Source organism: Capricornis sumatraensis, chromosome 1 (genome assembly GCF_032405125.1).
Source record: "Capricornis sumatraensis isolate serow.1 chromosome 1, serow.2, whole genome shotgun sequence".
NCBI lineage: Eukaryota > Metazoa > Chordata > Mammalia > Artiodactyla > Bovidae > Capricornis > Capricornis sumatraensis.
In genome coordinates, this window is record NC_091069.1 from 6,849,805 (window position 1) to 6,989,274 (window position 139,470).

Here is a 139,470-nt window from a genome sequence, read left to right on the forward strand (position 1 = left end):
TGGGCCATTTGGGTGTCGGGAAGTATGTTCTGTGTTTTTCTATTTTTGGCCACGTCACATGGCTTGGTAGGATCTAGTTCCCCAATCAGGGATTGAACCTGGGAGATGGCAGTGAAAGCACTTAGCTCTAACCACTGGCGGTGTGCATGCTAAGTTGCTTCAGTCATGTCCTACTCTTAGAACAGTGGAGTGGGTTGCTATGCCCGTTTCCAGGGGACCTTCCCCACCCAGGGATCGAACCCATGTCTCTTATGTCTCTTGCATTGCCAGGTGGGAACCTACCACTGGCGCCGCCTGGGAAGCTCTAACCCCTGGACCCCCAGGGAATTCCCCTGGGAAGTGTTGTCTCACTTCCTGGGGGCTGGTTGCAGAAATGATCTCTTAACCTCCCTGGAGGCTATGCCCATCAGGAGGGGTGGCCTGGGACCAGGTGGAAAGGGCTGGCTTCAGACCACACCCCTCACTGCACACTTTTCTGCAGACTCCTGAGTGGCTGGTGGCACACAGGTCCTCTCTCACCCCCAGTGACCATCTGCGAAAGGGCAGGCTGGAGAACTTGGAGGAAGGGCTCTGGCGGTCTTGGCTGTTAGAACCACTCTGCCCTGTAAGCCCACCTGGGGCCTCCTCTCTGCACCCCCACTGTCTGGGCCATTTGCCCAGGCCCCTCCACAGCCAAAGGTCCAGGGGCACCCACACCTCCTGCATGTCCAGCAGCAAGGGCTTTAATTCCAGCCCCTGCTCCCACACCCACGCTGCCCCTGCCATAGGGTAGGGGAGACACCCCCTGCCCAGAGAGGGCTGGGATCCTGCCCAGAGTCACACAGCAGGGTTTCTCCCAAACACCTGGGTGTCAAGGGCTCCAGGGAAAGTCTCTGTCCTCCAACCCCACTCCCCACCCCTGGGGTCTGCAGGGTGATGAAGGACTTTTTCAGAATGAGGGACACAGATGAGGGAGCTGGCCCCCCAAAGCGGCCCCTCATTGGTTTGCTGTCCTGTCCGCCCTCCCGGCAATCTTTGGGGGCTTAAACAATTTCTTCTTTTTTTTATTTCTTACAGACAACAGCTTTTTGGCTTTCATACACCAAGTAAGTGAGGTCCTCGGTGAGCTGCTATTCCACCTTCTGGCCCAACCCCTCCAAGGATCAGGGGCCGAAGTCTCCAGCGGCCATGGATGAGGGGCTGAGCCAGGCTCCAGGCATCTCAGCAGCCTCTTGGGCCCAGGAGTCTGGGCTTCAGAGAAGGGCCAGCCAGGAGAGCCCACCCAGCCTGTCCTGGAGACAGGGGGCAGGAGAAGGTCACTTTCCTGCGCATCTGCCCTCTTTTCTGTTGTCATTAGACCAGGGGGGCACTGGGATCCTGGCGGAGCCGGCTGTCAGTTCACGGTGGGCACCTGGCTGTGATGCAGGCTGAACTCCTTGGCCTTGAGACGGAGACTGGCGATACTGTTGGCCATGCTGACCCCCGGGGTCGCGGGGCCTGAGCCTCCAGGGCTGTAGGGCGGCACCGTGCTGGGGGCGACACAAGACAGAAGGACGTCGGTGCTGCCCGGAGCTGACCACCCTGGCTGTCCGTCCAAGGACCCCAGCCTCTGGTCCTCTTTCTTTCCCTCCTCAGCTCACGGGCAGCCTTCCCCTGGGGCTGGAGGTGACCTGCGGCCGCAAGATTTAGGGCAGAGGCGGAAGGGCCCACGGTTGGTGCTGGGACCTGGAGCCGCCCCTGCAGGTTTGGGGTCATTCCTCACTGGACCAGGAGCTTCCTGCATCCTGTTCACCCCCCCAGCACCCGCCCGGTGCCTGGCACACAGCAGGATGGGGGTGGGATGAACACACACCTGTATGGAAGGATACCTCTTGATGGCTCTCCTGCCCCAGGTAAGGAGAGGGCAGGGAGGAGGTGGGCGGGCTGTGGGTCTAGCGTGGGCATTTCCAAGACTCAGACCCCACAAGCTGACCCACTGGACCTCCTGAGACCAGGGCTCCAGCAGAGCTGCTCACACAGCCTAAGGGGTGGACAGCACCCCTGGGAGTTGTGGGGTGCAAAACCCCAACTCTCCAGCACCCCCTCCCTCTCCTGCCCTGCCCTGCCACCTTTTCCCGCCTTTGACCAGGACAAAACTGCCCCAGCCCTTGCCTCCGGGTCCCAGCCAGGTCCCCGGGACTGGGAACCATCCTCAGGGGCCCTCCCGGCCTCCCTCCAGGATGACCGACAAGAGGTGCTGAGGCTCTCGCGCTAGCCTAGAAAGCTGCAGGGTTTCTTTCTTTTTTATTAAAAAAAATATTGATTTAGGAATTTATTTGGCTGCGTTGGGTCTTTGTTGCGGCATGCAGGCTCTTTTAGTTGTGGCTGTTAAAGTTCCGCTGAAGCTGTGGGATCTAGCTCCCTGACCAGGGATGGAACCCGGGCCACCGGCATTGAGAGTGCAGAGACTTAGCCACTGGACCACCAGGGACGTCCCAGAAACTGGCAGCTGTTCAGCTCCCTCAGGGTGACAGGGGTTCTCTACTCCCTCCAGACAGGTCTCATCTTGCCAGTCCACACATTTACAAATACACGTGCGTGCGCGCGGGCGCGCACACACACACACACACACACACACACACACACACACACACATTCTTACAACCTCTCCCATGCACAGTCACACGACTGCCCACACACCCCCAGTCCACGGAGGGCCTGAGCCCCTTTCAGAGTTCTCTGCAGAGCCTCGAGGGAATCTGGATCCTAAAACACCCTATGGGGGTCTCCAGGCTGCTGCCCGCCCGCCAACCCTGACCAGAAGCAGTTCCCACGCTCACCTGTAGGGGGAGGAGGCTGTCCAGGAGAGATAGTCCGGGCTCAGGGTGGTGGGCCGGGGAGCCACCGGCTGCTCGACAGCGGCCTCCTGACTGTAGGACTTGAGCAGCGAGGCCGAGCGGCTGGCCAACATGGCCCGCTCGTTTCTGCGGAACTTGGCCCGGCGGTTCTGAAACCAGACCTGGGGGTGGGAAAGAGCCGTGAGCGGGCTGCCAGGGGGACCCAAGTCCTCTTGGACCCACCGTGTACCTGCTCTGTCAACCACCCTACACTGGCGGCTTCATCTCCCTGAACCTCAGTTTTCCCATCTGTAAAATGGGGGTGATATAGTGCCTGCCGCTGGGTCAGTGTGTGTTGGAGACTGTGCCAGTGGAGGAATGAAGGCATGAGCTGATGAACATTTAGCTGCTGGGAGGTTATAATGAAGAGCGGTGTATGCTGGGCACTCTGCTCAGAGCTGGCGCGGAGAAAGCCCTGGACGCTTTAAAACGAGTTTTATTTATCAAAACCCTCTGTGCCAGACACTGAGCTAAGCTACAAAAATAATTCTTTTCTTTCTCATAAGAACGCTATAAAATAGACCCACACGATCCTCATTTTACAGGGAAGCCACCCTGTGGGCTTCCTTATAACTCATCTGCCTGCAGTGCAGGAGACCCTGGGTAGATTCGATTCCTGGGTCGGGAAGATCCCCTGGAGAAGGAAATGCAAACCCACTCCAGTACTCTTGCCTGGAGAATCCCATGGACAGAGGAGCCTGGCGGGCTGCAGTCCATGGGGTTGCAAGAGTCGGAACGACTTAGCAACTACACCACCACCACCACCACCTACGGTACCGAGGGGTTAAGTACTTGCTCCAGCTCACACAGCTGGCCAGTGGCAGGGCTTGGATCGGACCCTCGGCCCTCCTGGCCTCAGACGCCCCCGTGCACCTTGGCAATTCCTTAACCCTGAGTGCATGGTGGCTGTACACGCTCCTGCGAGGAGCCCACGGACGCGCAGCGCTCACCTGGACGCGCGCCTCGCTGAGGTTGACCCGCCGGGCCAGCTCCTCGCGCACGAAGGCGTCGGGGTAGTGCGTGCGCTCGAACACGCGCTCCAGCGCCTGCAGCTGGCTGCTGTTGAACGTGGTGCGGTTCCGCCGCTGCTTCTTCTTCCGCTTGGCGGCGCTGCTGCGCCCGGGGCTGGGACACTCACCTGCGGAGGGACCCAAGGGTCGGCTCAAGGCCAGGCCGGGCTGCCCCTGCGCCCGCAGGCGCCCCCACGGTCATGACTCAGGCACCAGCTCAGCAACGTGCGCTGAGCACTTGAGCCTGTGTCTTCCCACTGCGGGTGGATGGTCCAGCCCTGAGAGCAGGACCCTTTAATTCACTCCTTTGTTAATTTCTTCATCCAGCCATTTATTACACAACACACTTACTGAGCACACGACGTGGCAGGAACGGGGCTAGCGCCCTGGGGATATAAAGGTGAATCAGAGCGGCCAGGCCCCCCTCCTGGGGGGACCAAGAGGGACAACCGAGCTGGTCAGGGAGGGCCGGAGGCATCTACCTGTCCTCGAAGATGGCTCAGACTCTGGGGTATGGTCAACCGCCATGGGTATCGAACCCAGGTCTCCCGCACTGCAGGCAGACGCTTTACCCTCTGAGCCACCAGGGAAGCTCTGTTGAATTATATTAATATATAAAAAGGCACAGTGAAAGTCACAGTTCTGAGGGTCCACTGCACGCTGTTAGGCTTTTTAACCCCCACAGACCCTTGGATGTTCCCAAAAACCGAGCCAGGTGCTATTCACCTCTTCATGCCCCCTCTACGGAGGAGGGGGGAGTTCAGTTACTGTTTCCACATTTCAATTGTACCCAGGGGTTAAACTGCTGACCCTTCATCCTGAAGGGCCCCGCTCATTGCTCATTGCTCACTCCTCCAGGAAGCCCTCCCTGATCTGAGTGCACACGGAATGCTCTCTCCTCCATTGCCTTCACTAGGCACTTAGAACCAACCCTGTCTGGTTCAGTACTTGCTTATGTATCTTATTTTCTTATTGAAAATGTGTATTTTATGGATAAGCAACAAGGTTCTACTATATAGCACAGGGAACAATATTCAATATCCTATAATTAAGCATAACGGGAAAAGAATCTGAAGAGGAATGTGTATAGGTATAACTGAATCACCTTGCTGTACACCAGAAATTAACACATTGTAAATCAACTATACTTAAAAAAAAGAGGATACTTTATCAAATTAAAGAATCTGAAGATTTCATGTTAAAAAAAGTATATTCTGATAACCAACTAACATCACTGTCACAGTAAAAGATTTGGACAACACAGAAAAGGACAAAGTAAAAGAAATGACTCCCTTCTCTTGACTCTACTCCCCAAGCTTTACAAAATTACCAATGTGAATATAAAATAATTTACAAGCGTGACTCTACAAATGACCCTATTTCACTCCTTTTCGTGACTGAGTGATATCCCATTGTGTTCTTCTGCGTCTTCTCTCTCCATTCGTCATTGAATATTTAGGTTCTTTCCACGTCCTGGCCATTGTAAATAGTGCTGCAATGAATATTAGGGTACACGTGTCAAGGAACAAAATAGGGTCATTTGTAGAGAGGTGGGTGGACCTAGAGTCGGTCAGATAGGCTGAATAAGTCAGAAACAGAAAAACAAATATCATATATTAATGCATATATGTGGAATCCAGAAAAGTGTTACAGGTGAACGTATTTCCCGGGTAGGAATAGAGACGTAGAGAACAGATGTGGACACAGGGCAGCAAGGAAGGGTGGGAGGAACTGGGAGATTAGAATGGACATAGATAGACTGTGCTGTGCTTAGTTGCCCAGTCACGTCTGACCCTTTGCGACCCCATGGACTGTAGCTCACCAAATTCCTCTGTTCCTGGGGATTCTCCAGGCAGGAATACTGGAGTGGGTTGCCATGCTCTCCTCCAGGGGCCATATATACACTACCACGTGTAAAATAGATTTCTAGTGGGAACCTGCTATAAAGCACAGGAAACTCAGCTCGGTGCTCTGTGATGACCTAGAGAGGTGGAATGGGGGGTGGCTGGGGAGGAGAAGGTCCAAGAGGGAGGGGATATATGTATACTTATAGCTGATTCACTTCATCCTACAGCAGAAACTAATACAATTTTGCAAAGCAATTTAACTCCAACAAAATAAAAGTTACAAAGCTTACAAGTATGAGATCACGCTGAACACACTGGTGCTGCCAAGTTCCTCTTCCTATTTACTATACTCCTGAGACCGCTCCAACCCGGGCCAGCAAACCAGCCTTCTTTATTTGCATCATATGCACTGATCTGTATTTTCCCTTTTGTTCCCTCCTTCCCTGGTGGCTCAGCTGGTAAAGAATCTGCCCACAATGCAGGAGACCTGGGGTCAATCCCTGGGTTGGGAAGATCCCCTGGAGAAGAGAACGGCTACCCACTCCAGTATTCTGGCCTGAAGAATTCCATGGACTATTTCATGGGATCTCAAAGAACCGAAACAGTTGTCACAGAAACAGTAACCGTCATCTCTTGTCGCAGTAACAGATTCAAACACGGAGAGGGACAAAGCAAAAGTTAACGACGCCCTGTTCCCGACTTTGCTCCCCAAGCTTTACAAAATTACAGGTGTGATTTAAAAATAATTTATAAGCGTGACTCTACAAATGACCCTATTTCGTTCCTTTTAGTGGTTGACTTTGAGCGACTTTACCACTTTCACTTTCCCACCTTCCACCTGTCAGAACCATTGTAAAATTCGTCTTTGCTTTATCCTTTCAGCACTGCTTTTGGCAATTTTTTTTTCTAGTATTTTCTCCTGCTCTTCTGTTGGAAGCTAGCAGACTGTGGACTGCTGTGCCCCTCTCTTTGATCCCACTGAGCAACACATCCCAGGGCTTTCGCCACCCAGGACAGAAAGCCCTGCGTGTGGCTCTGTACCACTCAGTTGTGCAAACATACTATGTTTTCAAAAATATTCTATTTATTTACTTATTTGGCTGTGCGGAATCTTTCCATTGTGGCACGCGGGGATCTGGTTTCCTGACCCAGAATCGAACCCAGGCCCCCTCTGCATTGGGAAGACAGAGTCTTCGCCACTGGACCACCAGGGAAACCCCTAAACTATGGTTTATTTAACTAAAACCAGAGCCCTATCGATTGGCAGGTGGTGTGTTTCCAATTTTTTGCAACTCAGAAGAATACCACAATGAATAACCTCATGCAAACATGATATTCTATTTTTGCCAGTGAATATTTGGGACAGATTCCTAGAATTGGGATTGTTGGGCCAATGAGTAAAATGCTAGCTATAGCCAAGGCCCCCATCCAGGGTTCCCAGCAGCAGTGGACGGGAAGGCCAGTCTTGCTCCCAGTTGGGTCAACAGAGGGTGTGGATAACCTTTTGGATCTGGGGACACACCTTGTATTTTTGCTTCCCCAGTTACACATTCCCTTTATGTTGTTGTTCAGTTGCTCATTCGTGTCCAATTCTGCGACCCCATGGACTGCAGCACACCAGGCTTCCCTGTCTGTCCTTCACTATCTCCAGGAGCTTGCTCAAATTCACATCCATCAGGTCAGTGATGCCATCCAACCATCTGGCCCTCTGTCGTCCCCTTCTCCTCCTGCCCTCAATCTTCCCCAGCATCAGGGTCTTTTCCAGTGAGTCAGCTTTTCGCATCAGGTGGCCAAGGTATTGGAGCTTCAGCTTCAGCATCGGTCCCTCCAGTGAATATTCAGGATCGATTTCCTTTAGGATTGACTGGTTTGACCACATCCTACATTCTTCACACGATGCTGAGTTGTTCAGCTGAGCATCTAGAACATTCCAGGCCCGGCCACAGATACCATTCAATCCTGGCTTTTGAACGCTCCCATGTACGCAGAGCAACCAGCTGATTGGACTGGAGGGCAAACTGTTCCATGAGTCTGGTCATGGTTGCATGGCGTGGGGGTGGGGGGAGGGGAGTTGTCAAGCAGGAATCAGGCAGGGTTTCCCGGGAAAAGATGGCCTTACTGGGTTTGGACCGGTGGTTCTCAATTGAGGGCAATTTAGCCTCCAGGGGACATCTGGCAATGTCTGGAGATGATTTTGAAAGTCAGGACTGAGAGGCGGATGGTGCTCCTAGGACGGAGGTAGAGACCGGGGCTGCTGCTAAGTACGCTTCAGTGCCCAGAACAGCCCCTGGATCAGGGAATTCTTTGGCTCACCATGTGCATAGCGCTGAGGGAGAGAGGCCCTGGTTTGGAGAGAGGACCAGGAATTGAAGTCCATTACTTTTCCCATTTGGGAAATACTAAAAACACAGGACACATGTGGGAATGGGGTAGGCGGTGGCAGGGAACACGGAGCGAGCTGGCCTCATCTCCTGGACCCGCTTCAGTCTTCACTCCTCACCCCTTTCCTCCAAGGAAAGGTGAAGATGGATGAGAATGTCTGGTGGCTGTGAATGTCTCTCTACCCCTGCCCCTCACCCCCTCGGGCGGGAAGAAACCTTACACCAAAATATCAAGGGTCGAGAGCTGAAAACCTGTGTGATCAAGACCCCAGAGAGTGGACGGAAGCTTCTGGAACACCAGCCATTGCGAGCCGATTTCCGCCCCCCCTTTAGGCAATACTGCTTGGGCACAAACCCAACGCAGGAGGCCTTTCAGCCAAAAAAGGAGACTTTTTCGGGAAATTTCTGAGCAATTCAAAACGGAGGGTGTTGAAATGAAAACCATTTTGCAGCCTTGGCCCCCGCCAAGGGGGTGCCGGAAGAAACAACTCTGCTCTTTGGCTAAACTGCTGGAGACTTGGAGCCGAAACTCTCAGGCAAGGGATTTACACCCCCAGCTCCAGCAACCCGACTCTCACACCCCTCACCCCAGCTGGGCTGGAGTCACTTCTCTCCATCAGGGCAGCTGTGATGGAATGTGCTCAACAAAAGCGGGGTTTGGGCACGAACACTGTCCAGTGTTGCATACACGCCCATCCACTGGATCCCAGCATCTGCCCTACGACGTGTTATCCCATTTCACACACTGGGAAACTGAGGCTCTGAAAGGTTGATCCAAGATCACGCAGCTGGGACGTGCCTGTGGGGAGACTCAGGCAGCCAGAGGTATGAGTTTGTCTCTGCTGAGTCGTCTTCCCTCATTCTCCTGGTTCCCAGGGAAGGTGATGCCAGGTGCAGGGCGGGGGGGGGTGGGGGGGGGTCACACTCTCGGTCCCAGCTCTGGGAGACCTCATGGATTGTGTCCTCTCACTGCTGTGGAAATGTCCCCAAGACTCCATCCTAGCCCCCCAGGGGGGAAGACCTCACCTCTGGGAGTCCTGCAGGACCGTGGCTTGCCCAGGGTCACACAAAGTTCCTGGAGGAGCTGAGTTTAACTGAATGCCAAGAGCACAGTCATTGCTCCATAAATGCTCGCTGCATTTAACATTGTTTTTGGCTGTGCTGCACAACATGTGGGATCTTCATTCTCAGACCAGGGATTGAACCTGCGCCCTCTGCATCGGAAGTGCAGAGTCTTAATCACTGGGCCTCCAGGCAAGTTCCTGCCCTTAACATTCTTGATCGTAGGCAACCCGCCTCCACCCCTACTCCCCCCCACCCCCTGCCGCCAAATAAACAGGATCTTTCTTCTTCAGCCCAGCCCCTAGCAGAAAGCTGCTTCCAGCCCCAGCTGCGGGCAGAGGCTGAGGAGATGGGGAAGATTTGGGAGGTGTCTTGGAGGTGACCCAGGACTCGAACCCACAGCTTTGGCCTTAGCCAGGGCTCACTCTCGGGCTGCACTTTGCTTCCCAGCGGACGCGCCGGATGTTTGTTACCACGAGTTCCTGAATCGCCCCCTGAGAAGTGGATGTGGTGGGCGTGTGTCCTCTGGGGGTTCCACGCTTGAGCTTCAAGTATTTGGAAAATAAATAAATACTCTTGAAGCCTCGGGCCAGCAAGCACTGGGGCCAGGTCCGTCCCAATCAGTGCTGTGCCCAAAGTTTCCTTTTGTTCAGTCAAAGTTCTGGGATTGAAAATAAAGCCTGAAACCACCGCCATTTACCTGGGCTCTTAAGGGGCTACCGTGAGGGGCTGAGTCCAGGGAAAGATAAACGGACTCAGATAGCAGAGGCAGCCATGCTCTCCCTCTTATTACATTACAGTGAGAAAAAGTGCCTGCTGCACCGTTCTCTGCCATTAAATTATTTCACACATACCATTTACTTGGCTGACTTCAGGCCAAAGACATTTAAAAACTCTGCTCTCGGCCAAATGATCAAGTGTTCCTGGCTCCTTCCCCTGCACCCATGGTTTTTCTTATTCCATTTAATTTAAGGGTCTAAATAGTCTGGAGGGAATTAACTGCAAATTCTTCCTAAGACAAATAAACCCGGCCTCTTCGTTTCTGCCTTTCTCAAGCTGTTGAGAGACACTCTCTGTTTGTTTTTGCTTCAAATAGTCAGTTTGTGCCTGACCCTGGGGCCACGGCGAGCTCCAACCCAAATAAATAACTTTTATTAATTAGCATTTATTCCGACCGAATAAGCAGCCTCCCCCACCCCAAATGTGATCTCTGCCAACACGTTCACAAAAATAAACAACAGGTCCCCAGGACCTCGATGTGGATTTAACAAATTAACACTGGGCCTTGGTCAAAGGAGTTTTGAGGCTGCAGAAATACTTACAGCCAGAGGAGTCTGGGGAAGGAAGTGGAGGTGGGGGTGGTGGTGCTTGGAGGCTGTGCCCCCAAACACCCAGGTTTCTTGGTAGAGAGCTGGGTTCATTTGAAAGACCCCCTAGGAGTGGGGCTCAGACAGGAGTTCTGGAATCTGTATCCTTATGTGACTTCCAGGCAGCATCCCTGACTCCAGGGCCACCAGGAGAGCCTTGGGAGAGAATCTCACCTCATCAGATAAGAAGTAACAGGGAGCAGAGGTGGTTAAGGAGGCCTGGGTCCTGGTTTAGGACCACAGGTTGGTGCCGGCTCACCAGCAGAGTGGCCACGGGCGAAGCCTTTATTCCACCCCAGCCTCAGGAATCCCCCTGAGAAATGGAGGTAACAGGAACCACTTCACCGAACCCTCATGAGTATCTGATCTGGGTGCTCTTAGCCTGATTTTTACAGAAGGGGAAACTGAGGCACAGGGTTAAACAACCTGTCAAAGCCACATAGCCAGTAAAGGCTGGGGCAGGGACTTAAATCTGCAGGTTGGTCCAGAGCCCAGGCTTCTTACCACCTTGGCATGGGCAGCCGGCCTGATGAGTACCCCCAGGTCCTCATGTAGAGGGATCCTGAGATGGGGGGAGTCTCTCCAGGGGCTTAGGGTGAATGGTCAGCCAAGAAGAGGGGGCTGAAGGCAACAGGAGCATCTCTAAACCTGAGGTCTGTGCTGGAGTCCCTGGCACACAGGCCAGGGGTAGCTGGGAGCGGCATGTAGGGCAGGGGAGCTTTGAGAAGAGGCAGGGGGGTGCCAGCCTGTGATGCCTGAGAGGGCAGAGCCAAGGTTGGGCCTGGCTCTATATGCATCACTCATATTGGAAGGAAGAAAGGAAAGATGGGCGGGAGGTAGGAGAAGCGTGGACCCTGGAGCCCTCTGGAGAAGGGCACCCGGGCTTCCGGGGGCTTCCCCAGGAGGCCAGCCCCACCCCACCCCCAGAATCTCAAGCAAGGAGCCAAGGGCCACTTTCACGCTTGGACCGGTCGGCCTCTGTCCAGGACACTCAGGGACCAAGGCTAAGGCCCAAATGGGAGCAGGCGGTGAGATCACCGAGGCGAACTTTCCAGCATCACCCCCTGGAGGCCCCCAGCAACCTCGAGAGTGGCGGGGGGGATGTCACTGCCTCACAGAGAAGACGGAAGGGGGGCCCAGAGAGGGGCTTGGACCTACCCAGGGTCACATAGCAAGTGAGAGCTTTCCCTCTGCGAACCCCACACCCATTCTTTTTCTTACTGCACCCCTGGTAGCTGCTTGGCAGTGAGAAGGGAGGGAGGAGGTAGCCCCAGTTCCCAGCCCAGCCCTGGGCAAACTGACCATGAACTTGACAGAGGTATGGGGCCTTCCTCTTGAGGGCTTTCTGGTTCTATCTACTGGATGGGACCCCCAGGTCGCCCAGGTGGGCAGTGCCAGGACAGGGCACCTCAGTGGTTTCAGAGATGTTGTCCCAGGTTAGTGGTCTCCCGGAGGTCAGCATTTACGTTGGACAGGCACATCCTCTCCCTGTGGACTCCTGCCCAGTCTGTTCCTGGACTTACCACTTCTCTCTGCCTCCCTGCTCACCTTCAGTTCTCAGCAGAATGCCGCCTCCTCCGGGAAGCCATCCCAGACACACACACACACACACCCCGCCCCCGCCCTGCCGCCACATCACAGCTCTGTCACGCTGTAGGGTAAATGTAGGGTCATTTGTCTGGCAGGGACTGGAACTTAACTGTTTTCTGACTCCCTGGGACCCATCACAGGGCTTGGTCCAAGGTAGGAAGTATTAATCACTCAGCCGTGTGACTTTTTGTGACCCTGTCGACTGTAGCCCACCAGGCTACCCTGTCCACGGAATTCTCCAGGCAAGAATACTGGAGCGGGTAGCCATTTCCTTCTCCAGAGGATCTTCCTGACACAGGAATTGAACCTGGGTCTCCCGCATTGCAGAATTTTTACCATCTGAGCCAGCAGGGAAGCCCAAGGCAAACCCTGCACAAATATTTGTTGAGTGTTAAGTGAATGAATGAATGAATGAGGAGGCACTGAAAACATGTGGGAAGACTTCAGAGTCTGCTCCCGTCCTGGGCTGTCTCCAGGGTCCAGGATCTTCCTTGCGGAGCTACAGAGGCCTGGCCAGGGCTGAGTCATGACAGCACGTGTCACAGGGCAGGGGGCAGGGGCTTGGGGCGGTGGGCTGGGGAGTCAGCCACCAGCAACCCACTGCCCAGCCACCCCTCTGAGGACGTCTCATCTCAATCATTCTGAACCCAAACCCAAGCTGCTCATCCACTTTTACACCTACCAGTCTGGAGAAGGAGAAAGTATCACAGGAAGGAAGGTGAGGAAGGAAGACACACTGGGACCCAAGGGGGCAGAGAGGTGCCCTGGAGACCCATCCATGTCCCCATGGCCTCACAGGCCTCAGACAGCATATAAGAAACCAGGGGTCACGGGCCACCCCCGTCTGGGACTGCTGCACCCCTAGGCCTTCCCAGCCTGCACAGTGACCAGTGTGTCTACGGGGAGGGCTCAGCCAGGCTTGGGCTGACCCTGGAGGAGGCTGGGGAGGCCCCCGCATGTCCTCTTGAAACGTCAGCAGAGTTCTGGAGGCAGGTACAATGCATCTGGGTCTCCCTAGAGTCTAGAACCTCTTCCGTACATGCACTAAGGACACGCATGCTGCACACATTTCCATCAGGCCACTGGATGCCCCAAGAAGCCCCAGTGGGGGGCCAGTGTGCCAGGCGAACTTGCCTTACTGGACAGCATGAACTCCCATCACCTCAGGGCCTTTCCACACGCTGTTCCCTCGGCCTGGAGCCCTGCACCCCTTTGGCCTGGCGAATGCATCCCTGCCTTTAGTCTCGGACTAGATGCCCTGTCCTTGGGGTCTTTTTCAGCCCCCAGACCAGACACATCTCCTTGGTACAGGCCTCTGGGCCCTCTCTCTCTCCCGCACATCTGTAATTAAGTCATTCTTCTGTTTTGGTTACCTGCTTCATGCCTGACTCCTTCATTTCATTCTAAGCTCTAGGAAGACAGGGGCTGGGTTTGCCTTGTCACTGCTGTATCCCCAGCACCAGGCAAGTAGTTTGGTTTCAGAAGTATTTCTCAATGATTATATAAAGGAGGGAAGGATTTGTTCCAAAAAAGGATGAGAAGTGTCAAGTCCCAAAGCCACTTCCCTTCACCCTCACAAGGGCCAGACAATGGTTTCTTAGATAGGACACCAAAAGCACATGGAATTAAAGGACAAAAGAGAAATCAGACCTCTTCAAATCAAAGACTTTTGTGAACACCATCAAAAGAGTGAACAGGCAACTCACAGGATAGGAAAACTACTTACAAATCATACGTTTGGTAAGAGACCTGTATTTAGAAGATGTTAAAAACTCTTGTAACTCAACAACAAAAAGACAAACAATTCAATTTAAAAATGAGCAAATGGGGACTTCCCTGGTGGTCCAGTGGCTAAGACTTCACGCTCCCAATCCAGGGGGCTCAGGCTCCATCCCTGGTCAAGGAGCTAGATCCCACACGCAGCAACCAAGAGTCCGCCTGCCACACCTAAGACCTGGTGCAGCCAAATAAATACATAAATATTTTACAAAAATAAATAAAAATAAACTAATGATCTGAATAGATATTTCTTCAAGTAAGATATACAAATGACCCATAAGCACATGAAAAGCTGCTCAACATCATTAGCCATGAGGGAAACAGATGGTGAAGCAAAGCAAAATTCACAGTGAGATAGCACTTCATACCCACTAGGACGGCTAGAATCAAAAGACACAGTAACAAGTGGTGGCAAGAAGGCAGTGAAGTCAGAACTTCCAGCCACTGCTGATAGGAATGCAAAGTGATGCAGCCACTCTGGAAAACAGCCTGGCAGTTCCTCAAAATGTTAAAAATAGAGTTAGCATATGACCCAGTGATTCCACTCTCAGTTATATACGCAAGAGAAATGAAAACATATGTCCACACAAAAACTTGGATATGAATGAATGTTCATAGCAGTATTACTCATTATAGCCCCCAAAGTGGGAACAACCCAAAATGCCCATCAACTGATGTGCACACCGATATCCATACAATGGAATATTATTCGACTGTCAAAAGGAATGAAGTACTGACCCATGCCACAAACGAACGACCGTTGAAAATATTCTCTGTGTGCGGTCAGTCACTCAGTCATGTCCCACTCTTTGCAAACCCATGGACTGTAGCCCGCCAGGCTCCTCTCTCCGTGGGATCTTCCAGGCAAGAATACTGGAGCAGGTTGCCATTTCCTACTCCAGGGGATCTTCCTGACCCAGGGAGCAAACTTGTATCTCTTGTACCTCCTGTATTGGCAGGTGGATTCTTTACCACTAGCGCCATTATGTTGAATGGAAGAAGATGGAGACATTGACAGAAAGGCATATAATGTAAGATTCCACTCAAATGAACTGCCCCAAATAGGCAAATCTATAGAGACAGGAAGTAGATTAGTGTTTGCCAGGGTGTTGGGGGAGGCTGGTGGAGGTGGGGATTGGGGTGGGGTCAGAACTAAAGTGTGCAGGGTTGCTTTCTGGGTGATGAAAATGTTCTCAAATTGATTGTGGTGATGGCTGCACAACTGAGTAGATTAAAAATCACTGGATTGTATGCTTTAAATGGGTGAGTTGTCTGGTACGTGAATTATGTTTCAAAAAGTTGTTATACAAGAACACAGAAAAAAGGGAAGGAGGCAGAGAGAAACACTGGGATTGGCTGAGGACAGCAAGGAAAGAAGACCCCTGTATGCTTGGTGGGGAGCCAGGGAAGAGAGTGATAGCGAGTGGGGGTAGGGGGCTCAGTCCTGCCTGGGAAGCTCCAAAGCCACTGGGTCAGAAATGCTTAGAAAGACAGCAGCCACAAGGTGGGGATCTCCGGATAGAATGTCTTTGTGTGGGGGCTGCTGGAGGCAGATAGGTGGGACCAAAACATCTTTAGAGTCCCAGGGGACTTTGACAAATGGGATCATTGGGCCCAAGTAGGGAGAAGCGATGAAGCTCCCAGACGGAGAGCATTTGCATCCTATTCTCAGGCACAGAGAAGGGTGGGAGGTCAGAAGCCAGACAGAGCTGGCAATCTCAATGGCTCTAGGGTCCCTGGAGCTTCCCCTGGTGTCCCCAAAACCTCTGGGTCCAGGGCCTGATCACCTCCCATCTCAGGGCCCCAGGAACCAGAAATTCACATCTGTGGTCAGCCCAGCCTTCTCTGCTTTCGAGATCCCCAAACAGAGCTCCATAAATTGGGGGCACATGGTTGGAATGGGGGTATATAAGGGATTGAGGGTTAGGGAGTCCATCGGGAGGAAGAAGAGCAGCCCTTTGCTCAAAATTTGATCTGAGAAGGAGGTTAGCGTCTGTTCCGTCTGGTTTTAATCTAAGGTTGGTGGCCAAATGCCAGATTTATTGTAAAACCTACATTTTAATAAGGGGCTGGTATCTGGAGGAAAGCTCATTAACCATTTCCAGACCAGGGTGAAGTTGCTGCTCGGGGCTCAGTGTGGGGTTTCCTCTCCCAGCTCTAGTTCCCGGGCCTCTTGAAGCCCACGGCCAGCACCTGCTGGGAGTCGGGCAAAGGCTAGGGGCCAGGCGCAGAGGCAGTCCGACTCTGTGTAACTTGACTCTGAAACAAAGCTGCAAACAGTTCTGGGATCTCAAGTCTGTAACGTTCATCTTCTCAGGACTCAGACTTGAAGGAACCTTACAGATTATCTGTCAAAGTCCCTCACGTTGCCAATGGGGAAACTGAGGCACGTGGCGGGGGGCACGGTGACTTAGCCAAAGGGCTTCCAGCAAGGCAGTAACACCCCAAGTCCCGTCCACTGATGTCCACCCCTGAGAACGTACATTGTCCTCCTTCTTGCTCCTCTCTGTTTCTGGGTTCCCTGTGGAGATCCGCATCCTTGACCCAGCAACAGGGCGAGGTTGGCAGGGGGTGGGGCAAACCAGCAGCCCCGCCAGAGAGCCAATGGCTGCCTCCTCCAAGCATCGGAGACGGAGGAAAACATCACCCTGTGGGTCCTTAGTTAAGAGAGCTCCCCTCTCGGGTGCTCCGTCTCACCATCTGTGGAGCGGGACAGGAAGAGATGTACCTCCCTCTCAAGGCAGCACAGAGAACGTGGACTAGTCCAGGACTTTCCTGAGAACACGCTCAATGCAGCGGGCTACACACATGCCCACTACCTTCACTAGTACCTTTTCAAAATGAAACCGAGGCCCTCACTCATTGGTTCTTCCCCTATGTCAACCATGAACCCTTGGAGGAATCTAAGGAATTCTATGGACCCTTCCCTGCTGGCTCAGATGGTAAAGAATCTGCCTGCAACGCAGGACAGCTGGGTTCAGTCCCTGGGTTGGGAAGATCCTCTGGAGAAGGGAATGGCTACCTACTCCAGTATTCGTGCCTGGAGGACTTCGTGGACAGATGAGCCTGGCAGGGTACAGTCCATGGGGTCGCAAAGAGTCAGACACGATTGAGCGACTAACACTTCCACTTTCCCCAGAAAAACACAGGTGCACACAGAAGTTTGCACATACCTTTGAGGGGGGGCGGGGCATGGTTCATAGACTTTCTGAATTGTGTTCACAGACCCTATGCCAAAGAGTCAGCTTGAGGACTTCGCTGGTGGTGCAGCGGGTAAGATTCTGCCTGCCAATGCAGGGGACACGAGTTTGATCCCTGGTCTAGGAAGATCCCACATGCCTCAGGACAACTAAGTCACAACTGCTGAGCCCACGTGCTCCAGAGTCTGTGCTCCACAACAAGAGAAGCCACCGCAACGAGAAAGCCAAGAGCGACGATGAGGAGTAGCCCCTTCTGGCCTCAACCAGTTGTGGGTTGTGTGTTAGTCACTCAGTCGCGTCTGACTCTTTGGCACCCTATGGACTGTAGCCCACCAGACTCCTCTGTCCGTGGAATTCTCCAGGCAAGCATACTGGAGTGGATAGCCATTTCTGTCTCCAGGAGATCTTCCCCACCCAGGGATGGAACCTGGGTCTCCCACATTGCGGGAAGATTACCGTCTGAGCCGCCAGGGAAATCCAACTAGAGAAAGCCTGCATAGCAACGCAGATCCAGGGCAACCAAAAATAATAAATCGATTAATTTAAAACATTAAGAAAATTAAAAGTCAGCTTAATGGAAAACCAGCTTTTGTGCTCTAGAAGAACCTGACCCTCTGTCCCTGTTTCACCTTGGGGTCCCCTGCACAGACCACCCCACCCCCCGCCAGAGGTAGCAGCTGAGACAAAGGCAGTGCCCGTCTGCCCCTCTTCCAAGGCTGGCGGGACCTCCTCTGACCCCAGTTCTGGGGCAATGTTGTACTCCCAGAGAGGCTGACCTTTAAAGCATCGCTGCAGGTTTTTATGACCCATCTGTGAGTTCCAGGCTTGCTGGAAAATGTGAGTTTGAGGCTCGGCTCATAGAAGCTCCAGGCTGTCTCGAGTGTTTCTGCTGGTGGCGAGGACAGGGCCGCCCCTCCCCTCCACTTTCTTTTTTGGCTTCCACTTACTAAACTTTTATTGTGTGCCTGGTACTGTGCTACAAAGCCCTGCCTTCTCCAGTGCAGATGGCGCTGTTAGTAAGCCTTGTTCTCCATCACAGACGTGAGGGTCAGGCAGGTGAAGTAGCTGACCCAGGTCACACAGCCAAGCAGTGACGAAGCGGAGGCTTACATCCGGTCTGTCTGTCCCCAGAGCGGCTGGCACCTGGCGGTGGAAGCTGCCCTCATTAGCCATTTCCAGACCAGGCTGAAGTTACTGCCAAGGACCCAGTGTCGGTTTCTTCTCCCACTTAAGAGCTCCCCGCCTCTTGAAGCTTGCAACCTGCTGGGAGTCAGGGCAAGCGGACCGGGTGCAGAGACCACTCCAATTTCCTGTGGCTTAGCTCTACTTGAGCAAATCTGTGTGTTCCGCCCACACCCACACACCAGGCTCACGGGCCCCGGTGCCCTCAGAGCTGATGACCCTGCTACGTGTCCTGGCTCCCACCAGCCTCATCGGCAAGGTGCACTCAAAGCCTGGGCACAGGGCCATCTGTGGCATCTTTCTCTCTCTTTTTTTAAAAAAAAAATCTATTTGGCTACACCGAGTCTTAGCTGCAGCATGTGGGATCTAGTTCTCTGACCAGGGATTGAGCCCAGGCCCCCTGCATTGGGATTGTGGGGTCTTAGCCACTGGACCACCAGGGAAGTCCCTGTGACATCTCTAACTGGTCCTAGTCACACTCTGGGATGACAGTCAACCCCGACTCTGGAAAAATCTCTATGGTGGTGAGCCATAGTCCCTCTCTCTGTGGGTCCCCGAGTGTATGCCTCGAGCGAGGGAGAGCACAGCTGACTCTTCCTCAGGGCCACCTTGCTAACATTTGAAGGCAGCTTTTCCATGATGCTTGGAGGCTGCCCTGCCCCCTCTCCACCCTGGTGGCCCCCAGGGGAGGGGCTGATACCAGATCTTCCAGATTTCTCATGAAGTGTCCACTGACGTTCTGCTTCGAGACTCCCTGGGAAGCTCATTAAAAAGGGACATTCCCATCCATCCCCAGGGAAGTCCCAAGTTACCCCTTTCCTGTTGCTTCTGTTTTCCCATCTAGAAAATGGAGATAATGTATTCCAACAGGGCTTCCTGGCACTAGGGGTAAAGAATCCGCCTGCCAGTACAGAAGATGCAAGAGAGCTTGGGTCAGGAAAATCCCCTGCAGTGAGGAAATACCCCACTCCAGTATTCCGGCCTGGAAAATTCTACCGGCAGAGGAGTCTGGCAGGCTATGGTCCAGGGGCCTGCAAAGAATTGGACACAACTGAACACATATCCCTAACAAGAGTTTTTGTGGGGATTAAAAGAGTTACCATATGTAAAGTTCTTAAGACAGTGTCTGGGACATAGTAAGTGCTGAATCACATTAACCATTAGTGTATTTATTTGGAGTCAGCTGGGTCTAGGTTTGATTCCCAGACTTGCCATATGTTAGCCATGCCACCTACTGGCAAATTCCTTAACCTCTCCAAACCTCATGTTTGCATCGGCCAAGTGGAGACTTTCAGAGGATTAGGGGTGGGTACCCTAAATCTTGCTCCTAAACAACAGCATGTCGGACACTTACTTTCCCCCCAAGAGCTAGTGCCCTCCCACTGGGAGGCTGCCCTGAATGCGCCTGAGAAGTCTTTATCATCAGCGGCTGGCACATGGTAAGTGTTCAATAAATACGGAGCAAATACATGTCTGATCTAATGAATGGAACTTGGGTCCCAACGGGGAGGTAGTCCCACTTCTCTGTCCACCCAAACACGTGACGACTTCTGTGCACTGTCGACTGGGTAAACCGTGTCAAGCTTCCCGACTCCCCTGACCCTCCTATGTGTGCGTGCACACCCAGTCGTGTCCAACTCTTTTTCGACCCCATGGACTGTAGCCCCCCAGGCTCCTCTGTCCACAGGAATTTTCAGGCAACAATACTGGAGTGGGTTGCCATTTCCTTCTCCAGGGGATCTTCCTGACCCCAGCGACTGAACCCGTCTCCCGTGTCTCCTGCATTGGCAGGCGGATTTTTTTTTTAAACCACTGAGACCCTCCTATCTGCAGAAACAACTTTACTGGTTTTTATTAATTTTTTTTACGTTTTGGCCACACCGAACAGCACGTGGGATCTTCGCTCCCCAACCAGGGATTGAACCTGCTCCTGCTTTGCAGTGGAAGCACAGTGTCTTAACTGCCAGAGAAGTCCCACTCTTCTTCTTTTTTTTTTTTTTTTAATTAAGGGCCAAAACACGTGCCAGAGACACCCCCTCCCACAGAGAAAGCTTCAGTAAGGCGCTCAAGGCCAGAGGACCGTGAGCATCGTCTTCCTGTAGAAGAGGCAGTAAAGAGGAGCTTGGGCTGGAGCCCCGTCTGCCGAGCCTGCTTGGACGGGAAGGGGCGGCTGGACTGGACTGAAGGGGCCGGGGGCTGGTGGTCCCAATCCCCTCTCCAACTGAGGCTACCACCCTCCCTCTCCCTTGGGCCCGCAAATGCAGAGGAGACTTGATCTCGGTCCTAAAGTGTCCAGAGCCCAGCAGCCTGGGTTGGGATCCCACCTCCTCCACTTCGTAGCCTTGTGACCTTGAGCTTGTCGCTGCTCCTCTCTGGGCCTGTTTCCTCCTGAAGAGGGCACGTGCTGGTCCCCTCAGCAATGTGACAAATGACCAGAGAGCTCTGACTGCCCAGGGCTCTGCCCGCTCCACCCTGAGCCCCTGGGGACCACGCAGGCGAGTCCTCTTTCAGTGTTTTAATGTTAAGGGGACTGACACCCTCTTCCCCCCACTCAGCATCCTAGCTCTTCCTGAACAAGAAAGCCTGGCATGGCTGGGAAAACCCAGTCTTTCCACGTATCTTCAAAGGTTTTCTATGAGACACTCTTCAAGAAAGCACGGGGGTGGGGGTGCAAACCGAGGGGACGGACCCCCCTAGCCAAAGGCCCTGCGTGAGGCCCCCTCTTCTGCAGCAAGGCCTGCCCTGTTGCCTTCTCTCTGCTCTCCATTCCGCCTCCATCTAGCGGTACCAAACCATCTCCCCCGTGGCCCCATCTTCCTAACCTCCCCTGCTGGGAACGGTCGCTGCGGGTGGGTGGGGGGCCTTGGGAGCCCAAGCACCGACAACTGGGAGCTCTGATGGCTCAGCTCTGTGGCTCACTTCACAGGACCCCCGAGAAGGCCCAGAGGGCACAGCAGAGCACCCCGAGGCTGCGGCGGCCTGGGGGTGGGGCAAGCGGCTGACCCGCCACCGGGGCTGAGGACCATCTTGCGGTTGACGCTGATCTGATGCCAAACTGGGAGAGGCCTCAGTGAAATCCTTGTATTTCACAACCCCCACCCGCCCCGTGGGTTAAGAGCCCCCGTCCGAATCCATGCGTCAAAAAGCCTCCAATCCCTACATTTCCTTTGCCCTACTTCCTGCCTCCCTCCCCCTATTTTGGCATTTCTCGGCATGGCCCAAAACTCCTCGTCTTAGGGGAAGCTCTGACTCAGAACTTTAAAAAAATCTTACGCACAAACTTAAGAAAACAAACTTGGGGGGCGAGGCGGGAAGAGTCCCCTGGCCCTCGCAGGGGGCGTGGAAGGGCTGGGCCTTCCGAGAGGGCGCCTTCCCTCGGGGGACCCCACCCGCAGGAGCCCAGCATCCTGGGGCCACTGGCCCATCCGGGCGGGGCGCTGGCCTGCAGGCGGGGACCGGAGTGGGGGGGGCAGGGTGGGGAGGGAAGGTCGCTTTTCCGCCCCCGCGGGTCTGGGGTCGGCCACGGAACCCAGGGGGTGCCCGCCCGGGCGCGCCCGCCGCCGCCCGTCCCTCCCCGCCATGTGCGCGCCAGCCCGTGCGTGCGAGCCCGCCGCGCCGGTGGCGGCCAGAGCGGCGCCGGGGCACATCTGGTTCCAGGCGAGCCCCTGGCGCCTGCCTCGCCGCAGATCCGCGGCCCAGACACACAGACGTTAATAGATCGGCGCGCCCAGCCCCGCGCGGCTCGCGCCCTCCGCCGCCAAGCCGCTCAGCGCGAGAGCTAGGCGGCCGCCCGCGCGGGAGGGTGGGCGCGGTCGGAGGGGTGGGCGCGGGGCGGGCGCGGCAGGGGGCGGGGGGCGCAGCGCCCACCCTCCCTTCCCCCTTCCGGCAGCCTGTCTTCCCTCCTGCTCCGACGCCTCCGTCCCCACCCACCCTGCGGCCAGCCTCCGCTGGGTCCTGCGTCGGAGCTAGCACTGGCCTTCCCCATCCTGGGAAAACAAATTCACTTAGCAACAGAGGTAGCTCCTGCTTGTCCGGGGGCGTGTCGCGGGCTCCGGGGTGGACCCGGCTCGGCATATCTCCGCATAATAACCTTATGCGACAGGTACGCTGCTACCAACGCCTGTTCCCATTTCACAGGCCGGGAAACTGAGGCTCAGAGGTCACTGGCCCAAGATCACGCAGGGAGAAGGCAACCGCAGAGCTGGACTGTTGGACTCCAGCCCCCAGGCAGATCCACACCCCTGGGACCGGAGGTCTCCCGAAGTTGGCAGCAACACGTGCCTTCATCTGGGGCGCCCCTCCCCTGCCTTTCTCGAGTGAGAAGCTCTTCTCACCCGCATCCCTGGTCCCTTATCTGAAAGGTCCTCTGACCCAAGCACCTGGGGGCAGTGAGGCTCCCAGGGCACTCCCAGGAATTCGGGTGGCTGCTTATTTCCCATCGCACCTCACATCAAACCCTGCACTTGGAGGGCACACTCCAAGCCCTCACCTGCTAAGAGAACTGCTCATTTGTATAAGCTCCTTAAAAAAAAAAAAAAATCATTCATGGCTATAAGAGGTGTTCTGCTTCTAAAGGGGGCTATGATCTTTACAAACAGTCCCCCTAACAGTCCCCTCAGGGTTATAGGTCTGAGTGGGCTGAAGTGGGTGAGTGAGTGGAGGTGGGTTTTTGTCTTTCTCTTGTTTTCTTTCTTTGCTTATTTTAACCATGGCCTTTAGCCCTAAGGGCTAAGCATGTATGCTTGCAAATTGCATTGGCAAGTACTGTGTTGTGTCCAGGTTAAGTTTTAGCATCCCCTTTCTCCAAGGGGACTTTATAAGAAAAGGAAGCCATGGCAAAGTGCCACACTCAGCCTTAAACTGGAAGAAGAGCCTTTTCCTGAGATGCTTATACGACAGCAAAAGAGTTATGCTCAAAACTTTCCCATTCATACCCTCTGAATTCACTTGGAGTGGGGGTGGGAGGGTGTGTGTTAACTCCGGCTGTCAGAAATTCTAGGGTTTCGAACAAAACCGCACTTTAAAGGTTCCCAGGCCGAGGGAGGGTAATCAGCTCTGTAATGGTGTCTGTGGACATGCCCGGGCACTGAAAACCAACAGGGGAAAGAGTCTTTTTTTATTTTTCAGCCAAGTCCCACAGTAGAGGTTCCTGGCTTGTGGGACACCCCCTTGCCCTCCCCCTCAAAAGAGGTGGGGGTCTGGGGAAGACCAGCATGGTGCAGGAGAGGGAAGCTCAAACAAACTGGGGGCCCTGAACGGGCTCTCAGCTCTGATTCCCTCCCCTCCATCGTGGTGAGACGGGCCTCTTCCCTGGCAGGCTTGGGGATAGGGGGTGAAGGCCAGGCCACCGGCCAGGACTAACAGACACTGGCTCTGATGTGTGAAAACCAAACCACAGAAGCACCCTGCTCAAGTGGGACCTGGGGCCAGTGACTGAATCCGGAGGAAGCGGATTCTACAGGCCTCCGTTGGTTCTGCATCCTTTCTCCCTGCAAAGGCAGTTTCTTTTGCTCCTCGAGAGGGCTTGTGGCGATTCCTGGTCCCAGAACTCGGTCTCCCAGCCTTCCTTTACCCCTCACTCCCCCGGAGTCAGAAACTTCTGGAACGGGTGCTGACTGACTCTGTCCACACTCCAGGGCTGGCGCTGGGGGAGGGAGTCCTGGGAACTTGCAGAGCAGTCCTGATCTCCACGAGGGTTTCCCTGGTGGCTCAGATGGTCAAGAACCAGCCTGCAATGCAAGAGACCTGGGTTCGATCCCTAGGTTGGGAAGATCCCCTGGAGAAGGGAAAGACTACCCACTCCAATATTCTGGCCTGGAGGATTCCAGGGACTGTATAGTCCATGGGGTCACAAAAAGTCAGACACACCTGAGTGGTTTTCACTAATCATCTCCACGAGGCCCATGAGACGCTGAACTTCCAGGCCAAAGGCTTGACCCAACCATGAGGTGTGTGCTCGGCCACGTGCCGACACCATATGATCTAAAAAGGGCTGCCCTCCGTGGAGCCCTCTAGGCACTTTCTTCACATGGTGACTTTGTGGGATCCTCACACCTGCAACCTTAGGAAGCAGGTAGCATCAACCCATCTTACAGAGGAAGACACAGGCTCTGAGAGGTCTAGTAACTTCTCTAAGTTCACACAGCCTATTAGCGGAAGATCCGGGACTCACTCACACCCTGATGTACCAGACTCCAGCTCATGTGCTCCTAACCACTGAGACACACTGCCTCCTGTTGGGAAGGTTTTAGCTGAGCACAGGTGAGTCTGTGCTTACCTCCTCCCGGGAAGCATCCTGTACAGAGAGTCAGAGTTGCAAGGGGCCTCAGGGAGCACTCAAACCAGGGCTGAATCTCGGTGTCATCCTCCCCCGCCCACCCCCATCCTGGTCACTCAGCGTAACAGTCTGGTAACAGCTGGTTGGAACTCTGTGTTAAGGAGGATTCTGAGGAGCACTGGTTGATTAGTTTTGTTCACTGCGTGCTCAGGAAGGGGATTCTATTTTTTTCCTAATATTTATTTGGCTGCACTGGATCTTAGTTGTGGTTTTCAGAATCTTTAATTGAGACATACACACTCTTACTTGCGGCATGTGGGACCTAGTTCCCTGACCAGGGCTCGAACCCAAGCCTCCTGCATTGGGAGCATGGAGTCTTATCCAGTGGATCACCAGGGAAGTCCTGGGAAGGGGATTCTAAGAAGGAGGCAAATAATTGCCAATCCTGATCCTGGATTTGAAGAGAGAGTTCTGGACAGGGCCACGGAGGGGATATGGGTTTCGCTCCCTGCTCAGGGCTCTTTCTCCCTCAAGGGACACAGCAAACAGGGTCAGGTGTGCCACCATCTCACCACCCCTTGCCCCTGACATGTTCATCCTGGGAAGTTCCACACAGGTCACGAAAGTCCATTTGGAGAGCTATGGTAGTTCTGGGGCTTCCCCGGTGGCTCAGCAGTAAAGAATCCTCCCGGAGTGCAGGAGACACAGCTCCGATCCCTGGGTCAGGAAGATCTCCTGGAGAAGGAAATGGCAACCCGCCCCAGGATTCTTGCCTGGCAAATCCCATGGATAGAGCAGCCTGGTGGGCGGCAGTCCACGGGGTCACAGAGGGGTTGATCTGAATATCACAGATCAGCTAACACACGCGTGAAGCGACTGAGCACACACGCTAGTTCTGCCTCTTTAAGGAAGCTGATGCATAGCACTCCGGTGTTGCCAGGAGACAAACGCTTGTCCAGGGCCTTGGTGGTGCAGGAAGAATTATCTAAACTTCTAAACACTCAAAAAGTAGGAGCAAGAGGGGATGTAATGTAGAACAGGATGAACATACTTAACAATCCGCCTGCAATGCAAAAGACCCCTGTTCAATTCCTGGGTTGGGAAGATCTGCTTGAGAAGGGATAGGCTACCCACTACACTATTCTTGGGCTTCCCTTGTGGCTCGGCTGGTAAAGAATCCACCTACAATGCAGAAGACCTGGAGTCCTGGGTCAGGAAGGTTCCCTGGAGAAGGAAAAGGCTACCCACTCCAGTGTTCTGGCCTGGAGAATTCCATGAACTGTATAGTCCATGGGGTCACAAAGAGTCGGACACAACTGAGCGACTTTCACTCACTCACTCACTGTGTGTTATATACGAAAACCGAGAGAGTAAATTCTGAGTTCTCATCCCCCCTAAGATATTTTTCCATTTCTCTAATTTTTCATCTATATGAGATGATGAGTGTTCATTAAACTTATTGCATTAATCATTTCATGATGTAGGTAAGTCAAATCATTATGCTGTACACCTTAAACTTATACAGGGCCATATGTCAACTATATCTCAGTAAAAACAAAAGAAAAAGAATAGGGACAATATCCTACCTCCTGCATAGAAATACTACTAGATTTTGCCCCAAGAACAGGTCTTTTTTTTTTTTAAGATTATCTACTGTGAGAAAATTTTTTTATAAAATTAAATTATAAACAGCCCAATTAAAAAAATGGCCAGAGATCTTAATGGACACCTCACCTAAGTAGATACACAGATGGCAAAAAAAGCATATGCAAAGATGTCCTACATCATATGTCATCAGGGGAAATGCAAGCGAAACCAACAGTGAGACACCACCACACATCTACTGCCGCTGCTGCTAAGTCGCTTCAGTCGGGTCCGACTCTGTGCGACCCCATAGACGGCAGCCCACCAGGCTCCCCCCTCCCTGGGATTCTCCAGGCAAGAACACTGGAGTGGGTTGCCATTTCCTTCTCCAATGCAGGAAAGTGCAAAGTGAAAGTGAAGTCGCTCAGTCGTGTCCAACCCTTAGCGACCCCATGGACTGCAGCCTACCAGGCTCCTCCGTCCATGGGATTTTCTAGGCAAGACTAGTGGAGTGGCTTGCCATTGCCTTCTCCAACACATGTACTAACATAGCCCAGATCGAGAACACTGGCAATATTCAGCGCTGCCGAGGATGCAGACAAACGGGAGCTCTTGTTCATTGCTGGTGGCAATGCAAAATGATACGTTCACTGGAGAAAAGAGTTTGGCGGTTTCTTATAAAACGAAACCAACTGTTCCCATACAACCCAGAAAGCATACTTCTTGGTATTTACCTAAAGGAGCTGAAAACTTATATTCACACAAAAAGCTACACATAGGTGTTTACAGCAGCTTCATTCATAATTGCCAAAACTTGGAAGCAGCTATTTGCCTTCAATATGTGAATGGATAAGTAAGTAGTGGTCCATCCAGATGACAGAATAATATCCAAAAAAAAAAGAACCATAAAGCTAAGAGAAGACATGAAAGAAGTTTAAATGCATGAATTAAAGTGTCAGTCACTCAGTCCTGTCCGACTGTGTGCAACCCCAGGACTGTAGCCTGCCAGGCTCCTCTGTCCATGGAATTCTCCAGCCAAGAAATTCTTCAGGTAAGGATACTGGAGTGGGTTGCCACTCCCTTCTCCAAGGGATCTTCCCAACCCAGGCAGACACTTTTACCCTCTGAGCCACCAGGGAAGCCAATTTCTCTGAGTCACCAGTGGAGTTTAAATGTATATTAATAAGTAAAAGAAGCCAGTCTCCAAAGGCTCTATTTTGTATGATTCTGGAAACTACGTGACATTCTGGAAAACGCAAAACTATGCAGAGAGTGAAAGGATAAGAGGTTGCCAGGAGTTGGGGGCAGGAGAAAGGGGAGGGACGAATAGGCAGAGCATAGAGGATTTTTAGGGCAATGAAACTATTTTGCATGATACTATAATGGGGCGGCAGCTGGGAGGAGCCACCCACGCCCGAGGCCAGGGCCTAGAGGAGCTACCCCACGTTGAAGATCAGGAACGGCGGCGGTAAGGAGACACCCCTCGTCCAAGGTAAGGAGCAGCGGCTGTGATTTGCTGGAGCAGCAGTGAAGAGATACCCCACGCCCAAGGTAAGAGAAACCCAAGTAAGATGGTAGGTGTTGCAAGAGGGCATCAGAGGGCAGACACACTGAAACCATACTCACAGAAAACGAGTCAATCTAATCACACTAGGACCACAGCCTTGTCTAACTCAATGAAACCAAGCCATGCCTGCGGGGCAACCCAAGACAGGCGGGTCATGGTGGAGAGGTCTGACAGAATGTGGTCCACTGGAGAAGGGAATGGCAAGCCACTTCAGTATTCTTGCCTTGAGAACCCCATGAACAGTAGGAAAAGGCAAAATGATAGGATACCAAAAGAGGAACTCCCCAGGTCAGTAGGTGCCCAATATGCTACTGGAGATCAGTGGAGAAATAACTCCAGAAAGAATGAAGGGATGGAGCCAAAGCAAAAACAATACCCAGTTGTGGATGTGACTGGTGATAGAAGCAAGATACGATGCTGTAAAGAGCAATATTGCATAGGAACCTGGAATGTCAGGTCCATGAATCAAGGCAAATTGGAAGTGGTCAAACAAGAGATGGCAAGGGTGAACGTTGACATTCTAGGAATCAGCCAACTAAAATGGACTGGAATGGGTGAATTTAACTCAGATGACCATTACATCTACTACTGCAGGCAGGAATCCCTCAGAAGAAATGGAGTAGCCATCATGGTCAACAAAAGAGTCCGAAATGCAGTACTTGGATGTAATCTCAAAAACAACAGAATGATCTCTGTTCGTCTCCAAGGCAAACCATTCAATATCACAGTTATCCAAGTCTATGCCCCAACCAGTAACGCTGAAGAAACTGAAGTTGAACAGTTTTATGAAGACCTACAAGATCTTTTAGAACTAACAGCCAAAAAAGATGTCCTTTTCATTATAGGGGACTGGAATGCAAAAGTAGGAAGTCAAGAAACACCTGGAGTAACAGGCAAATTTGGCCTTGGACTGTGGAATGAAGCAGGGCAAAGACTAATCGAGTTTTGCCAAGAAAATGCACTGGTCATAGCAAACACCCTCTTCCAACAACACAAAAGAAGACTCTACACATAGACATCACCAGATGGTCAACACTGAAATCAGATTGATTATATTCTACGCAGCCAAAGATGGAGAAGCGCTATAAAAAACAAGTCAACAAAAACAAGACCAGGAGCTGACTGTGGCTCAGATCATGAACTCCTTAATGCCAAATTCAGACTCAAATTGAAGAAAGTAGGGAAAACCGCTAGACCATTCAGGTATGACCTAAATCAAATCCCTTATGATTATACAGTGGAAGTGAGAAATAGATTGAAGGGCCTAGATCTGATAGATAGAGTGCCTGATGAACTATGGACGGAAGTTCATGACATTGTACAGGAGACAGGATCAAGACCATCCCCATGGAAAAGAAATACAAAAAAGCAAAATGACTGTCTGGGGAGGCCTTACAAATAGCTGTGAAAAGAAGAGAGGCGAAAAGCAAAGGAGAAAAGGAAAGATATAAGCATCTGAATGCAGAGTTCCAAAGAATAGCAAGAGGAGATAAGAAAGCCTTCTTCAGCGATCAATGCAAAGAAATAGAGGAAAACAACAGAATGGGAAAGACTAGAGATCTCTTCAAGGAAATTAGAGATACCAAGGGAATATTTCATGCAAAGATGAGCTCGATAAAGGACAGAAATGGTCTGGACCTAACAGAAGCCAAAGATATTAAGAAGAGGTGGTAAGAATACACGGAAGAACTGTACAGAAAATATCTTCACGACCCAGATAATCATGATGATGTGACCACTAATCTAGAGCCAGACATCTTGGAATGTGAAGTCAAGTGGGCCTTAGAAAGCATCACTATGAACAAAGCTACTGGAGGTGATGGAATTCCAGTTGAGCTGTTTCAAATCCTGAAAGATGATGCTGTGAAAGTGCTGCACTCAATATGCCAGCAAGTTTGGAAAACTCAGCAGTGGCCACAGGACTGGAAAAGGTCAGTTTTCATTCCAATCCCAAAGAAAGGCAATGCCAAAGAATGCTCAAACTACCACACAATTGCACTCATCTCACATGCTAGTAAAGTAATGCTCAAAGTTCTCCAAGCCAGACATCAGCAATACGTGAACCATGAACTCCCTGATGTTCAAGCTGGTTTTAGAAAAGGCAGAGGAACCAGAGATCAAATTGCCAACATCCACTGGATCATGGAAAAAGCAAGAAAGTTCCAGAAAAACATCTATTTCTGCTTTATTGACCAGCCCAAAGCCTTTGACTGTGTGGATCACAATAAACTGTGGAAAATTCTGAAAGAGATGGGAATACCAGACCACCTAACCTGCCTCTTGAGAAACCTGTATGCAGGTCAGGAAGCAACAGTTAGAACTGGACATGGAACAACAGACTGGTTCCAAATAGGAAAAGGAGTCCGTCGAGGCTGTATATTGTTACCCTGCTTATTTAACTTATATGCAGAGTACATCATGAGAAACATTGGACTGGAAGAAACACAAGCTGGAATCAAGATTGCCAGGAGAAATATCAATAACCTCAGATATGCAGATGACACCACCCTTATGGCAGAAAGTGAAGAGGAACTAAAAGGCCTCTTGATGAAAGTGAAAGAGGAGAGAGAAAAAGTTGGCTTAAAGCTCAATATTCAGAAAACTAAGATCATGGCATCTGTTCCCATCACTTCATGGGAAATAGATGGGGAAACAGTAGAAACAGTGTCAGACTTTATTTTTTTGGGCTTCAAAATCACTGCAGATGGTGACTGCAGCCATGAAATTAAAAGACGCTTACTCCTTGGAAGAAAAGTTATGACCAACCTAGATAGTATATTCAAAAGCAGAGACATTACTTTGCCAACTAAGGTCTGTCTAGTCAAGGCTATGGTTTTTCCAGTAGTCATGTATGGATGTGAGAGTTGGACTGTGAAGAAGGCTGAGCGCCAAAGAATTGATGCGTTTGAACTGTGGTGTTGGAGAAGACTCCTGAGGGTCCGTTGGACTGCAAGGAGATCCAGCCAGTCCATTCTGAAGGAGATCAACCCTGGGATTTCTTGGGAAGGAATGATGCTAAAGCTGAAGCTCCAGTACTTTGGCCACCTCATGCGAAGAGTTGACTCATTGGAAAAGACTCTGATGCTGGGAGAGATTGGGGGCAGGAGGAGAAGTGGATGACCCAGGATGAGATGGCTGGATGGCATCACGGACTTGATGGACGTGAGTCTGAGTAAACTCCGGGAGATGGTGATGGACAGGGAGGCCTGGTGTGCTGCAATTCATGGGGTCGCAAACAGTCGGACACGACTGAGCGACTGAACTGAACTGATCCGTCATTATATATTTGTCCAAGATCAGTGGACTTCCTTGCCCCCTATACGTGTCAATTAGGCTCATGGACTATAACAAACATACCACTCTGGCCATGTGCAGGGGAGCGGGAGTGGAGGGCCTCCCTGATAGCTCGGTTGGTAAAGAACCCACTTGCAATGCAGGAGACCCCAGTTTGATACCTGGATGGGGAAGATCTTGGGCTTTCTTTGTGGCTCAGCTGGTAAAGAATCCGCCTGCAATGTGGGAGACCTGGGTTCGATCCCTGTGTTGGGAAGATCCCCTGGAGAAGAAAAAGGCTACCCACCAGTATTCTGGCCTAGGGAATTCCAGACCATGGGGTGACAAAGAGTCGGACACAACTGAGCAACTTTCACTTTCTGGTGGGGGATGTTGATAGTGGGGAGGGTGTGTATGTATGATGGGGGCAAAGGCTATGTGGGGACTCTCTGTACTTTCTGCTCAATTTTTCTGTGAACTTGAAATTCCTCTTAAAAATTAAAATCTACTTTAAAGGGAAAAAAGGAAAATAAAAAATTAAAATATAGCCTATGGTATGCTGGTAAATATTTTAACAACTGGCTCTCTGGGAAAGGAGACCCTTAATTTACAGTGTTTGCCAGTTTCTGGAGTATAGATACTTCTACCACAGCCAATTTCTAGCTATAATGTAACATCAATTAGGGTAAAATTGTGTGGAGGCACATCAGTATATAGTATTTCCACTAACTAGATATAAATAATCCCAAGTTCATACCTAGATAACAGTAAAATGTAGTAAAATTACTAGAGACAGGTAAGTTTTGAGTATATATTGCCTTTGTTTTAAATATGTGCTGTGCTATGCTTAGTCGCTCAGTCGTGTCTAACCCTTTGTGACCCCACGGACTGTAGCCCACCAGGCTCCTCTGTCCATGGGGATTCTCCAGGCAAGAATGCTGGAGTGGGTTGCCATGCCCTCCTCCAGGGGATCTTCCCCACCCAGGGACTGAACCCAGGTCTCCCACATTGCAGGCAGATTCTCTACCATCTGAATCCCCAGGAAAGTCCCGTTTTAAAAGTAACTTGTATAACTGTAAGTTTATATAATTTAACTTTTGTGAGCATCTGTATTTGACAACCAGCTTCCAAAATTCTGGAAATTTAACAGTTGGTTCTCACGAGCCAGCACTAGCTACACCACCGCGATTTCCAGCCCATCTAAGGGAAGTGGTCTCGGCTTTGCCTATTTCCTCCCATCTTTATCCGCCTGCAGGCATCTTTTGTCAGAGCTGGCAGCATGCTGCACAACCTGTTTTTGATCTGCAAACCAGGCGTGGTAGTAACTAGCAGCCCCCCCAAAAAATGGGGAGTAAGGTGGGAGGGATGGAGGCAGAAAGGTGGAACTGGGGTCCTCAGTCCTAGCTGGGTTGGGCAGGTGGCGTAGGTGGAGTTTTTTGAAAAGACAATGGGTCTTCCCTGGTGGTCCAGTGGCTAAGACTCGCACTCCCAATGCAGGGAGCCCAGGTCAGGAAACTAGATTCTACATGCTGCACCTAAAATAATCCTGAAGACTGCAATGAAAGACTGAAGGTCTTGCATGCTGCAACTAAGACCTGGGGCAGCCAAATAAATAAGTAAATATTTTTAAAAAATACTAAAGGAAATCAGTCCTGAATATTCATTGAAAGAACTGATGCTGAAGCTGAAGCTCTAATACTTTGGCCACCTGATGCAAAGGACTGACTCATTGGAAAAGATCCTGATGCTATAAAAGATTGAGGGCAGGAGGAGAAGGGGATGACAGAGGATGAGATGGTTGGATGGCATCACCAACTCGATGGACATGAGTTTGAGCAAATTCTGGGAGTTGGTGATGGACAGGGAAGCCTGGCGTGCTACAGTCCATGGGTTTGCAAAGAGCAACTGAACTGAACTGAGCTGGAAAAAAAAAGAATGCCAAGCCCCATCCCTCCAGACTGGAGAGTCTGACTCAACAGGTTTTGGGTGGGGTCTGGACATCGAACTCACTGACAGCTCTCCGGGTCATGCAGTTGTGTAGTCAGGATTGAGAACCACTGACAACGCCAAGTGCATGATCATTGGCTATTAGACTGGTCTAGAGCCAAGTTCCAGCTGCAGGCCACTTACCCAAAATGAGTTTCTTCATGTGCCAAATGGAGATCTCCCTCCAGGATTGGGTCACCTGTATTGCAGGCTGATTCTTTACCATCTTCAGCCACCAGGGACTGAAGAGAAGTAGAAAGAGCAGAAGAAATGTGAGCCTAGGGAGCCTTCCTGGCCTTTCTCCTGCAGCATCGAATAGACCTTGTCCTGACATTGATGTGCTTCTTGGAGGAAAGATGAGATGGATGTGTATTGCACATGTGTAGGGAGTGGGGAGGAAACTCCAGACAGAGGGACAGATGCTGAGATGGACAGCTCATGCTCAGGGGCCACACCACAGAGCCTGGGTCAGACGACCTCCTTTCACATCATGAGACCCTTCCAGTCCTCAAGTGTTAGACGCTCAGCCGTGTCGGACTCTTTGCGACCCCACGGACTGTCACTCACCAGGCTCCTCTGTCCATGGGATTCTACAGGCAAGAATATGGAGTGGGTTGCCATGCCCTCCTCCAGGGGATCTTCCCGACCCAGGGATAGAACTTGCATCGCTTACATCTCCTGCGTCGGCAGGCAGGTTCTTTACCACTAGAGCCACCTGGGAAGCCCTCAAAGCCTTCTTCATCCACACTCAGTGTACGGCAGGTGCTGGCATTACCTTGCTTTACAGGAGACACAGGCACAGAGGGCTGGTGTTCCTGCCTGAGCTTGCCCAGCTGGGATCTGAGCTAGAGTGTGTCTACTTGCTCTTACTCCCTAGGCCTCCTACCTTTCTGCTCCCCACATCTCAGGTGGATAAATAGGAGTAGCCGTCCCCTGCGGGGTCTTATCATGACTGCATGGACTCAGGTACAATGACCAAAGTGGGCTGCAAGGGACTTTCTCAGTGGTCAGGTGGTTAAGACACCATGTTTCCACTGCAGAGGGTGGGGGCTCAATCCCTGCTTGGGGAAGTAAGATCCCGCATCCACAAGGCTATGGTTTTTCCAGTAGTCATATATGGATGTGAGAGTTGGACTACAAAGAAAGCTGAGCACCGAAGAATTGATGCTTTTGAACTGCAGTGTTGGAGAAGACTCTTGAGAGTCCCCTGGACTGCAAGGAGATCCAACCAGTCCATCCTAAAGGAAATCAGTCCTGAATGCTCATTGGAAGGGCTGATGCTGAAGCTGAAACTCCAATACTTTGGCCACCTGACGTGAAGAGCTGACTCCTTTGAAAAGACCCTGATGCTGGGAAAGATTGAAGGCAGGAGGAGAAGGGGATGACAGAGGGTGAGATGGTTGGATGGCATCACCGACTCAATGGACATGAGTCTGAGTAAACTCCGGGAGTTGGCGACGGACAGGGAGGCCTGATGTGCTGCAGTCCATGAGGTTGCAAAGAGTCGGACACGACTGAGTGACTGAACTAAACTGATGCCACAAGGTGTGACCAAAATCTAGGAAAAAAGAAGGGGTAGGGGAGCGAGTCAGGCTGCTGGTTCTGTGACCCTGGCAGATCACTGCGCTGCTCTGTGATCAGTTTCCCTGTCTGCATAGCCTGTCACTGGGCTTCCCCGGTGGCTCAGTGGTAAAGAATCCACCTGCAGTGCAGGAGCCACAGGAGACATGGGTTCAATCCCTGGGTAGGGAAGATCCCCTGGAGGAGAGCATGGCAACCCACTCCAGTATTCTTGCCTGGAGAATCCCTATGGGCAGAGGAGCCTGGCAGGCTACAGTCCATGGGGTCGCAGAGTAGGACACAACTGAAGCAACTTGGCATAGCATGCCACTCATGATTGTGGTGAGGATTCCATGGGATGATGCCTGGAAAGTGGGCAAGACAGGGGACCCACAAGTGTATCTGTGGCTGACAAGCACTTGGTCAGCCCTCCGTATGCCTCACCTATCCAGAGGGGTGGGTTGTATAGGCCAAGCTCCCGGCCAAAACAGGGGCCCCTCTTTGGCCCTTCCCTTCCATGAAGCACCTCTGAAGGCCGAATGCAGCCCACATCTCAGGCTCCCAGGACTGAAGAAGCAACCTGCCCCCCTCATTCTAACTCCTCTCTATCCCCCTCTGCAGGGGGCTGCATGGCAGGGAGCTATCCTTCAGTCAGCACCAATCAAATATGGAAAAGAGCCTGCAGCAGGCTAGGTGTATTTGTTTAATTCTTCCCTAACTAGGGCCTGGCCCCCACCTGGGCACCTCTGATTTCATTAGCATTCTGCCCAGCCTCCCCCCTCGCCCCACCAGACCCACCAAGGTCCCCTACTCAAAAAATCAGTATGGTGGAGTTTTGTTTTGTTTTGTTTTTCCAGAGAGGAGGGGAGAGAGCCCTGGGTGGAGGAAGGGTAGCTAATTGTGAAGATGAATTTCAAATCTCCTGATGAGCAAGGACCTCTTTCTGAGCCGGCCCTACCAGGGAGGGAACCAAAAGGAGGGAGGTGCCATCTCAGATCCATCCTCCCCCCAACCCCCCGGAACTTGCACGAGCCCAGTGGCACCTCCTTACAGTTTGCACCCTCTGTGCCTCACTCCCCTCTCCCTAGTCCTGACCTGGAGAAGAGCCAACACACAGGACCAGAGTCTAGAACCCATACTTAGGAGCCCCTGTCCCACCACAAACACCCCACCAGCCTCACTCTGTCACTGCCTGTCTTTGCCTATGCTGTTCTCTCTGGCTGGAATACTTTCCCCACGAAGCCGGATCTAGTCTTCACCTCTCAGCTTACGCACCACTTCCTGTAGGAATTCTCCTCTCACTACTCAGAAAGGCCCGTCTGCCTCCCCAGATGCTTCAGTAGCGCGACCTAAACTCGCTTGGACACACCAGTGTTTCATCCGTCCCTCTCCAGGGTTCTCTGTGTTGATAGCGGCGCCCACAAGGTAGGTGCTCAGGAAACACTGGATGGATAAATGAATGAATGGGTCACAGTCCATCTCAGTTTAGCCTTTAGGCCCACAATGCCTGAGGTCCAGGTGCTTTTCAAAATCTGATCTTTGGGACACCTGAAATACAGTTTCTTATTGCCTCCAAAATACGAGCAGAAGGGCAAGTAACAAATGGTTAATGACATGTGGACCGCGCATAACTGCATGTCAGCTGATCACCCAAAGCCCACCTCACGCTTGGCTGTGTGTGGATGGTCTATTTGACAGGGAGTGATTGATGGTATGCGAGGGGGACACTGATACGTAAGGGGGCCCAGCAAGACTCTCGTGGGTAATACATGTGAAGCCCATGAAGCAGGGCTAGCGCTGTTTCGTGAACTCTTCCTTGTGAATGTGAGCTCTGCTGTGTCCCGAGCATCGCTTTGGAGGCAAGCTCCCTGCATTCCGGGTCCAAGGAGTTCGGTTGAACCCCCACCCCCCAACAGTCCAGCTTTGGCCAATCAGCACGCAGCTCCTCTGCGGCCGCTGTGATTGGCTCAGAGTTGGGCAGGGACCTGATGTGGCAGCAAGATTCAGACCCACTCTGGCTGCTCCATTGTTTAAGCCCGGGATCGAGTCGCGCCTGAAGTTCCACCCTGGATGTTTCAGTTTTGCACATTATCTTAGCTTTTCAAAAGCCACTTGGGGCCAGTTTTTCTATCCGTTGTAGGTGCCGATCCCGACTAGCATGCTGCCCAAACCTTACGTAGACCTGGACACAGGCAGAACTAGTAGAGTGCCCCACCAACACACACTAGGGGAACCCCCGCCTCCAAGTCTGCAGTGAGCCGCACCGGAGGGGCTTGTGGACCTCGTTCAGAATACTCTCTCCTCTGCTCCCAACTCCGCTCCTGCCTCGTTGGCTGCTCGTGGTTCCCTCTCTCGATTAACGTGGGATGTGTTCAGAGGGGCTCCCGTTAGCCACAGCCTTGGGCAGTGGGGACGCGAGGATGAGAGGGCTCTGGGCTGGCTGTGCAGTCTTGGGATGGTGACTCCTGTCTCTGAGCCCCAGATACTCTGTGCTTCTCAACTTAGTCGAATGATCTGTAGAATCCGTCCGCCTGCCAACGCAGGAGACTTAGGTGGATCCCTGGGTCAAGAAGATCCCCTGGAGAAGAAAATGGCAACCCACTCCAGTATCCTTGATGGGAAAGCCCACGGACAGAGAAACTTGGTGGGCTAGAGTCCATGGGGTCACAGAATCAGATATGATTGAAGCGACTGAGCGCACACACACACACACACACACACACACACACACACACGCGCGCACACACACACACAGAGGCACTGCGCCATTATCAGTTAATTGACTGTCTTCTATTACCTAGAAGCTGCTAGGGGCGATGGGCGATCTCTGCGGTGCCCGCACAAAATACAGGCTCAAGAAATACATGCTGAGTAGAGGGGCCTCTGAGAGCTTCTCTAAAGATGAGGGGTGAGCTGGTACACTCTGCGGTTAGTGCGGGCCCCTTTAGGGAGATGATTCGTTCACTGCTATGAAGGGGGTCCCAGCAAAGGCTCCCAGTGGAGTGACTTCGGCCAAAGAAGTGACATTAAAGGTGATGCGGCAGGCATGGGCCCAGCTGGAGGAGAAGAGGAACAATGCAGGCCATACTCAGAGGTCTCCATGCCAGAGATGGAAGCCGCTCCCCGGAGCCGCTCCTGCCCCAGCCCCTGTGTGTCCAAGACCGGGGTGGGGGAGGGGGCGGGGGGGGGGGTAGTGCTGAGTTCCCCAGGATGGACACAGCCGCTGCTGAGAGAAGGGTGGTCACACTGCCTGCACGCTCCCCACTCCATCTCACCCCAAACTTGCCAGAAGATGAGGGGAATAAACAAGCCCCACCCACACTGTTCACCCCAGGGTGGGGCTGGGGGTGGAGCAGCAAGGGAGCCGTCACCTTATATGGAGCTAGTTTGGGTTAGACAGTTCCCATGCTCATGCCGGGGAGACGAGGGACCCTAGGGACCAGCAGTTGCCCGGGGTGTGGCTGGGTCCCCACACGCATGCTCTCTCCGGGACCGCCTGTGAGTTGCCAATAACAGCGATGGCAGTAACGGTAACAGCAGCAGCTGGGCACATGCCAGGACCACGTGCAAGGCTTCCTGTCTCTGGAACCTCACCATTCACTCGCCCTCATTCCCACTTGACAGATGAAGAAACTGAGGCTCAGAAAGGGTAAGCCCCAGGCCCAGGAAGTCAACTGGGTCAGTCTGACTCGCTGGCCCCACTCTGGCCCTCCTCTCCCTAGGGCCTTTGGGTGCATTAGGAGGCCGCTGGCATACCGCTGACCCCCTGGAACTGCTGCCCTCCTGCCAGAACCCAGGAGAAGGTGGGGAGAATACAGTGTGCATTGCAGAGGGCAGCCCCCTTTCCCAACCTCTGCTGTTCCAGTGGGAAGTAAGCAGCAAAAACATTCTCCACGATCCCCACCGTCCGCAAGAAGTTTCCTCGAACCGAACTCTCCAGAGGCCCACATTCTTCCACAGGGGGCTCCGATCTGGCCCCTGGGTGCCACAGTGGACACGCCCCACCCGTGGCCTCAACGGGACGGGGCTCTTCCGGCTTGTCTCCCTCCCGTCTGATCAGGGCTCCATCCCACGCTGTCTGCCCTGTCCGCAGACCCACTGTTCACTTAGATTTCCATCTGGTTTTGGTTTTAGGGGGTGGAGGAAGGGGAGGGTTTGGGGAGAAGCTGAGAGCTGGCACCCAATGGAGGTTAACCCGCTACGTTTGCTTCTTTTCTTGGTGCCCCAAGCTCTGTGCCTTTTCCCCCCGCCATCTGCCTCCACAAATCTCCGGGCTGCTAGATTATCACATAACCTGCTTCTTATGGACGGTTAGACGTCAGAGCCCTGGGCAGAAAAAGGAGCCAGCATCAAGACCAGCTTTCTCAGCATTGCAAACACCATGTCTAAACCAGTTTAGCTCAAGCCAGAGATCAGCTGAGCGCAAGTGTGTGTGTGGGTGGGTGTGGGTGTGTGCACGCACACATGCATGTTCTAGACGTGTGGTGAGAACCCATCTGTAATTCCTGAAGGAGCGTATCTGAATATCTGTTTTTCCCCCAAGCCATCTTATCCAGCCACCCTCTAGAAGTTGCAATTAATCTCTAATTTGAATTTTTAACCTCAAATGCCACATTATAAAAACAGTTGTGTTGTGTTTTATAGACGGTATTTGTCATGAAATTATACATGGTTACAATTTATGCCGTGGAAAAGAAAGCAAGCTGCTTTTTCTGCATGAAGGGGAATGCCAGCCTGGGTCTGCAGCAAAGCCCCATCCTCCCAGAGAGGGGACCCCAGGTCACCAGGCAGGGCTGGGCAGAGGCAGAGGGCTCGTGGTCCTGGGTGTGCATTGGATAACTTGACTCCTTTTTAGAAAGCATCATTAAAGAGCCAGCAAAGGCCACTGGGGTCAGCTTCTGGGACCCAGAACTCTGTTCCTGATCTCGACTCCTCTTCTTGCGGGGTCTTGGGAAACTTCTCCTGCCTTGGTTTTTCCATCTCTAAAAGGGGGTTTGACAGTCCTAAACTGGTCATCTGCTTCTTTCCAAGTGTCAGGGAGCATGAGAAAGAAAACACACAGATGTTTACTGCACGCCTCCTGGAGACCAGAGGTGAAGCCCTGCCTGCTTGAGTTCTTCAACTCCGCTGAACAGCCCAGGCCCCAGGTACTGGCATTGTGCCCATTTTGCAGATGAGGAATTTGAGGCTCAGAGAAATGAGGTCCTTTCCCAAGATCACCCGGGAAACGGGGGTGAGATTGGAGCTGGAGTCCCACAGCTAAGCCAGGCAGCATGCCTTGCCCCTGAGGTGGGGGACTCACTGGGACATCAGGGCCAGCTCTCTGCTTCTATGCCTGGGTCATTGTCAAGCTGCATGGGAACAATGGGGGCAGGCAGTCCCTGTCCCAGGATCCTGGCCTGCCTGCCTGCCTGGGTCAAGGAGCAATTCTGATTTCTGTCTGGCAATCCTCTGCCCGGTGCTCTCACCACCCTCATCCATCCCTTTTTAAACAAGCCAAGAAAGGCTGAGTGAGGTCGGAGTGAGCACAGACCAGGGGCTCCAGGCCAGCAGGGGTGGGGAACACCCCGAAGACAAGGGTCCAAGGCCTGGAGCCCCCATGGCCTCCATACACAGCCCATCTCTCTGGGCCTCCGCTTCCTCATCTGGGAAATGGGGCCATAAGACTGCCTACCTCCTGGAGGATCTGGGAGGAATTAATGAGATTTACACAGAGGGCTGAGCACAGAGCAGGTGCGCAATAAATGGTCCTGACTGTCGGGGTCTCAGTGATGATGAAGGTGAACACAGGCCACTCAGCGCACCCCAGTCACCCAGCCCCCAACTCAGCCACAAGCACCCCACACTCTCTCCACTCCCCCGGGAGGCAGGGTTTGCAGTCAGACAGCATGGGCCGAACTTCCTCATCTTGTCAAGGAAACTGCCATCCCTGAAGCCCCGGTGTTGGGCCTGTGGCAGGTGCAGTTGCCCCACTGATGGAGTGGTGAGCCCCACTCCGGGCACGGGGACACCCTGCCTCGGGTTCTGCACTGCTCCTGGACCCACCCTTTCCTGACACGGGTTCTTGGATCTCAGAGAGAAGGTGCACTGGGACAGACAGACGGCGCTTGTGGTCTGCTCCTTTGGAGATGGGGTGCCCAAGAGGCTCTGGGCAGCCAGGACACAAGAGGTGTTCCCAAGTTAGCCATTCACTTCCCAGCTGACAGGAGATACTCGCCCAACGAGACGCACCGGGGTGCTCTGCGCACCCCCAGTACCCACAAGGGGCACAGAAAGCATTCCCACCCTTCCCAACACAAAAACTGCCAATCCTGAAGCAGGCCTTGCTCATTGGTCCTCTCAGTGGAATTCCCTCCCGCCCCCTCTGCTGCTGGAACAGCCCGTCTCTCTCTCTTCTGGGGTGCTGAGCAGCATGTGGAATCTTGGTTCCCCGACCAGGGATCGAACTTGTGAACCCCGCATTGGAAACACGTAGTCTTCTGTGTCTGCTGTTCCTTCCACCTGGAGCACCCTTCCCAACGTCTTCTGGTTAACTTCACTCACCCTTTAGAGCCCTTCTGAGAATCCACTTCCTCCAGGACGCCTTCCTTGAACCTCCAGACCAGGTAGGTGACCCCATTATCTGTTCTCATCTCCTTTATAGCAGAGATCACACCCCTTTGTTTCTTGATGGGACCCCAGGATCCAACCCTCAGACTGGCATGGAGTAGTAGATGCTCAAGAAATATTTCTGGAAGGGAGGCTGGAGGGAAGCCTTCCCCATTTCCTCCCCTTGGAGCTCTGATCTGCCCCCAACTTGAAACCACTGCAACAGCAAGAGATTCCTTTAAATGACGACCCCACTTTCAGCCACATTAGATCTTGGCCTTTTTTTTTTTTTTTTCCCTCCCCATGAAACCAGAGTAGTTCGTTTTTACTTCTTGTCTCCAGCAATTTCCCACTTCGAACTCTGACACTCTCCTCACTTGGGGGTTTGGTGGCAGGGCAGCCGGCTCAGCAGGAGAGGCTGGCCTTCCAATTAGAACATGATGTCTCTCAGAAACTCGAGATTCCCAAAGGCTGGGGGCCCTCCCAAGCCGCCCCTCACTCCCACATCACAGCACAGCCCAGAAGCCCTCTGTCCTGGCAGTATGGGTCAGACTCTGCACAGGGATGTTTCCCCGGAAAAGCAGTATCTCAGCCACTGCAGAGCTTTGGGGTAAGAACTGAGGGAACCAGAGGCACAGTCCCTCCCTGGCAGGGGCTGTGCTGATTCCAGCAAGAGGACACCACGGGGCTTCCCTGGGGGCTCAGCGGTAAAGAATTCGCCTGCCAATGCAGGAGACACGGGTTCGATCCCTGGTCTGGGAAGATCCCACATGCTGCAGAGCAATGAAGACCCGAACACCGCAGCCACTGAGACTGTGCTCTAGAGCCCGCAAAACTCAACTACTGAGCCCGTGTGCTCCGCCCATTGAGGCCTGGGAGCCCTGGAGCCTGTGCTCCGCGCCGAGAGAAGTCACCGCAGTGAGAAGTCCGAGCAACTCGAGAAAAGCCCGAGCAGCAACGAAGACCCAGCACAGCCAAAAACAAACATTTAAAAAGAGGACGCTGTGGCTCTCAGGCCATCTGCGGGCTCAGCACAGAGTGGTCAGCGTTGAACCTGGGCTCTGGGGACCACAGTGCATTTCCTGGGTGATGTTGAGCAAGTCACTTGGCCCTTCTGAGCCTCAGTTTCCTCATCTATACTGAAAGTCGCTCAGACCCTTTGTGACGCCGTGGACTGTAGCCCACCAGGCTCCTGTGTCCATGGGATTCTCTAGGCAAGAATACTGGAGTGAGTAGCTGTTCCCGTCTCCAGGGGATCTTCCCAACCCAGGGATCGAACCTAGGTCTCCCACACGGCAGGCGGATTCTTTAAGGTCTGAGCCACCAGGGATAATACCGCACCTGCCTCATAAGGCTGCTGAGAGAACTCAGCATGAGGCAGCTTGTGAAGTCCTGAGCTCGGGCCCAGACAGAGGTAAAGAGCTGGGCATCAGGGTGCTCCTGCCTCTGCTCCACTCGCTAGTTAGGGACAAGCATGACCAACCTAGACAGTGAGTTAAAAAGCAGAGACAGCACTTTGCTGACAAAGGTCCGCATAGTCAACGCTATAGTTCTTCCAGTAGTCATGTACGGATGTGAGAGCTGGACCATAAAGAAGGCTGAGCCTCAAAGAATTGATGGCTTTTGAACTGTGGTGTTGGAGAAGGCTCTTGAGCATCCCTTGGACAGCAAGGAGATCAAACCATCTTAAAGGAGATCGTTCCTGAATATTCATTGGAAGGACTGATGCTGAAGCTGAAATTCCAATACTTTGGCTTCCTGACGCGAAGAACTGACTCATTGGAAAAGACCCTGATGCTGGGAAAGATTGAAGGCAGGAGGAGAAGGGGACGACAGAGGATGAGGTGGTTGGATGGCATCACCCACTCGATGGACATGAGTCTGAGTAAGCTCTGGGAGTTGGTGATGGACAAGGAAGCCTGGCGTGCTGAGGCACATGGGGTCACAAAGAATCGTACACGACTGAGCGACTGAACGACTCACCTGTTCAGTGATGCCTCAAACAACACGCGTGTGCACGCAATGAATGAATGAATCAGTTCAGTTCAGTCAAATGAGTGAATGGATTAATGAATTACATCCAGTGTTCTGGGAACCAAATAGCAAGGCATCGCTTGGAAGGGGACTGGGAGGGATGGAGTTTCACATACAGTCTTTTGGGGGAAGGTGGAAAGACCTGTTTTCTGTAGCCTGATCGTGAGGGAAATAGGGAACAAAGGGTCAATTTGTCTTTTCTCCAATTTCTGGGATGTTTTCCTGGCCTTTCCTCCCTCGTCTGGGATGCACACCCTGGCCACCTGATTTGAGTTGTGAGAACCGTGCTTCAGGTCCTGGGAGGCAGCCAGATGTCCAGCCACGCGAGGAGGACCTTGCATCTTGAGGCATCTCTTGCTTCCAAGCCCACGGGGTTAGAGGTGGGGGGCATGGAGGGGTGCTGGCCTCAGGGAGGGCAGGGCTGGCCTGTACTCTCTCAAAGGTGAGTCTGTCCTCTGCCATCCGCACAGACCAGGCGGTCCCCAAGGGCACGGGCGCGGCAGATCCAGGTCTGAACATCCCCTCACTTACTGCTTCCTCAGCTCATGCTTCACGGGACTCTGAGGCTCCAAACCTCGGCTCCTCCGCCCACTGTGGACCCTTGGCGAGTCATGCAACCGCTCAGAGCCTCAATTTCCCAGCCGTCTTGAGAATGGCAGACTCCCCATCTGACCTTCTCACGTGATCAGCTACCCTGCTACCATCACTTCCCTAAACCCTTAAAACCACCCTGCAAGGGGCACGATTCTCCTGCCCCTGACAAACATGCCAGAGAGAAGACAACACTTGCCAAGGTCACACAGCTGGCCAGGGTCACACAGCTGGCCAAGCCCCAGCCCCGGCCCTTGAGTGGACGGCTGAGATGCCCTGTCCAGCAACTATCCCCTTGCAAAGAGACCCCTGGATTACTGGTTCTCTTCTGCAAGAGGAGAGGGCTGAAGACTGGGTTGGAGGAGGATGGGAAGGCAGAGAAGGAGGCCCCCAGGTCCACAGGGTGCCAGAGGGGAGGCCCAGGAGGGAAGGGGAGGGGTGCCAGGCACTCCCGAGGGTCCTTGCCCACCTGGGGTGGGGGGGCGGCCAGGGCCTGAGCCCTGGACGATGGCCGGCTGCCCGCTGGCTGGACCGGCCGCCCGAGGCACCATCTTGAGAGCATTAGGGGCTGCTGTTCACAGATGTTTTCTGTTACGTGTTATTTGTTAGTCTAATGAAAGGAGGTGCACGGGCTTTCAAGACCTCGGAGTTCTGCGGGGGTTTTATATGGGAGGCCCGCGCGGAGCTCTGGCGGCAAGAGGAGGCCGCGAGGCCCCTGCCAGGCGCGCCCGGCGGCTCCTGCTTTGATTCCGAGGTTTGCAGCCATCCGCGTGGTAATTCTAGCTCTGGTTAAATGTCATTTTTAATAACGCCATCTCTGGCATGTAAACGGCTGCGCCCGCGGCAAGTGGGGCAGCTGGGAGGGGGAGGCCGGTGGGGGGGGGGGTGGCGGGGGCGGAGGTAGGTAGAAGGACAGGCAGGGAGTGGGGCAGGATTGGGGACCTGTGGACAAAACCCCCCGCGACGGTGGTCAGCTTCCTGGGGGCATGGATGCCCTATCCTGCAGACCACTGCGAGGAAAGCCTGTGGTGTTGTGAGCAGCAGAGAGGGTGGGGGGACAGGGAGGAGCAGGACAGACAGGCCGGACAATGGGAGGGGGCTTTTCCAGTGACGAGTGATAGAGACCCCCAGCTCAGGCTTCTGACCCGCACCCCTGACCCCGTCACCCTGGCAGCGAGAGGGAGTCAGGGTGCTCGAGGGGAAGAGACAGGATCTTCCACGTGGGAATGCCCCCTTCAGTCCAGCTCTTTGGGAGCCTTGGCTGGTGCCCAGTGGGTGCCCACTGAGTGCTGGGAGATGCTCACCAGTGACTGCACTCCCCTAGACCCAGCTGTGCGGCTTACAGTACAGTCAGGTCTCTGCGGGGCGGAGGCCGGGCTGGGCCTTGGAGCAGCAAACACCACCCCCCCACACACACATACTGGCCCCTTCTAGATGCTTCCAAATGATGCCAGTCCTCCCTGGCTGCTCCAGTGGGCCTCTCCATCCTCTCACGAGAGGACCATTATCCCCGCCGGCAAACTGAGGAGGACGACAGAGGGGCAGAATCAGCCCTGGAAGGAGCTTCCGAGAGCACAGCAGAGCACACGCTTTGATGCCTATAACAGTGACTAGCTGCTCCGTAGTCGCTCAGTCGTGTCCGACTCTTTGCCACCCCATGGACTATAGCCCCGCCAGGCTCCTCTGTCCGTGGGATTCCCCAGGCAAGAATCCTGCGGTGGGTTGCCATGCCCTCCTCCAGGGGCTCTTCTTGACCCAGGAACAGAACCTGAGTCTCCTGTGTTGGCAGGCAGATTCTTTATCGCCGAGCCACCTGGAAGCCCCCAAAATGACTAGGACTGTGCCAAACGCAGAGGCCCAGGTCCGGGCTCCAGAGGGCTTCCTTCCGCAGGCCGGGACATGGGAACGTGCATTTCACCTGCTCCCACGGTGATTCGAATGCAGTGATCCCTGGGCCCAGGTATTGACAAACAGAAGGTCCGACCCCCTCACCTGGGGACACTGAGGCACACAGAGTCAGGGAGTGTCCCGAGTTGTAGGCCTGGGCGGGTCCCGGTTCCTGACTCTTAGCCCTTCTCCTCCTCCTGCCTCCAGGGCAGCCACAGCACAGGGGACTCGCCCTCGCCTTGTCATCTCAGCTCTGGGTGGAAAAGCCTTTGCGGAAGCTTCCAGGTCTTGCAGTCCCTGGGCATCCCGCTCTCACTGCCCTGACCTCCCCCCAACCCGGAACCTTCTCCAAAGCCCACAACGCCCCCAGCAGCCCCCGCCACCCATCCTCAGGCTGCCAGGTCCCATCCCAGCTTCTCAACTCCTCTGCAACTCGTCGGCCCAGCATCCTTCCAAAGTCCCCATGCCCCTGCCCCCAGACTGGAAGGTCCCGGCTGCACCTCCCAAGCAAAAGAAAGCGGAAAGGATCACACAGAGGGACCCAAAGTAATGTCTTCCAGAGCTGGCTTCAGTTTTAGGATGCAATAAAAAATATCATGAGCCGTAAAGGGCCCCAGGTGGACGGCGTCCTGTCATCACAGGGGCCCCTCGGAGCTGTGCTGGGAGCAAGCGGCTTCCCACATGTGGAAGGGACACGGGGCGAGGGGCCTGGCTGGCGAGGGGGTGGCCAGCCCGAGCATCGGGGTCACATATTCAGTGACCTTCATTGCCAGAACACCTGGAGATTCCCTGGCTCCCGGGGAGGCACGGCCTCTCACTAGCAGCAGCTCGGCTCTCTCTGGGCGGTGAGCACCCTGCCCTCTTGCCTCTGGGGGCTGCCAGGCACCCTGTCTCCCTGCGTCTGCTCAGCATGGGCGCCTGCTGAGACCACTTTCCCCAACTGTGTCTAAACAGGAAGCTCCCACGGTGCCTTTCTACTCACCACCTCGCAAAAGGCACTTAACCCCTGGCCCTGTCCAGGCGTGATCTGGCTGCAATCTGGCTGCTGGTCTGTCCACCAGCGGCCTGTGGCCACCCTGGCTGTCAAGAGCCTGGACCTGATCATTTGGGCCAGGCTGGAGCCTTAGGGACAGGGGCGTGAGGGTGAGTGTGTGTGTGAGAGAGAGCGTATGTGTGTGAGTGGTAGTCGTGTGTGTTGGGGCGGGTGGTGTGTGTCTCTGTGTCCGTGAGTCTGGGAAAGCCACCATGTGGCTCCCAAATGCCAGCCAGAGTTATCACCAACCCACTGCAAAATGAGGAAAATAGGGGCAACTTGCAAGCTTTCTGGTTAAGCCAAACTAAGTCTGTTTCAAGGACCATTCTCGACTCTGAGATGAAGATAATGAGAGGTGCTCACTTGGATAAATGGATGGGGGCAGCAAGATGACAGGTGTTGTCAGTAAACGGCTTTTCTTGGCCACTTAAAACTGTTTCAGTTTATCTTTAATTTTTTGGCCATGCCACCTGGCACGCCATCTGGGGACTGAACTCACGCTCCCTGCCGTGGAAGCAAGGAGTCTTAACCACTGGATGGCCAGGGAAGCCCCTCTTGGCAACTTCTAAAACTGCCCCGCTCTATGCCAGGTCTTTGAAGTGCCTGGAAATTCTCACCAGGGCTTGAGATCTGAAAGTCTAAGCAGCTGGTAGGAGCTCAAGGAGAGACACAGTTGGTGATCAGAAAATCACTGCTGAATGCAGTGAGTGAGTGAATGAATGAGTGAATATGGGAGAAGTCTTATTGATGGTCCTCAGTCAGGGACCCTCCACAGCTCTCCCCTGTCCACGTGGCCATTCTGGATGCTTCCAGGCAGGACTTCCACTCACTCTTATATCTTCCAAGCCCCCACCCCCAAGCCAGACAGTCCCCATGCTGCCAGGCCTGACCCGCCTCACCCCAATCCCCAACCCCGGGACCCAGGCCACATTGCTGAGAACGTGGAGAAGACCCCTCCCCCGGCTGTCTTGTGGTCCCTGAATGCAGCCTACACCAGCCTGAGAGTGGACATCCCTGGTCGGAGCACCCAGCATTCTGGGGGCTCCAGGGGTGGCTTCGGCCAGCAGTGGAGAGCAGGGGTTTGGGGACAGGTCTGGGCTGGAATCCCATATTCATTCGTGTGACTTTGGCAACCACTCAGCTTCTCTGAGCCTCAGTTTCTCTCTCCATAAAATGGGTATAATAAAAAGACCCACTTCTGGTTGGTGGGAAGACTATGAAGGGTGAAGCACGGGGGTGCCCTGGCCAGCAAACAGTAACCGGTCACCCTCACCACGTGCCATCAAAGGCACCTGCCTTCCCCTCAACTCCCACGGCCTCTAGCCCCAGGGTGCCACCCTGCTCAGGTTCCAACACCGAAGCTCCGTTTGTAGGATGTGTTCAGGGCAGCACTGGCTCCTTAAATCACTCCCAAGGTTCACTCCCACCTGAGATCAGCCCCTCCCCTTTGGGTCTGGCACACCAGGAAGGCCTCCCAAGTTTTGCCTTGTCGAGGCCGACCTCATATTCCTGCCCAGGACAAGACACTGAGAACCCTTCCTGCCTGTGTCTATCCACTTAGAAACCTAACACAGCTGAGGGTCATCCCAGTGCCCCACTCCGTACCAGACCTCAGGACCTCCCGGACCGCTTTGATCCCCAAACCTCAGTCTCCCCAACAAGCAGGTAGGGCTTCCCCTGCCCCACCCCTCCAGCCCCAACACTGCGCTGTGCAGGAGAGGCCTGGACAAAACAAAGCCCACCCCTCCCTCCCCAGCCAGGAGATCTCAGGCAGGTTACTTTGCCTCTCTGGGTTGACCCTATAATAGGAATGGCAACCACTAGCCCGGCCTGACTCACAGTGAGCATCGCCATGAGCTGTAAAGAAGGCCCGTTATTGAGCACCTACTATGCTCCGGGCATGGTCTCCCACACCCTATAAGAGACATCACTGTCCATCATCCCCATTTCACAGATAGCAACACTGGGCCGCAGGGAGCTTCCCGGGCCTCAAGGGGGCCAGCAGGCATTATCACTGCTGCTGCAAAGTCACTTTTCTGGAGTCTTCTGGAAGGGAACAGTGAAAGCTCCTGCCCTGTTGAGCTTCTATGGACCCTTGTGGGAGTGTCCGGTGGTCCCAGGCCCCTGTGCCAGGCTTGCAAGCTCCACTCAGATGATCTATTAAATAGAGCAGCAAGACCACCCTGGAACCACGGGCCGTGCACGAACTAACCAGAGTCCTCCCTGCTGACAAAAAACCCGAGCTGCGGATCACGGGCCCCTCCTACCAGGCGTCCAGCCATTCTCAGACTGAATGCCCTGGGCTCTCAGCTCCTACGCCTGGTTCCTACGCCTGCTTCCTCAGCTCGCATCACTCCTGTCTCCCTGCCCCTGGGCATGTGCTGAGGGAGGCTCTCACCTGTCATGGGGAGGGGCAGGTCCAGGCTCAGCCAGGACCCAGGGCTCAGAGATACCACCTCTCTGGGGAGATGGGCCCATCCCAGGGCAATTTCTCAGCCCAGATCGAATCATGGAGGAGAGACAGGAGGTGTCCCACAGACACCTGCGTGCTGCCTCCCATCCTTCAGGTCGGGGCCTGGAGGTCACACACGGAGAGACGAGCCAAAGCCAGGAGCTGGGCCCGGGTGTCCCGACCGCCCTCTTCCCAGGCTCATTCACAGCGGACTGCTCTGTCTCCCCACCCGTGCCCCCCAGAGGAAATGGATGGAGGGAAAGGAAGGAAGGGAAGGAAGGAAAGCAGGCTTGTCTTTAAAAGGTCGGTTCTGAAGAAACACTTTTGTCTTTATCACCTACCGGCCCCGCCCCTGTCTCGCAGGCTGGCATCTGGTACCACCCCCATCTCCCTCCTCCACGGCCCCAGAGGCTGCCGCTGCCACCTTTCAGAGCCAGTTAGAGGGAGGCTGGCTAAAAAGTCAGATGTGGAAGACAGTACGGCGGTTCTCAAAACACTCAACATAGAATTCCACTTCTGGCCCCTCAAAGAACTGAAAGCAGGGGCCACACGCACGTTCCCAGCAGTATCATTCACAATCGCCCAACGGCAGAAGCAACCGAGTGTCCCCCAGTGGGGGAACGGGGAAATCAAATGCGAACTGTTTTCAACATGGTGGAATACTACTCAACCTTAAAAAGGAAGGAGATTCTAGCACGTCATGTACACATCGTGAGGACATTATGCTAAGTGAAATAAGCTGGGCAACAGAAGGACGGGTACTGTACGATTCCATATCTATGAGTCCTGAGGGTTGTCTAGTTCATAGAGACAGAAAATAGTGGTTGCCAAGGGCTGGGGGAGGGCGGATGGGGCGTTAGTGCTCAATGCGGGGCAAAGTTTCAGCTGGGGAAGACGGAAAACGTTTTGGAGCTAGATGGTGAGGGTGATGGTACAAGGAGGCGAATGAACTTCATGCCCTTGAACTTGATGCTCCAAAATGACTGAAACAGTATACCATGGTAGATGTATCTGACCACAAGAAAAATCCAAAAATTAAAGGCCAGTTGGCCCATCTCTCAAACTCAGTGGTCCCTTCAGGCCTCCCATTCAGATATTTGGCCTTGCCCGCCACCACTGGCAAGGCGGAGAGGGACGTGCCCACCCAAGCCAGGCGTGTCCGTGGCTTCCTTTGGCCAATCAACAGAGGTGACTCAGAGAACAGTTCCGTGGGGGTAGCCCAAATCCCCGGCCCAGGGCCCCAGCCCAACCCAGCTCAGCCTGTGCCCTCAGGCTCCAAGGGCCCCACTCGGATCTCTGAGAAGGGAACCCACTGGGTTCAGGAGTTTTTCCTAAACAGGTCGCAGCCCCACTGGGGCCAGGCAGCCTCCCTGGGTTGTGGGCTTTATCCCTGCCGGGCTCCAGGGGTTTCGTTTATTTTCAGTGCATCCGCATTCCTGTTTCCGCCCTGCCCACAGGAGGGAATGTTTTAAGGAAAATCTCAGTTATTAATGTGGTTTCTTTTGTTGTAAGTCACTGCGAAGGCAGCAAACGAGAGTTTATTTTCCTAACGTGCTTGGCATAGCTCGGCGCCCCGGCCCAGACCTCAGCGTTTGACTTGGGAGGAACCCGAGACCCTGGTTTGCTCTGAGTCACCAGCGAAGCCACAACCTTCCCGGTCAGTTCCAGGGGGGAGCCTGGTCCAGGGAAATCATTGGCAAGAATAGGCTAGATCTACTGATGACTTTGTGAAAACGAAAGACTGAAAAATCTATTCAAACATTTTTGAGACTGCTAACCCGACAGGTTGAAAATACATCAATTTTCTAACTCATTGGTTTCCCCACTAACCTTTATTTTTCTAATAAGGGTCACCCCATCTTTTTATGGGCTTCCCAGGTGGCACAGTGGTGAAGAATTCGCCTGACAATGCCGGAGATGTAGGTTCGATCCCTGGGTGGGGGAAGATCCCCTGGAAGAGGAAACAGCAAGCTGCTCCAGCATCCTTGCCTGGAGAATCCCGTGGACAGAGGAGCCTGGCGGGCTGCAGTCCATGGGTCTGAAGAGAGTCGGACCCAACTAAGCGACTGAACATGCACACATCTCTCTCTCTGGTTTCAGTCGCTGCCTTTGGATCTGGAAACAGCTCCAGAATCCACAAGAAAAACCTACTTCCAAGCGTGTCCAAATCCTCAGCGAGGGGCCAGGACTCCCTCGGGGTCCAGAACTGGAGGATGGAACCACAGCCTAGGGCTCACGGCTGCTGGCCTGGGGACCAGAGTCCCAGCACCCCAAGGTTTGGCTGCCCGCTTATTAAAGGGGCCCTGTGACGCGGGCTGGGCTCACGAGGATGGGGACGGGAGGTCCCTTCTCCTCCACCTTTGGAGACTTCAGGAGTTGGGAATCCAGCCGCAGTGGGAGGGGGCACCTGCTAGAAAGAGGGAGTAGCGGAGCAGGGCAGGGTGCCAGCCTCTCCTCCATCCACCTTCCTGCTTGGGGGCCCGGACCCCTGAGCAAGCCAAGGGATTCTCTCTCCAGGCGGGGCTGCCCCAGAGCGCCCCCAGTCCTGCCCTCCTGCTGCCTGGCAGCGGGCACCGCTGGAATGCACCCAATTGGCCTTGGGGAGCTGCTTGACTCGACATAAAACATTTGGGTTTCATGGCCTAGAGATTTGTTTTCAGTCTAAGGAATGAGTATAGGGTTACCTCCTTTTAATTTTGCCAAGTAAGGACATTAAAATAAAACCATCTCCAGCCATTATCCCTGTTTCATAAAAGAAAGTGCATTTTAATACCAAAAGTGAGCTAGGAAAGATGCAATCTCAAACAGAGAATTATTTAAGCTAGGTTTTTGAGCTTCAGGAACTCTCTGCAGTGTCCACGTTGGGCTTCCGTTTGTCTGTCTGTCGAGGCCTGGAGAAAATATCCCAAGGGGCCGCGGACCAGGAGGATGGGGCTGAGGTCTAGGGAGTAGGGGTTCCTTGAGCCTGGCCCTGACTCTGCCTGCGGTCCCCGGTCCCTCGCAGTGACGGAAGGAGACGTCCACCTCTGGGGGGCAGACTGGCCACTGCCCTCGGCCCTCTCCCGCCCGAGCCCACACCCGGGGGGTCCTTTGTCCCCAGTGCCTGGGAATTCCCTGTGTGCAGAAGAGAAAGGGCTCCGGGGCCCTCAGTGAGGGAGACGCGATCCCAGGGGGGTTGCTGGGGAGGCCTGGCGGTTTGGGGGCTGCCAGAGGCCCTGGCCGAGCACTTGTGACCCCAGCTATTCTGGGACTCCCCCAGAAAAGCCCCCCACTGGGAGCCCTTCTAGTCTGTGAGCAGGAGAAGCAGGGCCATCTCCTGTCCATCCCCACGGCCGCGGCCAGGGCAGAGGTCCACACCCACGGCGGCCAGGACTTGAGGACAAAGCCGCCCGGCCTCCTTCCTTCTCTCTCCACCCCACCTGAGCCCCTTCCTTCTCCTTTCCTGCCTTTCTTCAACATGCTCCTCCTTCGGATCCCAGCCCCCAGGGGTCCCCCGTGCCTCAGGGGAAACTCGGAGACCGCCCCTCTGCCCTGCGGGGAAGCTGGCTCAGAGCCAGCAGGAGACCCGACGACCACCACCAACTGGCTGGCAGGACCCACCCGACACCAGAAAAGGGCACCCCACTTTACTCTTGGCCCAAACCAGACACTGTCCGTCCTTCCACCAGGGAAACGCCAGCTCCCAGGAAGGGGTCAGCCTGCTTCCTGATCCCCTGGGTGGGTGAACAGAGGCCAGAGGGGCTGGCGAGAGGCAGATGGACGCCACTGGGAAGGACTTGGAGGTCATGGCATGTGGCTGGCACCAGGCGGGCACCCTCTGAGACGCACCATGACAGTCAGGTGTGTGTCGGCCATACTTCTCGGGTACACCCAGGCTCCTGGACAAGGCTTCCGACAAGGCTGCTGACGCCTCACCCTTTCCTGCACCTCCTCTCATTTGAAAAGTGGGGTACACAGCCACCCTGGGCTTCCTTGGTGCAGGAAGTTGGGGACCCCAGGGGCAGGTGGGAATACTTCTGGAGTCAAGTGGGTGGCTCTTAAAGGGCCCAGAGTCTTCAGCAGGTCTTTCGGCTCCCCAGAGCTAGGAGAGCCGGCAGTGGTCTCAGAGGACCCCCACACTCCTTTCCAGGGGCCGGGGTGAGCTATGCGGACTCCAGCCCTCCCCCTCTCTCCAGCAAACTCTCCCCGGCCAGGATCTTTGCTTTATCTTCGTCTCCTTTCCCAGCCACTCCCCCTCTTACCAAAGGCTCAAGACCCTGCAGTCCTCTGTGACTTTTTGAAGAAAAAAAAAAAAAAAACCACTTGGGTGGGTTGTTTGTTTTTAAAGCCCCTTCCTGATGACCTTTAACCTCGGCAGGGTAAGAGAGGCCTAGCTGGCTTTTCAGGGCTGGGCGGCTCCCCCGAGGGAGCTGCTAGCAGCGGGGCAAACTGGAGGGGGAGGGCAGCATCGATCGCCCAGCCAGGGCACCCTTCTTACAAAAGCCTAGCGGTCGCTGGGTTGGTGTCCCGGAGGAGAGCGGGGCAGAGTTGGAGACCCCGCTGTGCGACTAGGTCTCTTCGCCCCACTCGGAAGCCTCAGTTTCCCCAGCAATAATCGCACCCACTTCGCCCAGGCTGTTTGGCAGTGGGGGGCTCAAGGGGTGCCGCCCGGGGCAGGGCACAAGGCAGCAACAGCGCCGTTCTCCCGACGACTGGAGGTGGATCTGGCCTCCCCCAGCCGACAGCGCCCGTCCCGTCCATCGCGGACATATAGCCTCAGCGAGGGCGGCGGCGGCGGCCACGCCAGCCGCTCGGGAGGCGGCGCCCAGCGCCCGCACCCCCGGAGGTCCCGCCGCGGCGCCTCCTTCCCAGGCCGGGGTCCGGCAGAGCCAGCGTCCCCGCTTCCGTCGCCGGTCCCGCGCTCGCCCCTTCTGTCCCACGAGCCTCTGGCCCCGCATCCCCGGCCCCCCGCCCGGCCGCGCGCCCGGGCCCCGGCCCCGCGCACTCACCGTCCTGCGGCGCCGCCTCGCTGCCGCTGCTGCCCCCGGACGGCTCGCGCGCCGCGCCCTCCCGCGCCTCGGCCCTGGGCGCGGGGCGCGCCGCCAGCCGCCCGGCCGCCGCCACCTCCTCCAGGTCCAGGAGGTGGCTGACCGTGAAGTTCTTGCGCGCCTGGGCGCAGTCGCCCGGCCCCAGCGCGGGCGGCGGCGGCGGCGGCCCCGGGCCTAGCGCCGGCTTGTCCGGGGCGAAGGCGGGGCCGGCCGCGCTGTCCATGCCCGCGGACCGCCCCGGGGTCGCCGGCGGCGGTGGTGGGCGCGGGTCCGAGGCGCGGGTGGCAGGCGCGGGTCGGAGCGAGCGCGCCCCGGCCGCCCCGCGCTCGGCCCCGCTCCCGGCCGCCTCCTGGCTCCGCGGCCCGCCCGGCGCTGACGTCGGGGGAAACCAACTTTCTTCCCTCCCCTTCTCTGCCGCCTCGCTCGCTCCCAAGTTGCTCCGACGCGAGCTCCTCCGGCCACACGCCCCTTCTTGAAGCAGACCTCGCCCCCTGCCTCTCCTCCTCCCCTTCCCCTCGCCTCGCCCGCCCCCACCGCTCCGGCTGCGGGAGGGAGGGGGTCCCGCGCCCGGCCGGCTGGAGGCTGGGGGCGGGGAGGGGGGAGAAGACAGGGGTGTCCTTCTTTCAGCGTCCCCACCCGCATTTGGAGGAATGGGAAAGTTCAGTGTTTGGGTATGTGTCTGTCTTTTTTCTTTTTTTTTTTTAATCCCCCAGCAAGTGTCTGGAGAGGTGACAGTGGAGGGATTAGCAGCCCCGCTTCCACTTACAAATTCCTCCGCAGGGAACTGGGGGAGCGACTCTGGGGGAGACGGATTCCACGGTAGATCTGAAACCTCCCGACCCACCTTTACGCTCATGCACCCTAATGCTGCCGTCCCTGCCCAGACGGAGGAGAGTCCTGGGTCCGCCTGGTTCACGCCACCTCGCACCAGGGTCTCTGCCCCAGAAGGCAGTACATCATCAACCCTCTAGGGGTGCAGCATCCCCCTAGCCCACCTCGGGGTTAGTCCAGGCCCTCCCCAAGGAAAACCAAAGCCAGAGGAAGGAGGTTCCTCCCCCCTCCGCCCCTCACCCCCCGTCCCGCCCCAGAATTCCTAGTTTACACACGGAAGATGGATAGATAGCCAGACGACAGCCAGACTGACACATGGGTGACAGAGAGTGAGAGAGAGGCCTGCCTGGGTCTCTGCTCTTGTTTTTGTTTTGCAAGGAAAGCACAGCTAAGATGCCCCCGGTGGTGAAGCGAGACTGTAAGCCGTCCAGATGCTGCTGGTCTTTCCCCAAAACTGCTCTTGGAGGCCTGGCCTTCCATTGTCCCCTCCACCACTGCAGAGCCATAACGTTTGAGCAAGAAAAATAAGCCCACCAGGAGAAGACCTTCAGAAACTCCTTTCTGGGCTGCTGCAAAGGAAACCCAGCCTGCACTCACCCCTGAAAACCTGTAGACGAGCAGCCAGGTTCTGCATGAGCCAGGATTTTTCCCAGAAAGGCATCACCCCCAAGATGAGGCCTTGTGACCCCCGCATTAGCCACAGCCATCATAAGAGCACATGCAAGGGTAGGTTGAGGACCTGGAAATGATGAGAGATGAGCTTCTTTTTTTTCAAATTTATTTTATTTTATTGGTCATGCCGCAAAGCACGTGGGATCTTGGTTCCCTTCCCAGGGCTAGAACCCTCACCCCCCGGCACTGAAAGTACAGAGTCTTAACCATTGGACAGCAAATTCTTCTTCTTTGGAAAGTTGCCCAGTGAATGTCCAATGAGAAAGAGATCCAGGGGCTCCAGTGGTCCCCAGTGCTGCCCACATGTGAGTGGTTGAATGACTTTCTGAGGGACTGAGCAGGGCTGGGCGGTGACTGGACTCTAGGAACTGCCTGGAAGAACCTCTCCCCTGCTGGAGCACCCAGCAAGCGAAGGGTAGGGGGCGCTTATCCCGGGGAAAGCACAGCCCAGCGTTCAGAGCAGCATTGGTGTCAGAGACCAGATGCCAGGCCCATCACGCACTGCTGTGGGACCTCAAACATGTCCCCCACCCCCTCTGAGCCCCCCTCCTCCGTTGTGAAGTGAAGTGAAGTCACTCAGTCGTGTCTGACTGTGATCCTGTGGGCTGTAGCCTACCAGGCTCCTCCGCCCATGGGATTTTCCAAGCAAGAGTACTGAAGTGGGTTGCCATTTCCTTCTCCAGGGAATCTTCCCGATCCAGGGATCGAACCCAGGTCCCCTGCATTGTAGGCAGACGCTTCACCTGTCTGAGCCACTAGGGAAGTCCTCCCTTGTAGAAGGGGTCTAACGCTGCACCTACAGCTTGGGCTCTATGGGCATTCCATCAGAGTGCAATCCTGGGCGTATGGCCTAGAGCACAGGACACTGTCAGCGTCAGCCTGCAGAGCTGGAAAGGGCCTGAACATCATCCGGGTTCAAATGCAGACCTTGCATTTCCCAGCTGTGAGCCTTGGCAGTCTATTAATACTTGCTTTTCAGTGGCTGCATCTGTAAGATGGACTCTTAGGAGGATTCAGTAGGTTGATATATATGGGGCACCTGGTACCTGGGGAGCAATCAGTTAGTGTTAACGGTTACCATTTTTAGGGGACAACCCTGGACGTCCACTGGTTAAGATTCCACTTGCCAATACAAGAGACACAGGTTCCATCCCTGGTCCTGGAAGATTCCACGTGCCACGTGGCAACTAAGCTCGCGTGCCACCACTGCTGAACCCACGTGCCCTAGAGCCTGTGTTCCACAACCAGAGAAGCCTCTGCAAGAAGCCAGCGCACTGCAATGAAGAGTGGCCCCTGCTGGTCGCAACTAGAGAAAAAGTGCAGCAAAAAAGACCCAGCGCAGCCAAAAGATAAATAAATAATAATTTTTTAAAAGATTAAAAAAAAATAAAAGTATTTATTCCAAGAAGTCGTGGAAGGCAGTGATGGCAAACTCAAGGTTTAGGGCTAAGGGGACACCAGTTTGAATCTGCGCATTGCCATTTGCTAGCTGTGTGGCCTTGAAGAGGTCACTTGCTGGTCCTCCCTGACTATAATCTGTCATCTGTGTGATAAAGGGACCAATTTGAAAGGATTCTTGTGAATTGGCATTCTTCACGTTGTTGTTATGAGGGTGCGAATTCCCCTGGCCAGTCCTAGGGCTGGTGGCTGGGGTGGTACAAGGATGGCAGAATAGGGCAAGTGGCATCGACGGCTATTCTATAGCTCAGCACTTGAGCAAGAGCTCCAGGCCTGAGGTAGCCTGGAATGCACCCCAGGAAACTCCAGTTAACCTGGGAAGGATGGAACTCATTACCCGAAAGGGATACAGCTAAAAGATAAATGACTCCCGTGGTGATTTAGACAAATCCTGTGATGCTAACCCAGAGCGGGCAATGAAGGGAGAATAAGATCCCAGTTTGGAACGTCTCTGTTCAGCGAGTGGTTATTGAAGCAGGCCCTGCTCTAAGCAGGGGGGAGGGGGAGGAAGAGGAAGGAGCCGAGAGAGCCCCTGCTCTGTGGTGAGAAGCTGATCCTTGGTTGGCAGCTCTGTTCGAGACTGGTTTCCGAGTCTGAGCATGAGTAAAAATGCATATTTGCCCCAGTCTTGAAAGCTTGCATGCTTTTAAAAAAGTTAACTTCTCTTAGTACAGAAGTGGCATGCTTATTGCAGAGATTTTAGAATACACGAATAAAATTAAGACAATAAAGGCACATATATTCCACTCCTAGAGATTTCTGAGACACAATAGATTTTATATACATATATATATAAAGTTGGTTTAATGAAAGAGATTGATGATAATCTTCCTATTTATTCAGTATTGAATTGAAGACCGAGAAGAAGCTATATGACAAGAAAAAGGCGTGAGCTGAAAATAAAGAGTATATCTTTCTAGCGTTTATCTATATTCTAGATTGATGGAGAGAATAGTTAAATACGTTATAAAAGTCAGATTATGTTGTGCTTTTTAATAGCTTGCATTATGTCATTAGTGTTGTCCACTATCATTTTTATTGAAAACCTAGTGATATATTATTCCCTATTGCTGTACATCCATAGTTACTTTCTTGATCTTAAATACCTAGAAATAGGATATCTGGATGTGGTAGGCAGATAGTAACCTCCCAAAGATATTGACATAATCCCTGGAAATTGTGGATATGGCAAAGCAAAATTAAAACAGCAGATGGAATCAAGTTTTCCTATCAAGCGACCTTAAAACAGGGAGAATGTTTTGGACCATCTGAATGGGTCCTTTAAAGTGGAAGAGAGAGACAGGAGAGTCATTGCTGGAGTGATGCAATGTGAGAAACGGCTGGGCAGTGCTGGCTTTGAAGGTGGAAGAAGGCAGCCACTGACTAAGGAACACAGACAGCCTCTACACTGGAAAAGGCAAGGAAACAGAACTTCCCTGGAGCCTCCAGAAGGAAATGCAGCCCTGCAGGACGTGGATTTTAGCCCAGGACTTCTGTTCTCTGAGAAAGACTGAAGGCAAAAGGAGAAGGGCGTGGCAGAGGATGTGACGGTTAGATGGCATCACTGACTTAATGGACATAGATCTGAGCAAACTCCTGAAGATGCTGGAGGACAGAGGAGCCTGGCATGCTGCAGCCCATGAGGTTGTAAAGAGTCCAATGCACAGAGTAGCGACTGGACAACAACAACATCTATTCTCTGAAAAGGTGAACATAATGCCTTTGTATTGTTTTAAAACACTAGGCTTGTGATCATTTGTTACAGCAGCAAACGGACAGCTAAGGCACTGAGTCACAGATACTGGCCAAAGATTTTAAGACTTTTGATAATATTGCTTCATCACCTCCAAAAAGCTTGTATCAATTTCTACCCCTGAAGAGTTCAGCACCACTTCAGTTATTTTAGTATATTTAGTTATTTTCTCTACTGATGGCACAAGTCTTCATGGTTTTGTTTAATGTGAATAAAACGTGCCCAAGAGCTGTCTATTCACTTTCTTTGCTGCACAGCCTCTTCTTGGGATCGGGGACTCTGATGGCCGGCTGCTCTTCCAAGATATCTTTGTAGCTGTTAAGGAAACAGCGTGGACACTCTCAGCACACTTAGATCTGTTGCACATCAGCAACCTTGCTACTTCCAGCTTGTTGATGCCGCAGATCAGGAGCTTCAGGAAGCCACTGGACAGCCTGTACTCGCTTCCTTGTTGCTCCAGTGACCTCTGCTGAGCATGGAGAACAGGCCCTTGAATCTTCTCTGGATCCCATTGTGAATGCCTCTGAGTTCCTGCCCAACTCCTCCTCTCGTCAAACCACCGACAGACCAGGAAGAAGGATGATGATGATGATAATAATAATAACCTGGACTTCCCTGGTGGCCCAGTGGTTAAGAACCTGTCTGCCAGTTCAAGGGGCATGGGTTCCACCCGTGGTTCGAGAAGATTCCACATGCTGTGGGGCAACTAAGCCCGTGGGCCACAATTACTGAAGCCCACACCCTAGAGCCCAGGCTCTGCAACAAGAGAAGCATCGCAATGAGAAGTCCGAGCACCACAACTGTAGAGTAGCCCCTGCTCGCTGCAACTAGAGAAAGCCCGGGCACAGCCATGAACAAGTAAAACAATAGTAACAACTTACTTTTAAGTTTAAAAGACATTTTCTTCTTTTAATATGTATGTTGTTGTTGTTGTTCAGTCGCCCAGTCATGTATGACTCTTTGTGACCCCATGGACTGCAGCATGCCAGGCCTCCCTGTCTGTCCCCTACCACCTCCCAGAATTTGCCCAAGTTCATGTTCATTGCATCGGTGATGCCTTCCAGCCATCTCATCCTCTGACACCCTCTTCTCCTTCTGCCCTTGATCTTTCCCAGCATCAGGGACTTTTCCCATGAATTGTCTGCTTGCATCAGTTCAGTTCAGTTCAGTTGCTTAGTCGTGTCCGACTCTTTGCGACCCCATGAGTCGCAGCACGCCAGGCCTCCCTGTCCATCACCAACTCCTGGAGTTCACCCAAACTCACGTCCATCGAGTCGGTGATGCCATCCAGCCATCGCACCCTCTGTCGTCCCCTTCTCCTCTTGCCCCCAATCCCTCCCAGCATCAGAGTCTTTTCCAATGAGTCAACTCGTCGCATGAGGTGGCCAAAGTATTGGAGTTTCAGCTTTAGCATCTGTCCTTCCAATGAACACCCAGGACTGATCTACTTCAGGATGGACTGGTTGGATCTCCTGGCAGTCCAAGGGACTCTCAAGAGTCTTCTCCAACACCACAGTTCAAAAGCATCCATTCTTCGGCGTTCAGCTTTCTTTACAGGCCAACTTTCACATCCATACATGACCACTGGAAAAACCATAGCCTTGACTAGACGGACCTTTTTTGGTAAAATAATCTCTCTGCTTTTCAATATGCTATCTAGGTTGGTCATAGCTTTTCTTCCAAGGAGTAAGTGTCTTTTAATTTCATGGCTGTAATCACCATCTGCAGTGATTTTGGAGCCCCCCCAAATAAAGTCTGACACTGTTTCCACTGTTTCCCCATCTATTTGCCATGAGGTAATGGGACCTGATGCCATGATCTTAGTTTTCTGAATATTGAACTTGAAGCCAACTTTTTCACTCTCTTTCACTTTCATCAAGAGGCGCTTTAGTTCTTCACTTTCTGCCATAAGGGTGGTGTCATCTGCATATCTGAGGTTATTGATATTTCTCCTGGCAATCTTGATTCCAGCTTGTGCTTCTTCCAGCCCAGCGTTTCTCATGATGTACTCTGCATATAAGTTAAATAAGCAGGGTGACAATATACAGCCTTGACGTACTCCTTTTCCTATTTGGAGCCAGTCTGTTGTTCCATGTCCAGTTCTAACTGTTGCTTCCTGACCTGTTTCTCAAGAGGCAGGGCAGGAGGTCTGGTATTCCCATCTCTTTCAGAATTTTCCACGGTTTATTGCGATCCACACAGTTTGCATCAAGTGACCAAAATACTGGAGCTTCAGCTTCAGCATCAGTCCTTCCAGTGAATATTCAGGGTTGATCTCCCTTAAGGTTGGCAGGTTTGATCTCCTTGCTGCCCAAGGGAGTTTCAGGAGTCTTCTCCAGCACCACAGTTCGAAGGCATCAATTCTTCGGTGTTATGCATTCTTTAAGGTTCAGCTCTCACAGCCGTACATTACCACTGGGAAGACCATAGCCTTGACAATACGAACCTTTGTCAGCAGAGTAATGTCTCTGCTCAAATTAACCACTGAATGGGAATATTTAATGGCCACTCTTTTTTACTTTTTAATTCAGTTTTATTTTATATTGGAGTATAATTCATTTACATTGTTGTGTTAGTATCAGGTATGTAGCAAAGTGATTCAGTTATACATATCAGCTCAGTTCATTCAGTCGTGTCCGACTCTTTGTGACCCCATAGACTGCAGCATGCCAGGCCTCCCTGTCCATCACCAACTCCCCCGCTTGATCATACTCATGTCCATCAAGTCAGTGAGGCCATCCAACCATCTCATCCTCTGTTGTCCCCTTCTCCTCCTGCCCTCAATCTTTCCCAGCAGCAGGGTCTTTTCCAATGAGTCAGTTCTTTCCATCAGGTGGCCAAAGTATTGGAGTTTCAGCTTCAGCATCAGTCCTTCCAATGAATATTCAGGACTGATTTCCTTGAGGACTGACTGGTTTGATCTCTTGGCAATCCAAGGGATTCTCGAGTCTTCTCCAACATCACAGTTCAAAAGCATTCATTCTTTGGCGCTTAGCTTTGTTAATAGTCCAACTCTCACATCCATACATGACTACTGGAAAAACCAGAGCTTTGGGTAGACAGACCTTTGTCGGCAAAGAAACGTCTTTGCTTTTTCAGATTCTTTTCTCATAGAGGTTATTAGTTTAACAGCTACTTGTATTTATTTGCAAAATGTCTGATTATATTCACGACTCATTTTTCTTATGGAATTGGTTCTGTTTTTATAATAGGGCCTTTCTTTCATTGTAACAACCTCTGCAGGACACTTGACTGTCAATCACTAAAGGACTAAGCCCATTTCACAGATGGAGAAACAGAGACCAAGGACGACATGGCATCCTGCAGCTCTTCTGTTCCCCTGCAGCCACAAACCCAAGAGCCTCTTCTGAAGGAGACAGTTTAGCAGGGACAGCACACAAAGGCTCGCGGACCAAGCTGTGTTCACTGCTGCTCGTCTGGGGAATCGTAAACACCACAGGCTGATGTGCCTCAGATGTGACCAGGCGTGACCGTGGCAGATCATAGGACTCTGTAAATATTGTGTCAGGTTGCTCTCACAGCGGGGCTCCCTGCTCACCCCAGACCCCGGTGCACCCTCTGGGAAGTGGAGCCGAGCCCAAACGGGGCAGCACATCTGGTCCCCTCCCTCAGCTCACCGCCCAGACTTTTCCCAGCCTCAGTTGCTTCCTAAGGACCCTCCACACCAGGAAATCCTACTGAAGTGACTGGTTCTCAGTTCTTGGCAAGGGATGAAATATTATATCCCTTTGAAAAATGTTTATGCTCTACCTGCAAGTCCAAAGATAGATATGTCCTCCAGATAGAGGGGACTCGTTATTCACCGAGCCTTCCTGTAAGCCCGGAGATGTGTTGAACCACATCGTCTAATAGCACCGTCACAACAACCATGAGGGGAGGGGGACGGAGACTTGGACAGCTTGAGCTCTGTCTCCTGGTAAGCTTGTCAGGCTTCTAACCATCACGACAAGTTGTCCCGTGAGAATTTAGGGCTAATAAGTCACTTGTTTCTCTTGAAGCATTATGCTCCCTCCTTAAAAAATAAAGACCAAGGAATGAGATCTGTACAACCCATTGCATTTCCCTTTTTGCCCTGGCTACCAGGAAGCCCAGATAATGTTAAGACATATTCACAGTAACTCTCTGTCCAGGAGGCAAGTCCGTGTATTAACTTCTCTTTTCCTCTCCTTTCACATGACTTTTCATTTTCCTGTGTTTGTTTTAAATCTTTCGGATGCAGTGGCCCCTGTGTTCGACATTTTCCAGCTGCATGACATTCACTGGGTCACCTAACCTCTTGGCCTTTTAGTTTCTTCACCTGTAAGATGGAGGTAACAATGAGACCTATCTCACAGGGCTGTTGCGAGAATCAAATGAAATGATCTGTGTAAGAGTTGAGCAAAAAGCCTAGCATGAACCTGGCAAGTGGAAAATAGTCAATAAACAGCACCGATGGGTGTAGTAACAGGCTTTGGGAGACTTCCCTAGTGGTCCAGTGGTTAAAACTTCATTTTCCAATACAGGGGGCTCAGGTTTGATCCCTGGTCGAGGGACTAAGAGCCCATGTACCTCGTGGCCCAAAGACCAAAACCAAACCATAAAACAGAAGCAATATTATAACAAATTCAATAAAGACTTAAAAAAAAAAAAAAGGCTTTGATAAAGTCAAGAGAGCACAGAGAACCTGTCCTAAATGGGAAGACTTGGCTGGATATGAGGCTGGCCTGCTGTGTGTCTGCTGTGGACCTGCTGTGTGATTCTGGGCTGTGTGCTTTCCTCTCTGAGCCTTGGCGTCCTGTCTGTAAACTGCCAGCACTATCCTTTACACCACCGTGTCTGCAGAGCCTGCACGGAAGAAGAAAGGAGAAGTGATGCAGGCCCTGACCCAGCACACAGTAGGGCTCCATGAAGGGTCATTTCGAAAGAGAAAGGGTTGAATGGCTGATCTCTACTGCCCAGGACACACCTGGCTGGCGGGATGCACTAAGTCTAGGCCACGCTACAATGGCATTCAGGCCGTTCTGGGGACCCAAGGACCCGCCCAGGGCTGGGACAGGCCCAGATCTGGGTCTCGGGCCAAATGACAGGCTCCTATTAAGAATCTGCTGTGTGCAGGGCTCCCGGTGGGCACGGCATGGTGCCCAGGTTACTTACACTCTGGACCTGCGACAACCCCTCTTAGCTGACCTTGGGGTGGGGCTCACGGGCTTCATAGGACCAATGTGAAATGGTCCTGAACAACTCATTCCACAACGATTTACTGAGCACCTACTGTATACAGAGGGCTTCCTGGGTGGTGTCAGTGGTAAAGAACCCACCTGCCAGTGCAGGAGACGTAAGATCCCTGGGTGGGGAAGGTCCCCTGGAGGAGGGCATGGCAACCTACTCCGGTATTCTTGCCTGGAGAATCCCCATGGACTGGTGGATCCATAGGGTTGCAAAGAGTCAGACATGACTGAAGTCACTGGGCATGCACTCATGCGCTGAATACTGGCATTTTGGAGAAGCACGAAGCCACAGGAGGACACTCAAGTCTTCCAAGCTGTGGGCTTCAGGCTCTGGGGACCCATGCGACTCCCAGGTTGAGCCTTGCTGGAGAAGTCCTTTCTGTTATAGGTGGACAAACTGAGTCTTGGAGGGGAAAGGCAGCCCCTCCAGCCAGTGATCCATGCCACCCCCTCCAGCCCTGGCTTCCCCAGGAATCCAGAGAAGGATGCAGGGCGAGGGGCATGGGCCTAGCTAGGCCCAGGGCACCCCCAGCCTCCACAAAGGCTTCCGGAGCCCTCAGGCCCTGCCCTGGCTCCCTCGCGGGCCCGCCAACATCTTGCTGTGATTACTCTGCGGTGAGCAGAGTGGAGCTGCTCGAGGCCCTTAGCCCGCACTCAGCATGGGGGCGGGGGCCACAGTGGCGGAGGATAAGGTGGGGCTGAAAGACAGGGCTGAGGCGGTCAGCTCACCGGCTTAATTGGGGATCTAATAGTTATTATTATTTATAACTCGATCTTGAACCCTCGCCAGGAGAGTGTGTTCACAGCCTGTACGATCCAGGCAGGCGTTAAATAATTAAACCAAGGGCCTAATCGGTGGTTAAACTCCCCATGGGCCCCCACTTCCTTAGTTTGCTGATTGCTGATATTTTGGGGGTGAAATATGACCATTTTTACGATCAAAGAGATTAGGGTTCCAAAGGCAAGAAACGGAAAAAAAAAAAAAAAAAGGAGATGGGGGGTGGGGGCCCTTCCAGTTTTCTTTTCCTCCGACTTAGTGGTCTGGTAAAGTTTCTTTAGACATGCAAAGATTTACACACCTTTCTGCAGGGAGCCTTAAATTACTCCCGATTCCTCACACATTTCCCTCGAGCAGCCAGGAACAGTAAGTCATTGAGAAATGGACCGGCCTCCCGGTAATCACTCGGCAGCCTTTGAGAAGGAGAATGTCTAATGACTTTTTTTTGAAGTGGAGGTCAAGGTTTTTTAAATAAAACAATCTGTATTAATGCAATTTCCTTTTTAGCTGTGGCAATGGATTTTTTTCCCCCCCTTTTTCTCCTTTTTTTTTCTTTGGCCAGGGTTGGGGGAGGGATGGGAGGCGGGAGTGGGGAAGAGCATGGCCATTTTTTCTCTCTCCAGACAATGTGCCCCTAAGGACATACATTTATTTAAAACTCTGTATATCATCACCCTGTCAGGGCCTCCAAGTGGGACCCCGAGCCTCCCTCCTGGTTTGTTTCGTATCCCTGGGCCATGTGGACGGCCCAGCAGGCTGGCTGCTAGGGCTTGCCACTGGTCTTCCCGCTCCTTCCCCTAGGGCGGCTGGACCCCTGCCCTGTGTGGCCCCCACCCCCACCCTCTCTGATCACCCAGCTCTCAGTGCAGCCCTTTGGCCTCTGGTCCCTCACCTTCCCATCCCACCCCACCTCAGCTGCTTCCCACCGCTTAGCGTGGGGTGGGGAGCCCCCCTCAGGTTCCTGGAGACCTTCTTTCCCTGCCCTCCGAGAAGACAGGACTCCACGGTTATGCAGTGACAGACTGACATAACCACCCCAGACAGCGCCGAGTTCCAGTCCCAACTTGGGCACTCTCCAGTTCCCCGCCCAGTTTCCCTAAATCTTCCTTTATTTATCTGTCCAATGGGAGGATAAAAAGAATTAATTACCTGTACCCCTTGGGTCACCACAAGGCTGCAGAAAGCCTCTGCTGGTCATCCCTAACCTGTGCCGGATGCCTGCCCCCCCAGAGCACACTCCACTTATTATAGCGGCCACATCACCACTGCCATTACCCCCCAGACCTAGAGCAGGCTTGCCTGGTGGCTCAGCAGTAAAGAATCCGCCTGCCAATGCAGGAGTCACAGGTTCCATCCCTGGGTCAGGAAGATCCCCTGAAGAAAGAAATGGCAACCCGCTCCAGTATGCTTGCCTGGGAAATCCCATGGACAGAGAAGCCTGGCAAGCTATAGTCCCCGGGGTCACAAAGAATCGGAGGTGACTTAGCAACTAAACAACAAAAACTACAGGCCTAGAGCAGAGCCCGAGGGCAGGACCAGGCCTGTTTCCACACCTGCCCCCACACCCCACCACTCCCACCCAGCCTCAGCTCACAAGCTGCTCCATCCAAATGCAGGGGTTAGTGCCTCTATCAACACATTTTCACTGATTGCCTTCCAGTACTGGGAGTCGGCTGGAGCACGGGGGATAGAGCAGCGACCCAGACAGCCTGGTCCTGCAGAGACGTCAATAAGCCAATCTCAGCAGAGAAGTGAACAGATTAAAGCTCCACGCGGGAGAGGGCTGCGGGAGGGCACCGGGGAGGGCTTCCCCAAGGAAGCTGTGTTAAACTGACTCTTGAAGCCTGCCTGGAGAATCCCATGGACAGAGGAGCCTGCCAGACTACAGTCCCTAGGGTTGCAAAGAGTCAGGCACAACTAAGTGACTAACACTTTCCACTTTGCAGGTTACAGGGGACAGAGTCTAGGGGCAGCCAGGCAGGAGACCCAGCACATGCGAAGGACCCACAGCCTCCAACCTTACCTATTCCAAGCATCCTTTTTGTTCTTGCTCTGCCTCGCTTTCCCCTCCCAGCCAAGGGCTTGAGTGACCTTTTACAACTGCTCTGCATACACCAAGGTCATGAGGCATCCATTCCACAGGCAGGTGCCACCCTCCTCCCTGTGCCTGTTCTGGGCTGGACCTGGGACCACGGCAGGGACCAGGCTGCCCCGTGGACTCACACCCTGCAGATGAAGCGTGAAGACGCATACTGAACTCAGGGCTGGGAAGGTGGGATCCGGGAAAGGACCCCAGGCTGTGCAGGCTAGTGGGGAGGTATTGGGTTTTAGGGGAGGAAGAGAATTAGCCCAGAGGTTGTCTGCCCAGAGGAAAGACCCAGCCCTGGCAGGGGACTCTGGGGCCTGGGGGGTGGGAGTTGGCAGGCTTGGGGAAGTCCAGGGGCAGAGTTTCTAACGTGCAGGCATCTGGCTGCGAGGGAACTAGGTTAGTGTCAGATGGCTCAGCCACTGGGGTCAAGGCCGGGAAGCTGCCCACCCATTCCCCTGCCTGTGAATACCCACACTGGCCTGGCTCGGGGCTGCAGCGTAGGTGGGGTCTGGAGAGTCCTGCTCCACAGGGGTAAGAGATAGACAAGGTCTCTGACCTCACCCCCTCTCTCAGTCAGCTCTTGCCCACAAAAGCCTAAGCTTGTGCCCAGCACTAGTTGCCCAGAAAAGGAATCGCAGTCACTGTGACCCACACAGCACGTCTGGGCAGAATCCAGAAAAGTCTGGGATCAAACCCCTGTACTGCCACCCACCCATGTGCTCTGCGACGCCAGGCAAGTCACTTCTCTCTCATCTGTACCTACACTTCCGGAGGATTCACCCACAATGCATTTCAAGCTGGGCAGGGCCTTGATAAATGCTGGCTTGAGGAGGGACCCTTGGCTGAGCGTGTGGATTTCTGGGATTTTCCTGGAACCTACTCTCTGGGTCTGCAAAGTAGACCTTGACCTCTGGTCGCTGCTGACTCCCCTGAGGCCGAATCCCAGGGAACAGCTCCCCGCGCCGCCCCCAGGCCTCTTCTGCCCTGGCTCTCCCGTCCCCTCCTCTGCCCCTATGTTCAGCCAGCTCCTCGGCCTGTGTGCCTTCTCCACGGTTTCCCTGTCTTTGGTTTCCCTCCGTCTTTGTCTGCCAGGAACTGTGTCCCAGAGGAACCAATACTCCAGGGCTTTTCTGTGTCCCTTTTCCAGAAATGGGGAGAGGGAGGCAGGGAATGAGAGAAAGAGAAGAGAGGAGGGAAAAAAATCAAAGCCCACATATTGGTTCCAGATGTGGCTCTCTCTCCCAGCCCTCTCCAGCAATTTAATTAAATTCCCCCAGACAGCCAGGAGGGTTTCTTAATGATCAAATTTCCCGGCTCCCCTCCTAGAACGGGCCCTCTCTGTCTCCCTGACGGATGGCCGACGGGACTCTTCCTGCCGTCAGCTTTGCCAAGCAGGGCCCACGGCGGTGGAGTGGGGTGGGGTGGGGGCTTCCCCGGAGCACAAAGGACCCTGCTCTGCGCCCCCCTCTGTCTCCCTCCATCCCCAAGGGCTCTGAGCCCTCCTGAGCCTTTGCTTGGCAGAGCCTCGCACTCAGCTGAGCTGCAAGGGGTGGAGGGCTCTGAGTGGTTCTTGCCCTGAGCTCCACCTCTGGGCCGGCCTGCCAGGAACTGAGGCCAAGCGGGCGACAGTGGGGGTCAGATGGGGAGTCTGGGTGAATCAAGACTCTGGGTTCACAGACCAGTGAGGCATGGGGCAGGCTCAGACCTCCTGGGCACACTCCCCAACCCATTTTGGCAAGGAGATAGACCAAGGCTCATCGAGGGCGAGGCCTGGGCCAAGATTACAGATACCTGCCTGCCAGGGGTGGAGAGGCATACACAGATGGTCTAGCATTTAGGTGGAGAGGATGTGCCCAGAGGAGGCCTGGGATGGTTCCCACATATGAAGTTCAGTGTCTTTCTCAGTAGGACCCCTGACTTCTGGAGCAGGAAGGAATCTAGGTGAGCCTCGAAACCACCATTTTCTTGTGCCCATGAGGCAGTTAAGTTGAGAACAAGCCAGGCCAGACCCCAGGCCCCAAACCTCCTCCCATCTCGAGATGGGGTCCTGAGGGGCTCTGCATGGGCTGAACCTTTGTATTCCCCACCCAGCAAATTCATACATGAACACCCTAACCTCCAATGCGATGGCGTTAGGAAGTGAGACCATTGGAAGGCGTCACCTTAGATGAGGTCATGACGGTGGAACCCCCACAATAGGATTAGTGCCCTATGGTCACGTGAGCACACGGGATGGTGGCCACCTACAAGCTGGAAGAAGAGGCCTTGGAACGAAACCTGCCTTGCTGGCGTCTTGATCTTGAACTTCTCAGCCTCCAGAACTACGAGAAGTGAATGTCTATGGTTGGAGCCACCTAACCTACGGCGCTAAGACAGGCTGCAGGTGCCTTCTCTCCCTGCTCTCCTTCTGATCCCTAAGGACTCACCTCTTCTGGAAGAGGCTCAGGGGTCAGGTGAGGCCTCGGATGTGGGCACACAAGGACGGCAGAGAAAGGGGAGGGGTCCCTCAACATCCCCTCTGCGGCTCTGGGCTGCCCATCTTGGGGCTTCGTCAGGGGCTAGCCCAGCCCACAGCTGGCTCTCATAGGCCCCACATCAGGACCACTTGGCAACATCTGGATGCAGAATGCGGTGGGGACATGTCAGGGAGGAGGCTGCCCTTGGAGCAGGGGCTGCAGCCGGCAGGGCTGGACTGCCTGGAGGGGGCAGGTGGTGGGAAAAAGCGGGGTAAAGATGGGGGCAGAGATGTCCCTGGGGGTTGGGGGGTCTTGAAAATGCTCCTGAGTGCTTCCTAGGAGAGACACAGAACGAGGGAGGGGACAGGGCAGTCTTTCCCCGCCCAGCCCAGATCCTTCCGGCCACTCCTGCTCCCAGTCCCCTGGTCCCTCAGCTGCCCCCTGAGCCCCACAGAGGGCCAGGCCCTTCAGCATGGGGGCTGCAGCCAAGCAGGCTGGGCCGCTTGTGAGGGTTGCCGGGGGTCAGGGTGGGGTCAGGTGTGGGGGAGGGGAAAGGAGACAGAGAGGAGTTTTGGGCGAGCACACACAGGAGAAAGCCCAGGGTGGCGGCGGTGGCCCCACGGCCTCACCAGAGGGGGTCCGCCCAGTCCGCCTCTCTGCCGGGACCGCCAGGCCTGTGCCTCGCAGCCCCACTGAGGAGAGGAGGGAGACTAGCCCTCCTGCGGACTCCTGCGGACTGCTGTGTTCTCCAAGTGGTGGCTCAGACGGTGTAGAATCTGCCTGCAATGCAGGAGACCCAGGTTCGCTCCCTGGGTCCGGAAAATCCTCTGGAGAAGGAAAGGGCAACCCGCTCCAGTGTTCCTGCCTGGAGAGTCCCATAGACAGCGGAGCCTGGCGGGCTACACACAGTCCATGGGATCATAAAGAGTTGCACACGACTGAGTGACTAACTAATACCAAGTATCTTTCTTTAAGGAAACTCTGCCAAATCGGAAGAGAGAGAGAAATAAAAGGGGAGGGGCTTTACCAATTGCCCCTCCAGGGCCTCGTAAGGGACAGAGCTGGCTGCCAACAGGGGGCGCTGGGAAGGTAGGGTGCGGGGCGCGGGCCATGGCATTGGCCCTCCTGCAGCCTCAGCCCTGAGTGTGTGTGTGCACGTGTGTGTGAATGCGTGTGCATGACTGTGTCTCAGTAAGTGAGTGCGTGTGAGAATGTCTTGCGAGCGTGAATGCAGTGGCACACGCACGTGTGGGTGTGCGAGGGTGCCTGTGTGTGAAAGTGAGCATGAGCGTGTGTGAGCGTGTAAAAGGGTGAGCGGGAGTGTGGGGGGAGGGCAGCGGGAGAGACTGCGGGGGGCCATGGCTGGGCAGGGGGTGGGTTTCCAGGGAGATGCCAAGGGCCAGGCTCGGGCTCGAGGCCTGGGGAGCCGCTTGCTGGCCGGCTGCCCTGGAGCTGGTCAGTCCTCTCTGCAGGCCTTGGTCTCCTGGACTAGAACCCAGGAATATGGCTGCCGCTTTCTTCCTGGGGTGTTCTGACCAGTCGATGGGACATCCACGTGAAGTGAAATGAAGTGAAAGTCGCTCAGTCATATCTGACTCTTTGTGACCCCATGGACTACACAGTCCATGGAATTCTCCAGGCCAGAATACTGGAGTGGGTAGTCGTTCCCTTCTCCAGGGGATCTTCCCAACCCAGGGACTGAACCCAGGACCCACACTGCGGATTCTTTACCAGCTGAGCCACCAGGGAAGCCCAGGAATACTTCCCAAGAACACTGACGTGGGTAGCCTTTCCCTTCTCCAGGGGATCTTCCCAAGCCAGGGATCGAACTCAGGTTTCCTGATTCTTTACCAGCTGAGCCCCAAGGGAAGCCATGCAGAGCTTCTAATCTGATGCACGGGCCCAGGACGCGCTCCACCAGAGGCTGCCGCTGTCACCAGTGTGCCACTCATGCGGTCAACCTGGGCCCTGCGGCGCCAGAGGACTGGGGAGGGCAGCCAGGGGAGGGCAGCCAGGGGAGGGCAGCCAGGGGAGGGCAGCCAGGGGAGGCGGGGGCGTTCAGGAGGGCCTCGGGGGAGGTGACCTGTGTGCTGGGAAGGATGTCCCTGGGTGAAGTTGGGAGAAAAAGTTTTTTAAATTAATTTATTTATTTGGCTGCGCTGGGTCCCAGTCCCAGGACGCGGAATCCCCGATCTTCAGCTCCCATATGTGAACCCTTAGTTCAAGTGGGGTCTAGTTCCCCGACTAAGGGCTGGACCCGGGCCCCCTGAACAGAGTCCTGGTTACTGGGCCACCAGGGGAGTCCCAGGAGGAGAGAAGTTTCTGGGAACAGACCATGCTCTGGTTCTCTACGGTCTTCCCTTCAACCCCAGGAGTAAGAGTGTTCAGGGCCGGATCCTGCCTCTGGCTGGTTTAGCATTTTGAGTCTCAGGTAAGACCCAGTCCTTGGTAAGAAGGTGGAAAAAACACAGAAGCACAAAGAAGGTCAAAGTTTCCCTGATCCCAGCCCCTAGAAATAATCACTGCTAACATCTCAGTACGGGACCATTGAGAATTGCTCCTGGGGACTACCCTGGTGATCCAATGGTTAAGATTCTGTGTTTCTAATGCAGGGGGTGTGGGTTTGATCCCTGGTTGGGGAACAAGGATCCCAGATGCCACGCAGCACAACCAAAAATTTAAAAATAAACAGAAGAATTAGTCCTTCCCATGCACACATGTACACACACACACTTTCTCCCAAGTGGGATCAGACAGTACCTAGTGTTCTGTAACTTACTTTGCTGAGCTTCTATAGAGCCGAATCGAGCATGTGGTAAGTCCCATATGTCAGCTGTTTTCGCTGTTAGTGTTGAAAAGCTGGAGAGACTACACTTCTCTCTTTATTTTGGTCGACCCTTTTTCATCCTTTGTGACATGCCTGTGCATGTCCTTTGACCATTCTTCTCTTAGTGTTTTCGTTTTCTTCTTGTTGATTTTCAACAGTTCTTTATATATGAAGGTTATCCCTTTCTGTGTGTTAGGTACTCAGAGTAACTCCCAAACTCCCTGGGGAGGAGGGGGCAGGGACAGACCCTGCTAGGGTCTGAGCACTGGGTGCTTGGCCCTAGGCCCACCGCCTGCTAAGAAACCTGGAGTTGGGTGGCAGGAAGTGGCTGGACTGGCAGGATAGTGAGAGGCAGGGGAAAAAAGAGAAGGTTCAGAGCTGAAACGAGAGTCTCTGAGTGACAGAGCCTTAATGGGAGGCAGATGGAGGAAACAGGATTGCCCTTGCTGACGGGAAGGAGGTCATGGGTCACGGAGCTTTCTAAAGACAGGAGTCTGGGAGACGGGCAGGCGACAGGGCCTGCTCCATGGTGTGGTGCCCAGGGGCTGGGACAGAGCAGGGGTCAGCCCCTCCCTTCTGCATGTCCAGACCCTCTCAGGCCCAGAAGCAGAAGAGCTGCAGGCACCTGACCCCTGGAGGCCAGGTATATGGAAGAGACCCCCAAACTTGGGTTAACTACCTAGCCCGGCTGTGCAACATTAGGCAAGCACTCAAATCTCTCTGAGCCTTAGTTTCCTTGTTGAAAAGGGTGTAATACCAACACCTACTTATTGCTGTTCAGTCTCTAAGTCATGTCTGACTCTTTGAAACCTCATGGGCTGCAACACGCCAGGCTTCCCTGTCCTTCACTATCTCCCAGCATTTGCTCAAATACATGTCCATTGAGTCAGTGATGCCATCCAACCATCTCATCCTCTGTCACCCCCTTTAGGAGGGTATATAAAGATAAGTATGTCAAACATTACTATAGAACGGGCTCAGTAAATAAAAGTTAACTTGTGATTGTTACTGTTCTAATCACTAGACAATTATTCTTTTCTTGCTGGTAGAGGCCATTGGCAGCATCAAGGATCTCTTCATTGGCTCCAACTCTGTCAGAGCCAAAGGCCTTTGAGTTATAGGTGGGGAAACTGAGGCCCAGCATCCAGAAGGGCCATACCTGGGGTCATCCACTGGAGTGGCTGTGTATCCTCCAAGGAGATATTTTAGATCTTAATCTTGAGGAACCTATGACCATGGTCTTATTTGGAAATAAGGTTTTTGCAAATGTAATCAAGTTACAGTGAATTCATACTGGATTAGGGTGGGCCCGCAATCCAGTGACTGGTGCCGTTTAGAAAAGACAGGGAGATCTGGGCACAGACACAGATGCAGGAAAGAAGGATGCATGGAGACAGAGGCGGGCAGAGATCAGTTCAGTTCAGGTGCTTGGTCGTGTTCGACTCTTCGCGAACCCGTGGACAGCAGGCTTCCCTGTCCATCACCAAACTCAAACTCATGTCCGTCCAGTCAGTGATGCCATCCAACCATCTCATCCTCTGTTGTCCCCTTCTCCTCCTGCCCTCAATCTTTCCCAGCATCAGGGTCTTTTCCAATGAGTTAGCTCTTTGCATCAGACGGCCAGAGTATTAGTTTCAGCTTCAACATCAGTCCTTTCAATGAACAGTCAGGACTGATTTCCTTTAGGATGGACTGGTGGGATCTCCTTGCAGTCCAAGGGGCTCTCAAGAGTCTTCTCCAACACCATAGTTCTAAAGCATCAATTTTTTGGCGCTCAGCTTTCTTCACAGTCCAACTTTCACATCCATACATGACCACTGGAAAAACCATAGCTTTGACCAGACGGGCCTTTGTTGGCAAAGTAATGTCTCTGCTTTTGAATATGCTGTCTAGGTGGGTCATAACTTTTCTTCCAAGGAGCAAGCGTCTTTTAATTTCATGGCTGCAATCACCATCTGCAGTGATTTTGGAGCCCCCCAAAAATACAGTCTGTCACTGTTTCCACTGTTTCCCCATCTATTTGCAATGAAGTGATGGGACCAGATGCCATGATCTTAGTTTTCTGAATATTGAACTTGAAGCCAACTTTTTCACTCTCTTTCACTTTCATCAAGAGGCGCTTTAGTTCTTCACTTTCTGCCATAAGGGTGGTGTCATCTGCATATCTGAGGTTATTGATATTTCTCCCAGCAATCTTGATTCCAGCTTGTGCTTCTTCCAGCCCAGCGTTTCTCATGATGTACTCTGCATAGAAGTTAAATAAGCCGGGTGACAATATACAGCCTTGATGTACTCCTTTCCCTATTTGGACTCAGTCTGTTGTTCCACGTCCAGGCAGAGATCAGGTGATACCGACATAAGCCTTGCCCAGAGATGCTAAAAACCTTCTCCATTGTCTTCAGAGGGAGCATGGCCCTGTGGACACTTTGAGATCAGAGCTCTGGCTCCCAGGACTGGGGGAGAACAGGTTTCTGTTGTTTTAAGCCACCCGGTTCCTGGTGCTTTGTTGTCACAGCCTCAAGGAATGAACGAAGCCAGGGTCGAGGCTGGCCTCGGGCCAGGCTGAGTCCACCCATCCCAGTTCTGCCCTGGACCCTATAGAATGGTCTAGAAGATGGGCCTCCTGCGGTTACTGACCACATGCTCTAGCCTTCTCCAGGCACCTTAGGCCCCTCACCTGTGCCATGGAGCAAGTGACTTGGGGTCAAACAGGGCTGTGAAATCCAGGGGTCACCTGGGGGTGCCTGTGCCATTCAGGGCCCCGGGATCAACTGAGGGGTGGGGTGTGAATCCTTCAAAAAGGGGCAAACATTCCCAGACTCCCAAGGGAACTCCTGCGGAGACTGAGGTGCGCCAGAGCCAGGGCCCCATCCAGAGGGATCTTGTTGCCAGACAGGAATTTGGGCCCAGGTGTCCAGTCTTCCGATTGTACATGACAAGCTGGAAATCTCCGCTTCTGTGTGAGTAAAATAAATTTTGGACTCTGTGTGTGTGTGTGTGTGTGTGTGTTAGTCGCTTAGTCGTGTCCAACTTTTTGCGACCCCATGGACTGTAGCCTACCAGGCTCCTCTGTCCGTGGAATTCTCCAGGCAAGAATACTGGAGTGGGTTGCCATTTCCTCTTCCAGGGGATCTTCCCGACCCAGGGATCGAACCCAGGTCTCCTGAATTACAGGCAGATTCCCTACTGATCCCCCTACCACTTTTCTTGCTCCTTTAGGCAATGGAGGGGGAAGCAAAATTAGGTCTTCTGAAACCTGATGGGGATTTTAAAGGTTCATCTCTTGATCTGCACAACAACCTTGTGAACTGAAGAATTATAAGCAAGCAATTGTCCAGCCCTTGCTGCATACTGGACCCTGCTGGGTCCCCATTGCTGGCCTGGAAGGCTTTGGATTGCGTTTTTCTTGGTGGCCGGGGTCGGGGATGGGGGAGCCCTACTCTACCCATTTTTTTATGTTTAATTGTAGGCATATGGGGTTGTCTTTAAATTCATCTCTAAACGTTTTCCACTTCCTTCAAGACTTGTCCCTGACCAGTGTCAGGTGGGAGAGACTCCCAAGCCCACGTGGTGGAGGGTGGGGGGCGATGGGAGACCAAGGCTGCCACCTGAGCGGTTGGGACTGGCGCACCCCTTCACGACGAGCTATCCAGAATCACGAAGGCATCAGGGCTCCACCCTGGGCCTCGAGGGTGTGGACGTTCGAATGCGAGGCCCAAGGCCAGACGCTACTCCTTAGAAAAGTGGCCCCAGCCTTGGGCTCATTCCTGTTAGATTCGACTGACAGTAACAGAGCTCTTGACCCAAGATCTTGCGTGGGTTTGATTATCTCCATTTTACAGATGAAGAAAGTAAAGTTCATTGAGTCCATCAAGGCAGAAAATGGAAGCCCCAGTAGGTTGCAAGGGCTAAGGAATCGTCCCCATCGCCCGTCAGGGTAGGTGTGGTCCAGTCAGCCTGGGGAGAAGGTGAAAGCCAGGCCCAACCGTGGTCCGACCCAACTCCCACCCAAGTCGGGGGCACCGGGGGTCCTTCCTGGGAGCTGGGCAAGGATCCGGCCGGTGTGTGCTCGCTCAATGGGCGGAGCTAGGACGGCGCCCAGCGGCCGCGAGCGGGATAGCAAGGCGGAGCTGGGCCGGGCCGGGAAAGGAGCTTCCGGGCCTAGGGCTGAGATCGACTTGGCTGCCGGTCTGCGCCCTCCAGTCCTGCGGAGCTGTCCCCCCAAGGCACCCCTAGCTTGCGCGCCCAATCGCACCGCGATCCTCCGAAACCGCAGAGGGCGCTGTCGCCGCCGCCGCGATCCCTTCCCCGGGGCCTGAGCGGGCCGGAAGCGCGCGGGTGACTTCCGGCGCGTAGCCCCGGGTTGGGCGGTGCACCGGGCCGGGCGCGGGGTGGGGGACTGGACCCAGCGAGCGGCCGAACCTGGTCAGGACCGCGGGATCCGCGACGTATCCCAGTCGACGTCTCGGCCCCGGTGGAAGGTGCGGCCGCCGCCATGCCGTTCCTGCATGGCTTCCGGAGGATTATCTTCGAGTACCAGCCGCTCGTGGATGCTATCCTGGGCTCCTTGGGCATCCAGGACCCCGAGCGGCAGGAGCCCCTGGACGGGTAACTCGCGCCCTTCCCCGCCTCAGACCGGCGCGGCACCCCTTTCCTTGTCCCCACAAATATGGCGGGCGGTGTCCTCATCTGTCAGATGAGACCGAGGGCGGGCGGGGATGGGTGGAGGCGGCCGCGGCCCGCTCAGGGAGGCCCGTGGGGCGGGGTGGCGGCAGGGCCTCGGCCTCAGCGCCCCACCCTGCGCCCTGCCGGTCCTGTGCCCTCTACCTGGAGCTGCAGAGGAGCAGGATGTAATCGGTAAACGCGGCGCGGGATGAGCTTTCTGTAGCCCGGAGTTTCTCGTTGGGTATAGACAGGCGCGGGTCTGTCGTACGTTAACCTGTGGGAAGGCTGTTCAGAAAGCGCATCGTTTAGAGGTTACATCGGCGAGCTAAAACCCTCACCCTTCGTGGTGATCGTGCTACCAGAGAGAGGCTGACAGTGGTTAAAGTGGTATATACTGCCTTACGTGGAGCGGAGAAAAGAGCCGAGGAGAGGGGGGATCGGGGGTGTGTTTTGGGCATCAGTTGGAATTGGCGAGGGCGGGTAGGCGGGTTGGGGCTGTGGTGCAAAGGGCTTTCTGGGCCCCTCTGCCTTTGGTGGACCGAACCGTCTCTGAGTGTGACCGGGCTTTGGGAGGTCTTCTGACCGCCCTGGCTGCGGGGCGGCCTGAGCTGGGGTGCAGCACCTTCTGCAGCCCCGGGTTAGTCGGTGTCTGGTTCTTGCCTTTGGCCGCAAGGGTTCCTTTCAGTGCCAACAGCGCAGGTGTATGAGGCTTTGTACCTAAGTCAGGGGCCAGGTTGTATGGGTGACTTGGAAGGAGGTTGATGACAGCCCCAGTCCTTTCTCAGCAAACCTGGAGTCTGCTCCATTGAAAAGATCCAGCTTGGTCCTCTTTCTCCCACCAACCTTTTAGGAAGAGACTTTCTGCCCCATGGAGCCAGGGCCCTGCCTGGGGTGGGGGTGGGGGCGAAGTGGGGGTGACTGCAGGAGACCAAGGCCACTTACCCGCAGGGTGCCCAGCCAACCTGTCCCACTCTCAGCTGCTCCTCTCTCCTGCCCCAGGCCCAGTTATGCCACCAGCGAGGAGAGCCGCATCCTTGTTCTCACCGAGCTGCTGGAGAGAAAAGCCCACTCTCCATTTTACCAGGAAGGCGTGAGCAACGCCCTGCTGAAGATGGCCGAGCTGGGGCTGACGCGTGCAGCCGCCGTGCTCCTGCGGAATGGAGCCAACCTCAACTTTGAAGGTCTGCCGGAGCCTGGAGGGCTGGGGTGGATAGATGGCTTGAGTGTGGCCTGCCGGGGGTGGGCAGTCAAGCCTCCAGGCTCTGCCCTCATCTCTTCAGGGGTGATGCCTGAGGAAACCCACACTGGGTGGCCTCCCACCCCCTGCAGTTTCCCAGAGGCCCTCAACCACCTCTGATCAGGAGCAAGTCTGTCGGTGCTCCTATCAGGCGATTGACTTAGCAGACTTTCCCCCAGCTCCCAGCTAAATCCTTGCTTCCATTAATGCAAAAATGGGGCTGCTGGCGCTGTGCCCAGAGCTAAGGGAAAGTAATTTTCTGCCCCTGGTTCTGAGCCATGTTGCATGCTGGTTCCTGCCACGGGGAGAGGGGGGAAACAGATAAGACACATTGGGCATAAATCACGGACTGATGGTGTTGGCGTCTAGCTGGTGTGCCCGGGAGGTGCTGATGGAGCCATCTTCCTTCCCTCTTTGTTTTGCCCTGGGTGGGGGGTTGGGGGGGCAGGCAAGGTCAGCCAGGAGACACTCGGGACTGACTTGTTCCCGAATGGGGTTTTTGTGCTGATACAGGACGTACCAGGCGTGTCTCTCCTCCCCTTTGGAGGACAGGCTCAGAGGCGGCTGGGCTCCTGGGAGGTCAAGGAGCGGGGGAGGCGTTCTGCAGTCACTTGGGAGACCCAGCTTTGAGCATTTGTGGGTGTTCCTCCCCACAGCCTTGTTTTAGGTCCTATTTTACAAAAGGGACTAAAACCCAGATTAAGTACCTTGTCCGTTCACTGGAACGCCTCCCCAGGACCCGAACCTAGGCCTGACTGAGCACCCTAGCGTCTGACGAGGACAGCTGTGTCCTGACCCCTCACGGTGCCAGGAGCGTTGGGGCTAGGCTGCCAGGCTGGTCCTGGAATCCTGTGAGAATGTGCCGTCGGGCAGGGCTGATGTGAGCTGTGTCTGCGCCTTCAGACCCGGTCACCTACTACACGGCGCTGCACATCGCCGTCCTGCGAAACCAGCCTGACATGGTAGAGCTGCTGGTGCGCCACGGGGCCGACATCAACCGGAGGGACCGGGTAAGAGCCAGCCCTGCTCTGAAGGAGGCATGTGGCTGGGGCCCTGAGCCGCTCACAGGCCCCAGGGCCAACCTGGCTGTGCTTTCTCGGCTCAGATCCACGAGAGCAGCCCCCTGGACCTGGCCAGCGAGGAGCCGGAGCGCCTGCCCTGCCTGCAACGCCTCCTGGACCTCGGAGCAGACGTCAATGCGGCCGACAAGCATGGTGGGTGCTCCTGGGAGAAAAGCAGGATAGGCTGGGGCCAGACTGCCCCGTGAGGTAACCCTGGGCGTGCTGGGGTGATGGCTCGGCAGGCGGGCTGGAGGCAGCCCGTCTGATGGCAGAGCATGGCTGGATGTGTGCTGGTGCCTTCTGCTGACTCACAGAGGCTTGGGAGGCGGTGCATCGTGGCCCCACAAGGGCGTCTGCAGGAGCTGGACCTGTGTGCTCAGCTCCTGAGTGACAGGGCTTCCTTCCACCCAGGCTGGGTCTCAGGTAGCATCTCAGGGCCCAGAAAAATCCTTCTGGCCCTTCTGGTCCAATGTTTGTGTCAATGGAGAGAAAACGGCCAGAAACCTGTCACCCTCAGCCGTAGCTGAGAGGTCAGTTTGGTGTTCTGTTTTTGTTTATTTGGGGCTGTGCTGGGTCTTTGTTGGTATGTGGACGTTTATCTAGTTGTGGCGAGTGGGGCGACTTTCTGGTTGGAGTGTGCAGGCTTTCCATGTTGGAGGCTTCTCTTGGGAACATGGGCCCTAGGGCGTGTGGACTCAGTAGCTGTGCTCCCGGGCTCTCCAGCACGGGCTTAGTGGCTCCGCGGATATGGGATCTTCCAGGCCAGGGATCAAAGCTGTGTCTCCTGCACGGCAGGTGGGTTCTTTACCACTGAGCCGCCAGGGAAGCCCAAGATCAGCTTTGGTTTCCTTTCATTTGGCTGCACCGGGTCTTAGTTGTTGCACATGGGATCTAGTTCCTTGACCCGGGATCAAACCCAGACCCCCAGCATTGGGTGCACAGAGTCCTAGCCACTAGGCCACAGCGAGATCCCCAAGAGCAGTTGTTTTTAGCCTTCATTATCTGGTCCCAAGGGTCTGTATTTCCTCCGGGCTGGCCTGGCCTGGCCTCGGCTTCCCCAGCCCCCACTCTCCGCCTCACTGGCTCTCCCTCACTAGGTAAGACAGCCCTGCTGCATGCTCTGGCCAGCAGTGACGGGGTGCAGGTCCACAACGCCGAGAACATCCGGCTCCTGCTGGAAGGAGGTGAGCCCCACCCTTCCGCTCGGCCCCCAGCCCGTGAGGCCACCCGGGCCGAGGCCTCCTCCCACCTCCTTTTCCCCCTCCTGGCTCTCCTAGGAGGTGAGCCCCACCCTTCCACGCGCCCCCGGGCCGAGGCCTCCTCCCACCTCCTCTCCCCTCTCCTGGCTCTCCTAGGGGCGGACGTCAAGGCCACCACCAAAGACGGGGACACAGTGTTCACCTGCATTATCTTCCTGCTGGGCGAGACGGTGGGAGGCGACAAAGAGGAGGCCCAGCTGATCAACCGCTTCTGTTTCCAAGTCACGCAGCTGCTGCTGGCCCACGGCGCCGACCCCAGCGAGTGCCCGGCCCACGAGTCCCTCACGCACATCTGCCTCAAGAGCTTCAAGCTCCACTTCCCCCTGCTGCGCTTCTTGCTGGAGTCGGGAGCCGCCTACAACTGCTCCCTGCACGGCGCATCCTGCTGGTCCGGCTTCCACATCGTCTTCGAGAGGCTCTGCTCCCACCCGGGCTGCGTGGAGGATGAGAGCCACGCGGACCTGCTGCGCAAGGCGGAGACCGTGCTGGATCTCATGGTGACCAACTCCCAGAAGCTCCAGCTGCCCGAGAACTTCGACATCCACCCTGTGGGCAGCCTGGCGGACAAGATCCAGGCCCTGCACTTCTCCCTGAGGCAGCTGGAGAGCTACCCCCCGCCCCTCAAGCACCTGTGCCGCGTGTACATCCGCCTCTACCTTCAGCCATGGCCCGTGGACGCCAAGGTCAAGGCCCTACCTCTGCCTGACAGGCTCAAGTGGTACCTCCTCAGTGAGCACAGTGGCGCCGTCGAGGACGACATCTGACCGTCTGGGCTGTGGGGCGGGGTCTGGGCAGCCCCGTCAGCCTGTGGGTGATTGAAGTACCAGGGGGGCCCGAGGGGACAGCCTTCGGTCCGCCTGTTAGAAGGTGCAGGGTGGAACCAGGCGGCTGCAAGCACTCCAGCGGGGGAAGGCCTCTCTCTGCAGGGAGACTGCCCCCGCTTCCCCTGGCAGCGACTCCGAGCCTTGGCCCACTGTGGAACCGGGGACAGGGTTTAGGACAAGCACAGACCCTCCTGGTGGGAGGGAGTGCCAAGCACTGAGAGAAGCAAGAGGGCTCCATGCCCACGCCCTCCTGAGGAAGCCGGCCTGCCCCGGCCGGAGTGGAAACACCAGGAGGGGCCTGTGGGGTGCAGCCCAGCAGAGACCCTTGACTCTTCACTCAAGATTCTGTCAAAAAAATAAGTGTTTTGGGGCAGGTAGGGAGAGAGCTGAGCTAACTCTGGCCAGCTTCTATAGCTCTCGGGCCAAGCCACCCACCACCCTGCCCACCAAGGGGCAGGGCTCTGCTCTGGCAGCAGCTCTGTTTGTGCCAAACGTGGGGTTTGGGGACCACGCCTTCTAAAAAGCAATCATGCATGACCGTGGGCTGTCTTTCTGAAACGTCTCACATCGTGAGGGCTCATCTGATGGGAAAAGCTACCAAGGCTGAAAGCCAACCTCCGCCCTCTGTTGAGCCCTCACCAGGCCGCCTGCGGGTCACACAAGGTGGTCATTGTGAATTGTGTAACTGCCTTGGAGATAAGCTGAGGTGACTAAAGGATATATTTATAAAATTAAACTGATTTCTCTTGGCCTTAAAGGTCCTTGTGTAACATTCACACACACACACACACACACCACCTTCCCTGAGTTCAGGATAAAGGATCCCCCGGCAGCCGGGAGGGAGGGGTGGCAGGCACAAGATGCCATGCTTAGAGCAGTTTGCAAGCCGCATGACACGGCTGTCCCAGTAAAGACGAGCACCACTCCAGACGGGCGAGGGCCTTTCCGGCATAGGCTTCACCCTTTTATTTTTAACTGAAAATGCCCCCCCGAGGAGAAGCCACAGGCACAGCTGGGAGTGATGCTCCGGTCTCTCCCCTTGCCACAGGCTGCGGTGACCATCAAGTTAGGAGGCCAGGGCCCCATCCCCACAGCACCAGCAACATGGACATGCCCCCATCCCCCAACAGCACCAGCAATGTGGACACGCCCCCACCCCCGCCAAGAGCACCAGCAATGTGGACATGCCCCCACCCCCAACAGCGCCAGGAACGTGGACGTGCCCCCAGCCCCACGATCCAGCAGGTGCCGTGTGGACTCTGGCAGCCAGGAGGTCCAGAGCTGCAGGCCCCACAGTCCCAGCTCCCCTCCTTCCCCGAGGCACAGTCCTCAGCAACTGCATTAAGGGTCATTCGCTTCCTCCTGAGGCAGCCAGGCCTGTGGCTGGAGGGCCAGCCAGTGTCTTGGAGGTGAGGGACTCACTCTTGCTCCTGATGGGAGCACAGTGGCCCAGGGGTCACCCACTCCCCACCTCGCTGCAGCCTCACCGCCCCATCCAGCAGCACTCCTCCAGACCAGGTTCCCTTATGCCTTTTTGAAAAAGAGCCTGTTTGGCAGTGGATGGCAGACAGGTGTATTTAGTGACCCCACTCAACACTCCTGAACCATCAACGTGGAGCGTCTGGGCCTCACCCGGCCGCCAGTCCCCAGTCCCATACCGGCCCCGTGCTCCGCCGGCCCGCTCATCTCAGGGCGAGGCTGTAGACGTGGTAGATCTCGTCCGGGAGGTTCTCCTGCCGCTCCTGGGCCAGGAGGCTTAGGCCCGCGCTGCGGACGATCCTGTGCACCACATCCAGGGCGCGGCACACGCTGCTGTCCACGTCGTCCAGGATGACGCCCTCCTGGGCCATGTTGTCCTTGATGACGACAATGCCGTTGGGGCGCAGGCCCTGCTTGCAGCGCCGCAGGAACTCGGCCAGGTGCTCATCAGTCAGGTGGCCTGGGGGAGGCAAAGGCCGTCACCAGGGAGAGGCGGGCTCCGCCAGGCCCCTGCGTGGCCTTCGGCACTGCTACTGACTTCCTGAGCGCTGACTGTGCTGAATACACAGGGCGTGCTGGCTCTCAACAGCCCAGAGGGGTTCACCAAACCCCACTTTGAGCGGAAATGGGTGCAAAAGCCACCTGCCCCACACCTGCCCTCTACCCACCCTTCCTAGCCCGGGCCAGCGGTGTGCACCCAGCTGAGTTCCTCACCTGCGTTACAACCCCAAACAGAACTCAGGGCTGGACTCCCATGGGCTCCCGGCAGGCCTGGGCCGCCCAGCTTGCAGTGGGGAGGCCTGCTGCCAGGTGGGCAACCCGAGAAGAGCACCCCGAGTGTGCCATCAGGCTAAGTGGGTGCAGGACAGGACGGCAGGGCAGGGCTCGCTCTCCACAAACAGCACGGGGGGCGGCCAAGGCTTCCACTTTCCCTAAAAACCCCTTCCTTAGGAAAACTGATTTCCACATTCTTTGAGTGCAGTTAAAACTTGAAAATTAAATATTTTTTTCAACAAAAAACTGCCCCCAAATGGGTCGCAGCAGATACTGAGTTGAAACAAAACGTGGAAACAAATGAGCCTTCAAGGTGAAGCCCTGGAGAGGGAGGATTTGAGGATCCTCTGGCCCCCCAACCCCCAGGAGCAGAGATGGGCAGGAAGGTGCAGAGAGGCACGGGAGGCTCACCTATCACCCACTGGATCCAGATCACATCGTATGACTGTGGCTCGGGGCTGAAGTCCTGCAGGCCGCAGCAGAAGAAGTTCCTCACTCGCTTGCCCTCCTCGCCCAGGTAGGTCTTGGCCTTGACCAGGAAGTCCTCCGTTACGTCCACCATGTCCACCACGCCAAAGAGAGGCAAGAGCAGCCGCTTGGTGATCCTCCCAATGCCAGCTCCGCAGTCCAGGGCATACGAGGTCCCCGTCTTGTTCGGGCCTTCCTGAAGCAGCAGAGAAAACAGACTGAAGAGAAGGGTTAGAAGCCAGAGGGACCCCGTCTCTGCAAAGGGCCTTTCCTAGTGACCCCCCCAGAACGACTCGGATCAGTGGCTGGTGGCTGGCGTGGGTGGGCTAGCGGTGGGCGTGAGCACAGCACAGCCTTTTTCTGGGTCACGTGTTCCTGAAATGAAAGCCACCCTCCACTTAAAAGTGTTAACTCGACTAGACGCACTCATCTTCTCTCGCTCCCGAGACTCCCGTCACAAGGACCGTGGAGAGAAGCAGTGCAAGAAGGAAGAGGGCATTCAGTGAACACACCTGCGAGGCTGGCACGCGGGTAGAGGGGCGGGCAACAGCAGCCGTGGTGTGTGTTGAGGGAGAGGAGGGAGGCGGGCCTGGGGAGGCTCCGACCACAGCACCGCCAGCCTGGCACAGAGGCGGTGGCAGGACGAGAAACTGGGAGCCTGTGTTCAGCAGACCAGCCAACACCCATAGCCCAGATTTTTGCAAACACGGCAGGAGAGCAACGGTTTCTGCCTCTGGAAAAATGGAACAGTCTGCGAAAAGGCTGCTCTGTTCCGGCACCAGGAGGCCCCAGCGTGATAGCCGGCTCCTGGTGGGGGACCTTGCGGCAACGCCTACGAGCTGGCCCGCCCCACCCGCTCGTCAAGGCCTGGGTAGTGGACGTGGGCTCTCCTCCTGGAGAGCACACCGGACCTGCCTACCCTCAGAAACCTCTGCAGGAACTTCCGGGAGCTGTTGATGTCGATGCTGGAGATGTGGCCATACCCCCCGAGCATGCCGTCCACGGTGGCTGGGACCTCCTTCCAGTACGTCTTGGCCTTGGAGTAGAACTGCTTCTCGTCCTCGATCACCTCGCTCGTCATGCTGTCAGCAGCTGCGTCTCTGCCCAGGCACCAAACTCAGCGCTGGTGGCTCCTGAGAAGGAAAGGAAAGTGGGTGAAGCAGTCAGGTTTCGGGGCCCGGTCTCCTGGCATGGCTGCTGCTGGTCACATGATTCTGTCCGATGCCGAGGAGCGGCTGGCCCCCCCAACCCCCACCCGCTCCTACCCCTCGGAGGGCAGGGCCTCCTGACTCTTGTATTCAAGTGGTTTTCCAGAGCTATCTTCATGTCAGCAGGAGACCCGGCATCCCGGCTTCTCCAGCTTTCCTTTCCTGACAGGACACATGACCTGGCGGCTTCTGACCCCACGGTAGACAGGATCCTGATCTAGTTAAAGGAGAGCAAAGCAGGGGACTGAAGCCTCCTCTCTGGGACCCCAAGGACCCCGCCTCCCAGCTTTGGTCATTAGCACGTGGACAGGCTCGCTGTGGGGTGCAGTGCTGCAAACAGGGAGACAGGCAGGCGGACACACAGCACCGTGCGTGAGGGCCACAGAGGGGCACGGGGCGGGCAGACAATGGGCGCCGGGGGACATGACACAGCAGCTGACACCAGGGAGGGGGCAACATCTGCACGGCAACTGGGAAGACGCGAGGGTGAGGGGTTCTTCCAAGGGGAAACTCGGGGTCCTCTAGGTCATGGCTACCAACTCAGCCTTCAGCCCAAAGGGCAGCAAGCTGCAACTACCCTGGGTTAAGCAGAAGTGGCCTGAGACGTGAGATTCCAGAAGGCGGTGTTGGCAGCTGAGTGGACTCCTGGGTGAGAGACCCGGCAGATGGCCAGGCCCCCGCAGCAGAACAGAGGCCCACAGTGCCCCACACCCGCTGGCTGGGCTGGTCATGGACAACACTGGTCTACAGATGCTCTCCGTGCACAGGGCTGGTCCAGATACAGCCCAATCCCCGAATGGAACCAATGCAAACACAAGGCAGAAACGAGGCCTCTCGCTGAGACAGAAAGTGCTATGGGAACTCGAGGGATGAAGAAGTCCCTTCCGAATGGCAGATGAGGCAGCAGCTGAGAGAAGGCAAGCCCTGAGCTGGACCCTGAGGACAAGGAACACTCTAAATGGGGACAGGGGCAGAGCAGAGACGGCGTAGCGTGCACCCCACACAGAGGGCTGGCCCGGCTGGCTGCCACGTGTCACCAACAGGGAAGAGATCGGCTGAGTTTCTGAAGGGTGAGGATGTGCGGGACCCAGCCTGGGGACTGAGCTGGGGCAGCGTGGGAAGGCAGGGCCAGTCAGGGTCCCCAGGAGGCCCGTGCAGAGGAGGGGGTGGACGCACGCGCTCGCATCCTACCCTAGGCCGGGAGGCCCGTGCACCTGCCACGCCCTAGGCCTCCCTGCGTGGGCAGCTCATTTGCACCACAGTGTCTCAGCTCAAGTGTCATCTCCTCCCAGAGGCCTGCCTTGGCCTGCCTGAGGTGCCTTCCTTCCATGCCCTTACCCACTCCCCGTGGCTGCTGCCTTCAGAGTGTGGGTTTCTTTCTGAAATGAGCTGTTTACTGACTGTCTGCCCTCCAAGGAATGGAAGCCCCCCAGGCAGGGCCTTTTCACCACTGTGTCCCAGCACCAAGCCCACGGGGGTCACTCGGTGCAGAGGTGACAGCCCCCCAGTCCTACAGGAAAGCTGTGCGCCCCTGTGCTCCGGGGGCTTCACTCCGCCCCCTTTACAGAACTCCGCAGGGCTGTAGCTAAGCCTGCTCCCGCCCCGCCGGTCCAGTCCTGCAAAAGAGCTGGTACCCCCAGAGAGCGAGGAACGCGTCAGAGGAAGTCACGGGAAGGTGCCCTGGGGACAGCACGGGCCTGCAGGACGCAGTCTGGAGACTAGGAGAGAAGGGGAGCAGAACATGAGGCGCGCTGGAGATTTTTCACTCCTGTGTCTGTCGCCAGCCTCCAACCCGCACCTGTATTCTGAACTTGTCCCAGAAGGAACCTTCCAGAAGCAGCAGGCGTGCCCCGCCCAAACAACTCAGAGACACGGCTCCTCGATGCAGTTTCACTTCTGCCGTGGCCAGCCCTTTCCAGAGACCCCACCGGCGAGTGGGGTCACCAGGGAGGGCCCGGCCTGGCAGGTAAGAGCTGCTGGGCAGGGGGCCACCTCCTCCATGGGTCCGGGCTTTCTCAGGGGCCAGGTCGCACATGGGCCTTCCGAGATCAGAGGAAGGCCGAGAGGTCCATGAGCCCGACCAGGGTCAGCCAAGGTCCCCCACTCAGAGGCCCCTTCCGCTCCCGGAGGCCCCTGCTCCGGCCCTTCTGCGGGCTCCTGAATCAGCTCTCGGGCCGATCCCCCGCTTCCCTGGGCAGGCGCGGGGCCCGGGACCCCGGTGACGAGGGCTCCAGTTACTGCACCCACCCAAGAGCCCTCTGGGTCACAGGCTGGGGGGTCCTGGGTTCCAAATACTGTCCCCCCACCCCAATCATGGCGGTGTCCCACACCCGTGTCCCAACCCCTGAAGCTGCCACCCCCCAATCAGAACAAGGATGTCACATGCTGCTTGTGAGAATGGGCTCTTGTCCCTCCAACCCTGAGGGACACGCACGGCAAAAGGATGCAGAGACCTGCCAGTCCCCAAGCATGCTAGCTGCGGCAGAGTGGCAGTGGCTCCCTGACAGCTGACAGGAGAGGGGGCTGCCAGCCTGAATGTCACCTGTGACTTGACTGGGTTTGGGGTGGCTTACGTGGGTGGGGTCGGCAAGGCCAAGTGGACTCCCCGGCCCTGGCCAACAGGGGCCACGGCAACTCTGCCACAGCGTCCCTCCCGGCCCCATCACCACCCAGGAAGGAGAGCGCCAAAGCCAGCTCTTCCACACCACACAGCAGCGCTCCCCCTCAGACAAACTTCTGCTTCCGTACTTGAGTCTCTCCCCCCACTGGACTGGGAGCTGCCTGAGAAAGCAGAGGCAACACCGTGAAACGTACCACTGTATTTCTCTTGCATTCCACACAGCTCACAGGTATTCAACAAAATTCCCTGCCGATCAAATGAACAGAATAATTGTGGGCCAACTATTATTATTATCATTATTATTCCGGGGTGCACTCTCCCCTTCTGCCCCGTTGTTTGCCTTTCCTCCCAGCAGACATGGCTCCTGGGGGCAGGGACACTGCCTCACACACCCTTAGCCTCAGACCTGATACAAGGGGGCAGTTTACTAACTGGTTGCTGAAGGAATCAAAGAAGGACCTTTGTGCGGCTATAGCCATTCTGCACTTTTCAGAAAATCCTACAAAGATGTACCCGTTCCAATGTGATAACACTGAAGCCCTTAACTGACAGTATGAGTTTTTGCTTTACCAAAAGCCGTACAACACGATTCCTTTAAATGCCAAGGCCCCCTGAATGATCTCATTGACAAGAATTCCACTGACAGGCAGAGTCTGGGAATAAGCCAGGGAGGCACACCCGGGCTGGGAAACGGCAAGGGTGACTTTGACATTTGTTCTAACGGCTTAGATTCATTAGTAAACATGACTCCTGGGGCCCTGTCTACACTGTACCTCCTGGCATCCAGACTGGGGTGGGCAGGAGGTCCCTAGGAGGCAGAGGGGACAGCAGAGTTATTGATCAAACTGCAAGAAGTCCTCCTACACTTGGTCCAGATCACAGGAAGGAGCCACGTGGCCGCAGGGATGCGAAGGGGCCTGGGCACAGTCTGGCTTTGTGAGTGCTCTGAACGAGCTCAGAGGAGAAGAGAAACCCTTTGCTCATGAGCGAACTTCTGCTTCTCAGAGTGGAATGTGTGTGGGCATCCTTCATGGTCATCTCCCCACTCCAAGGTGTTCAGGGTGACCCTGAGCAGCCGCCCCAGCAACTACTCTTCTTCCAGCATCCGTGACAGAGAATGGTGTCTGAACTGTCACTACCTGTCAGTGGAATTCTTGTAAATGAGATTATTCAGGGGACCTTGACATTTAAAGGAATCATGCCGTAAAGGAGGAAACAAGGAAGACGCAACAAAGACGGGAGATTAAACTCTGATGGTGAATGAACCAGGTCTCAACGCTGGCTCTGCCTCCCACTGGCTGTGCAAGCTAAGACACAACCTCAGTTAAGCAGGTGTCTTTATCTATACAACGGGAACAATACTGACTTTACAGGAGGGCTGTGATGATTAAATGTGGATATAAAAGTGAAAAGTGATCCAGACACTGCTGGGCACATATTAATCTTAAAAAAAAGAAAAAAAACAACCACCTCTGTCCAATGATATGCTCATCAATTCTCTCTGCTAAGTGTGAAGATCTAATGAGAAAATGTGCTGAAAGGCCCTTATAAACCGTGGCGCGTTGGTCACACCTAAGGGATTATTCCCGCTACTGCAGGTGGTCAATCCAGTCGCTCACATGGCTCTGCCAATGGCAGCAGAGGGGAGCGAGCCTCCAGCCATGCAAGCACAGAAACCCTCAAGGTTTTGGTGACTCCAGGGCTTCTGGTCGCCACCAAAGCATGCCACATGTATTTACTTCCAACCCTCCCATAGTCCCTGGTACACATAGAAAAACCATTCACTAAAATGGAGCGATGCACACACACAGGAAACCAGGAACAGAACAAGGACAGAATCCAGACTTCTGACCCCCCTCAAGGTCCCCTTTCTCCCAGGGGCTCAGGCCATCTCACTGAGCAGACTCTATACATCCAAACCGCGTGCAGTACAGCCCGGCCCCGCTGGCAGGGCCTCTGACACCAGCTGTTTCTAACCCTTGTCTTACAGACACACCAAGATCCAGAGAGGCGCAGCTGACTGGGCAGCAGGGCTTGGGCCTTCAGATTTATGGCAGCCTCTCTGCCAACAGGCTGACCTTGGCTCCAAGGGCTCGGGGGGCCGGCGGGCTCTCTTTTGAAATAGCACCTCTGTTGAGCCGTCACTGGGGTCGGGTCCAAGGTGAAATATGAGAGCGAGGCCTGTGTAACGGGCACGATACCCTGTGCCCGACTGTGATCCGAGCGGTTTTCCTGAATCGTCACACTCACCCTCCTTTGCGGGTGCGCGCCTTACCCGTCTGGCACAGGGGAAACAGGCTCAGACAGGGAAAGGAACTTGCGGCGGCGGGGGTCGGCGTGGGGCCAGTGCCCTGATCAGGCTTGCGGGGTCTCAGCCTTCCTCCACCCCGGGACCCCGGGGGCCCAGGGCCGGCCGGCGGACCTTCCGCGAGCGCGCACGTGGGGCCGAGCCCGCTCGCGCTCGGGTCACGTGAGGAACCGGGGAGGCCTCAGGGCACCCAGGCGGTTGGGGTCCGGGGCCTCCCCTCTCCCGGCAGCCACTGTCTCCGCCCCACCCCGCTCCGCCTCGCGCTACTCACCCCGGGTGGGGGCTCCCGGGACGCGGGAGAAGAGGACGGGGAAGCGGAAAAGAGGGGGGCGGCGGCGGCAAAGACCCCCCCACCTGCCCACGACTAGCTCCGTCCAACCTCGGCTAGAAGCGACACCTCGCGGCGCGCGCCGCTTTTGCCCACTTACGTCACTTCCGCTCTTCTGAGGGCGGGGCCGCTTCGGGCTCCGCCCCGCGCGCGGCTTGTCCCCGCCCCTCCGCCCCCTTGGGCTTCGGCCCTAACTCGAGAACTTCCCTGCCGTTAAAGAGCCGTAGCGCAGAGCTTATCCCACCTCCGGCTTGTGCACCAGCTCATTTGGAGCAGGCTTAAAAAGAGCATTTTGTGGGTCTTCCACTGGGTTACAAAAAAAAGAGGCGGGGGAGAGAGCCTTATTCAAGCCTTAACTCTACCCATAACAATTAACATCCTTAAAATATACAGATCCAAAAAAAGTAAAGGAAAAAATACCCTTGACAATGCCAAGGGGTTGCCACTCCAAATAAGGAGAACAAGTCCATGAAGTTTCCATTTCGAAAAGGTTGCCCTCTCCTAGGTTCCTCCCAAACACAAATTCTGAATTGGTCCCTGAAGCAGTTGAGATGAACATGTGAGTTTGCAGGTGGAAGACCTTGTGAACCTCTCCAAGCCTTAGTCTCTACTTCCGCCAGATGCACAGAATAATTGCTCATTTCTCAATGCTCGAGGGTTACATCTGTGGGATATTGTGAGTTGAGCCTTCAGCCCTGTGTGTGGAGCTGGCTGTCGGTAAATAGAAACTGATTCATAATATTGGTCACTGTATTCATGTATAGCATAATATTCACAATATTTATCATAAATTCTTTTTTCCTAAACTGATATCCTGGCTTAGATTTACAGTGCCTCCTGGACACTGCACACGGGAGGTGCTTAAAGTGTGTTTGCTCTAATGAAGTGAAAGCTATGGTGGGGCAGTGGGGTGCCCTGAAAAGCCCCACTGTTTTTTTTTTAATTATTTATTTGGCTGAGCTGGGTCTTAGTTGCAGCATGTGGGCTCTTAGTTGTTGCATTTGGGATCTAGTTCCCTGACCAGGGATTGAACCTGGGCCCCCTGCATTGGGAGTACAGAGTTTTAGCCACTGGACCACCAGGGAAGTCCCCAACCTGCTATTGAGTCCCCAGATCTGTCCATATTATGTAGCATCCTCCCTTCAGTTCAGTTCAGTTCAGTCACTCAGTCATGTCTGACTCTTTGCCACCCCATGGGCCTCCCTGTCCATCACTAACTCCGAGTTTACTCAAACTCGTGTCCATTGAGGCAGTGATGCGGATGTCGTCCGCTTCTCCTCCTGCCTTCAATCTTTCCCAGCATCAGGGTCTTTTCCAGTGAGTCACCTCTTCACATCAGGTGGCCAAAGTATTGGAGTTTCAGCTTCAGCTTCAGTCTTTCCACGATGAATATTCAGGACTGATTTCCTTTAAGATTAGCTTGTTGGATCTCCTTGCTGTCCAAGGGACTTTCAAGAGTCTTCTCCAACACCACAGTTCAAAAGCATCAATTCTTCGGCATTAAGCTTTTATTTTTCAGCTTTCTTTATAGTCCAGCTCTCACATCCATACATGACTCCCTAGGGCACTCCAGTTTAGACTTGGTTCCCTGGCCTCGGACCCCTCTCCCAAGCTTCATTTTCCACACCTGTACGGCAGGAGGATAAATCTTGGGCAGCCTCAATCAGGAAGTTTCTATAATCTTTGTGAGTGTGGCTCTGAGTCTAGATCTTTCAGGGGGTGCCTAAAAATCCACCTCTACCTTTTTTTTTTTTTTTCTTTCCTGTCCATGGAAGACAAAGTCCCTTCCCTGCATCTGGACTCCAAGACTTTTCCAGGTCTGGCTGGGCCACTGACTTCCAAAGCCTCTTGCAACACTGAATTCCTAAGCCTTGCACATAATAGATACTCAATAAATGTCTGCAGCATATATGGGCTGGAGGGTTTCTTAGAAATCCTCTAGGTAGTCTGGTGTTCCTCATTCATTTTCTAAAAACTCACATACCCTTAGAATAAATAGAAAAAATTTTTCACCCTCCTGACTCAATATTCTAACTTCCCAAGGAAGGATGCTCTTCCATCCCTGGTTGAGGAGTCTTTGCAGAAATACATTACATTGGGATTTCCCTGGTGGTCCAGGGGTTAGGAATCTGCCTTGCAGTGCAGGGGACATGGGTTCAATCCCTGGTGGGGGAGCTAAGATCCCACAAGCTAAGGAGAAAAATAAGTCTGCGTGCCCCAGCTGAAGGGTCCGTAGGTCACAACAAGTCACAACAAAAGATCGTACATCTCAACAAGAGATCTCGCTTGAGGCAATGGAGAGCCCACATGCCACAACCAAGACCTAACACAGCCAAATAAATAACTAATTTCAAAAAAAAATAAAGAAAATCCATTACATTGTCTGGGATGCCTCCTCCAGGCAGACATCTTGTAATGTGAATTCAAAGTCATCTTTTTTTCCATTTTCAAATTGTAAAATCCTATCAGGCCAGTGAAATCACTGCCCAAACTACCCTTGTTCCTCACTCAAGTTTTACAATACAAGCTTCCTCCCTGCCCCCTCCCAACCGAGAGTCACAGATGGAGCCCAACTGTCCATTCTATCATGGAGCCCTGAGAAAGGAGACTTAACCAGCATCAAACAGCGCGCAGAAGCAGAGCGCAGGCTCAAAGTTGGTTCTCGCAGCTTCCAGGCCCACCGCATTCTTACTGCCCAGACTTCCGAGTTCTAACTCCAGAGCCACCCCAGCCCAAACCTGACCCATCTGAGCCTCCCAGGCCCAGAGCGAGTAACTGAACCCCCCAGCCCTTCATCCCTGCCTTGGGCCTGGTTGCCTTGGTGGGGAGCCCCACACCCCTTTGTGACTGCAGCCTTGACATCCTGAGCATGACAGCCCCGCCCTCTGCCCCGCACCCAGCCTCAGCGCCTACTTGGCCCTGAGTGCCAGGCGGGTCACAATCACTCTGGAAAGGCATGGAGGCAGCAAGGAGGGGCCAGCAGAGGGACCAGGCCGGGAAGATGGGCTCTCCCAAGGACCAGCCCACCTGTTAGGGGGCTCTAAACTCAAGGGGCCATCTCTGGCCCCACCCCTCAAAGCCCCACTAGGGTGAGTGTGACACTAGCAGCTGGTCAGTGCACGTGTGCTTGGGTGCACACTCAGTCATGTCTGACTCTTTGCGACCCCATTGACTGCAGCCTGCCAGGCTCCTCTGTCCATGAGATTCTCTGGCAAGAATACTGGAGTGGGTTGCCGTTTTCTCCTCTAGGGAATCTTCCCGATCCAGGGATTGAACCTGAGTCTCCTGCTTGGCAGGGGGATTCTTTACCACGGGAAGCCGGTTCAGAGCTGACAGCAGTCTGGGGAGTGGGGTGTGATAGGGAGGAAGCAGGCTCAGATGCCAGTGTCAGAAGCTGGGGCAGTGGGGGGAGGGGGGTGGGTCTGGGGCTCTGTCTCCAAAGGGGAAGTTTGTTAAAAATAAGTGTCTTGACCTGACCCCAGTGAATCAGAATCTGGGGCATCTGTATTTTCAAGAAGCTCCCACCCAAGGGACTCTGAGGCTCCAGCAGGAATGGGCAACTGCAGGGCAAGCCACCCCTTTAAGCTGGTTCCAGCTTTTCCAGTTTCTACCTGAGAGCTAGTCACAGGATAGCAAGTTGAACACTCCAGGTGTCAAGTGCTTTCCACATGGCACGGTTTCATCCTCACAAAGGAGCAGGCCCTGGGTTATCCCCACTCTATAGATAAGGGAACTGAGAGCAATCGGCTGGCTTGCGCAAGGGTACAGCTAATAAGTAATGGCAGTGAAAGTCACTCAGTCCTGTCCAACTCCTTACGGACGCCATGGACTGTAAAGCCCGCCAGGCTCCTCTCTCCATGGACTTCTTCAGGCAAGAATACTGGAGTGGGTAGCCATTCCCTTCTCCAGGGGATCTTCCCAACCGAGGGATGGAACCGAGGTCTCCCCCATTGCAGGGGGATTCTTGACTGTCTGAGCCACCAGGGAAGCCCCAGTAAGTGATGGAGCTGAGACTAAATCCTAAATAATAATTTTAAAATAATCATAGCAGTTAGGCTTTGTTAAGCACGTACAAGGTGCCTGGCATTATTCTAAGCCATTTACATCTGCTGGCTCATTTAACGTCACAGCAGCTTGAGAATGTGGGTACTCTCACCGTCACCGTTTCTTCAGGTGAGGAAACAGGATCGGGGCGCTCTAGCCTGAGGCCACTTTTACTGTCTGGCAGGCCAGTGGTGGAATCCCCCGAACCACACTGCCGCGCTCTGGGCGCTATGGCCTGGGGGGTGGGCTGGTCTACGCCCTACTGTCCACTTCCCACAGCACCCGCCCTCCGCCCCCCACTGGCGTGAGGATGCCCTGAGCTGAGCGCAGGGCCAGTCATGCCCCGGCGTCGCCCCAGCTTCTGGGCCCAGCAGGTGGCGCCCGAGGGGCTCCCCGGCGGTGGCGATCGCCGGCGCAGAGACCCGCTGCTGCCCAGGCTGCTGCGGCCGGAGCTCCGGGCAGCCTCGCGAGCGGGGGTCTTCGGGGTCTCGAGGGCTTCTGAGAGCGGCGCCGAGTGGTGGCAGGCCTCCGCGTGTGAGTCCTTGCACTCCGATCCCGGGCTGGGCTTCAGGCGCTCCCGGTCCCGCCTGCCGGTCCTGCCCACCGTGGCCCAGCGGCCGGCGAGGAGCCGGACAGGGCTGAGGTCGCTGCTGCTGCCGCCCCTGCTCTTGGCCCGCGAGCCCCCCGAATCGGCGCCCGCATGCCCCGAGCTCGGACAGCGCAAGGACCCTCGCAGGGGCTCGGCCAAGGAGACCTCCGATTCCTTGGGCTCCCTCCTAGGAGAAGTTCTCCCGGGCCGGTTCCGGCAGTTCCTGCGACAGTTAAGGGCTGAGTCTGCGGAACGGCTTCTCCCACCGAGTGAGGCCCCTACGCCTCCCCCCAGGGGGCGGGGCAAGGCGGGGCTGCGTCGTTTCCGGTGGTGGGGGTGGTTGGAGTGGGGGTGGTCGGGGTGGGGGGTCACACCACCTGGCATAGGATTCTTGTATTAGTGAAGTAGGGCTGGCAGAATCCTGACAACCACTGCTTGAGGGCGGCCCTGCCATTGTACAGATGAATAAACTGAGGCCCAAAGCCATGCAACCAGGAAGACCCTAATAAAGACTGCCCCCCAAGCGAAGGCTCATAACTCTGTCTACTTCATCCTGCCCCACCCCCACCCCAGCACCCTCAACATCTCAACATCAAAAGCATCCTGCGGCAGAGTTCAACAGAAGTCCTCCACGGTGTTCCAGCTCCCACTTCCTCCCAGACCTTGGGTAAGCGTCAGTGACCTCTTCGTGGGGACAGGGTTGTCACCAACGCTCTGACCATGGAGGACCCTCATATCAGGTGTGGCCTATTTGATTTCAAGGGGCCAATCGTCCTACCTCAAGAATAGCCTTAAGAAGATTTTGCTTCATCAGATACCTGCCCTGGGGCCCTTGAGTAGAGATTACCCGCAGTTCACCACGGTCAAGGCCAATCAGTGAGTTGTGGGAGGACGGGGGTAGGGGGGTGGGGAGAAAGAACATTTCTTTCCTTCCTCTGTCTTTCCAGAATTTATCCATCTGTCCACCTGTTCATCCATCTATATGTCCATCCATGAATCAACTCTTCTCCCCACCTGTTTAAGGATCATCCATCAACATCTATGAATCCATCCACCCATTCATTAATCAGGTCTTTCACCCACACATTCATAATTCCCTGATGAATCCATTCATATATTCATTCTCCTGTTCACCCATCCACCATTGCATACATCTGTGAACCAGGTCTTTTACAATCTATTCATGAATCTCTCCATCCATCCATCCACTCATGAATCAGGTCTCCTGTTGATTCATTAATCCATCTCTCCAGCCAGCCAGCTATTCACAAACTCCCACAATTCTATCCACCCATTCATGAATTCAGTGATTGATCATCTACCAATCCTTCCATCCACTTGTAAATCCAGGATACTGTCCATCACTAATCTAATCATGAAGGCAGTCTACATACCCACCTGCATAATCATTCATCCACCCATGTATCCATACATCTACCTATCCTCCTGAGATCCAAACCTTATGCTAAGACCTTTTGGGGAATTCCCTGGCAGTCCGGCGGTTAGGACTCAATGCTTTCACTTCTGTGGCCTGGATTCTACCCCTGGTTGGGGAACTAAGGTCCTGCAAGCCGAGTGGTATGCCAAATAAAAAAGACCTTTTCACTAATTCATCCATCAGTCCATCCACCCACCCACCCACCAACCCATTCTTTCACCCACCCTGCCATTCCTTCATCCATCTCTTCCTCTAACTTTGATTCACTTTTACTATGTGTCAGTGGAGAAAGTGAAGTTGCTCAGTCGTGTCTCTTTGCGACCCTGTGGACTGTAGCCTACCAGGCTCCTCTGTCCATGGGATTCTCCAGGCAAGAATACTGGAGTGGGTTGCCATTTCCTTCTCCAGGGGATTTTCCCGGCCCAGGGATTGAACCCGGGTCTCCTCCATTGCAGGCAGATGCTTTAACCTCTGAGCCACCAGGGAAGACCCAGGGAGGAAGTCAATGGAGAAGGAAATGGCAACCCACTCCAGTATTCTTGCCTGGAGAATTCCATGGACAGAGGAGCCTCGTGGGCTACAGCCCATGGGGTTACAGAGAGCCGGCCATGACTGAGTGACTGAGCACAGCACATATGTCAAATATTGGGGGAAATAAACTAAGGAATGGAAGTAGGAAGAGCCTGGGCACTGGAACTTAGCTGGACCTGGATGCAGTAGCTCTAAGGGAGGGAGAAAATAATGCAGCAGTATTTCCCCCTGCTTAACTCTGGATGAAAGGTGAAGAGCATCGTCCTTGAGTTTAAAGACCAAGGACAGTACATACGCTAGACATGCCATTCCTTCTCATCCTGGGCCCATGGCAGACATTACTAATCGAGCACAGCACTTTTCCCCCACTGAGCTTCAGAACCCGTCTTGACTCAGTGCTCCAGGAATACACCGCCTATGGATATGCACCACTGTTGCGTAACTAGGTCCCAATGCATGTAGCTGATACTGTCTTGGTCATCTACTGGGTGCCTGACTCTTCAAGGGACTCATGAAAATTGTCCTCTCTGTGTCCACATGGACATAAAGATGTGGTCAGATAAATGGAGACAGGTATATCCATAGGCATGTACTTAAGATCAAACATGGCATTTCTGAAAAACAGAGCCCTCAGTGGATCGAGCACACCATCCTGCAGCCTTGCTTTGGAGGCTGAAATGAGTAGCAATACATGTAATAATCACAGATCCCCTTTACTGAGCCCAGGCCCCTGGCCAGGCTTCAAACTAGACGCCTCACATTTTATCTGATACTCTGCAAACTCTTAGCGCACTTCCAGGAGGGATGTTAGTGTAAAGAAGCTGCCTATCAATGCAGGTTAGACAAAAAAGATGCGAGTTTGATCCCTGGGTCAGGAAGATCCCCTGGAGTAGGGCACAGCAACCCACTCTAGTATTCTTGCCTGGAGAATCCCATGGACAGAGGAGCCTGGCAAGCTACAGTTCATAGGGTCACAAAGAGTCGGACACAACTGAAGCAACTTAGCATGCACTCAGACTCTTACAGGGCTTCCCAGGTGGCGCTAGTGGTAAAGAACCCACCTCCAGTTGGGAAGATCCCCTGGAGGAGGGCATGGCAACTCACTCCAGTATTCTTGCCTGGAGAATCCCATGGACAGAGGAGCCTGGCAGACTATAGTTCATAGGGTCGCAAAAGAGTCTGACATGACTGAAGAGACTTAGCACGCACTCATGCAAACTGTTATAAGGATGTTGTTATCCTGTCCACAATACACAGTACATAACTTAAAGGGGAGATCTGCTGGTGGTCTGCCCAGTGTCACAGGACTGGGATGGTTCATAGCTGAAATTGATGACTATGAGGAACAGTTCTCAGAGATGTTTACTCTTGGCCCTGCAGACCCTGGGTGTGTGTGTGTGTGTGGGGGGGTGCTTTGCAGTCTTTTTCACATCTTCCCAGCCCTGTACTGTGGGCACGATGATCCCATTTTACAGACAAAGAAACTGAGGCTCCAAGGGTTAGAATTGAAACCCAGGGACCGCCCAACTCCTGAGTTCATATCCTTCTTCTCTCTGCTGAATTGCTTGATATACAAGAGTACCCGCTCTGGAACCAGGATTCATAGCCCAGTCCCACCCCTAACTAGCTGTGCGATCTTGGACAAGTTGCGAAAGAAAAAAAAAAATCAAAAAACCTCTGTGCCTCAGTTTCCTCATCGGTAAAATGGGACTAATAATCGTGTTTCACAGGGTGGTGCGGGTTTGGTGGGCTGATGCCTGTTACGTGCTTGATCCATTGCTTTGCGGGGCAGGAAGTGTTCAGGAGGGACCTGCTCTGATGGTCAGGATCCCAGAGAGCTCTGGTGGACATGTGTGTTGCCGGGGTGGCGTGGAGGCTGACGGCAGAACCCCTCTCATCTCTCTCACCAGGCCCCAGGCTACACAGGCCCCGAAGCTCAAGGCTGTGCTCACCCACAACTCGGGGGAAGGCTCAGGGCACCGCAGGCGATGTTGCCCTTTCCGAGTGCGATTCGCTGATGAGACGCTGAGGGACACAGCGCTCCGTTACTGGGAACGCAGCTGTGCCGGTGAGCAGACAGGAGGGGGAGCCCCGGGACTCTGGAAAGTTCCAGCCTGAAGCCTGGCCAGCAGAGGCTAGGCCCAGGTACTGCAAAGGCCAAGAGGCCACTGACCCCGCAGAGGAGGCCCCTGAACTGGCCTTTCCAGAAGCTCTTAGGGTGACCTTCAAGGACCGTCTGAGGTCCAGCAGACGTGGCTCAAGGCAGATGGTGCCAGGGAGCAGCTGGGCCCAGAGAACAGGGTCTGCCCAGGCCTGGCCACCTGGAAGGATTGCTCACTACCAAGGGTTCCCACATGCTGTATCCTCTGCCCACCTTGGAACCCGCACCCACAGCCTGCAGACCCTGCATCTGGCCTCCAGGGGCTGGAGAAGGTGGGAACTGGGACACCCGACGCTTTTCCCCGACCCATGAAGGCAGACCTCAGGGGCCTGGCTGGGGAGGTGTCCAGAAAGTTCTAGAGGATCACACCTCTGTGGGACGCTGGCACTGCCTGGTCCAGCAAGGAAGCTCAGAACCGACTGTCAGTCCCAGGTTCCCGGGGGGAAGCTCTCGGTTCCTTGGGTGATGGATGTGGTCGTATTGGTGCTGGCAGTTTCCATTGTTTCCTGAAGTGGGTGTCACAAGAAGCAAGCAGGAAGAATGCACATCCTCGCTCTAGCATGAACCCTTCCCAAGGCCCCCTTTTCCCATCTGCCTGGCCCTTTCTCTTCTCAGGATCCAGTAATCCAACAGCCTCATCTATTTATTAAGCATCGACTGTGTGCACTTTCAGAGAACAGCTGCTCCAAAGCCTTGCTGGGGATTTTTATTTTTCAGTTGCTTAGTCATGTCCAACTGTTTGTGACCCCATGGACTGCAGCACACCAGGCTTCCCTGTCCTTCACCAACTCCCAGAGCTTGTTCAAATTAATGTCCATTGAGTCAATGATGCCATCCAACCACCTCATCCTCTGTTGCCCCCTTCTCCTCCTGCCCTCGCTGGGGGTAAAGTCCTCAAAATCCAGGACCTTGGCCAATTCAGGAGGAGCCTGACCCAGCCCCCTCAGGATCACAGGAAGTTGGAGGTGGAAGCTGAAACTTTGCCCAGTTTTGTTTGATGGGGGAAGCCAAGGCTCCAAGAGCAGATGACAAGCAGCTGAGAAGTCAGCGTCCACCCCAGCCACTTCTGGGAATCCCCCAGCAAAGGGAGGGGTGGGGAGGAGGCTGGAGAAAGTTTCTTGAGAATGGCAACTGGCTGGCACGGGAGACACTTCCTGGGCAGTTGCTGGGCACAGGAGCTGTGGCCATCTCCTCGGGGCACCAGAGCGGGGATTTCAGGCTTCCTGACCAGCCAGAGGGGCAGCTGTTGGGCAGGAAAGGCTCCAACCCTGTAGGATTCTCAGCATCATTGCTTGGATTCCCTGGTGGGGCCACTGAGCTTCCCATGGTGGGAAAAGGGGGCCTGTTTTGGGCTGGAGCAGGAGTGGGTGTGTGGGGAGAGGATGGGGGGCAGTGCAGAGCTTGGATAAGAAAGGCAGAAACAGTCATGCGGGATAGTTTTAAAACCAGAGTCTTCTCTGGAGGCAGCCAGAAGGTGCTGGGGAGCCTGGGGTTGCCATGGAGACAGGGCTCTGCCTGTCACAGGGAAGAGGGGGGAGGGTGGGGTACAGGTGGCCCCGCCCAGGGAAGAGATCTCACCCATGCTCCCTCTCCTTCAGCCCGGCAGGGCATCTTCGAGAACAGGACAGCCAGCCCCCAGTCAACAGCATCGGATCGGGTGTTCGGCAGTGTCGGGAGATGGCTGGAGAGCTTGCCCAAAGCCCTGTACCCGAGGGCCAAGGAGGAGACCGCGGCCAGCCCCTTCAGCTGGGACTTCCCTGGCCTGTGAGGCTTTGTGGAAGGGGACGGGATTCACGCGCCTCCTCCCCCTGTAAACCACCCTGTCCAGCGGTGTTCTGGGCCCTGGAGGGTCCTGCCAGCGACGTGTGGACCTGGGACTCAGGGTCCACCCAGCTCATGGGCGCCTGTCCCCCTCAGGTCCACCCTGGAGCCGAAAGGCCACCTCCCTGAGGACACTTCCATGAACAGCAGCCTGCCCTTCATCCCCAGGGCCACCGCCCAGAGGCAGCGGGGGGACCTCAAAACCATCCTGGGGCAGGTGGGCAAATCGCCCTGTTCCTGGAGCCAGAAGCTGGTGAGCACTTGCCGGCGGCCAGCCGCCTGGAGCGCCCTGCCTGGTGGGAGGGTGCCCAGTGGGGTGACTTGGTCTCTGGGTAAAGCCTCTGTATGTGCTTGCCTAAGGGGTGGGCTTTCAGGATGGACCGCCTGGGGTCAGATTCCAGCTCCTACCTTGCTATAGGTGGGGGCTTTTTTATGTCAGTTTCTGCATCTGTAAAATGGGGCTGACAGCGGTGTCTGCCCCCTCGGGCTGCAGTGTAGAACTCCCTGGGCCCAGGAAACCCCATCTCCTGCCCAGAGGCCCCTGAAAATGGCCCTGCTTCTCTCTCTAGGAGTCCTTCCTGCCCAGCTTGGTGCTGCACACAGTCCTAAAACGAGGCCGCCCTAAGGGGTACCAGCTCCTCCTGCCTTCAGCATCTCATCGCACCCAGAGGTGAATGGTCACTGGTGTCCAAGCCCAGCCATGGACATGGGTGAGGGGTGAAGAGAGGCCTTCCCTGACCCACAAATAAAAGCACATCCCAGGTGGCTGGTATCTGCTGCCGGGTCTCACCCTGCAAACCTCTCCAGGTGCCTGGTTGCTAGTCTTCAGGGGTCCTGGACCAGGGGTACGGAAGGGGTAGGGTCACAGAAGATGAGGAAGTGAGGCATCTTTAGGGGTCAGGCTTGTTCCAAGTGAACCATTCTGGGAGGTGGGAGACCCTGCCTTATACCTCAAACCTGGGACCAAGCCTCTGTCAACCTTGATCAGCCCACACCTGAAACAGGCACCTGCTCTGAACCACCACCCCCCCAGCCTCCATCTTTGACTGGAGCCAAAGGCTGCTTGTTGTTGGAAGAGGACCCTCTTCAACAACACAAGAGACGACTCTACACATGAACATCACCAGATGGTCAATACCGAAATCAGACTGATTATATTCTTTGCAGTCGAAGATGCAGAAGCTCTATATAGTCAGCAAAAACAAGACCAGAAGCTGACTGTGGCTCAGATCATGAACTCGTTATTGCAAAATTCAGACCTAAATTGAAGAAAGTAAGGAAAACCACTAGACCATTCGGGTATGACATAAATCAAATCCCTTACAATTATGCAGTGGAAATGTTAAAATAGATTCAAAGGATTAGATCGGATAGACAGATGATCTGAAGAACTGTGGATGGCAGTTGGTAACACTGTATAGGAGACTGTGATCAAAACCATGCCCAAGAAAAAGAAATGCAAAAAGGCAAAATGGTTGTCTGAGGAGACCTTACAAATAGCTAAGAAAAGAAGAGAAGCGAAAGACAAAGGAGAAATGGAAAGATATACCCATCTGAATGCAGAGTTCCAAAGAATAGCAAGGAGAGATAAGAAAGCCTTCCTAAACAATCAATGCAAAGAAATAGAAGAAAACAATAGAATGGGAAAGACGAGATCTCTTTAAGAAAATGAGAGATACCAAGGGAACATTTCATGCAAAGATGGGCACAATAAAGGACAGAAATGATATGGACCTAACTGAAGCAGAAGATATTAAGAAGAGGTGGCAAGAATACACAGAAGAACTGTACAAAAAAGATCTTAATGACCCAGATGACCACGATGGTGTGATCACTCACCTAGAGCCAGACATCCTGGAATGCTAAGTCAAATGGGCCTTAGGAAGCATCACTATGAACAAGGCTAGTGGAGGCGATGGAATTCCAACTGAGCTATTTCAAATCCTAAAGGATGATGCTGTGAAAGTGCTGCACTCAATATGCCAGCAAACTTGGAAAACTCAGCAGTGGCCACAGGACTGGAAAAGGTCAGTTTTCATTTCAATCCCAAAGAAAGGCAATGCCAAAGAATGCTCAAACTACCGCACAATTGCACTCGTCTCACACGCTAGTAAAGTAATGCTCAAAATTCTCCAAGCCAGGCTTCAAAAGTACATTAACCAAGAACTTTTAGATGTTCAAGTTGGATTTAGAAAAGGCAGAGGAACCAGTAATCAAATTGCCAATATCTGTTGGATCATAGAAAAAGCAAGAGAATTCCAGAAAAACATCTGCTTCATCAACTACACTAAAGCCTTTGACTGTGTGAATCACAACAAGCTGTGGAAAATTCTTAAAGAGATGGGAATAGCAGACCTCTTTACCTGCCACCTGGGAAATCTGTATGCAGATCATGAAGCAACAGTTTAAACTGTTCAAAACTGGGAAGGGAGTATGTGAATGCTGTGTATTGTCACTCTGCTTATGTAACTTATATGCAGAGGACATCATGTGAAACGCTGGGCGGGATGAAGCACAAGCTGGAATCAAAGATTGCCGGGAGAAATATCAATAACCTCAGATATGCAGATGACACTACCCTTATGGCAGAAAGTGAAGTGAACTGAAGTCGCTCAGTTTTGTCTGACTCTTTGCGACCCCATGGACTGTAGCCCATCAGGCTCCTCAGTCCATGGAATTTTCCAGGCAAGAATACTAGAGTGGGTTGCCATTTCCTTCTCCAGCTTCAGGATAGGGGGTTGCTAAGCATTGCCGGCAGAAAGTGAAGAGGAACTAAAGAGCCTCTTGATGAAAGTGAAGGAGGAGAGTGAAAAAACTGCCTTAAAACTCAACATTCAAAAAAACTAAGATCATGGCATCCAGTCCCATCATTTCATGACAAACAGATGGGAAAATAATGGAAACAGTGAGAGATTTTATTTTCCTGGGCTTCAAAATCACTGCAGATGGTGACTGCAGCCATGAAGTTAAAAGACGCTTGCTCCTTGGAAGAAAAGCTATGACAAACCTAGACACATATTAAAAAGCAAAGACATTACTTTACTGACAAAGTTCTGTATAGTCAAAGCTGTGGTTTTTCCAGTAGTCAGCTGGATCATAAAGAAAGCTGAGTGCCAAAGAATTGATACTTGTAAACTGTGGGAAGACTCTTGAGAGTCCGTTGGACTGCAAGGAGATCAAACTAGTCAATCCTAAAGGAAATCAGTCTTGAATATTCATTGGAAGGACTGATGCTGAAGCTCCAATACTTTGGCCACCTAAGGCAAAGAACTGACTCATTGGAAAAGACCATGATGCTGGGAAAGATTGAAGGCAGGAGAAGGGAACAACAGAGGATGAGATGGTTGGATGAAATGGTCCATCAACGACTTGATGGACATGAGTTTGAGCAAGCTCGGAGAGTTCGTGATGACCAGGGAAGCCTGGCGTGCTGCGGTCCGTGGGGTTGGAGAGTTGGAGACTGAACGGAGAGGCTGCCTGTGGGACTCCCTGGTAGGGGACGGGCGTCCAGACTGTGGCAGAAGGGAGCCTTCCCCAGGCCAGGTTTTCACTGTTTGGTCCCTGGAGGGCAAGCATCTGGGTGGGCAGGGGCCAGATGTTTCTCTCCTGGTTGGGGCTGGGGGTGGTACTGGGAGTGGGGGAGTGTTTGGAGTCACATCAGGAGGTGGTGAAGGACAAGGTGGCAGGAACCGCCTGGAGTCCTCCTGACACTGCACTGACCCATCAGTGCCACCTCTTTCTGCCTGTGTGCCAGGTTTGGCCCTGCCACGCACCTGCGTGCCCGCCACTGGGCAGAGTTCAGCCCCCTCCCCTTCCTGAAGCCGCGCTGTGGCTCCAATCCCTCGCCAAGGCCAGCGTCGCGGTCTCTTTCGCCACCTCCTGGCCACCGAGGAAACAGCCTCGGAACCCACACCCAGTGGCTGCACTGCTGAGGAGGAAGGGATGGAAGGTGGGCTGGACGGGCCGCAGGGTTCGTGGGACCGGGATGGGTTGTGGATGGAGGAAGGCGCTGTTTTCTTTCTTTTTTTATTAATTGAAGGATAATTGCTTTATAGAATTTTGCTGTTTTCTGTCAAACCTCAACATGAATCAGCCATAGGTATACATATATCCCCTCCCTTTTGAACCTCCCTCCCACCTCCTTCCCCATCCCACCCCTCTAGGTTGACAGAGAGCCCCTGTTAGAGTTTCCTGAGCCAGACAGCAAATTCCCACTTGGCTATTTATTTTACATATGGTAATAGAAGTTGAGGGTGCTGTTTTGAACAGGCTTTGCCTCCACAAAGGGGTCAGTTCAGTTCAGTTCAGTCTCTCAGTCCTGTCTGACTCTTTGCAACCGCATGGACTGCAGCACGCCAGGCCTCCTTGTCCACCACCAACTCCCGGAGTTTACTTAGACTCATGTCCATTGAGTCGGTGATGCCATCCAACCATCTCATCCTCTGTCATCCCCTTCTCCTTCTGCCTTCAATCTTTCCCAGCATCAGGGTCTTTGCCAATGAATCAGTTCTTCGCATCAGGTGGCCAAAGTATTGGAGTTTCAGCTTCAGCATCAGTCCTTCCAATGAACACCCAGGACTGATTTCCTTTAGCATGGACTGGCTGGATCTCCTTGCAGACTAAGGGACTCTCAAGTCACGGATCTACAGACCCTGTGGGGGATGGGACCACAGGGGGATTGCAATCCCTGGGATGACTGAATCTCTCCCATCCCCACTCTCTGACTTGCACGTCCTCCCACTCCACCAGCAGTGGTTCTGTTTCCTGGAGAGCCTGCGACTCCAAAAGGAGGCTTGCTTCTACTACACCTCCTTCTCTTGGCCTTTGCGCAGGCCAAGCTCACCGGCTCCGAGCCTCAGTATGTACCCCCCCGCAGAGTCGCCGCGGACCCCCGCCAAGGAGGCCACCGGCTGCAGCGCCGCGCCGCGCCCACGCGGGGGCAGTGTTGGCCTGGCTTTGGCGCCGCCCGGCGCGGCCGAAACTTCTCAGCCTCTCGCTCAAGGGTCGGAAACTTTTCCCCTCGCGTGGCGCTGGCGCCTGGCGTTCTGCCCCCTGCGCGAGCTCTCCGCACCGGACCGCGGACCGGGACCCCGGGGGACGCTCCCAACCCCCTCCCCCAACGACTCTTTCTCGTTTTTTGACGTTAAAGCAAAAAATCTGCTTAAGCTTGCAACAGCGGGGTCAGCCGCGAGCACTGGAGATGGAGTCCCGCGTGCAGAGCACGGGGGCGGGAGTCGGGGTGTCGGGGCCCCCCAGAGCTGGCGGCGGGGACCCGGCGGGCGGCCACGCGGGGTCCCGCAGCCCGGCTTGTCGCGGACCCCTCCGCTCCTCGCCCCCACCCCGCCATGCCCCGCCTCGCATCCCTTCCGCTCGCATCGTCCCCTTCCCCCGGGGCCCCCCTCCAGCCTTCCATTTCTTCCTTCCCTCTCCGCGTTCTCGTCCTCTCTCCTGTCTCCCTCCTCGACAGACACGGATTCTGTGTCAAGAGGACCTTGAGCGGCCCCGAGCCTCCCCTCCCGCCACTCCTAGCAGAAACGCAGGGACACACGGGGACAGCCGCGGACAGGCGCCTGCGCGCGCGCGCACACACACACACACACATGCACATAAACACACGCATCGCACACGCACAGACACATCACCACATCCCAAGACCCACACCACACAGTTAGAAACCGCACATAACGGAACACCCACATACCCTCCCACGGTTGGGGATCTGCCAGCGACCGCACCCCCCACCTTCTGGGTGCACTTGTTGCCTGGGAGGCCGCAGATGCAGCCCCCACCGCAGTCCTCTGTAGACCTTTCCAGCATGCCCCTGCCCCTCTGCACGCAGAGCTTGGACGTGGGGTGACTAAGAAGGGTGAGGGAGGGAGGGACTTGCTTCAGGGAGGGGAGCGACCCCTCCCCAGGGTCCCCAGCGGGGTCCTTCTCGCTGGTACATTTCCACTCAGGGCTGGCACGTGGCCAGTCCCTCCTGGGAGCCGCACGGCTGGAAGGCCCCGGGAAGCAGCTGTGGCTGGAGCTGGCCGCCCCTCCAGCTCTTGCTCCCACAACCGCAGATCCCCTGAATCTCCAGAGGGTGGGGCAAGGCAGGTGGGCCACCCTCCGCCCCACACACTGGTCTCTTCCGGTTCCTGTCTGCCCTCCTCAATCTGAGCCATAGTAGCACCCACCTCATTCCACCCCCTACCCTGGACCGCCTGCCTGGGCTGTGGGTAGACCTGTGCCAAACCAGGGCTGGCAGACGGAGCTGCGGCTAGCTTGAAGGCTGGTGGGGAGGGAGGAATGCTCCCAACCCAGCGCAGGAGGTGATGGGAGAAGCAGGAAAAGCACCCCTCCCTTCTCCTGGGGTCCCCCGTCACTGGGCCTCTCCACCCCCTGGAGGGCATCTTCTTAGCAAATAAGGAAACTGAGGCCCAGGGAAGTTACGGGGTCTTGTCCAGGCCGTGCCTACCGCTGGAACTGGAGCCAGGTCCACGTGTGTCCCAGACCAGAGCCCCCTCCCCCCACCGCCACCCTCCCTCCACCCCCTCCACCCCACCATCACCACCACCAACCCACCCCCTCCCACCAACCTCCCCACCCTGGACCTTCTCTCACAACCATTCCTTGTTGGGAAACCAAAACCCAGAGAGGCTCATCGCTTTCTCAAGGTCACTTTGTTTTTAAGTGTTGGAGTCAGGATTCAAATTCAGCAGGAAGGGAGGCCAACATGGGATCCTGGGCCTTCCTCTCCCGGGGGCAAGCAGGGTGGTCTGGAGCCCCTTCCTGCCCTGGGGTCTGTCCTCCAGCACTGGGGTCCCTGGGAGGCAGGGAGAACCCCGGCAAGGCCAGGGCAGGAGAGATGTATTGGAAGGTGGCGTTTGGGGAGGCTATGGAGACTGGCTAGTGACAGGGCTGGAGCAAAGGGTCCTGAGAGCTAGAGTCTCAAGAATTCCCTAGAAGGCGGGGCTGGGCCCATGGGGAGGCCACGGGAGGGGGGGATGGGGAGATGGGAGTGCTGACTCCAGGCAGGGTCAGAGAGGCGGTGGGAGTCTGAGTGTCAGGGTGGAGCCACGGAGACGCAGAACCCAGAACCCGAGAGAACCTGCCCTGCACGGGACTCCAGGGATATGAGCTGTCCCAGGGGCTCTTTCCCTTTCATCTGCAGGCAGTTCGTTGAGTACCTACTGTGCGCCACACTCATGTTGGGCCCTGAGTGCACAGTGGGCACCACACGTGCAGCCCTGCCGTCCGGAGGCTACAGTCTGCTGGGGACATGGACTCAAGTGGACGATTGCGGGACACAGTGACAGATGCTATGTGGGGAGGCCCAGGGCTTTGGGGGCACAGGAGAGGAACCTAACCCACTGTTTGGGGCACTGGGAGGACACCTGGGCCTCGTGACGACAGGGAGTTAGAGGCGTGGTCAGACATAGAGGACCAGGGGGAGGGGCAGGGGGGGCGACTGCTGTGGGCCTTGCATCAAGGCTGGTGGCACCCTTCTTAGCACGGGCTGGCGGGGGCGAGGGGAGTGGCAGAGGCCCAGGAGGGCTGTTGTCAAGGCAGGGGGAAGGCCAGCATTTCCCCAGCTGAGATAGACACACCCCCCCACTGCGCGTGGAGCTGCCCACTGCTCATTCCAACTGCCTCTGTCTCTGCCATTTATCCCAGCCCACCATGTCCTCCCATCCCCTCGTATTCCTGTCTTTTGGGGTCCTGTTGTCATTCCCTCCCAAATATGCCCCAACTGACAGATGGTCTGCAGCTTCCAGGGGCTCCTGCCGAAGGCCATCGAACCCTTCCACGGAGACAATGCATGCTGCCACCTCCAAGCAGCTCCCCAAGCCTCAACCTTCCCCTGTAAACAGCCTCAGGAAAAGGGGTGATGCTGATAATGGTCACTGTGCCATTTGCACTCATCAGAGCCAGCTTTGGATGCTGGGTGGGGTCAGAGCCAGAAGCAGAGACTGGACGCATCAGATGGGGTTCTGGAACCCTCTTCAATAGTGGAACTGGGACCCAAAGAGCCAGGGGCAGCTCATCTGCCGTCTCCCATCATGAGGCCTTGGGGACCCTTAATGACTCACCCGCCAGGGTTTCCTGGGTTTATTGTCTGCACCTGGCAGTTCTGGGGACTGCGGTGATGCCCACGAGTTCCCAGGGAGCCCCCATCTGGCTCTGGGCTGGCTTCCAGCTCCCCCAGCTGCAGGGCCCAGCAAACCTCGAAGAACCCTCTTCCAGGAACCTGCTGGCCCAGGCAGCTCGGAGCCCCTGGAGCGTGTTCTCCAGGGGACGGTGCCTCCCACAGCCATTCCACAGTGTTAACCAGGGTGACCAGGAATCCACGTGAGTGAAACAGACCTGGGCCCTGCCCTCACGAAGCTCAGAGGCCACTGGGGACCCCAGAGGCATAGTGACAAAGCTACTGAGCAGGTCCTTGTACAGACATTGATCCAAAGACTGTCATGCTTCGAGCTTCCTGATCCGTGAAGGAGGGTGCCGCTCTCTGAAGTAGGCACGCCCTTAGCTCCATATGCGTGTGTGTTAGCCGCTCAGTCATGTCCCACTCTTTGCGACCCCATGGACTGTAGCCCACCAGGCTCCTCTGTTCATGGGATTCTCCAGGCAAGAGTACTGGAGTGGGTTGCCATTCTCTTCTCCAGGGGATCTTCCTGAGCCAGCGATCGAATGTGGGTCTCCTGCACTGCAGGTGGATTCTTTACCGTTTGAGCCACCAGGGGGGCGCCCTTAGCTCCATATTAAAGATGAAAAAACCAGGGCACAGGGAGGATAAGCCACTTTCCCAGAGTCGCACAGCTGGGCTCCAGATAAGAGGTCCATGAGAAGTGCTGTGATGAGGGACGCACAGGAAGGTATGCAGGGAAGCACGGGGCAGCCGCCGCCTCAAGGTGGCGGCTCCCCTTCCAGAAAAACTGGCCCCGGCTTTCCTCTGGCCAAAGGGGAAGGCCCAGGAGGGCGGGGCTGCAGCCAGTGTAAACAGGCTGCCCTATTGATGGTAAACTCTGCCCACACCTCAGTTCTTTGTCCTGCATTCACTCACAGAACACATTTATTGAGTGTCTACTGTGTGCAGGCTCTGGAAACAAGACAGAGGCACTTCGGCCTCAGGGAGTCCACACCTTAGGCAGCAGACACAGACGGGGGCTGGGCTCGCCGGCGAGTGACTCCTGCACTCAGGACTCTTTCCTGAAAGGGCCCTCGGCTGGGCTCAACGCGAATATCTGGAGGTGCGTAATCAATTTTGAGCAAGGAGCCCTAGGTTTTCATGTTGCCCTGAGCCCTTGCAAACTGTGAGCTAGTCCTGGACACAGACATTAAGGAGGGCTGGCTGGAGGGTCCACAAGCTTTCTTGGAAGAGGCAGTAATAGATTGGCCTGGGTGTGGGCTTTGTCCTGACCTCAAATCCCATCCTGGGCCCCCAGATCCCTCAAGGCAGCTCCCTGGGAGCTGGGTCAGTCAGCATAAGGCAGGAGGTCAGGACCAGCAAAGCCCCCAAGGGACTTTAAAAACACCCCTGCGTGTCTCTATCGACTCAGTGATGATGCATGCCCAGCATCTGTGGGCATAAGCCGGAGCCAAAGAGAAGAAAGCCCCGCCTAGCCATCCCCCACCCAGCCCTGGTCCCTCCCACTGGGTAACACTGTTTCCTGGACACCCTCCAGAGTTATTTGCACCGTACAAGGAAGTGCGTACATTCGTGTATTTTTGTGACACTGAATTTTTTTTTTGGTGTGGTGTTGATTTTATTAATATATATGTTCTATATTGCACACACTTTCTGCTGTTTGTGTTCCCACTTAACAGTCTAACTAGGAACTCAGAAAAAGCTCTTTCAAGGTCATTGAATTGGAGAGATGGAGAAACTGGGACCCAGAGTGTCACAGCAAGTGTGGGGTGTTTTGGTGGCCCAGGCACAGCTCCTGGCCATGGCACTGTGATGCCCACGGTCCCTCCATGTGCTCATATTCGCCCAGGCATTGGTGACAACCAGCCCCCTCCTGTCCTAATTTCAAGGACTGCCGTGGAGGGAGCCAAAGCTCTACTCTGTGAAGGAGGTGCTGCGATGATCCGAATTTCTACATGGGGCTGAGAGGTGCGGCCATCGTCTTGGGGTCACACAGCTGAACAGTGGCTGAGACCTGCAAAGCGGCAGTGTCTCCCATGAGCAGGATCACGTTTCCCCAGGTGGCGGGGCGCTGCCCATTGCCATATACTCACAACCGCCCCTATGCCAGATGGGAATGCCTTGACTTCAGCAGGTGAGAATTGGGCGAAGGACCCTGCCAGTCTGACAAAGCCGCCAGGATGGAGCTGGCGGGAGTCCCAGCAAGGCCTGGAGGACGAGGCTGGGCCAGGTGGCCTGCTGGGGGCGGGGTGGGGCAGGTGTGGGTGCCTGCCCCCCAGGCCCCAGCTGCATGGAGGCTCCTGGCACGCACCCCTTGGCGGCCTGTCACCCGAGAGAGCTGGCATCAGCTGGTTGAATGTGCCTGGGGTTGCGATTCAGCATTTGGGTTCAAAGCCTTATTTTTGTGTTTTGTTTATTTGAAGCTTGCCTTTGAAATCTGTTTTCGTGCCTCCCCCATCCCAGAGAAGGGAACCTGTTTGGGGACAAAGCGCAGCAGTTTTCTCAGCCTTTAATATAATTCCTCCTGAGTTGAGGGCTCAGTGTCCCTGGGCACATGTGGCCCCCGAAGTGTGGGTGCCACTGGTGGGTCTGCAGGACAGCTGGACACCCACCTGCCCAGCCAAGCCGCCCCAGGCAACAGGCAGCCCCAGAAGTTGGGGGCCCTCCAAGCACTGGGGTGTCGTTGACGCTGGCGAAAGGAGGCGCCACTTTGTGGGGGTGCTCATGGGACCTTCTGACGAAAGCTAAGGACATTATCTGTCCAAAAAAATATACCCCCACACAAAGCTCTGCACTCATTTCCGGGAGCTTCCAGGATCTTCTCTGGCCCATCTGCGGACCCCTCCCTCCAGTTTAGAGCCTGTTCCTAGAGGAATCTCACCATCAGTCTTTTCGGAATAGGAAGGAACAACAATCAGTAGTAGCTAAAATTGAGCAGTTACCATTTCGGGGGTTGTACCGCGGGGTTCTGCCGATGAACTCACATATGCCCCAGGATTGAAGGTCATTCACCAAAGGTCTGACAGCTAGTAAAGAGCTCAGCCCAGATCTAAGCCTCGCCAGTCCAGCCAGTCTGTCCTCTCAGCCTAACATATACACATGCACGAGCGTGCACACACGAATGCACGGTACCTGGCCCCTCGGGACACCTGTGGATTAGGTGAGCCGAGTGGAGAGCCCCAGGTTGCACCCGGGCTTGGGGGTCTGACCAGGGTCGGTGGCCGGAGGCCAGTCCTTGTGAAGATCAGAGGAGATCCTCCTGGAGATTTCTCTAGCTCGAGGCCGGCATGGGGGGGGCTCCACCATCCAGGAAGCTGATAGCATTGTGAGGGAAGGGACCAAAGTGGGAGTCCCCCCGTGCAGACACCCCTGAGGGCCGCCGTCCCAGCACAGGCAGGCGCCTCCCTTTCCTATCCCTCTTCTCTCCTTCCCTTCCATCCTCCCGGCATCCCCTCTCTCTGCTCTTCTCCTTCCCTCCCGCTTCTCCTCCCACCCACCCCCACACCTCCCGCAAACAAGGCAGACACTAGACCATGTACAGCTCTGCTCGGGACACAGCCCATTTCTGAGAAGCCTGGACCCTGTCTGCAGGAGCCACGCAGTTTGCAAGCTGGCTGAGCCCACAGACCAGGTCAGATGGCCCACTCCCCATCCCGGGCCTCTAGCTGCCCCACCCTCCTTGCCCCCAGGGCAGGCAGGACAGGCCTGGGGTCTCCGTGGGCCTTCTAGGCTGGGATTTCCAGCGACTGTGGAGTTAAGACCCTAATACTATTTCCCAACAGCTTGTGGTGGTTTAATAGAATTGAGGATAAATCTAACTTGCAAATTTTCCCTTTTGATCTCCCTTCTTTTTTCTCTTAGTGGCTCAACAGAACTGGGTTTAGAACAGGGCTGGAGACAGCTCCCTTCTCAGTCCTGCTCCCAGCCAGCATTCTCTCGAGGAGGTCTGAAGTCCTGCGGTGCCACGGAGGTGGCTGTCAGCCTCCTCTCCCCCGTCCCACGTGGCACTGAGCTGGCCCAGGCAGGCTTCTCCAAGCGCCAACCAAGGTCCTGCCCTTCAGCCTCCCAGCTGGCTTCTCCCCTTCTCTGCAGCAAGCAGGCTTTCTTCATGCCCTCAGGGCCTTTGCACTAGCTTTCCCCTCTGCCTGAAAAGCTATTCCCACTAGCTTCACCGACTCCTGCTTAACATCAGGTCTCAGCGTGGAAGTCTCCTCCTCAGGGAAGCCCTCCTGGATTAGCCTGGAACCACAGTAACATTGCTGGGACACAGAGGACCACTCTCAGCAGACCCTGAGCTCTAGGAGCCCAGGGACTAAACAGGTTCCTGCCCAGACCCTGCCCCTCAGGAGCCCCCCAAGGAGCTCCCTGCGGTGTCCTGCACCTCAGTTTCCCTGCCTATAAGATGAGGGGGTGGGTCACACTCCTGCACTTGCCGTGTGATGATTCTCTGCAGCTCCCTGTGGGTTTCTGGCAAGGATCACACTCATTTCACGGTATTTGACTTCCTTGATTATCTGATTTTCAAGGGAGGAATTTTAAATCTCCGGGCTGGGGTGGCATCTGCCTGATCCCCGGGCACCCATCCCATCCCACCAGCCGGAGTACACCTGACATCCTGGGGAGGCCCATGAAAACTGCCCTCTTGGCAGATGAGGTCCCGCACTGAGAAACCCTGCCAGGCTCTGTGACTGTGTTATTTGGCCCGTGGGGTCAGGGAAGAGGGTGGTGGCAGCCCCACGCCCTGGGACCCAAGCTATCAAGGCAGGCACCGTGGCTCAGGAGCCAGACAGGCTGGGTTCAAAGTGTGACTCGGTCAGTTTTCGTGAGACTAAGGCCCACCTTTCACTTCTCTATGCCTCAGTCCCTCACTATATAATGGGCATAAAAACAGAACTTCCCAGCTGGGGTTCTTGGGTTGACCGAGATGGTTCCCTGCCTGGGCTCTGGGGTTAAAGGGCTCTTCTCTTCTCATCCCAGAGGCAGCAGCTAAGCTTCAAGTCTCTGGAGAAAAACGGCAACAAACAGGACTTCCCTGGTGAGCCAGCGGTTGCGAGTCCACCTGCAGAGGAGCAGACACGGGGTCAGTCCCTGGTCGGGGAAGATTCCACATGCTGTTGGCGGCTAGGCCCTCCTCCACGGCTGCTGAGCCCCAGCTCTGGAGCCGGAGCTCTGCAGCAAGAGAGGCCGCGGCCTTGAGAGGCCCATGAACCAAGCTGGAGAAGGGGCCCCAGCCTGCCACAACCCAAGAAAGCCGGCACAGCCACGACCCAGTGCAGCCAAAAAACGGCATAAAGTCTCTGCTACTTAGCTGGCTGTGTGAGCTCCTAGTGCCGAGGCTTTCCCATGCGTAAAGTGGGGGTGCTGGGTACAGCCGTCTCTTAGGGTGGCTGCCCGCCAGGGTGAGCCCCAGCTTCCTGCTCTGGATCTCAGTAAACCAAACACTAGGGAATCTTCCCAGAATCTTACCGAGTGCCAGGGCTTCCTGGGCAGGGAGGAGGGCTGCTGCGGAAACCGAGGCACAGAGGAGGGCAGCGACAGGCCCGAGGTCACGCAGTCCGGCCAGGATGGAGGCTCTGTGTCCGCCGGGCCCCAAGGCGCAGCCTCCCGGGCACCCCGCCCCCCGCAGCCCCTGCCTTCCCCGGGCCGCCAGGCCCTGTAGGGACACGCCCCACAGGGGCTGCAGGGCCTCCCGGAGGTCTGCGCCCGCCCGAGCCGCGGGATGAAAGGGGAATCCGCCCAAACCTGCCTCCCTCCCGGCTCGCCCGCCCCTCCCGCAACCCGATCAGGCCCGGGCGGCCGGCTTTGATGTCGGCGGAGGAGCTGCGGCCCCTCTGCCTGGGCGGCTTGGAGCCTCAGGGAAGCCGACTTGAAAGGGCGGCTGCGGGTGCAGCCTTCCTGGGATCGCCCGGCGGAGGGGAGGAGGCGGGGGAGGGGTTGCGGAGGGTCCAAGCCCCGCCCAGGGGAGCGAGGAAGCGGCTTGTCGTCGGCATTCAAGGCCCTCCAGGCGGGTGTCCAGCCTGCGCCACCGGTTGCGACGCCCCCACTCAGCGCCCCCGGGCCGGACAGTGACTCTGGCTCCCAGGTGTCGCCGGATCTCAGGCCCTAGTAGATGCTGTTCCTCCTGCCTCAAACGCCCTTCCCCAGCTTTTCCTCCCAGGTCTCAGCGTCAGGCCTTGGGCTGGCGCTTTATCTCTTCTTCTGGACCTTCCCAGAACCGCTCCGCAGCCCTGTCTGGTGCCTTCCTCCTGGTCTGCTGCCGCCGCGCCCCACCCCGCCCATACCCCACCCAGGGCAGCACCTGCTCTGGTAAGCCCCCACCCTAGCCCTCTGGCTGTGAGCTTCAGGACCAGCATCCTTTCGTTCCCCCCGCCCACCACCACCACCACATTGGCACCCCCCTCGCTCCCCCCACCCTGCCTGATCAGCCGTGGAAACGTGCTTGGGAAACAGGGAGAAGGACTCTTTCAATAACAGCAGCCATAATAATGCGGCTAGGGGCAGCCAGTCTGGTGCGAGGGTGGAGGGTGGGGCGCCCAGAGATTCCAGGCTCCTTGAGCACACACCCCAGGTTCCTGATGCACCTTATCCTCCGTTACAAAGCTGGTTGGCATTTCTCCCCAGCTCCAGGCCGGGCTTTGCCCTCACTCACTACACAGCTCAGCCACTTCTGTTCAGTCGCTCAGTCATATCCGACTCTTTGCGACCCCATGGACTGCAGCACGCCAGGCCTCCCTGTCCTTCACTGTCTCCTCCAGTTTACTCAAACTCATGTTACTGAGTTGGTAAATGCCATCCACCCATCTCATCCTCTGTCACCCCCTTCTCCTCCTGCCCTCAGTCTTTCCCAGCTTCAGGGTCTTTTCAAATGAACTGGCACTTCCCATCAGGTGGCCAAAGTATTGGAGCTTCAGCTTCAGCATCAGTCCTTCCAATGACTATTCAGGGTTGATTTCCTTTAGCATTGACTGGTTCGATCTCCTTGCTGTCCGAGGCACTATCAACCACTGACAGCGCCGAAAAGCCCCAGCCTCCTGACTCCCTGCCCAGAGTCCCATGATGTTCTGCAGCTGCCTTCCAGACCCGAGGCCTCTGCCCACGCAGATGACTCCCTCAGCCTCTCCCAGCCTCCCAGAGAGGCAGGCTGGGGACAGAGTTTTAGTTCCAAGTTGCAGATGGGGACACGGAGGCCCACTGAGGGGTGTGGGTCCCAGAGCTGGGAGGATGGAGCTGGCAGTGCTAGGCCTCAGGGAAGAGAGGGGGCCCCTCGCTCAGGCTAGATTCAAACGTAGGACTCCATTCAACCAAGGCCACCTGGGAGCCTGAGAGGGTCCAGACACCATCCTTTTTTTTTTTGTAGGGGGATGGATTCTCACATACTAAACACAGGAACAAATTGGCCACAAGCCTCAAGACAGACTTCAGTGTTAGGTCTCAGGAGCTGATGTTTAGATGCAGGCACAGCACCATGGAACTGGCTGTACGTGCACACAGATCCCAGGGCGGCTTGGAAAGGGCCCTCCAGGGCTTCCCCAGGAAGGGGAGAAGGAGGGTTGGTTAGGGGGGCTGTAGGCGTGGATGTGCGGCCTGGGTGGGCCACAGCAGTTGTGAGCTTCAGCCTTCGCTCTACTCCAGCTCCAGCTTTCTGCCTCCCCAGGGGATGGGGTCTTCTGCCTGCAGCTCCCTCTCACCCCTCCGGCTGCTCCCACCCCCACCCCAGGGTCCTCTCGCTGCTGGGTTAGGCTGACAGAGGAAAGAAGGGAGAGAGAATAGAATAGCTCAGCCCAGGGGCAGGAGACCCACTCCTGCCTGGGCCAAGCCTCTCAGCCAGTTTTCTTACCTTTCCTGGAGGTTTGGACTAATTATCCTACTTCCTTCCCTTAACAAATGTCTGCTGGGCACTTACTCTGTGCCAACCCTGTGTTGAGTGCTGTGGATGCCTCTGTGGACAGGATAGAGTCATCATTTAGTTGGTGGTGGGGAGCAGACATGAACAGATAGACCCATAAAGACAGGCTATGATGGTGGAACTGCAGACAGTTCTGAGAAAGGGCTCTAAGACAGATATCAGGGAAGGCTTCCTGGAGGAAGTGGCATGGGTGAATTGAAAACAAAGGCCGGAGCAGTGGAGAGTGAGTGGTGGGAAGGACAGAGGATGAAGTAGGTGGGCTGAACCATGTGAGTGGCAGAGAGGGGAAAGACTCACTAGAGGAGGGAAAGACAGAGGCTGGGGGCACCAAGGAGTCTGGGCAGGGCCCTGGCTGAGTAGGGCCTTGCCACACCTGGGAACCCAGAGGATCCAGCCCCCAAAAAGGACTGGAGATCCCTCAGTGTGGGTTCCCCAGTTGGGCTGGCCCAGGACCTGAGCCGTGGCCTCCGGGACGGAGCCTGGCCTGAGGCAGGGGGACTCAGTAAGGCCAGCTCTCGGGCGGGACAGGAGGGGTTGCCCCTGGGAAGAGAAGAAGGGCCAGGGACAGCTGTGATGGAGGGTTCCAGAGAACCAAGGGGGAGGGAGGGAGGCGACATGACAGCAACCTCCAGCCTCCTTCAAAAACTGGGACTGCATCCGTGTGAAAAGATCTTCCCAGGGCAGTGCATTAGCTGGGATGGCCCGACCCAAACTTCTGGCTCCTGGGATTGGTGGGGCGGGGGGAATCCTGATCCTGGGGAAGCAGGCAGGACAGCCTGGGGGTGGGGTAGGCTCTTGCCTGGCCCTGCAGGAACCCAGGGATGTTGGCTCACCATCATTTTTCCAGCATCTCCCTTGGGTGGTGGCTGCTTCTCCACAGAGTATCTCTGCCAAGGAGCTCTTCCTGGGGACATTTTCCTACTCAGTCCATCTGAGTTTGGTGCAGAGAGAGGAGGCCCTGGAAAGGTCCAGCCTCAGCCTTGAGGTTCCATCCCTCAAGGAGAGAGACCCAGAGAACCAGACAGACTCGTTCGGCGCCACCCCCCCCCCGACCCGCCCCCCCACCCATCGCTGACACCCAACCCCACCTAGACACCAGCCACCCACCCGCTGGGTCCCTACCAATTCTCCTGCCTCCCCGCCACCCCCCTGCAGAATTCCTGGCTGCACTCCTGGCCCTGCTTCTTCAAGAATTCAAGGTCTCAATCCTTTTCCCTTGTGGCAGGGGAGAAGGGGCAGGGGCAGATGGTGACTTTTTCATTGGGTGACACCTCCACACCCTGACTTGTTTGTAGAACAAAATACATAGGATTACACTGGAAGCCAATTAATTTGAAATGCAGATATCAAGATATGTTTTAAAACCATATTTGTGGTAAAACAATAAATATGCTATTTATTAACCATTAACGAGATCTAGCAGCAGATATAAAATGGAGAAGAAGGGATGAGTGAGATTTTGAGAAATCTGCATCAACTTTGATGTGGTCTGAAGATATCAATGATTCCTACTGGAAACAAAGCCGCAGGTACTGCTGAATACAGGGCCTGTTGGGTAAGCTCCTCACTGAAGGAAATGCTAGCTTGTATAGGTAAAGGGCAGTGAAAATGAAGATGTAATTTTTTTTCCCACCCAAGTTCATGATGGTCACCCTGAATTCTATCCACGCTGCACCCCAGCTTAAGGTTTCTTATTGTGCTCCAGTTGAAGGAGGCAGGAGAAGATGACAGATGATGAGATGGTTGGATGGCATCACCGACTGGATGGACATGAGTTTGAGCAGGCTCCGGGAGTTGGTGATGGACAGGGAAGCCTGGGATACTGCAGTCCATCGGGTCGCAAAGGGTCAGATAGGACTGATTGACTGAACTGAACTGAACTCTGCTCCAATAATTGGGGTATGGACAGTATACCACCAAGCATGGAGTTCTGGGAGGGGCCAAGTAGCTAAGGGGAGGAGTCCTAGACTCCAGGGAGATTCACCTGACCCCAGTAACCAATGAAATGTGGAGACAGGGGGAGAGGGAGGAGCCAGCTTACTTCCTGATTTCTCCATCCTCGGATCCTGGGGACTAGGGTTCCTGATAGAAGAGGGTGGTCAGGAAGAGGAGAGAGTGAGCAGCTCAGCTGGAAGTGGATCCAGCAGGAAAGAGAGAGTGTGTGTTGTCTGCTCTTGCTTGGTTATGCTGTGGTAACAAACAGCTTCCATTGCTCTAGGGTCTCATAACCACAGAGATTTTCTTGCTTACCTGCAGCTCCAGTGTGTATCACCTTCTCCAGGATCCAGGTGGAGACATTGCTGTTTTCACAGTAAACCGGGGCCCCTCGAAGGCCCATGTCTGGCTGGTTTGCAAGTCTGAGCTGTTCTTTTTTTTTTTTTTTTGCTGCACTGCAAGATATGCGGGCTCTTATTTCCCCCACCAGGGATGAACTCGCTCCCCCTGCAGTGGGAGCATGCAGTCTTAACCACTGGACCACCAGGGAAGTACCTGAACCATTCTTAATACTCAGTACTCACTCAAGCAGTTGCCCTGAATCCTTACACAACCCAGCAGGAGGGCTCCAAGATGAGTTCTGTCTTCCCAGTGGACCCCTGGGGCTCAGAGAGGGAGCAAGACTCCCCATGGGTGGCCCAGCAGGGATATAGCAGAGTAAGGACTCCTTGCTCCAAGTTCCCTGGAATGTTCTTGGTTCCAGGTCTTGAAGCTCCTCCCCACTCTTCGCCTCCTGGAGCCTGGTGAGGCCTAGCTAATTGGCTGCTGGCACTGTTCCCCAAAGCAGGAGATACCAGTCAGGCCCAGGGGAATTCATACGGACTTGTGGGTCCTCACCAACTCAAACTGCAACTCCTTCTCAGCCAGCTGTCTCTGGCAAGGGAGAGATGGGGCTCTGGTTTGAAGCCAGAGATTCTGAGACCTCAGGAGCATCTTGACTCCTTCCCAGGAAGCCTGGATGGGGCTCCCTGTCTTCTAGGCAGTGGTGAGAAGCCTCATACCTATCCTGGGTCTTGTGTGGGGGCTGGGGGAAGACGGATGTGGGAGAAGCCCCGCTGAGCCCCCACCAAAGGTTTATAGTCAGGCTGGGAGAGGTAGGCCCGTCATCATCACAAGCGAGGTGAGAAAGGCAGAACCGGGAAGATATTGGAAGGTGCTGTGCTGCTGGCTTTTTAAATTTTTATTTTATTTATTTGGCTGCACTGGGTCTTGGTTGCAGCACGTGGGATCTTCAGTCTTCTATGCGGCATGTGAGGTCTTTAGTTGTGGCACTCAGGATCTAGTTCCCTGACCAGAGATCAAACCCAAGCACCCTGCACTGGGAGCTGGGCGTCTTAGTCTCTGGACCATCAGGGAGTCCCTGTGCTGCTGGTTTTGAAGAAGGATGAGGCCACCAGGCAACAAATGTGGGCTGCCTCTAGAAGCTGAAAAAAGCAAGGAAACAGATTCTTCCTAGACCCACAAAAGGAACGGGTTTCTGACCCCCGACTGAATGAGAATGAATTTGTGTTAAGCCACTTGCCCCTTCCCAGGTGGTGCTAGTGTAAAAGAACCTGCCTGCCAATGCAGGAGATGTAAGAAACGCAGGTTCGATCCCTGGCTTGGAAAGATTCCCTGGAGGAGGGCAACTCACTCCAATATTCTTGCCTGGAGAGTCCCATGGACAGAAGAGCCTGGCGGGCTACAGTCCATGGGGGTCACAAAGAGTCGGACACGACTGAAGCGACTTGGCACACACACTAAATCTGTGGTTATTTGCAGTGGTAGCTACAGGAAGGAGAAGGCGATGGCACCCCACTCCAGTACTCTTGCCTGGAAAATCCCATGGATGGAGGAGCCTGGTGGGCTGCAGTCCATGGGGTCGCGAAGAGTTGGACATGACTGAGCGACTTAGCACACACACTAAATCTGTGGTTATTTGTGGCGGCAGCTACAGGAAGCCCAAATGTGGGGTTGCACCAGCTCTTCTCCCAGGTCTTAGCAAGCCCTGCTGTTCCAGAAAGACAAGAAGTAATACGCGTGACCCTGCTTTACAAAGAGGCAGGGGTGGGAGCTTCATGAGGTCACAGGGTCATCTATAGTTTCTCCAGGAAAGGAAACCAGCCCCTTTGACTGGGGGTGGGGTGGGTGGGGGGCTGCAAGGTGAACAAGAGAGACAGGAGAGCGCCTTTTCAGAGCAGAGCAGGAGGGCCCACTGGGCTGCTCCCCGCAGCTGCCCGTTTTATCATGAGTCCTCGGAGCCCAGGAGTCACTAGCTGGGAAGGGGTGCCGGGATGCTGCTGCTCCACCCCCCTGAGTCATCACGTGGTCTCTGGGAGGTCCCCCCCACCTCTCCAAGCCTGTTTCCTCTTCTGTAAAATGCAGAGAATCAGTAGGACTTACCTGTAGTGCCCACCTGGATGTTGTGTGTATGTGTGTGAAGAGCTCAGCACCAGGCCAGGCACACAGGTGTAACCCTGCGTGTGTCCAGGTGCGCATGTACAGGTATGCCTGTGCTGGGACCTGTGTGCAGTTATATATGCAGCCTGGATGCGCATTCTGAAATTCAGCTTGTACTTGTCTCGCCCCTGTTCATAGCCCCCCTACTGCCCCAGGGAGAAGGTCACATCTTTACCGTGGCCTCCAGGACCCAGCACCGTCTGGCACCTGCGGACTCTCTGCCTCCCCAAGTCCCCAGCTTGCACGCGGAGATCCAGCCTTGCCTGCCTCCTCTCTGTTCCTTAAGTGGGTCATGTTCCCGTGGGCGTCCAGGCCTTGGCACATGCTGTTCTGTGCAAAGTATTCCTCCGTTTGGAATACTTCTTTTTCTTCCTCACTGACTAGCTCCTACCTCCTCCAGGTAGCCTTCCCTGACTGCTACCCCCACTGGGGTGATTACCCCACCTTTGGCCTCACAGGCACCTCCTTCCTATGTGCTCCCCTGGCCTCAGCACTAACCACCGGGTTGGATAATTGTTTGTGAGCATCCTTTCTCCTTCTGAGAGCCTGTTCTGAGGGCAGAAACCTAGAATGCCTTGTTTCCCCGTCACCGGCACTCCGCATGGGGTCTAGCCCAGAGCAGGTGCTCAGAACTTGGTTGAATGAATGAGTGGGTGAATGAATGAATGAGTGGGTCTGGGTGCATGAGCGAGGAGGCTGCCATCACTTACCTGTGCACACGCGTGCTTTCTCGCTGCTGGAGGGATGTGCCGCAATGGTGGTGGGGTCACGACTGTGCCCTGGAGGGGGTCTGGAGCAGGGGGAGGCCAGAGCGTTCCGCTTCCCTCGCTGGTCTCTCCCCTGCGCAGACCTGGACTCAGGGAGTTGGCTTAGCCGTGGGAGCGGGAGGAGAGAGCAGAGAGGTAGAGGAAGGCAGACCCCTGCAGCGTTCAGCGCGGAAGGCATTCCGCTCCTTCCTTCCTCCCTGACCTCCCCATGACCTCCATCCCCCAGCCCGGGCCCTCCACTGAATGGGGGGAGGGGCACAGACCTCCCAGTGCCCCCAGGGCACACCAAGCCAGGCCGTACTTCTCCAGGCGCCCCCCCTCTTCACCACCCCCACCCCCGCCCAGCTCTAGCCCGGTCCTGGGGAGGATCTGATTAGGCCAGGAGAAGGGCAACCTGGGGTGGGGTGTGTGGGGGCGAGGGCTGTCCGGGCGCTTAGCCCAGACTGCCTGCTTGCCGGGGGACTCCCTCATGCCTGGGTGAGGCAGATCATGCCACCTCTCTGACCCTTGACCCTGTCATCTGCACAATGGCACCTTAGTCCTCCCTTGCAGTGCTGTAGCAATTAACGAGATCTTGTTTACAGAAGGCTTGACAGGGTGCCTGGTGCTGGAGGATGCTGAGTGCGTGTAATTTTGTCATCATTGACATCACCCCCGTCCCCCCCATTCCTCGCCCCCAGCCGTGACCATCCTGCACTGAGAACCATGCAGGTCTGGCGCCAGCACACTCCTGGCACAGTGGGACAGGTCTGTCTGGCTCATCTTTATGTCCCCTACCTCTGGCATCAAGTAGGCACTCCAAAAATATGTTAAATGAATAAACCAGCAGACTCAGGTGGCGTAAAGCACTTACTGTCTCCGGGCCTCAGTTTCCTTAAGTGTAAAACTGGTATGTCCACGAACTAAGACTCTTCCAGGTTCCTCCTGGAACCTTGTTGCTGCTGTGCTGAGGTTTGAGTCTTTTTTAAAAAATATTCATGCTAGCTCACACATCCCCAGGCCCTCTCACCTGGACACACTGCCAGCCTCTCGCTTTTCTGCCTGTTTCTGTGCCTTGACCCCGTTCTCCATCCCGTGCAGCTGGTGCAGGGGTCTTGAAACACAAGTGTCTGCCTGTGATAGACTGGGGAAGATTGACGGCAGGAGAAGGGGACAGCAGAGGATGAGATGGTTGGATGGCATCACCGACTGGATGGACATGAGTTTGAGCAAGCTCCGGGAGTTAGTGATGGACAGTGAAGCCTGGCGTGCTGCAGTCCATGGAGTTGCAAAGAGTCAGACACGACCATGTGATTGAACTGAACTGTAATAGACTAGAGTGCGACGTGGCTCACAGGGCCCCACACGGCCCAGCCCCTGGGAACCCTTCCAGCCTCGTCGAAAGCCTCCACCAGCTCCGCTACACAGGCCTTCTCTCTGCCCCTCCTCTCCTGGGCCTCCCTGTACAGGCCCTTTGAACACAACATGCCCTTCCCTCAAGCTGCCACACTGCTCCCTCCCTCTTTAACTGGTGATTTGCACTCAGTCTTCAGGTCTCCTCTCTAGGGCCCCACCCTCTGGGAAGCCCTCCTCAACCTCTCCTGAGACTGAATCAAATTACCCCATTATTTCTTTAAAAATATTTATTTGTTGACCAACCTAGACAGCATATTAAAAAGCAGAGACATTACTTTGACATTACTTTGCCAATCAAGGTCTGTCCAGTTAAAGCTATGGTTTTTCCTATTGTCATGTATGGATATGAGAGTTGGACTATAAAGAAAGCTGAGCACTGAAGAATTAACTGTGGTGCTGGAGAAGACTCTTGAGAGTCCCTTGGACTGCAAGGAGATCCAACCAGTCCATCCTAAAGGAAATCAGTCCTGAATATTCACTGGAAGGACTAATGCTTACGCTGAAGCTCCAATACTTCGGCCACCTGATGAGAAGAACTGACTCATTGGAAAAGACCCTGATGCTGGGAAAGATTGAGGGCAGGAGGAGAAGGGGACGACAGAGGATTAGATGGTTGGATGGCATCACCAACTTGATGGACGTGAGTTTGAGTAAGCTCCGGGAGTTGGTGATGGACAGGTAAGACAAAGAGTCAGATAGGCCTGACTGAGCGGCTGAACTGATTTATTTCATTTTTGGCTGTGCCGGGTTTTCCCTGCTTTGTGTGGGCTTTCTGTAGTTGCGAGGAGCAGGGGCTGCTCTGCTGCGGTGCACCACCTTCTTATTGCAGTGGTTTCTCTTCTCGCGGAGCACGGGCTAGTTGCAGCTTGTGGCTCTAGAGCTCGGTCTCAGTAGTCGTGGTGCACGGGCTTAGCTGCTCTGAGGCATGTAGGATCTTCCCAGACCAGGGATTGAACCCACGTCCCCTGCATTGGCAGGCAGATGCTTTACCACTGAGTCGCCAGCGCAGGCCCCACTCCATTATTGACTGCGTCTCTCTCCCAGCGTCTATTGTGATCAGAAAGTTCCCCCTGCTTGCGGGATCACTGTGTGTGTGTGTGTGTGTGTGTGTGTCCCACTGGGACCATGTGTTCCTGGAGGTCAGGCCTGGCCTGGCTCCTTCTTACATTGCTACAAAACAGTGAAGAGCCTGGCACATAGGAGCTGCCTGATAAAGGGTAGCCACTGCTGGCATCCTCCCCTCCACATCGGGAGCCTTTGAGGGGCGCTGAAGAGTGCCGGTACCCAAAGATCAGGTGACCACGTGGGAATAGTGTGGACTGGGTGCTTGACCTTGGGGGAGGGGAGCACCCATGGAGGGGTGATCAGGACAGTGGCCAGGAGGGGGATGGCCTCTGGGTGCCCATACCCAGTCCCTGCCTTCTGCCTCGCATCATAGCCTGCTCTCAGGGAAGGGCCTGCGTTTGCCACATTTTGGACTTCATCCCATTCTCTGAGTTTGGCCTCTGCTGGAGAGACCCGGGTCCTGAGGCTCGGGATGAATCCCAGTGCCACGACTCATTGCTGTGCATCCTTAGGCAGCGCCCTCCCCCTCTCTGGGCCTCTAGTTCCTCATATGGGAGATGGAGGCAATACCAGTCCCTGCTGCAGAGGGTGGGAGTTAGGGAGGTGCTCTGTGCCCAGCGCCCCTGCTGGGACAGGAGGGTGCTCACTGGGGAACTGGGACACAGGGAGCAACAGGGGCGTGGTCTTCAGGGGGTGCCCCTGAAACTGTTGTGTGGCTGGTCTGCAGCAGGCATTGGGGAGCGTAATAGAAAGAGCCTCAGAGTGGCTGCCGAAAGACGGTGAACGCTGAGTGCACATGTGTGTGTGTGTGTGTGTGTGTGTGTGTGTGTGTGTGTGTGTGTGTGCCTGTGCGTGTACAGCTGCCGGAGGAGAGACTTCAGAGGAGAGGAGGGAGCGAGTGAGCTGGCAGAGCTGAGCGCTGCAGCAGCAGTGGAACCGGAGGCCCAGAGGCGGGAGCTGAAAGAAGCCTCCCAAGGCCACTGCAGTCAAAGCTGGAGAAGGAAGGGTGGGCCTGGCTGGAAGGAGGGGCTTCCCAGACCTGGGAGGGGAGGCTGGGGACCCTGGGCTGGGGGTCTGAGGACTCACAGGGTTCTTAGCATCCCTGGCGTGCAGGGCTTGCACTCTGCCGCTCAGAGGCCCCTGTCTGCATTCGAGCTCTGCTTCTCACTAGCTGTGTGACCCTGGGCAAGCCCTTTGCCTCTCGAAGCCTCCGCTTCTGTGGCTGCAAGATGGGAATGATGACAGACTATCCCTGTGTATTTCCTGGGGCTACCATAACAAAGTGCCACAGAAATTAGTTTTCTCCTATTTCTGGTGACTGGAAACCAAGAGCAAGGTATCAGCAGAGTTGGTTTCCTCTGAGGCCTCTCTCCTGGCTCATAGACGGCCACCTTCTTGCTGTGGCTTCATGTGGTCCTTGCTCTTCTTAGAAGGACACCAGACATTGGATCAGGGCCCACCCCAATGACCTCATTTTAACTTAATTACCTCTTTAAAGACCCCATGTTCAAACACAGTCACATCTAAGGTACTGGGGCTTAGGACGTCAACCTACAAATTTTGGGGAGGGGCTTAATCCAGCCCATAATACTGGGCTCCCTGCACACTGGCTAAAATAAAGGCTGAGGTATGAATAGTTTGTCAGGGGCAAGAGTGAGGGTGGGAGATGGGAGAGTGAAATAAACGAGAAAAGAGAACTGACACAAACCCGCCTTCTCGAGTTCCTCGAGTTCCCCGAGTTCCCCGGCAAGGCTGCCTGGGTGCCCAGGCCCCAGGCTTGTCTGAGGTTCCTTATGAGATGCACCTCGGAGGAGGCATCCCAGAGCTCCTCCTCCCTGGGATCAAGGGTTGCCCTGAAGGTGTTACAGCTGATCTCCTCCGACTGCTGAGGGGGTTCGGGTGGGCGGAGGGACATCCCAGACAGGCAATCCTATTTCCACAGCTTGTTTCTGGCCTGGGTGTCCTAGCTCTCGGGAACACACCACCACCGGCTGGCTGTGGGCTCTGGGCACGTGGTTGGCTTGCCGCCGCGTTCCATCAGGCCCCTGCTCCAGGGTCAGACAGTGGCTACTATGCTTGTGCTCTTCCCTTGCCATCAAGTCGGGCCCTTGGTCCAAGGCCCAGGGAGGATGGGACCCCATGTCTCCAGATGAAGAATTGCGTAAGGCCTAGGATGTGACCAGCTATGGTGTTCTGAGAGGCGTGACAGCTGATGGAGCACACATCTCCCTGAAAAGGGAGGCTTGGTCTCTGCCTGGGCTGGCTCAGGGAATAGTGTGGAGGCCAAAGTGACCCTGCATGGCCTCCCAGGGCAACAGCCACCACTGGGTGTGGGAAAGGGGCAGCTGCTAGGCTGACCCATGGAGACCTTTCGGGAATAACTGGCAGCCATAACCACCCACTGAGGGGCAGGACAAAGTGACTGTGAACTCCCAAAGCCTGATTTCTGCCCAGGATCCCTAAATCCTTCCTGATAGACCATCATTCCTCCTGGGCTCAGCTTCCCAGGTGGCTCAGTGGTAAAGAACATGCCTCCAAATGGAGGAGATGGGGGTTCAATCCCTGGTCAGGAAGATGCCCTGGAGAAGGAAATGAATGGCAACCCACTCCAGTATTCTGGCTCGGGAAATCCCCTGCACAGAGGCGCCTGGTGGGCTACAGTCCATGGAGTCGTAAAAGAGTCGGACACACCTGAGTGACTAAACAACAACAACTCCCAGGCTCAGGACAGGTGGACGGGGCTCTGGGTCAGACACAGCCTTCTGGATGCACAACCCTGGGTGAGTCCTGTCTTCATCGCCTCATCGGGCCTCAGGAGGACTGAGGGACTGAACAAGATGCTGGGGGCCTGGCCCTCAACGGGGTTGTTAGTCCAGCCAGGGCACAGAGTGGCCACCCAGGGGCCTACCTTGATTGCCGATCCGATGTTCCTTCCACCACTCCTCAAGAGAAAGCGTGGGGGTTGTGGGAAGAGCGAGAGAATGGGAAAGGCAGGGAACTTATGCCCACTCCCCTCCATAATGCCCTGCACATCGTAGGTGCTTACTAAGTACATGCTGAATGACTGGGTGCAAGGATGGATGGACAAACGGACAGACAGGTAGGTAGATGCGGCCTAGCTCTGTTTTTTCCAAATCCCAACCACCCAGTCCAGCCCTTCCCTCCCCTTGCTAACCTCATTTGGTTGCTAGCCGTCTCCCGCTTTCATTTCTGCCGAGTCATTGCTCTCAACCCCGTGATGGGGCTGGGCGTGCCAGGAATCCAGAGAGAAGGAAACAGAACCTCAGAACTTCACCACTAGCTCCATTTTCGAGATGAGGAAACCGAGGCAGGGGGAGGGTCCTGAGGTTTGCTCAGCCCCGGCACAGCCCACCTCCCCAGCGGCCAAAGGCCCCCACCCTTGCCTGGCTCACCCACCACCATGGGATGGCTTTAGGCCTTCTCTGGCAGATTTGGGTAACTGGTTGGAAGGGGGGGTGCAGGGGAGTGGGGAGAGTTCGGTCAGCAGATTGGGTTCCCTGAGTCATTCCCAGTCCTCCCAAAGATGTCCTAACTCAACCCACGTTGCTCCAAAGATGCACCCAGCCCCGCTCTGGGGCCTATGGGCTGCCCCCAGCCCCCTCCCCTGGGTGAGTCTCTCCTCTCTTCCTCTCGGGCCCTTCTCACCCTTCTGCAGGGTCTGGAGCCAAGACCCAGGGACTCGCCTCCGACCCGGCACAAGTACTATGGCCTTAAGCAGGCCCCTGGCCCTCTCTAAGCCTCCGTGGTCCCAGCTGGGGTGGCTGGCTATCTAAATCCCTTCTGACCTTGACCCTCCAGGCCTCCTGGCAACTGGAGCTCTGCTCTCCCTTCTCCCTCGGTCTGCACACCCCCTTTCTCTCTGGACGCCCCTCCCCCCCACCTCGCCTTCTTCCCACTCTGCTCTCCCCTCTCCTGCCCACCCTCCTCAGAATGCCAGGAGCGCAGCTTTCCCTGACCTTGAGCAGACAGCAGGCTGGGAGCCCGCAGCTCAGAGCTTTGCAAAAGGGCCTCCGGTGATGAGAAGCCTTCCTGTTTTTCTGGTCCTGGGAGGCTGCGCTGTCCTTGCTGGCCCCCTCCCCGCACCCTATGCCCCGCCCCAAGTTTGCTCTTCTTGGCTTTTCTCATCTTCTCACTGGTCACTTCACTTGCCTGCGCGTGCTAAGTCCCTTCACTTGTGTCCTATGTGCGAACCTACGGACTGTAACCCCCCAGCCGCCTCTGTCCTAGGGATGCTTCAGGCAAGGATACAGGTGTTGTTTGTTGTTCATCCGTTAGAAGGTCAGCTCCCCAAGGGCAGGGATTTTTGCCTCTTGTCACTGCTGGGGCGTCCCCCAGGCCAGAACTGGCGCCCAGCACACAATGGGTGCTCAGCAGATACCTGATGAAGATTCTGCTCTCTAATGACAGTGGCTATTTACGGAGGATGTAACACTTGCACACTGCCTCTGATTAGCAAGCCCTGCATGCCCAGGACTGTGCCAGCCCCTTTGGGAAGATGGGGAAACTGAGGCTTAGAGAGGAAGAGCCCAGAGGGGAGAGCTAAGGTCACACAGTGGTAACCGGTGGAGGCTGGATTCGAACCAACAGGTCCAGCCAACGGGCCTGCGCTCTTGGTCCTCCCTCCCAGCAGGGATGGGGGTGCCGGGAGCGGTTGCAATTGCCACCCCGGACCAAAGGGGAAGCCGAGTTCCGTGGCTGGGGCCTGTCAGTCCAGCCCCCAGGCCTCCGGCCACGCCCCTTACTTGTGGACCCGGAAGACCCAGGTACTCTACCTGCCTCGGGTTCCCTGGAAGCCTCCCTCCCAAATCCGAGTCAGTCTGGGAACCCGCCCGCGCCACCCCCCTCCTCCGACCCCCGCCCCGCCCGAGGCGGAGCTTCGCCCGCGCCCACCGGGAGCCGGGGAGGGAGAGAGAAATGAGTTTTCCTGCCGCCCGGTGGCGGTGTCAATTGATCGGGCGCGGGCGGGGGCCGCGCGCCGGGCTGGGGGCCTCGCTCGCAGCTGCCGGCGCACAATTATCGGGAAAAAACTGGGGCGGCCGCTGCGGTGAAATTAGTTATCGATCTCTCGGCGGGGCCGCGGGGCCGCGCTCGGCGCTGACTGCTGCAGACCCGGGCCCAGCCCGCCGGGCGGGTGCGGCGAGGAGGGGGCAGGGATGTTGGGGATGGGGGGGGCCTCCCCCGCCCCCTCCCCTCCCTCTCCGTCTCCCCGCGGCGCTCCTCCACCTCCTCCTCCTCTCCGCACCCTCCTCCCGGCCTCTCTGCCTCTGTCCTCTCCCATTCATCCCGCCGCCGTGGTATCGACCCAAAGCCGACCCCGAGCTAACGGGCATCCTCCGCCCCCAGCACTGGCCGCCCCGCCTGGGCTTGGCACCCGGCGCCCTGTCTGAGTGCTGAGAACACCCCCAGGGTAGTCCCTGCCCCCCGCCCCGCAGAGCCCCCGCGAGCTGGCGGGGAGGAAAGCCTGTTCCCGGTAAGCCAGGGTTTGGAGCCCTGTTGCCTGGGAAAGTGTTTGATCCGAGCCTCAGTTTCCTCCCCTATAAACTGGGCAGTTCCTACATCTTGCTTGTTGGGAGGATAAAATTGGAGGCTTCAAGGAGTGCCTGCACTGGTCGCCTGGAGGGAAGCGTGTTGGGGTGCTGATTTCACCGCTAATTCTTCCCAGCGACTCTAGGAGACGTGTCACGTCCTCCTGTCCCCATTTTACAGATGAGTAAACTGAGCTCTGAGGGGGGGAGTGCCTTATCCACCCCATTACAGCCAACAAGTGGCCCCATGACACCAGACCCCAGCTAACAGAGGGGAGATTGGAGTGGGGTGCTTCTCAGTGGGTGCTGACATATAAAAGGGGAAGGGGGGTGGTAAGAGAAGAAGTGGGGGGGTCAAGTCAGTTCCCCTGGGACCGCATGGCTCAGGGCAGCCTCCAGGGAGCCAGGGGAAGGAAAGGGGGAAAGGGGAGGGGGAGAGGGCCTCTCTCTTTCCCAGTACTAGGCTTTCTACTGTGACTTTGGGAATGCCCTTGACCCTGTCCCAGGCCTTCTACAAAAAGGGGTTTGGACCTCATGTCCCACCAGGGAGAGATCGGCAGGGTCTGGTCATGGAGAACTTGGAGTGTCCCAGCAAAGGGCATTGAGGAGGGGGATGGCAGGGTCAAGTTCACCCCCATGGCTGGAAGCCTAGTGTGCAGAAATCCTGCACTGAAGTCCTGACTCTCTTCTTGGTCTCTCTGCACCTCAGTTTTCTCCCTGTAAAATGATCTCCACCAATGTAAGGGCAGTGGCTTTGGATTGGTTCAGCCCTGGGTTTGAGTCTTCCTTTAAAGCTACAGTACCTTAGGTGCTGGGGCTTCCCAGGTGGCGCTAGTGGTAAAGAACCTGCCTGCCAGTGCAGGAGATGTAAGAGACTTGGGTTCAGTCCCTGAGTTGGGAAGATCCCCTGGAGGAGGGCATGGCAACCCACTCCAAGATTCTTGCCTGGAGAATCCCGTGGACAGAGGAGCTTGGGGGACTACAGTCCATAGGGTCACAAAGAGTCAGACACGACTGAAACAACTTAGCACACGTGCGTCCATGCACATTGGGTGCTATCAACAAGTGGTTCAATCAAAGAGGCAGAATAGCCTAGCAACTTGGGGTCTTTGTGCTCCCCCTCCTAAGATTTCCTGGCTTCCCAAACGGGGCTCCAGAGATGGTGCTTGTTTTCTTTTTGGTTTGTTTTGGCCCTGCCACAGGGCGTATGGAATCTTTTTAATAGGTCCTTGACCAAGGACTGAACCCGCGCCCCTGCAGTGGAAGTGAGGGGTCTTAACCACTGGACTGTTGGGAGGTCCCCAGAGGTGGTGCTGAAGGGGATATGGCCCCTCTGCGGGCCACAGTAGCCCTGGCCTGATGCTGGAGGAGAGGCAAGGCCAGAGTGCTGGAGGCTAACAGGCTGATTCTGCCTCTTCTGCCTGTGGGTTGCAGGGACCTTGGCACAGGGGTCCTGAGATGAGGAAACCAGTGCCCCCTTGCTGTCTTTGAGGGCAAATAGCAACTTATGGGGAGCAGGGACCAGGGACTGCAGGCCGGCCTACGGGGCCTGCGGCTGCCTTGTGTTCTGTAAAAACTGACCCTCATTAAAAAAAGGGTTGGGGGGCTTCCCAGCTAGCTCAGCCCGTAAAGCAGCCGCCTGCAGTGCAGGAGACCCTGGTTCAGTCCCTGGGAAGATCCCCTGGAGAAGGAAATGGCAACCCACTCCAGTATTCTTGCCTGGAAAATCCCCATTGACAGAGGAGCCTGGTGGGCTACAGGCCAAGTGGTCGCAGAGAAACAACGGCAACAATAAAGACTGACCCTTATCCACTCTGGGAAGCAAGGTATATTCTATTTCTTGATTTGGAAGCTGGTTAGTTATACAGGTGGGTTCACTTAGTGAAAATTCTTAACAGCTGAATACCTAGCGTGTAACTCTTCAGTTCAGTAGCTCAGTCGTGTCTGACTCTTTGCCACCCCATGGACTGCAGCACACCAGGCCTCCCTGTCCATCACCAACTCCCGGACTTTACTCAAACTCATGTCCATTGAGTCGGTGATGCCATCCAACCATCTCATCCTCTGTCATCCCCTTCTCCTTCTGCCTTCAATCTTTCCCAGCATCAGGGTCTTTTCCAGTCAGTCAGTTCTTCACATCAGGTGGCCAAAGTGTTAGAGTTTCAGCTTCAGCATCAGTCTGTTCAAAGAATATTCAGGACTGATTTCCTTTAGGATGGACTGGTTGGATCTCCATGCAGAGGAGAGACTCTCAAGAGTCTTCTCCAACACCACAGTTTAAAAGCATCAATTCTTCGGCGCTCAGCTTTCATGTACATCCATACATGACTACTGGAAAAACCATAGCTTTGACTATACGAACCTTTGTCGGCAAAGTAATGTCTCTGTTTTTTAATATGCTATCTAGAATTGCTCATAGCTTTTCTTCCAAGGAGCAAACGTCTTTTAATTTCATGACTGCAGTCACCATCTGCAGTGATTTTGGAAATCCAAAAAAATAAAGTCTCTCACAGTTTCCATTGTTTCTCCATCTATTTGCCGTGAAGTGATGGGACTGGATGTCATGATCTTGGCTTTTTGAGTGCTGAGTTTTAAGCCAGCTTTTTAACTCTCCCATTCACTTTCATCAAGAGGCTCTGCAGTTCCTCTTCCCTTTCTGCCATAAGGGTGGAGTCATCTGCACATCTGAGGATATTGATGTTTCTCCCGGCAGTCTTGACTCCAGCTTGTGCTTCCTCCAGTCCGGAGCACACATGATGTGCTCTGTGTGTGTGTATTTTGTCACTCAGTTGTGTCCGGCCCTTTGCGACCCCATGGACTGTGACCCACCAGGCTCCTCTGTCCACGGGATTCTCCAGGCAAGAATACTAGAGTGGGTTGCCATTTCGTTCTCCAGGGGATCTCCCCCACCCAGAGATGAACCCAGGTCTCCTGCACTGCAGGCGGATGCTTTGCCATCTGAGCTACTAGGGAAGGCCCTAGCATATACTCTTCCTGTAAGTTAAACACGGTGACGGTATACAGCCTTGACGTACTCCTTTCTCAATTTGGAACCAATCGGTTGTTCCATGTCCGGTTCTAACTGTTGCTTCCTGACCTGCATACAGGTGTCTTAGGAGGCAAGTAAGATAGTCTGGTATTCCCATCTCTTGAAGAATTTTCCACAGTTTGTTGTGATCCACACAGTCAAAGGCTTTAGGGTAGTCAATGAAGCAAAAGTAGATGTTTTTCTGGAATACTCGTGCTTTTTCTCTATGATCCAGTTGATGTTGGCAGTTTGATTTCTGGTTCCTTTGCCTTTTCCAAATCTAGCTTGAACAGCTGGAAGTTCTTGGTTCACATACTGCTGAAGCCTAGCTTGGAGAAATTTGAACACTAGCATGTTAGATGAGTGCAATTGTGTGTAGTCTGAACATTCTTGGGCTTCCCTGGTTGCTCAGCTGGTGAAGAATCCGCCTGCAATGCAGGAGACCTGGGTTCGATCCCTGGGTTGGGAAGATCCCCTGGAGAAGGGAATGGCTACCCACTCCAGTATTCTGGCCTGGAAAATTCCATGGATTGTACAGTCCATGGGGTCACAAAGAATCAGACACAACTGATCGACTTTCAAATAAATAAAATTTATTGAACATTCTTTTTTTTTTTTTGCATTGCCTTTCTTTGAGATTAGAATGAAAACTGACTGTTCCCAGTCCTGTGGCTGCTGCTGAGTCTTCCAAATTTGCTAGCATATTGAGTGCAGCAATTTAACAGCATCATCTTTCAGGATTTGAAACAGCTCAACTGGAATTCCATCACCTCCACTAGCTTTGTTCATAGTGATGCTTCCTAAGGCCCACTTGACTTCCCACTCCAGGATACCTGGCTTTAGGTGAGGGATCACACCATCATGATTATCTGGGTCATTAAGATCTTTTCTGTATAGTTCTTCTGTGTATTCTTACCACCTCTTCTTAGTATCTTTTGCTTCTGTTAGGTCCATAGTGTTTCTGTGTTTTATTGTGCTCATTTTGCATGAAATGTTCCCTTGGTATCTCCAATTTTCTTGAAGAGATCTCTAGTCATTCCCATTCTATCGTTTTGCTCTATTTCTTTGCATTGATCACTTAGGAAGGCTTTCTTATCTCTCCTTGCTATCTTTGGATCTCTGCATTCATATGGCATATCTTTCCTTTTCTCCTTTGTCTTTCTCTTCTTTTCTCAGCTACTTGTAAGGTCTCCCCAGACAACCATTTTGCCTTTTTGCATTTCTTCTTCTTGGGGACTTTGTTTTTTTTAAGTCTTTATTGAATTTGTTACAATGTTGCTTCTGTTTTCTATTTTGGTTTTTCCGCCTGGGGGCATGTGGGATCTTAGCTAACATTCCAGGTTCCTATGCAGTATTGTTCTTTACAGCATCAGACTTTACTTCTATCACCAGTTACATCCACAACTGGGCGTTGTTTTTGCTTTGGCTCGGCCTCTTCTTTCCATCCGGAGCTATTTCTCCAGTCTTGTCCAGTAGCATATTGGACACCTACTGACCTGGGGAGTTCATCTTACAGTGTCCTATCTTTTTGCCTGTTCATACTGTTCTGAACACCTAGAGTGTAACTGAGGCCCAGAGAAACGCAGTGCCCTGGCTAGGTCCCCCGGCACTAAGACAGAACCAGATTTGAAACAAGACCTGCCTCCCTGGCTGCAAGGCCCTCTGTTTTCTGTGACACTCCTCTCCCTCCCGCCCCATCTGACATTCCACCTGCCATCAGTATGCAGGAGGGTGAACAGAGGCGCGCAAATGGGGAAGGAGGGGAGGAAGAAGTCAAGGGGTAACTGTCCTGAACACCCTCTCCCCAGCCACCAGGCCCATCCCAGCCTCATTGACTCACAGGGGACTCTTGGCCACTCACCAGACTGTCGCCCTCTTGCCTCTGAGCTTTTCCCGATGTTGCAGGCCTGCAAACCCTCTGGACACTGGGCCCTGAGCTGGGCTTCAGGGATGCAACTGTGAACCAGGGCCCACAGTCCCTGCCCCTGGGACGCTTTCCGTGTAGCATGAATGTGTTGAGCGCCTTTACTTAGGCTTTTATAAGCATGCAGGTACAGATGAGTACGAGCTTCCCTGGTGGCTCAGTGGTAAAGAATCTGCCTGCCAATGCAGGAGATGCGGGTTCAATCCCTGGGTTGGGAAGATGCCTTGGAGAAGCAAATGGCAACCCACTCTGGTATTCCTGCTGGGAGAATTCCATGGACAGAGGTGCCTGGAGGGCTACAGTCCATGGGGTCTCAAAGAGTCGGACACAACTTAGTGACTAAACGACGACAACATACAAGCACATGTGTTCCTCTTTGTGTTTGGAGTTCTCCATAAGATGGTACATGCATAAGATGTACGGATGTGAGAGGTGGACGGTGAAGAAGGCTGAGCGCCGAAGAACTCATGCTTTTGAACTGTGGTGTTGGAGAAGACTCTTGAGAGTCTCTTGGATTGCAAGGAGATCCAACCAGTCCATTCTGAAGGAGATCAGCCCTGGGTGTTCATTGGAAGGACTGATGTTGAAGCTGAAACTCCAATACTTTGGCTACCTGATGCGAAGAGCTGACTCATTTGAAAAGACCCTGATGCTAGAAAAGATTGAGGGCAGGATGAGAAGGGGACGACAGAGGATGAGATGGTTGGATGGCATCACCAACTCAATGGACATGGGTTTGGGTGGACTCCGGGAGTTGGTGATGGACAGGGAGGCCTGGCGTGCTGTGGTTCATGGGGTCGCAAAGAGTCGGACTGACTGAGCGACTGAACTGAACTGAACTGAAAAGATGGCACTGAAAAGATGGCACTGAAAAACCCGGCTGAACTTTTTGGCCGCCCGCTCTGCGTGTATCTGTGCGTTGCGTACATGGGCATGGCTGTGCACGTGTCACGCACTGCTCAGCCTGCACGTTCACATAGGTATAAGTGTGGGAAGCACCGTGTAGGTGTGAATAACTGTGTACCCATGTGCATGTGCTCACTTATGTAACTGTGCATCTTTATGCGTGTTGTATGTGCCTGTGTACATCTGTTTGTACCGGTTTTCAGTGCACGTTTGTGTGGCAGGTGGAACATCCCCTTGAATGCTTAGAAGCACATAGGACGGGCATCTCTGTGGACGCACGGAGCTGCAGAGATGTGCAGGACGGGGCTGTGTGTCTGGACACCGGCTGTGTATTTGCATTCTGAGTGTGTGATGTGTGCATGCTGGCACATGTGGCATGCAGGTGTATGCGGTGCAGGTATACACCTTTGTGGTTCCAGGCCTTCCCTGTGTTTGTGTGTGCCCGTGCGAGTCCTCTACGTGTGTGCACGTTGGTGTAGGGAGCGCCTCCCTAGTGCACGCGCATTTCCGAGGTTGTGTATGTTCGTGCCTGTGTCTGTGTTTGCCTCCATGCCCGTTCTGAGCACGAACACAGCGCCCTGGGTGTGTGCCACCCCACGTCCATTAGGGAGTACAGCACACTACCGTGGGGAGAAGGGTGCTTCCCCATCTTTCAGCAGAGCTCAAGAGAAGACAGACCCGGGCAGGGCTTGGCTGCCTCCTACCTGGTACAAAATGCTGAAGGGGGAGGTAGAAGCTGGCCAGAACTGCCAGCTGCCCGCTGCAGCCAGCCGGGGTCCAGGGAAACGGCCTTCTCCCCACACCTCCTCCGGGCCGCTAGGGATGGCAGGGGCAGGAGACAGCAGGTGGTCTAGCCGAGCAGGCTGAGGCCTCCCCCGGGCCCCTTGCCAAGGGAGGCTTTCCTGAGCCTTTGAGCCGCCGCCTGCGCCGCCTGCCACCTCCCTGTTGGGGCCTCTCACACCTGTGCCCCGGCCTGTCTGCTGCGAGCATCGTAGGCTCCAGGGGCAGGCCGTGGAGCCTGTCACCTCGTGACTTTTTCTCCACTCCCGTCTCCCTGGCTTCAAGGCCCAGATCGGGACTGGGCCAAGGCTCTCCTCTGAAGCAGCTGGAGCCTCTGGTGCACAAGAACATCCTTCCTTTTTTTTTAAAGTAAAAAAAATTATTTTAATTGAAGGATAATTGCTTTACAGAATTTTGTTGTTTTCTGTCAAACCTCAACATGAATCAGCCATAGGAATACATATACCCCCTCCCTTTTAAACCTCCCTTTCGTCTCCCCCCTCCACCAATCCCACCCCTCTAGGTTGATACAGAGCCCCTGTTTGAGTTTCCTGAGCCAGAGAGCAAATTCCCGTTGGCTATCTATTTTGCATATGGTAATGTAAGTTTCCACGTTACTCTTTCCATACATCTCGCCCTCTCCTCCCCTCTCCCCAGGTCCATTAAGTCTATTCTCTATGTCTGTTTCTCCATTGCTGCCCTGTAAATAAATTCTCCAGTACCATTCTTCTAGATTCCGTATATATGCGTTAGAGCACGATATTTGTCTTTCTTGCTGACATACTTCACTCTGTCTAATAGGTTCTAGGTTCATCCACCTCATTAGAACTGAATCAAAGGCGTTCCTTTTTATGGCTGAGTAATATTAAAAAAACTGTTTATTTATTTGGCTATGCCGGGTCTTAGTTGCAGCACACAGGATCTTCCATCTTCACTGAGGCATTTGGAATCTTTAGTTGAGGCATGTGGGATCTAGTTCCCTGACCAGGGATCGAACCTGGGCCTCCTGCATGGAGAGTGTGGAGTCTTTGCCATTGGGCCACCAGGGAAGTCCCAGTGCATCCCTCCTTAAGCTGCCGGCCTGGGTGGTAGTGATGGAGCCCGGTGTGCAGAAAATGAGCTTGTTCATGCCTTTTCTGCCCATGGGAACCTCTGTGGTTCCTAACGTAGGTCTGTGATGGTCTTCCGTCCACCACAGCTTGCTTCTCCCCCATCCCCATCCAATTCCCTCATCCCTTTGGGGTTCCTGTACCCTGGTCCCTGGGGCCTCTCCTCACCTGGCACAATACTTCAGAAGACTTTGGGGCCTCCCACAACCCTCCTTTCCTCGCTCAGTCTCCCTCCAGCACCACCGGGACCCCCTGGCTGACACGCTGGGCTCCCTTTTTCTCCATCCTGTTGCTTCCGGGGAACTTGGCTTGGCCTCTGCACGATGGCCCACCCTGACCTGGCCATCACTCGCACGGCCGTACTTCTGAGGTCTAAAATTCAGACATCCCTGCCTCCTCCCCACCTATCTAGCCCTCACTCTTCTGAGAGTACTTATGCTTGCCACCTTCTTCCAGATCCCTCTGGTCCCAACCATCCTCAGGACAGCTACCTCTTTCTGTGCCATGTCCTGAGATGTTCCCAGCGTAGGGCCAAGCCAGCCTCACCAGACTGCACCTCTAAGGGACCACATTGCCACTGTAGATCTCCAAAACTATGGCCTTCTGGTCATCCATCTCCGGTCCATTGTCTTCTGAACACTAGACCCACCGTGGTTGCTGCCCTTGACATCTCCTCTGTGTCCTTAAAGCCTACCCAGGCCCTTCCCAACCCAATCCCGCCCTCCCCTCTTCCAGGCTTCCCCTTCACCATACCCCAGCCACATCTTCTGGACCAGAAGTCAGGACATTACCCTTGTCTGCTTCTTCTCCTCCACCTTCCACATCCAGTAAGTCACCAAGCATCTGTGCTTAGGGTTCGTTGAACTTCTTGGATACTGATTTCATTAAATTTGGAAGCTTTTCATCCATGAGTTCTTCCAATATTTTCCTGTTCCATTCCCCCCTTTCCTCTGGGACTCCAATTATCCGTATATTAGGCTGCTTGGAATTATTCTACAGCTGACTGGTGTTCTTCCCATTTAAAAAAAACACTTCTTCTCCATGTTTCATTTTGGATAGTTTTTATTGCTATGCCTTCACGTTCACGAACGTTTCTTCTGCCTTATCTAATCTGCCACACATCCCACTTGGTGTATTTTTTAACCTCAGACATTGCAATTTTCAATTCTTAAAAGTTAATTTGGGTCTTTTGTTTATCTTCATGTCTCTGCTGCTGCTGCTAAGTCGCTTCAGTCGTGTCTGACTCTGTGCGGCCCCATAGACGGCAGCCCACCAGGCTCCCCCGTCCCTGGGATTCTCCAGGCAAGAACACTGGAGTGGGTTGCCATTTCCTTCTCCAATGCATGAAAGTGAAAAGTGAAAGTGAAGTCGCTCAGTCGTGTCCAACTCCTAGCGACCCCATGGACTGCAGCCTACCAGGCTCCTCCGTTCATGGGA

General features: G+C 54.7%; 4 protein-coding genes and 1 non-coding gene across 10 annotated transcripts; 2 read left to right on the top strand and 3 right to left on the bottom strand.

The window, feature by feature from the left end:
- Nucleotides 1-1,372: 1,372 nt before the first annotated feature.
- On the bottom strand, nucleotides 1,373-54,355 carry PRRX2 (paired related homeobox 2). The gene is made up of 4 exons (XM_068987165.1): nucleotides 54,094-54,355; nucleotides 3,806-3,993; nucleotides 2,799-2,977; nucleotides 1,373-1,508 (listed from the first exon to the last, which is right to left on the bottom strand). The coding sequence occupies exons 1-4, from the start codon at nucleotides 54,353-54,355 to the stop codon at nucleotides 1,373-1,375; spliced, it is 765 nt and encodes a 254-aa protein (XP_068843266.1).
- Nucleotides 54,356-76,614: 22,259 nt separating this feature from the next.
- On the top strand, nucleotides 76,615-81,877 carry ASB6 (ankyrin repeat and SOCS box containing 6). 4 transcript variants are annotated; one of them, XM_068976200.1, is made up of 6 exons: nucleotides 76,615-76,832; nucleotides 77,889-78,070; nucleotides 79,030-79,136; nucleotides 79,232-79,340; nucleotides 80,285-80,371; nucleotides 80,543-81,877. In XM_068976200.1, the coding sequence occupies exons 1-6, from the start codon at nucleotides 76,720-76,722 to the stop codon at nucleotides 81,208-81,210; spliced, it is 1,266 nt and encodes a 421-aa protein (XP_068832301.1). In that variant the 5' UTR covers nucleotides 76,615-76,719; the 3' UTR covers nucleotides 81,211-81,877. The 4 variants fall into 4 exon arrangements, with proteins under 4 accessions (XP_068832301.1, XP_068832319.1, XP_068832310.1 ...); XM_068976218.1 differs by having other exon boundaries at nucleotides 80,669-81,877; XM_068976209.1 differs by lacking the exon at nucleotides 80,285-80,371.
- A 620-nt stretch (nucleotides 81,878-82,497) lies between these two features.
- Nucleotides 82,498-90,501, bottom strand: NTMT1 (N-terminal Xaa-Pro-Lys N-methyltransferase 1). Of its 3 annotated transcripts, XM_068981033.1 has the most exons (4): nucleotides 90,399-90,501; nucleotides 84,911-85,124; nucleotides 83,935-84,187; nucleotides 82,498-83,209 (listed from the first exon to the last, which is right to left on the bottom strand). In XM_068981033.1, the coding sequence occupies exons 2-4, from the start codon at nucleotides 85,070-85,072 to the stop codon at nucleotides 82,953-82,955; spliced, it is 672 nt and encodes a 223-aa protein (XP_068837134.1). In that variant the 5' UTR covers nucleotides 85,073-85,124; nucleotides 90,399-90,501; the 3' UTR covers nucleotides 82,498-82,952. The 3 variants fall into 3 exon arrangements, with proteins under 3 accessions (XP_068837134.1, XP_068837144.1, XP_068837138.1); XM_068981043.1 differs by lacking the exon at nucleotides 90,399-90,501 and having other exon boundaries at nucleotides 84,975-85,007; XM_068981037.1 differs by lacking the exons at nucleotides 84,911-85,124; nucleotides 90,399-90,501 and adding an exon at nucleotides 84,504-84,688.
- Nucleotides 90,502-91,467: 966 nt separating this feature from the next.
- TRNAG-CCC (transfer RNA glycine (anticodon CCC)) lies at nucleotides 91,468-91,540 on the bottom strand. Its single transcript has one exon. It is a non-coding gene; the product is annotated as a tRNA-Gly (tRNA).
- Nucleotides 91,541-94,837: 3,297 nt separating this feature from the next.
- On the top strand, nucleotides 94,838-104,971 carry C1H9orf50 (chromosome 1 C9orf50 homolog). Its single transcript, XM_068966216.1, has 7 exons — nucleotides 94,838-95,357; nucleotides 95,829-95,964; nucleotides 98,965-99,125; nucleotides 100,817-100,982; nucleotides 101,136-101,292; nucleotides 101,609-101,709; nucleotides 104,794-104,971. Exons 1-7 carry the CDS (start codon nucleotides 94,838-94,840, stop codon nucleotides 104,969-104,971), a joined length of 1,419 nt encoding a protein of 472 aa, XP_068822317.1.
- The last annotated feature ends 34,499 nt before the right edge of the window (nucleotides 104,972-139,470 follow it).

Coding starts and splice junctions, on each gene's coding strand:
- PRRX2 (XM_068987165.1), bottom strand. CDS start 54,355: ATGGACAGCGCGGCCGGCCCCGCCTTCGCCCCGGACAAGCCGGCGCTA. Junction 2,978..3,805: donor TCAGCGAGGCGCGCGTCCAG/GTGAGCGCTGCG, acceptor TCCCACCCCCAG/GTCTGGTTTCAGAACCGCCG. Junction 1,509..2,798: donor ACAGCCTCCTCCCCCTACAG/GTGAGCGTGGGA, acceptor TGTCGCCCCCAG/CACGGTGCCGCCCTACAGCC.
- ASB6 (XM_068976200.1), top strand. CDS start 76,720: ATGCCGTTCCTGCATGGCTTCCGGAGGATTATCTTCGAGTACCAGCCG. Junction 79,341..80,284: donor CAATGCGGCCGACAAGCATG/GTGGGTGCTCCT, acceptor CTCCCTCACTAG/GTAAGACAGCCCTGCTGCAT. Junction 80,372..80,542: donor CCGGCTCCTGCTGGAAGGAG/GTGAGCCCCACC, acceptor TGGCTCTCCTAG/GGGCGGACGTCAAGGCCACC.
- NTMT1 (XM_068981033.1), bottom strand. CDS start 85,072: ATGACGAGCGAGGTGATCGAGGACGAGAAGCAGTTCTACTCCAAGGCC. Junction 84,188..84,910: donor TCCTGCAGAGGTTTCTGAGG/GTAGGCAGGTCC, acceptor CTGCTGCTTCAG/GAAGGCCCGAACAAGACGGG. Junction 83,210..83,934: donor CTGGATCCAGTGGGTGATAG/GTGAGCCTCCCG, acceptor TGCCTCCCCCAG/GCCACCTGACTGATGAGCAC.
- C1H9orf50 (XM_068966216.1), top strand. CDS start 94,838: ATGCCCCGGCGTCGCCCCAGCTTCTGGGCCCAGCAGGTGGCGCCCGAG. Junction 95,358..95,828: donor GGAACGGCTTCTCCCACCGA/GTGAGGCCCCTA, acceptor CCCTCATATCAG/GTGTGGCCTATTTGATTTCA. Junction 95,965..98,964: donor ACCACGGTCAAGGCCAATCA/GTGAGTTGTGGG, acceptor CATCTCTCTCAC/CAGGCCCCAGGCTACACAGG.